We start from the raw sequence: 142613 nt of genomic DNA on the forward strand, positions 1-142613 counted from the left end.
CAGTCCAGGTGGGTGCAAAGCATTTGCATAAAGAAGCCAAGATGGGAATGCCCTCAACAAGCCCTTTTGGGAGCAGAGCAACGAGGCAAGGTCCCCAGACCCCAGTAGGTAAGGAGGTGTCTTTGCACAACAGAAATTCACAACATATTGGGTCAGCTCACCTCGAATTCAGAGAAGTTGGAAGTAATCACTGAGCAAACTAAGTCAGAATTTAGTAGGGGCTGAGATACTGTTCGAGCTCCTCCAACTTAGAAATGTGCTTTCATGAAACAGGACAGGACCATAAAGGCAATTCCCCTTTAAAGTGGCCCATGGGAAACCTCTGTAACTCTGGATAGCTGAGGTTGGAAATCAGGTATAATTCTTCTTACTTAATTACCTGCCACCTCTAGCTCCACCGTAAGTCTTAATGACACCAGAAGATTCCACGACCTATCATTCCTTCAAACCAACGGTTGTCCTGCTGCTGCGAGCTGGGACCACACTCCCTTTCTTCGGAAATGGAGGCTGAACCCCTTGAGTTCTGTACCTCTAGAGATTCTAAAATGTTCTTTCCCTAATAAGTGCACTTTTTCCAAGCTGCTCCTGGAAGCCAGGGACAGGCCCCAGGCAAGCATAGGGCACTGCTGGCATCAGAGCACTGGGTCTGGGACAAGGGAAGGGCAGGAGGCCGGCAGCCAAGGAGATAGGAGACCGGCAGCCAAGGAGATAGGAGACTTGCCCTGTAAACCAACTAGACGCTACCAAATGCACAGTAAAAATATCATCATCTACAAGAGTTCTTGAGCTACGTGCACGTCTAAACCCAGTGTCCTTTTCCACTCCCCGTGAGAGGCCTCAGCGGGTACCAGGTGAGGCCAAGGCTCCATCCCTGCTACCCCCGCAGGTAGGCGGCGCCCGCGGGCTCGCGGCCCAGCGCGTTGATGTGCGGGAGCGCGCCTGCCGCGGCCGCCAGCTTCTCGCTCAGCTTCTGGTTCAGCAGCTCCAGGTGGCGGCCATTCTTCCGCGCCTGCCGCAGGGACCTCTTGACCTTCTTCACCCGGTCCCGCAGCTGCTTGTTCCGCTTCTCTAGGGTGGCCACCTTCTGCTGCAGCTTCTTGACGTGGTCCTCCTCCTCAAACAGGGCCTTCTGCACCGAGGAACACATAAGCTGGGGAGGAAGCACCAGGAGACGCAGGTGAGTTTCAGAAAACCTCCCCAGGTAAGCTTCCTGGTGCTGCCAGCCCGGCAACACAGACCCCGATGTCACCAATGGCCCCAACCCGGGATAAGGACAGTCCTCATGCCCCCTTCTTGTTTTCACCCTGTGGACCCCAAATGCAGAGCCCCCCTCTTTTGCTTTCTGTGTTTGGGTACCCTAGATAATTTTGTTTTCAAAAGATACTCCATGGTTTTGTCTTCTTACGTGCCTACCGATTTGCATCCTGTTGAGTCCCTGTTGGGCAGGTCACTCTTCACTTTTTGCTCTCATTCAGCAGTTTCACCTGTTCAATTCTAATCTGACTCTAGAACATTTTACAGTAAAGCCCAAGCTTGAGGATCACCCACTTGGAAGCGAAACTGGATCCACAGAGGGCCTTCAGCGTATTTCCACGAAAGGGCTTTGCCTGTGCTGAGGTGCAAATACCCTCATTCTGGAAACATTTCTAGTCATCGTGGGATGGGCTGGAAGTGAGTGTCTCTTTTGAAAAACTGAGTTTTTGTTTCTTACCTAAGCCCCCTTGGTTTCTTACAGAAAAAAAAGATATTCTAAATATGTCACTCCAGCAAGAAGGACAGAGCTCTGGTGACCCAAGAAGTAAGAGAACAAAACCCGAAACAGAAAGACGCACAGAGAATATGAATAGTCTACGGGAAAGGTAACATACAACTATCTCTTAATCTCTTATATGAAAAACTTAATAAGATAAATGCAAACTAGATCCACAGTGGATTGCTTTTCTTTTAACAAAATGAAATTTTGATTTTACCCTTTGGTAGAATCAGAATCAGCATTTGGGGAAATAGGCATTCTCCTGTAGGCATTCTCATATGCTGCGGGTAGAGTGTAAACTTCTATAAAGAACAATCTGTGTCAAAATGAAAATTGCATATACCCTTTGATCTAGTCATTCTGATAGAAACACTCCCATATGTGCAAATGTATATTTATATATTATATATAATAATATATTATAATTGTATTTTATTTATACACACACACACATAAAACAACTATAAGAAGGTTGAGGAATGACATTAGCATCATGGCCGTATGAGACATCCCTCTTCCCACCCCCAACAAAAATGGCATCATGAACAAAAGTGACTTTAAGAGAACTGTGGGATCCACCAAGGGACCCAGGAGGAGTCTTGCCCACGCATGGCATCTGTGCATGCCTGTCCTTCTGATTGCTGCCTGTCTCTAGTATTCTATTGTGTCCACAGAACCTGTTTTTCCCTGTATATGCAAATTGTATGTTTATAAGTGAAAATGTTAATACATTAAATGATTGTTCATTTTAAAGCATAAGAAAAAAAGACGCACATCAGTCCTGGCTGTGGACCCTTCAGTGGTCCGCGAGCTTCCTCCAGCCCCTCTCAGGCAAAGAACCTCAACAGATATTTCTCAAAGGAGATATACAAATGGCCAACGAGTATATGAGAAGGTGCTAGACATCACCAATCATCAGGAAAATACAAATCAAAACCACAGTGAGGAGCAGGCAAGCAAAGGAACCTGTTGTTTGTTCTCACTGCCCCCCACCCCTGCTCTGGTGCAGCAGGGGTCCCAATAAAGCCCTGACTGAACTTGGCCTCTGATCAATTTCTATTGATTAAGGAGGCCAAGAACCCTAGTTGGTAACAGATTTTGTGGTGCCCAACGTGGGGCTTGTCCCTTCTGCAGGAGAGGATCTGGGCACCTCCGGGACCACCTAACGCAGCTTCCCCGCGGGTGACAAGTGGCCACCTGAACCTCTTGTTTCAGCATCGCCTCGTCTGGTAAGTCTGCCTTTCTGGCCCCCGAGGGGCCTCAGTACCCTCATTCAGGCAATGCTTCTCCCCTCCCCTTTGTCCCTCCCCATTTTCCCTCTCCTGAAATCTCTCTACTTCTCTCTCTGTCCTCTCCTCCTTCTGTCCTTCCAAGAGAGTGGATGTCGGGCAAGCTACAGCTCCCTCTGGCCGGCAATGGCTCACCGTGACGGGCGACAAGCAGAGGAGGGAGAGGCTCCCTTCACACCTTGCAGACCTTGGTCCAGCGGGCTCTCCCTGACTGGAGATTTATGAGTGATAGAGGTTCAAACCTCATATCGTGTAGTGGGCTGTAAGTCCGATCATCCCCATATTCTCACCTTTATTTTCCTGCCGCCAAGAGAAGTCCCGTTGGGAACGAGCTGAAGCGGCAGATTTCTATATACTGGTGCATGCGTGGGTGAGAGTCCCACCTGTGGGTCGGGGACCCACAGACGACATGCAACTGGCTGGTTTCCGGTCTTGATCACCCCGATGGGCAGTGGACAGGGTGCTCCCTCCTTCACTGGCCCTTTCTGGAAGCATGCAGATTGGTACCTGAATAGACAGCCGCAGGGGGCGGGCTGAAAAGGCAATCTCTCTGTCTCTTTCTCATTTTCAGTCTTTTCTGTCCCTCCTCCCTTTACTTCTCCCTTGGTCCTTACCCCTACCCTCCCATCCCCTTAATCCTGAAAACTTCTTGTTTGTGTCTTTAAGTTTTGCGACTGCTTTCTTTGTGATGTAGTTTTTGTCTGTCCAGCTGTCCCTGGAAGTCACTGCCGACATTGTGAGCACATACAAACACAGCCCGCATTGCCTGAGACTCCAGCCTTGGGTTACTTAGTGGGATTTCAAAGAACAAAAAGAAAAGACGGGGGCTTGCATCTCTCTCCTCTGCCTTTGCAATGTAACTCTTCTGCCTGGGCTCTCAGGAACTACCTGATTCATCTGTAGTCCCCCAGACTGAGGGGGGAAAAAAAGGCCATTTTAAATTCAAGCAGGAAAACTATGAGATCTCTGCTTCTACAGAAATTAACTTGTCTAGCTTAAGCTATGGGTTTAATTAATACAGACCCATCTTTGGAGTCATCAACATAAAGTACAATGCTTTCATTGTATCTAGGGTTACTGGAAGTCAATAAGTGCATATTGTTCCTGTTGTAAAAATCTGTCAACAGGGACAATAACCTGATATGATTAAATTTTTAAGTAAATGTAACTGGGATAAGAACTTTTTGCTAAGCTACATAGGAATAATTATGTTTTGGAAACGTCCATCTAAGAAGCTAAAGTAATTAAGATAGGAATTAATTGTATCTGCAGGCCATTTCAAATAAGATAAACTATTGGAACATTAATTGCTAAACAGGTCTAAATTTACCTACTTTTGTCTTCTTGTGAGAGAGAAATTAAGCTGTTTGGTGCCACCTTGAGATGTTCGCTACCCATTTATGGAATGCTAACGTGAAAGACAGTTCATGGTGGCTTAAGGAAAGTAGGATGCGTTAAGAAAAGAAGGTACGAGGAATGGGAATATATTTTGTTGAAAGGAAAAAGGATGACTTTGTCCTACAGCTGGCTGTTTCTGAAAGGGGAAAGAATAAGGGACAAGTATGGCTACAGAAAGTTGCAGGTTTGCGGAAGAGGAAAATTAGGAACTTTGGTCAGGATTTTCTAAGGTTGGATTAAATTTAATTAGGTAAATGGATTTTATTAAGAGTAGGTTGATGCAAGACTGGGCTTGGTTTCTCTCTCTCGTAAAAAAACAAAGTTTTCACGGGATCAGGTTCAAAGTCAGCCCCCACCTTTCCCCCCTTCGGGAAGTAGCGATGGCAACAGAGGGATTATTAGAGTGCACAGCCCCTTCTCAATGGGAGACTTAGGAAACCCATAAGGCAGGTTCTCAGAGAACCCTGACAAGTTTAGGGATGAATTTATCAGGCTGGGATTGACATTCTCTCTCACCTGGCAGGACATCATGGATTATCCTGGCCCACTGTTGTACCCCAGATGAAAAGGAGCGCATACCGAGAAAGCCCAGGGAACACGCAGATGGCCTACTGGCCACCAGTCCACATGGCCAAGTTTATCAGGTAGGTGGGACGCAATCCCAGAACATGACCCACGCTGGACTGTGAAGATTGTGTAGGCCAAGCTAGGATGAGACATTAGATTACTTGTGTGTCAGAAAGAATGAAAAGGTGTGTGGTGAAGCCAGTAAATTACGATAAGGTCTGAGAGGTTACACAGGAAAAAGATGAAAGCCCAGCAGGCTTCCTGAGCCGGGTGACAGAGGCATTCAGGAAGGACACCAATACAGACCCTGAGTCCGCAGAAGGGAGGACACTCTGGGCCATGCATTTTATCACCAAGGCTACTCCTGATATCTGGAGACAGTTCCAGAAGCTTGCGGCTGGGCCCCAAGCCCCGCTGTCAACCCTGAGGAGGCCTTCAAGGTCTGTAACAACCGAGATTAACAGAGGAGGCCAATGAGGATAAGAGGCTAAATAAAGAAAACGCAGCCTCTGGCCACTCTGACCCACCCACCACCTCGAGGGGACCCTGGAGGGCCGAGAAGGCTGGACAGACCACCATGAAGCCCCTTGGGCCCAAACCAGTGTGCCTTTTGTCGGAAAGGGGGGCACTGGGAGGCGGAATGTCCTGGGCGCCCTCCTGTGGGATGCCCGAGCGCCTCCCCGGCTCCAGATCCATCCTCGTGACTGCAGCAGAGCCTCGGGTCACCCTCGATGTGGCAGGTAGGAGAACTCTTGTAGACGCTGGAAACGCCTGCTCTGCTCTGACTTGGCCAGCTGGCCCCCTCTCCAGCCATGACTGTGCTGTGATGGGAGTCAATGGACAGCCAAAGGAAAGGCGATTTACCATCCCCTCTTGCCTGTGGAATCGGGTCCATTATTATTATTCACTCCTTTTTGTGCATGACAGAATGCCCTGTCCCTTTCCTCAGGAGAGATTTGCTAAATAAGTTAGGAGCTAGTATATTCTTAGGTCAGGATGAATCCAAGAAGGTAATCCGAACGGAGAATGCATCTATTAGTCCCAGATGACCCACCTGTTGGGCATCAAAATATGCCCCAAGACATCCCCCAAGAAATTACAGAACAGGTAGATCCTGCAGTTTGGGATACCTCGGTGCCAGGAAGGGCAAAACGTGTTCCCCCAATAAAAATAAGGTTAAGGCCTGGGGAAAAATACCCCTGGAAGACACAATATCCTTTAAAGCCTGAGGCCCTGAGGGGAATCCAACCGCTGCTCAGCAGATTCCTGAGACACGGACTCATTAGGCGCTGCCAATCCCCTTGCAGCGCCCCGAACCTCCCCGTACAGAAGCCTAACGGGGAGTGTCGGTTTGTGCAAGACTTACGAGCATTAATGAGAGCTTTGCAATTAGGGAAGGATAAGAAATTAAATATTTTCACTGACTCTAAATATGGGTTCACACGTGCTACATGCTCATGTTGCCAGATGGAAAGAAAGAGGAATGTTAACCACTAGAAGTTCCCCATAAAACATAAAGATCTGATTCTGGTCTGTTTGTTAGAAGCAGTGTAGCTTCCTACCCGGGTAGGAGTAGGAAGCAGTAGCAGTAATGCACTGCAGGGGCCATCAGAGGGATGGATCTTTTGTGATCTTTTGCGAGCCAAGGGAACGGCAAAGCTGATCAAATTGCAAAACAGGGAGCTCAACTGCAGGAACCTGAACAAGGTAAGGCTCTAGTGATTGGCCCCCCCTGAACTCCTAGCCTTCCCCAGTTCTCCCCCCAGGAATAAGAAAATGCTGAGAAATGGAGCTCTGAGAAGGGAAGTACAGGCTGGCATCAAAAGGAGGATGTTTCTAATCCCTGAAGCCCAACAATGGAGACTCACCAAGAGCTTACATGACGCCACCCACTACGGGAGGGATGCACTATGGGACTTGAGGCAAAAGGCTTTTTCAGGAAAGGGGCTTGAAAGAACAATAAAACAAGTAACGCTTGCCTCGCCTGTAATAACCTGCAGGCCCATCCAATCCCCCCTTCGTTACTCAGGCCAATTCAACGCCGAGGGACATACCCAGGGGAAGCCTGGCAGTTAGATTTCACCCAAATGCCCCCACAATCAGGATATAAATATCTTAAAATATCTCATGGTGTTTGTTGATACTTTTACAGGATGGGTTAAAGCCTTCCCCACCCGATCTGAAAACGCCCTGCAAGTCTGTAAGTCCCTTTTAAAAGAAATAGTTCCTCGGTTTGGACTTCCGAAGTCCCTGCAGAGCAATAACGGGCCCTCTTTTTATAGCCAAAATCACAGAGGGGCTCACAACAGCCCTAGGGCTAGACTACAAGCTACACACCTCTTGGCACCCCCAGTCTTCAGGGAAGGTAGAGAAAATGAACCATCCTTTAAAGAAAACCTTAGCAAAGCTCTGCCCAGAGACTCATGCACCCTGGACCAACCTGCCTCTTATTGCTCTCCTCAGGGTCCATGTAGCCCCCAGGAGTGGTCTGAAACTTAGTCCCCTTGAAATGACCTACGGGAGGCCTTTTCTTACTACTGACATTCTACTGGATGAGGAAGTGAACCAGACCCTGAGATATATTATTCTAGGACAAGTTCAGAAAGCAATCCAGGACTATGCCTACAAGGCACTGCCAGCTCCCACTAAAAATACAGAGGAAGGAGCAGTTCCTTCACAAATAAACCCCGGGGACCCAAGTTCTTCTCAACATCTGGAAAGAGAGCTCCCCCAAAGACCAACTATTGCCAACTATTACTGTAAAGTAATTTTAACCACCCCCCTGCTGTCACACTGCAAGGGGTATCTGTTGGGTTCATCTGTCCAGACTAAAGCTTTTACTTCCAGAAACCCCACGGGTCACAACAGAAGAACAATGCACCTGTGAGCTAGCGGAAGATCTGAGATGCCTATTCCAAAGACAGGTCCCATCAACAGGTAAGTACAATGATGTAGTGGGTTGGCTCCTCTTTCAAGCCTTAACGGGACTTGGGACCTCTCGTTTCCTTGGCTCATGTGGTTCTTGACAATGGTCTGGCCCTTGAGTACCTTCTGGCAGAGCAAGGCAGAGTTCGTGCGGTAACTAATACTTCCCGCTGCGCTTGGATCCGTGCAACAGGACAGGTAAAAGTTAATGTTAAGGAAATAAGCTCAGGCAGAGTGGCTTCATAATTGTGGCAGGGGTGATATCGCCTTCCTTGTCTGGTGGTCAACAGTCAAGGAAGCCCAAAGTTAACCTGGTTCCTTCCCTTTCTAGGTGCTTTAATGGCAATGGTTGTTCTTCTCCTTTTTAGCCTTTGTTTTGTTTAACCTTTTGGTTAAGTTTGTGTCTTTTAGGCTCCAACAGTTTGAAGTAAGGCTCATGATGGCTCAAGAAATTCAGCCCATTCCAGCGGAAAGTGGCCCAGGTCCCTACAGGTCCTTGGAACAGTCAGGTCCTTCTCCTCTAGGGGAGGCTAGGGTCTTTCAGAAGAAGAGACCTTCAGGCTCTTACCCCTTAATAAAGGTGTAGAGTCTTTCGGGGGAATGAGACAGGCTGGGACCTGGGACCCTGTGCTGCAGTGCTGCAATGCTTGCACCTGGACACACCTCTCCTCAAGCAACAAATTAAAAGAAACTGCATGGGACTAAAAATTACTGTGTGCATGCTCAGTTGGGGCAAATTCTAGAAAAGATACAAAGAGACCAAAAACACCCAGCTGCCATTTTGAGGAGTCTGGAGCAAAAGCAGGGCACTGCGCATGCCCCCGGCACACAGCACCACCTAAGGGGCGGGCAAAACACCTAAGCCACGCCTTCGGCCCAACCCCTGGACACACCCCTACCCTCACCCCATATAAGGAACAAGCTCGCCCCCTCGCAGGGCGTGGGCAAGCAAGGGAACCTGTTGTTTGTTCTCACTCCCCCCTGCTGCAGCAGGGGCCCCAATAAAGCCTTGCCTGAGAAAACAAACAAAACCCACAATGAGGTGTCACTCACACCTGTCATCAAAAAGACAAGAAATCCGGTTCCAGTTCAAGATGGTGTCATAAGAGAATTCTGAGCTCACCTCCCACCATGGACACACCGAATCTACAGCTACATACAGAACATCTTCCCCTGAAAGAAACCCCAAAACTACGAGTGACCCCTACCTACCAGGCAACCGAGAAAAAAAACGCACATTGAAGCAGGTAGGAGAGGCTGAGACAATCTCATCTTAAACCCGGTGCAGCAACCTGCAATCAACACGGAACTGACAACCGAGCTCATCCCCGAGGAGCAAAGGGGTTGAACCCCACATCTGGCACCCCAACTTTTAAGGCCTGCACCTGAGAGACGAGCCCCCGAAACGTCCAGGTTTCAAAGCCACCAGGGCTTGCCTCCCTGAGACCCACAGGCTATGAGTGAACTGAGAACAGTTTTTAAAGGGCTCACACAGACTCACCTGGCTACCCAGCACCAAGGCCCAGTGCAGAGGCAGCGACTGAAAAGCACCCGATTCGCTTATCTGAAAGCTTTGGCCTGAGGGGCAGGCTTCTCATTGAACACACAACTAAAGGCCAACTGAAATACTCGACGAAGACTATGGCCTCTTTTTGAAGTATGGTTTTCTCAGGGTATATGCCCAGTAGTGGGATTGCTGGAAGTCATGTACCAAAATGTTCATTGCAGCTCTATTTACAATAGCCCAGAGATGGAAACAACCTAAGTGCCCATCATCGGATGAATGGATAAAGATGATGTGGCACATATATACAATGGAATATTACTCAGCCATAAAAAGAAACGAAACTGAGCTATTTGTAATGAGGTGGATGGACCTAGAGTCTGTCATACAGAGTGAAGTAAGTCAGAAAGAAAGACAAATACCCTATGCTAACACACATATACGGAATTTAAGAAAAAAAATGTCATGAAGAACCTAGGGGTAAGACAGGAATAAAGACACAGACCTACTAGAGAACGGACTTGAGGATATGGGGAGGGGAAAGGGTGAGCTGTGACAGGGCGAGAGAGAGGCACGGACATATACACACTACCAAACATAAGGTAGATAGCTAGTGGGAAGCAGCCGCATAGCACAGGGATATCGGCTCGGTGCTCTGTGACCGCCTGGAGGGGTGGGATAGGGAGGGTGGGAGGGAGGGAGACGCAAGAGGGAAGAGATATGGGAACATATGTATATGTATAACTGATTCACTTTGTTATAAAGCAGAAACTAACACACCATTGTAAAGCAATTATACCACAATAAAGATGTTATAAAAAAGACTCTGGCCTTCGGGAGCCACTGTCATGCTTTCCCTCTGCTCCACCCTAGGCTGTGGCGCCTCCAAGAAAGGGGCTTGTGTACACGTCTGACGCCTTAGCTTTTGTGTCTGTCACCCAGAGAACACATCCCTTGATACCGTGGCTCTGGTGGCCAGCGGGGCTTGTGTTCATGGGTTCATCAGCATGGTAGCAAACAAAGAAATAGTTCTTAACTGGCTGTTACCACAGGGTTCAAGGCAGAGGGAGCAGACAGAAATGCCCATCTCCCCGTCTTTTCCTAAAAGAGATATTTGCAACCTGTAAAAGCTTCTACATGAGGGCTTGGCTTCCAATCAGCCTGAATCTAGGTGCTGACTGAAATCCTCCCCTGACAGGTCTTGGCACACCCTCCACTACTGCAAGCCACTAAGAATAAAGGAGGCTTCTTGGACAATCAATCACAAAGGTTTGAGAGATATCCAAGAGCTAGGGCAGAGTTGAACGATAAGGTTCATCTCCTACACAAAGCCACTCCTTCAAGACTGGGAGAGGTAGTTGTTTCATCTAACGCATATAAGCCATAGACTGTCAAGGAAAAATGAAGAAACAGAGGAATATTTCCAAAGGAAAGAATAAGATCAAACCTCAGAAAAAGACCCTTAATGAAATGGAGATGAGTAATTTACCTGATAAAGAGCTCAAAAGAATGGTGATAAAGATGCTCACAGAGCTCAGGAGGAAAATGCATGCATAAAATGAGAATTTCAACAGAGATCAAAAATATAAGAAAGTACCAAATAGAAGTGACAGAGCTGAAGAATAACTGAACTGAAAAATACAGTAGAGGTGTTCAACAGCAGACCGGATGAAACAGAAAAAAAGGATCACTGAACTCAAAGACAGGGCAGTGGAACTCATCCAATCAGAACAGCAAAAAGAAAAGAGAATGAAGAAGAGTGAAGACAGCCTAACGAGACAACATCAAGCAAAAGGGGTCCCTAAAGAGGACGAGAGAAAGGGGCAGAAAACTTAATTGAAGAAATAATGGCTGAAAACTTCTCTAACCTAGATCCAGATCCAGGAAACCCAGAGAGTATTAAATAAGATGAACCCAAAGAGACCCACACCAAGATACATTGTAGTTCAAGTATCAACAGTTAAAGGCAAGGAGAGAATCTTAAAAGCAACAAGTGAAAAATAACTTATGTACAAGGGGAACCTACAAGACTATCAGCAGGTTTTTCAGCAGAAACTTTGCAGGTCAGAGGGAGTGGCGTGATATACAGATATAAAGAGCTGAAAGAAAAAAAAAACTGCCAACTGAGAATACTCTACCCTGGAAAACTGTCCTTCAGAACTGAAGGAGAGAGAAAGAATTTTCTAGACAAGCAAAAGCAAAAGAATTTCATCACCACTAGACCAGCCTTACAAGAAATGTTAAAGGGAGTTATTCAAGCTGAATAGAGAAGGTGCTAATTCGTAACAAGAAAACATTACAAAGTAGGCATCTCACTGGTAAAGGTAAATATACAGTAAAATTCAGAATAATCTAATGTCATAAAGGCAGTGGGTTAATCACTTGTAAAGCCAGTATGAAGGTTAAAAGATAAAAGTAGAAAAATAACTATATAATTTGTTAGTGGATACACAAGATAAAAAGATGTATTTGTGACATCAAAAGCATTGGAAAATAAGTTATTAACTTAAAATGGACTGTTGCAAGTTGTTTTACATAAACCTCATGGTAACTACAAAGCAAAAACCTATAGTAGATAAACAAAATATAAAGATAAAGGACTCTACCACTACAGAAAATCATCAAACAACAAAGAGCAAGAGAAGAGAAAGGAACAGAGGAACTACATAACAACCAGAAAGAAATTAACAAAATGGTAATAAGTACATACCTATAAATAATTACATTAAATGTAAATGGACTATCTCCAATCAAAAGACAGAGTGGCAGGACTTCTCTGGTGGCACAGTGATTAAGAATCTGCCTGCCAATGCAGGGGACATGGGTTCGAGCCCTGGTCCAGGAAGATCCCACACGCCGCGGAGCAACTAAGACCATGTGCCACAACTACTGAAGCTTGCGTGCCACAACTACTGAAGCCCGCACGCCTAGAGCCCGTGCTCCACAACAAGAGAAGCCACCGCAATGAGAAGCCCATGCACCACAACGAAGAGTAGCCCCCGCTCGCTGCAGCTAGAAAAAGCCCGCGTGCAACAACGAAAACCCAACGCAGCCAAAAATAAATAAATAAGTAAATAAATAAAGACAGAGTGGCTGAATGGATATAAAATATGACCCATCTATATGCTGCCTAAAAGAGACTCACTTCAGCTCTAAGGACACACAGAGACTGAAAGTAAAGGAATGGAAAACGATATTCCATGCAGGTGGAAACCAAAAGCAAGCTGGGGTAGCTGTACTTATACTATAAGAAACAAAGGTCATTAATATAATGATAAAGGGATCAGTTCATCAAGAGGATATAACATTTGTAAATACTTATGCACTCAACATAGGAGCATCTAGATATATAAAGCAAATATTAACAGATCTAAAGGGAGAAATAGACAGCAATACAATAATAGTAGGGGACTTCAGTATCCCCCATCAATAATAAATAGATCATACAGACAGAAAAATAAGGAAACACTGGACTTCAACTACATGTTAGACCAGATAGACTTAACATTTACAGAACATTCAATCTAAAAGCAACAGAACACAGATTCTTCTCATACGTACAGGAAACATTCTCCAGGATAGATAATATGTTCGGTTCCAAAACAAGTCTTAATAAATTAGAACGCTGAGATCTTATCAAGCAGCTTTTCTGACCACAATGGTATAAAAGTAGAAATCAATTATAGAATAAAACTGGAAGATTCAAAAATATGTGGAGATTAAACATGCTCCTGAACAACAAATGGTCAAAAGAGAAAATCAAGAAATAAAACATACCATAACTTGCGGGATGCAATAACATCAGTTGTAAGAGGGAAGTTCATAGTGATAAATGCCTACATGATAAAACAAGAAAGATCTCAGATAAACAACCTAACTTTACACCTCAAGGACCTAGAAAAAGAAAAAATAAAGCCCAAATTTAGTAGAAGGACTAAAAGCTGGTTTTCTGAAAAAATATAATCTTCAGCTAGATTCAGTGAAGAAAAGAGCCGTAAATAAAATCAGAAATGAAAGGAGGTATTACACCTATTACAGCAGATCATAAGAGACTATGAACAATTATACACCACCAAACTGGACAATTTGAAGAAATGGATAAATTCCTAGAAACATACAACCTACCCACACTAAATCATAAAATAAATAGGAAATCTGAACAGACCAAGGACTAGTAAAGAGATTGAATCAGTAATCAAAAACTTCCCAAGTACTAGTAAAGAGATTGAATCAGTAATCAAAAACTTCCCAAGAAACAGAAGTCCAGGACCATATGGCTTCAGTGGTCTTTCTTTCTTCATTTAAAGAAAAATTAATAGCAATCCTTCTCAAACTCTTCCAAAAAATAGAAGAGAGAACACTTCCAAACTCATTTTACAAGGCCAGTATTACCTTTAATACCAAAACCAGACAAGGACACCACAGAAATCAGAAGCCAGTATCCCTGATGAATACAGATGCAAAGATCCTCAACAAAACATTAAGCAACTCTTTTCAACAATATATTAATAGAACCATATATCATAATCAAGTCGCATTTATTCCAGGGGTGCAAAGACGGTTCAACATCTGCAAATCTGTTAATGTGCTACACCACATTAATAAAATGAAGGATAAAAATACTATCGATAAATGCAGAAAAAGCATTTGACAAAATTCAACATCCATTTATGATAGAAACTTTGGTGGGGGATTAGGCCTCGAGGGCAGAGCTCTCATGAATGGGATTAACGTCCTTATAAAGGAGGCCTGAGAGCTCCCTTGCCCCCTCTGCCACGTGAAGATACAAGAAGTCTGTGACCTGCAAGAGGGCCCTCACCTGTCCACGCCGGCTCCCTGACCTTGGACTTCCAGCCTCTAGAACCTTGAGAAAAAAATTTCTGTTGTTTATAAGTCCCCCAGTAGGTGGAATTTTTATGGCAGCCCAAACAGACTAAGACCCCCTGGTACATAGTAAATGTCCACTAAATGTTGGTCATTATTATGGTATAAAGTTCAATCTCTTAAAACGCTTAAGACCTTTGTGACTGGACCCAGCCTGCATCTCCAGTCTTACTTATTATCCTTCTGTTCACACACTTTATGCCCAAAGCAACCTGGCTCTAGTTGTTCCCCAGTATGTCTTGTTCTTTCCCATCTCGGCCTCTGCGTGCTCTTCCTTCCTCCGGGAGGGCTGGTCGACCCCAGCTCTGTCTGGCAGTCCTAGAACCATTCTGCAGGTCCACCCCCACGACACTTTCCATAGGTGTCTCTCCAATTACACACAACGTTTCCTATTCCCCCATCTCCACAGCACGCAGAGCTATTCATACAGCACACACCAAGCACCACACAGCCCCGGCGGTACGTGCACTACCCCCGTCACATCGCGAACTGCCGAAGGCCTAGTTCACCATGGTCTTTGTAGCCTTGTTGCCCTGGCCATTTTAGGCATACACTGAAACATCTGAATCAAGTTATGTGTTCCAAAAATATCTGTCATTTAACAAAGACCTTTTGCCACTGTTAAGGGGGTTGGGGGGAGGGAACATGTGCCACACTGCACTCTTCTGGCCAAAATGAGCCCCTCGAAGAGAAGGTGCTACAGGAGACTCTAGAGAACTCATTATTTATAATAGTATATGACCAGATATCATCTATATAACTTTCTGACAGTTTAATATGGCCACGTACTAGGCTCAGCACTTTATATCCACTCTCACTAAGTCACGATCATTCTCTAAGTTATGACAGATCCTTGAACCAAGAACAAGATAAAAGAATCCAAGCAAAGTCTATTAAAAGAAGAGGACTGGGTTTTGCGGGGGGACTGACATGTACACACTGCTGTATTTCAAATAGATAACTGGTGCTTCCCTGGTGGCGCAGTGGTTGAGAGTCCGCCTGCCGATGCAGGGGACATGGGTTCGTGCCCTGGTCCGGGAAGATCCCACATGCCGCGGAGCAGCTGGGCCCGTGAACCATGGCCGCTGAGCCTGCGCATCCTGAGCCTGTGCTCCGCAATGGGAGAGGCCACAACAGTGAGAGGCCCGCGTACCGCAAAAAAAAAAAAAAAAAAAAAAAAAAGATAACCAACAAGGTATTGCACAGGGAGCTCTGTTTGATATTATGTGACAACCTAAATGGGAAAAGAATTTGAAAAAGAATAGATACATGTATATGTATAACTGAATCACTTTGCTGTACACCTGAAACTAACCCAACATTGTTAATCAACTATACTCCAATATAAAATGGAAAGTTAAAAAAGAGGACTGGGTTTTAATATGGCTGGCTGTTCATTTTGAAAGGACAGAATCCAATAGTGGGTTGGAACATAACATCAAAGAGAAGGCTGAGTTACATTTTATGACTTTCTTCACACGCTGCATTTTAAAATAATAAATGAGAGCAAACATGGTGAGATGCGACAAGCTCTGTGCTCTTGGTGGAACGTTAGTGCACATCTAAGACATCAACACTCTTCATCGGCATCCCTCAGACCCAGGGCCCAGCTGTTCCCTACTCTAGGGAGCTAGAGCAAGAGGAAGACCACCTTGACAATGGCCTGAAGAAACCAAGATGAAGCAAAGGGACAGCCGGAAAGTGTGTCTGTGGGGGTTGGGGGTGGGGGGGTAGTTATTAAAATGGGATGAATGGGATGACTGGAGTTCCTTGGTGAATATGTCACTCTCAATCCCTTAGCCTCTCTTTGACATGGGTAGGGTTTGAGCTGGAGCAGAAGGACATAGGACTCTTGTCCAATATCACCAATAGCAAAGCTGTGACCCAGGACCCCTTACCAAGTAGAAGGTCTTTATCTTTGTGGAAAGTGGGCTCTGCCTGCAAATAGGAAGGGCTTCGGCCCTAGGAATAAGAGGCTAACCCCATAAAATGATGAAGCCATTGTCACAAGTGTCTCAAGCAGGCCTCCTGAATCCTGGCCTTCCTCTTGAGAAAGCATGAATTTCTACACAAGAGCTGTGCTTTCAAATATATGTTTCTTTAAGAAACTACCCTTTCTCTGAAATGCTTTCCAAATGAAATCAATCTCTTTAGAAACTTTTAAAATATACATATAAAAGGTCAACACACTTGCTCATTTAATTTTGTGTGCTTTATAAGAGGCTGAGAAGAGGAGGGGGAAAGGCCAGACCAAGAGGAAACACATATTGCCACGTGCTCTTTGAAGAAGAACCAAAGAGAAGCAAATGATCATTTGGGGCAACCGCCAAGCAACTGATTGCTAATGGGCAGCCCCATCCTCAGGACCACATCACACCAGCTCTGACTGGCTACAGAGGAGAAAGCCCTTGCCTGTCAGATGTCTAAGCCCCCAGCATCCACCTGTGGCTGAGTCGCTTTTCTCTAGAAAGCTCCAGTGCTTCAGGGTGGATGGGAAGGCTGTCATAGGGGAGCCTGCCCTTTTATTCTCAGACAAAAGGTAGGCTGGGATACCCATTCTTTACCGTCTTTTTAAACTATAAAAAGCAACATGTTTTATTGTACAAAAACTTTTTCAAATTGAGACCAAAAAAAGATCATCTGTAATTCTGTTGCACTGAGATAGCCACTGCTGACATTTTAATACATCTCTTCCTAGGACTGTTGCTGTTGGTATACATAAATATTTAAACGAAGTTGGACTCATGCCATTATTAGACTTTCTGATGTGATTTTTTCCCTTTGCTATTTTATCATGATTATTTTCTGGACACTTGTACACTTCCATGGAGCATTTCAATGGAAGCTGGGGGAGGGGGAGTCAGGTGGTTCTGCCCAGCTGCCGTTGAACTGAAAAACTCATCCCTAGTTGTTAATCTTCCTTCATCCTTATAACCACACGCCAACAGGGAAGGATGCCAAGATGGGCGTTTTTGCATCTGTGGGGCTGACTGATCTTAGGGTGGCCTTTGGGGTGGTCACCAGCCTCCAATGACAGGACAAACCCATGAGAGTTTCTCACCTGTGCTCTACCTAAAACCTTCCCATGTGTTCTCTGCTGTCCCCAGGACTCTCAGGTGCTGTGGGAAAGTTTCGCAATCAAGATCTTGAAGGGTTAAGGAATTGAAGCCATGTTACCATATAGAATCCATATACAATACAGAATCACCTCTAAATGATTAAAGAAATCATTTCTAAATGGTTTCCACCTCCATATGTTCGTTCATTCCAGCAAGAAGCATTTATTATACCATGCCTGGCACTGTACGGTGTAGAAAGTTCTCCCTGAGTTATTCCGCAATATACCACTAAAGTGCATTAAAAATTACTATTTCATGGCAGCAGACATACCAAAGGCTCCCTGAGAGGATTCTTGCCTTCACAGCTGCTTTCAATTTAAATAACCCTATACAGACAAAACAAAATGTACTTTCTGAAATGTTAAAAATGAGGCAAGTCCCAAAGTGGTAACACTGACCAACAGCTTGCCTTTTTAACACTTTGCTCCTGTTCTTGAGACTCAAAACAGAGAAAGGAAAAAAAAAGGAGAGAATTAAAATCTAGAACAGAGGCCAGCAAACTGTGGCTTGTGGACCCGATCTGGCCCACCACCTGTTTTTGCTAATAAAGTTTTATTGGAACACTGACACGTTCCTTTGTTTACATATGGTCTGTGGCTCCTTTCCCACTACAATGGCAGAGTAGTTGCAACATAGACTGTGTGGTCCAAAAAGTCTAAAATGTTTAGTACCTGGCCCCTTGTAGGAGAAAATTCTGGAACACTCATCTTGAGAGAAGCTCAAGGCAAATGGAGATGCAAAGGCCACAGCTGACAACTGGATGAGTTTGGAGGGAAAACAGCCAATAAAGCATGGAAGAGGGCAAAGGATGAAAAAAGCATCGGGTCCCAGAGTTTGCCAAGACCCTCACTGCCCACCCTTCACCCTTTTCACACCACTTTCGAACACTGATGTGCAATCACTGCTTCGGGCTGCCAGGTCGCAGCTCAAGTTCTCAGTGATTCTTGTCAAGGAGCCTTTGACTCTCAACAGACTGCTGCCAATTTCAAACCTCCAGATGGAAGTTCACAAAAGAGCTCTTTCCAAAATGGTTATCCCACTGTTTCTAAAGTGCTTCCCCAGCGACACTGGAAATATACGCTTTCTGGAACCTACCCATGTGCACTGCCCAGGAGCAGCCAATCTCAGAGTGAGAGGAACTCTGAAGTGGGTCGCTGGTCACACAATTTGTCAGTTCTGAAAAGCTTACACTGCATGGTGCCTTCTGACCCAGTCAAGGCCAGAGGCTAAGACTCCTTCATTCTCCGTGTGATGCAGGAACTCCTGGAGGGTTGATGGTGAGCCCCGAGGCCTCAACCCAAGTTCTTGCCAGTTCTCTCTCACCCTGTCTGTTCGTTCCACCATTGTTTTAAACCTCTTAGAGACAGAGGAATGAGGAGGCGAGCAGCAGAGTCAAGTCAAAGCAGAATGGTTTCCTAAATGATTCGACAGCAACAGTTTGGATGACACCCAGCACTACCGAGAAAACTCCCAAGCCACAGAAGTGACAACAGCGTGCTTCTTCTGCGGACTCTCTGGAGAAACAACCTGAGGTTCCTATGACTGTATTTGACTTGGCATCTGGTCCTTCCTGTGCTCCACCCAAAGTCAAAAGAGTTGTCTCCCTGTGCCAGGAACCCAGCAGAAGCGAGAGCGGATGCCCCAGACAGGCTGTGGCTGAAGGCGAGGGGTGTGGAGGATGGGCAAGTGGAGGTGGGAGCAGGCAGGCAGGGGGTCAGGGGACAGAGCTGGGGCAGCAGCACCCTTCCCACTGGGCAGTACTGGCTCAAGGGCTCCCCCAACCCTCCCTTCCTGCTCCCTTCCCCCCACTCTCCCCAGACAAGCCAAGGCTGTCTGGCCTCCTGGGTAGGAGCCTGGGCTTCAGAAGCAGGCAAAACTGGGATTGCCTCCTGGCTGCTCCTTCACCGTATGGCAGGGCCTCCTCACCTGCATCAATGAAGCTGCCTTAGTTCACTCTCCTTTTTTTTTTTTTTTTTTTTTGCGGTACGCGGGCCTCTCACTGTTGTGGCCTCTCCCGTTGCGGAGCACAGGCTCCAGACGCACAGGCTCAGCAGCCATGGCCCACGGGCCCAGCCGCTCCGCGGCATGTGGGATCTTCCCGGACCGGGGCACGAACCCGCGTCCCCTGCATCGGCAGGTAGACTCTCAACCACTGCGCCACCAGGGAAGCCCTCACTCTCCTCATTTACACAACGGGGGTAATAATGCCTCCACCATCCACTTGCTTTGAAGATTAAAATCACACAACAGATGTAAAAGCATCTGACATAAAACCTGACATACAGTAAACATACAGTAAATGAATCTTCATGACTGTTCCTCACCTGAACTTGAGCTTTCCTGCTTGAACTACTCCTTCATAACCACACTGGGCTCCCTCAAATATCTATGCCTTTGCATGTGTAGTTCCTTCTGCTTAGAAAATCTCCACCAACTACCCCCCACATCCTTATCCAACTGACAAAATTCTACTTATTCTCCAAGCCTGGGTTCAAGGGTCACCTCCCCTGTGAAGCCTTCCCTGATTCCTCCAGAAAGAGCCATGTAATCTTTCCCCAATTCTATTGTCAAGTTTATCACACTGTGAGTCTGACTCTCTCCTGGACAGTCAAAGCCCCTCAAATGCAAGGGTTCCATCTTTTCATCTTTGTATCCAGTACCTGGCATGGAATAAAGCACTTAATGAAGGAAGGGATGCAGGTTGAAATAAAAACAAGTTCAGTGACTTAAAAATGAGCAACAGGGCTTCCCTGGTGGCGCAGCGGTTGAGAGTCCGCCTGCCGATGCAGGGGACGCGGGTTCGTGCCCCGGTCCGGGAGGATCCCACGTGCCGCGGAGCGGCTGGGCCCGTGAGCCATGGCCGCTGAGCCTGCGCGTCCGGAGCCTGTGCTCCGCAGCGGGAGAGGCCGCAACAGTGAGAGGCCCGCGTACCGCAAAAAACAAAAAAACAAACAACAAAAAAAAGAGCAACAAACGGAGAAGCAGGAGCCACCTTTGGAAAGTAGGCGCAGGGTTCATTGTGATCCTTGTGAAGTCCTATCCCAAGTCTGTTCTGACTCCGTTCTGGTAAGATCAGGAACTGGCTTTAATGATCCCTGAAATTAATGCATTTTCTTTTCTGATTCTCTCCCAGGCCCCGGTGACTAGGTTATTTTGTGTATCCTACACCAAATCCATAAGAGCTGCAGGACATAATGGAGGTGAAAAAAGACTGAATTTTCCCGGGGAGATGCTGGGTTACAGGAAGCCCAGGTAAACTCAGGACACAGATCACGTTTCAGAAAGACTCCAGAGATGGCAGAAGAAGAGGACAGGGTCTTCAAAGGCCAGGGCTTAACTCTTGAATCGACCATGATTAAAATCAGGAGAGACTGCGCCGCCTTGGGTCCATTCTGCGCCATCACAGAAAGGGAAGTTTACCGATCACGTTCGGTTACAGAGAGATAAAGGTAAATCTTCAGATCAATGCACCAGAAAGCACTGCCAAGGTGAGGTCTACATAATGCTTATCTCATGATGCTCGCATGGGGACAAAAGGGGGTTTTTTGGTCAAAGAAAGTTCAAAAATCCTGCATATTATGTCTCCCTCTTTGATACGATACACATTAACCTATCAACCATACACGTTGGTCCTGCATTAAACCAACCTCCGTAAATGTTTTACACCCATTCTCATGTGACTGTGGCAGATCCCCCCAACAGGCAACAAGAACGGATTTCACGTGTTGGGGGGATGTCCATCTTCTTAGGCCTGGAGGCAGCCAGTCCACTCAGCTATGAGCAGCCTGCTACACGGTCCTCAGGGCTTTTTTTTTATCAATGTCCATTACAAAAATCCTTTCCTGTTATGGTTGGAAAAGGCATCATGGGTCTAGGAGTTCAGTAACTTTTAAAATAAATTTTGAAGATAATTAATGATATTTTAATTACCACTCATACATAAATGAATAAATGTCCTCATTGCATCCCACTACACACACTCTCTCTATATATATATCTATATAGAGATATAGACATATATCTCTATAAAGAAAGAATATTAATCACTCAATTGTATGCACGTGGACCTTGCTGATGGGAACGGAACTTGTTCCATTCTGTGACACTTCGATCTAGGTTCTAAGCGTCTCGCGGGGGAAATCTGTATCTCCCCAGGGAGTTTTGCAAACATCATTTTCCACTGTCCATGATGGGAGGATGACTGGGAAGCACTAGGTCATGGAAGACTGATTCCAGCCCCCAAGGCTTTTCTAGACCTACCAAAGGAGGTAAAACTGAAACCACAGATCCTTGCGTGAGAAGGCTGCTAGCGGCTCTTATTCAGTTCCGAGCACTTTCCACGGTGCAAGGGAGAAAAGACTCCCCGGTAAGGTCGAAAGGAGGGTGTGATTTTTTTAGGTTCCCAGAAATTCATTCCACACAATGGGCATCACAGTAGAAGGATGGGCACCTCCATCTAGTCCCAATCCTGCCACTGATGAGTTGGTGACTTTGGCAAGTCATGGTCCTCCCTGAACCTCAGTTATAGCCTCAAAGACATCTTCCGATGCCTCTGAATGTTTGGTCCAAGCCTCCTTGGGCATTTTAGTCCCTAGTTGTCCAGTTCTGGCCAGGGCTGGGATTCTCCCCCATGAAAACAGTGGGAGGAAAACAGACCCACAGTAGACTTGCCAATGCAGGAGTTCCCTTGGGAGGCATGGTGCTATTCATGGTCACTGGGATCTCAGGATTTTATTTAAAGAACTGACCACTGGCCTTCTGATGTGCGTGCTCAGCCTTCATGGCATCTCGGGCTATGGGAGAGGAAGAATGAAAGGGCCTGATGGTGTTTGGAGGTGTGGGCACCTCCAAACCCAGCAGTCGACAGATGTGCGACTACTGGCGATGGGGGCCAAGTTCATTCCTGCCCCAGCCATGGGTGTGCAGACCACTGCTGAGTGGTCTGCACAGAGCCACCGACTGGCTCCTTAAGCTCCAGGCCTCGGGTCACTGCTGCTGCCCAGGGGAACAGCAGGCTAAGGTGAAGCTTCTCCCTCGCCCTGTGGACCTCTGAACTCAGTCCAAGGTGACCTAAAGGCAGCTCCTCTGATCTCAAGGCATCCGGGTAAGGCTGCTGAGAGTAGGAAGGCTGAACCCTGGATCACGGGGGTCCCACCAGGGAGGGGAAGCCTAGAGCAGAGACTGGCCCAGAGGCAAGCCAGCCTGCTCTGCCCCTGCTCTCTCTCCAAAGGCATCACTGGCCTGACCCATCTGGGTCCGAGGCTCATTTCCCCGGGGCCTTTCACACTCACAGGTTTCAAACATTCAGTATTGTCTCCAGCCCTTCTGAAAAGGGCAGCTAAGGACCAGGCTCTACTTTTCCTCCTGATGTGTGGTGTATTTTCCTGGCATCATCAGTACTGGCTGAAAAACCCAAAGGGTTCCTGCCACCAGCCCAGCCCAACTGGGAAATGCGACAAAGATTTATAAGCTGTGAGCATGCTCCTATTTACTTCCCAGAGACTGATGACTGGTCCACGGCCACATCCAGGGTCTGACTCAGTCCAAAGTCTGTTTGCTTGGGAGAGTTTTTCAAACCCAGATACAGGATTTTCTGCTACTGAATCAAGACAGATAGCCCCGGAGCCACCTCTCCTTAGAGGAGAAAGAGCTGGGGGTGGGATTCAGTGAGAGCTAGCTTCAGACTTAGCTCAGGCTACGCAGCTATTTTTTCCTCTTTCAGAAAGTGGAGATACAGATAATGGTGAGACTGTGCATGGCGGTATTTGGGAAGCTGTCCATCCACTAAATGTTGACCATTATAATCACATACAGGCTCGGTCCATAACCTCATGTCCCAGAATCAGTTCTCAGCTAATATTTTAATAGGTAAAAATATTATCGGAAAATCCTTAAGCCACAGATGACAAACAGATACTCAAGCACAGTGATGTGTTTCTGCCAACTTTCAAGGGCGTCCTTCCTGCCTTGGTATCTGGCACAAGTCCCTGCAAACTTGAAAGCTTCAATAACATGGTCAGGGCAAATTTTACATGTGAAAGGCATTAGGTTACAGAATCCTACCCACTGCATGGTTATGGCCAGATTCTATGACAAATGAAAAAGGAATATTAGCTCTGAGAAGAAAATTTAAATATGCCTTAATTATTGTCCCATTATACAAACAACCAGTTATTCCTAGCCACCTCTTTAACAATTTGCTGTTCCACCTTCCTGAAATGCTGTTCCATGACTCTGCACATCAGGCTCATTGTCGTCCTTCTGGTTCCTGTGTCACCACCTCAGATGTCTTTCCTTACCACCTTGTAAGTAGCCTCCCCTAATGACTACCTCAGCAACGTGCTCGTGCCCCTAATAGCATGATCAGTTGACTAAATAATGATTAATTATCTCTTTCTTCCATTACACTATAAAACAGGGACTCTGTCTCTCATTTTTACTGCTATTACCCTAGTGCAGTTATTACCCTAATACAGTGCCCGGCATACAGTAAGTGCTCAGAAGAGTTTTGACTGAAATAACGAATTATAAAGCTATTACATGCTAATTATTTTAAAAATTGGAAACTACTACTTCAAAACAGAAAAAACAAAGTCACCACTCAAAAATGACTTCTTTTACTGGCATCATTTTTTTTTTAACCTAGTTATAAACTACACTGTATTTTCAATTTTGAATTTGGCTTTCTCAAGCTTTCATTTCATAAAAACCTTACAATCTGAGAGTTTCACTATTCTGATGGCTGAATCTATTTCATTATAAGATTACTCTTTAATTTATTTAGATATATTCCTTTGGTTGGGCACACAGGCTGTTTCTAAACACTGTACTATTTTAAATATTATTCAAGAAAATAACACGCCACATTTTTCTTTATCAGGATTATTTCTTTAGGGCTGACACTTGAACGTGAAATTCTTAGGTTATTAGACTGGAAGTAATGAACATTTCTAAGAATTTTGCTCTGTGTTGCCAAATTGTTTTCTAAGAGTATTACAGTGATTTAAGGTTTAATTTTTCATATTTCTTTCTTTGATTTACCTAGAATCTATTTGGGTATATGGTATGATGTGAGTACATAAATACATTTTTTTCCAAAAAGCAAATCAATTATTCTCCCACATTTTATTAAATACTCCTCCCTTAAGCTGGGGGGGTGGGGGGTATGCGATGAACTGGGAGACTGGGATTGACATATATACACTAATATGTATAAAATAGGTAACTAATAAGAACCTGCTGTATAAAAAATAAAATAAAATCCAAAATAATAAATAAATACTCCTCCCTTTCCACAGATTATATTACCTCCTTCCTCAGGATTCTAACTTATACTAAGGTCTGACTGGACCTACTTCAACCTGTTTAGCTGTGGGTTAGTACAGCAGTGTCATGGGGCTTTTATGGTACATCATGTGATAGGATATTCCTCTTCTTTTTCAGAAAGTCCTTGGCCAAACTTTTAAAATCCAGATGGATTCTATAAGGATCTTAAAATACGGTATGAACCCATAGAGCTCTATACATATTTTGAGTGTGCCAAAAACTACAGACTAATATTTATTTCCTAACTTTAAAAACTGCTTCAAAGTATATGCTTTTCTGATCTGTCTCCCTGCCCATTATTTTTTCTTAAATACACCCTTGATTCATCTGTATGAATCATTCATTCATCTGATTCATCTGATGAATTCATTCATCTGATTCATCATTTATTCCTACTCAGGGAATAAAGCCATGAAAGTTTTATGTTTTGTTCTGGATTTAACCTATAAAAGTTATATGTTCCCCTCTTCTCATTACCCATCTAGAAAAATACGCACAGATGTTCCTAATGGGAATAAAGAAGAACGGTCACAGCAGAATTATTAATAAGATTGAAAAAGTAGCAACAACTTTCATGCCCGTCAGTAAGGGAAGGGCTAAATAAACTACAGCCTGTCCACCCAATGAAATACTATGCGAAATTAAAGGGATGAAAACGGAAAAAATCTCCGACATGTATTATCAAGCAGTAACCTTCCCCCAGTTGTAGACCCATTCATATAGTATTATACCACTTATGAAAAAAAAAAAAAGCCCACCAAACTATATTTTAGGGTCCACATGTATGCACGTAAAACCCTGGTCTGAGGTCTGGAAGGATCTTGACTGTTAACAAGGTTGCCTCCGGGGAGGGGCCTGGGACTCAGAGTTGTAAAGGAAGCTGTGCTTTTATCTGTAGCGCATACATTTTTATACAAATACATTTTTATACAAATACCATATGCATGCGTGTTTCACTTGCGCAATTGGAAATGAGTACGTGTTTTTCAAGTCATACTCTTGGAAGGGATGATCAGCTCTTAGGTGCATTTCTCTCGCACATGCCTTGGTGCCATGAGGTTCCTTCCGTAGGTGCTCAGCATGACTTAGCCCCAGGGAGCACCCAGGGCCTCAGCCCCCAGGGATCCTCACCCAACAGGAATCACAAAAGACTCTGCAGTTGCCATTTTAGGTAAAAAAAAAAAAAGCCACTCTCGGGCAAGGGTGGGGGGAGCTTGATGAGGATTAGACTAGCAGCCGAGTCACGGGTGACACTCCCCAACCACAGTCATAAAGGAGCAGGTGCTAAGCACGGAACCGGCTGGGGACATCACACACGACCCATCGGATCCGGTTCACGGCTGTGAAGGGGGCTGTTATTTCCTTGATGCACCAAGATCCCCACACTTGGGACCTTATCACCCCTAGATTCTGGCGTTGGAGAAAGAATAATAACTACCATTTATCAAGGCATCCACGTGCCAGGCACCGTACTACCCGTTCTGGACACATTCTCGTATTAAATTCTGACATTTGACCCACAAGGTAGGTTGAACTATTTGTCCCATTTTACAGATTAGAAACACGAAGCTCAGACAGCGGAAGCAACTTGCCTAAAGCCCCATGGTACGTGATGGAACTTGAACTTGGAATCAGACCATCTCTCTTCAAAGGCTGTGTGCCCTTTGCTCTTAAGCTCTGTGACAGAGGTCTTCAAATAAGGAGATTTCATCTGCAAACCAATAGCTCAAGTGGAGGTTTCTAGGGGCCTGGCTCTCCTCCCTGGCCCTTGGCAGTGCACACAAGGCCATTCCCCTCCCACCACCTTCCACCTACTCCCCACTCCTCCGCCCGCGCCCCCCCCCGCACCCCAAAAAACCAGGCGCAAACTAAACATGACAATATTTGCCTGTGACACAGTGGTTTCAGTTACCAAAAGAGAAAACTGGGAACAAGCGTTCCAGCCGCCCACCTCCTCACCTGCGTCCGTAACCCCACTTGCGAGCAGTCTGGATACTCAATCTAAAATTAATTAAGGAGGCAACTTTAGTGAAGAAGGACATGAGCTCAGCTTTTATTTATTTATTTGGCTGTGTTGGGTCTTCATTTCTGCGTGACAGCTTTCTCTAGTTGCAGCGAGCGGGGGCCATTCTTCATCGTGGTGCACGGGCCTCTCACTGTCGCGGCCTCTCTTGTTGTGGAGCACAGGCTCCAGACGCACAGGCTCAGTAGTTGTGGCTCACGGGCCTAGTTGCTCCGCGGCATGTGGGATCCTCCCAGACCAGGGCTCGAACCCGTGTCCCCTGCATTGGCAGGTGGATTCTCAACCACTGTCCACCAGGGAAGACCCAAGCTCAGCTTTTAAAAACTCACAGTTAATGAACATCAAATTCCACTCTAGTCCCTGAGAAGGTGACCTTTTGACTCATAAACTTTGTACATCCTGTGGCCAGAGCTGGAATCCTGTCCCAAAGGCTGGGCGTGTGCATCTGCTGTGAGGTCTGCCCAGAGGCCCAGGGTGGGCGGCCAGCTCCCCACTCACCCCCTCCCTGAGCTGGAAGCCAGGAAGCCCCGCCCACTGATTGACTTGACTGACCGGGGAAAAGCCAGGCCTTATGCTTTTTTTCTCTTTTTATTTACCTATCTATCTATTTTATTTTTGGCTGCGTTGGGTCTTCGTTGCTGCGCACGGGCTTTCCCTAGTTGCGGCGAGCTGGGGCTACTCTTCGTTGCGGTGCGCGGGCTTCTCACTGCGGTGGCTTCTCTTGTTGCGGAGCACGGGCTCCAGGCACGCGGGCTTCAACAGTTGTGGCACGTGGGCTCAGTAGTTGTGGTGTGCTGGCTTAGTTGCTCCGTGGCGTGTGGGATCTTCCCGAACCAGGGCTCGACCCCGTGCCTTCTGCATTGGCAGGCGGATTCTTAACCACTGCGCCACCAGGGAAGTCCCTCTTTTATTCAAATCATTTTTTTTTATTGTGGTAACATACACAGAACACCATTAATGCACCATTAATGCGTCCACGTTTACATGCACGGTTCCATGGCGTCAAGTGCATTCCCACGGCTGTGCAGTCCCCCCTGCCATCCGTCTCCAGGCCTCACCTCTGGGCTCCCTAAGCGTTTCCACCCCACCCTACCTTCCCCTGTCATCTGCTCCGCTTCGGCCCTTACACACTGTCCTCCACTTCTCCAGATGGTCCTTTGCTTTCTGCAGCAGGGCCCTTCTGGGGAATGAAGCCCGCACCGCAAGCAGCCCACACGGCACAGGCTCCCGAGCGGCCCCGCTCTGATGGCCTCTGGGGCCTCCTTCCAGACCCAGGCTGGACTTCACTGCCCAGAAGGCTCAGGATCTGCCCCCTGAGCGGACCCCCCTTGGACAGCCCTGCATCCACCCGCTCCTCCCTCCAGGCTTCTCTGTGTCAGGAGATGCTTTGGAACCCGGGTTACAACCTGGCACCTCCTTGGGCAGCTAGGTGACCCTGGGCAGGTGGCCGAACCTCAAGGAGACAGAACACCCCTCTACAAAATGGAGCCCCTGTATCTAACTGCTACAATGGATGTGAGGACTAAAAAAGAGTCTTGTCAAGGGCCCAGGATGTGGAAAGCTCTGTTAGATGCTGACAGGCTCCTTCTGTAAGATGATACTGACTCCTACTGATTCCTACTTCAGCTCCCTCTGTCTCTCCATCACTCTCCTCCTCAGTTCTCACTTCCCTCTTCCCACAACACCCCTGTCCGCCCACTCCTCACTCTCTGCCTTTGGTGGGAACCCAGAAGGTTGCTGTTATCCCAGCATGTGGTAGGCTCCCTGCTGTCTGAATCCCAAGGAGCTTCTGTTTCTAACCTCTTCCCTTGGCTGAGTCTGGCAGAAAAAATGCCCACTTAGATGTCACATCTCATAGGAGGGAATGTACAGAAAGAGACAATTCCCCAAATGCCAATTTACAGCCTGGAAAGGGAGCCCAGAGCCTTCTGGGCTCGGAAAACATACCCTTGCTCTGATGCTTGCCAAATGTTCGATATACAAACATAGGACATCCTTTCCTTCCCTTCCCCCTCTGTGAGCGAGATAAAGACAATCCCTTGATAGATTTGAAGAATAAATTACTTATTTCTACAAGTCACTGGGGGTAAGGAGACCATCTGGATGCTCTGAGAGCCTTAAACACAGGAAAGAAACCAAGTAGACAAAACCAGATTGGAATGGGCTTCTACAGACATCCCCCAGGCCTGTCTGTAACTTTAATCTCCTAGAAGAGAAAGTAATATGATTGTTCCCCTGCAACCCCCTGCTTGGGAAATACATGCCAGGGCACTTGTATTACATCACTTCTCTGCTCAGAAACCTTCAAAGGCAACCAGAGCCCATCAGGAAGGTGGTCCTCACTTGGCTTCCCTATTTGACATCATTACTCTTTTCACAAGCACTAAATTACAAGCACCCTGAACTAGTCTTGCTGTTTCCCAAACATACCCCAACCATTGTAGAGTCTTTATTACCGATGCGTTCTCCACCTGGTATGTCTCCCCACCCCCACCCACTTAAAAGGCACCCTCTCCAAGGCCAGCCTCTGATGCCACCTTCACAAAGCCTTTCCTGGGTCCCTCGACTGCATGTAATCCACCTCCTTTGGCCTCCCATGGTGCCTGGAACCCCCCTTTTTGCATTTATCTTGCGGAGGCAAGAATTAAAACCCATTATGTGATATCTTATCATAAGGTACATAGATAGGTTCACCCCAGGGACACATCACGGTCATGTACACACTTGTCTTCACCTCTGTGCTTGATGATGACTCTTTGGAGGCAACACCTGTGTCTGCCTCCTGGTCTCCATCACTCAGCACCCCTGCTCCATGCCTGGAACTTTCCGGGTACTCAGTAAACATTAGTCTATTAAGCTTTACAAGTTGATAACACTTCTCTAAGCATACAGCCTGTGGACACAACCTCCACTGCCATGTGGACCTTTGCAAATGTTTATAAGGAGCCTGAACTCAGCAGTGCACATATCCCCACGGAACAGCTGTACTTTGCAGTGAAACCAAGGGAAAGTGGAATTCCCTCCCTTTGATAGATTGATGACACACTAGGTCTGGTCTGAGATTCATCTATGAGCTCAATTCTGCACCTTGAAGGAGACTGGTTGCAGATGCTACAGAATTATCATCCCCTCAATTTCCATACCAGCATCTGGTATGATTAGCTTAGGCTATGCAAATTTCCAGGTGAAGCTCTGAGTTTTTAGAGCCCTTCCCAATCTCCCAGAAAGCTGTGAAGCAAAGAGCTTAACATTCCCTATTTCCCTATTCTTGAAACCACCTTCCCACACAGTGTGGCTTAAGACACAAAAATCATTGCATTAGGCTGCAGACTTGCGAGCACAAACGAGCTCGTTAGGTTCTCCTGACCTGTTTCAGGAAATCCTACACTTGTGGGTTGAAGTAGAAATCCTAGAATGCCTTCTGAACTGAAAATTCATTGCCAAAAGGGAACTTATAACTGTGTTGCCATGGCAGCCAACCTGTCACATTTCACTCAGCCTAAGAATACCTAAACCCTGATGGTTCTGAGAACAGGCTAAGTGGAACGGCCAGGGGCGATCTCCACAGGGACCTGGGGTAAGACCCATTTTCCTGGTCTTAACCCACTGTGCCTCTCTGTGGATCTCTAAATGCCCCGACTTCCTCTGAGTGTCACTGTGGGGATCCAGGCTATAGCTCCTGCTTCTCCATCACGTTCTGTATGTACACATGTGTGAATGTGAGACTCCCCAGAAAACACGGTCAATGTGGGTCTCCGGAGTGTGAGGCACCATGGAGAACAGTGCGAGAGAACAGACAAAGAGAAGCTAGAGATTTTCAAGGGAGACTGGCAGTTCCCCAAGGTGGGAACCGGATGTGATGTGGCGAGCAGCCCCCGGGGATCACTGAGCCCAGGTGGAGGGGATGCAGTAAGCCTGAAGTTCTAGAAGCTTCTGTGTGCTGAAGGAGAGGGCACTACCCATAACTGTTCGGGGGAAGGCAGATTTGGGAGGCAGAGAATGAAACACAGGGTCCCAGGAGAGCCCAACTGGGGAGCAACAGACCTCGGTCAGACCAGTGGGTCTCCATCAGGAAGCAGGTAGGTGGGAAGGGGATTCCAGAGAGGGGGATAGGCAGCAAGGCCTGAAGGGATGCCTCGAGGTGCTGAGAAATCCCGCCAGTGGGAGTGCTGTTGAGGTCACCAAACTAGGGTGTCCTCTTTGCCTCACTGGCTCACATTCAATAGGTTACTACTGATCCTAGTCAAAAAGTCATCCAGATCACCTTTCCCCTCCTTAAAATCCCTGGTGGCCCACTATTAATCAAGAATAATTTCAAAGTTCAGAGCCGCTGAATCACGTTTCGAGGTCCTGCAGGCAACCTCTCACCCAGTGAAGGCCAACACTTCTGACAAGTGGCCACTGGGGAAAGACACTCTGACCACACCTGGCATCCAGCTCACTTTTTTTTTTTCTAGCACAACTGCCTATCCCAAAGGGAAACATGCTTACATACCTGATAGCAAAATATAACATAAACGGTTTCAATCCTTGCTCTGGAGTCAGGCAGAATAAAACCATTTCCTCTTCTCCAAGGTAGCATGCCAAAGGTTTGCACTATACAGAATCACGCCTTCTTTAAGTCCTCTCCATCCCAGGGTAAATATCGCCAGCTCCCTGGACCATTTCTCACGTTACATTTTTCAAGACTCCCTCGTGGTCTAAACTCTACATCTCAAGAAACCCTCCAATCGATCCATCCATCCACCCATCCACCCATTCTACCTAATGTGGTGTCCAGAGCTGAGCACTGTGCTTAAGGGATGGTCTGATCAGGGCTGTTAAAGCCCAAACCTTATGTATGAGGCAAGAAGGAGCAGGGAGGGGTAGAGTTGGAACTCCCATACAGCCAGCTCACTAAGGTGGGATAGGCCTGCGGAGGCCTTACCGGGCTGTAGAGGGAGACTCTGCAGATGCAGTGGGGTATTTGAGGTGCTGTGCCCAGGAGTAGAGAAGGACAGCTGGGCACCCAGTGATACATCTGGAGTGCTGGACAGTGTTCCAACCCTGGGTGGGGTCTATGACACTGGGTAGGGTGGAAACGGGTGGACAGTCAGGAGTAGAAGCCAAAACAATCAATACCAATCCTTGCTATGGACTGGGGAACACAGGTGGAGTGTGAAGACAGCTGTAAATTAGTGATAATAGGCTGGTCTCTGCTCCATACACCGGGCTGTGTGCAACAGGTAGTGATCATCAAATTCTGAGCCTAAGAAATGGACATAACCCTAAGATCCACTGGATGGGGTACCAAAGCCATGTACTGAAAGCCATTAATGTATTTCTCATATATGCCAAGAACTGTGGCTAAATGGAAAAGGATGGCAGGCAACAGTAGCCTTAGCTACGAGGTCCAATGAAAGGACGGCAGGACAGACATGCTGCCCTGGCTCCAGGATGCCTCATTCATGAGGTATTGGAATTGTGATCCAGCAGCACTCTTTTCAAGACTGTGATGTGAATGATCACACAGAGAGGGCCTACCTTCTTTGCTCTGCATTCTGTTTTTCTATTAAGGTGGAAACAAAGATCGAATAACAGGTAAGACATAGAAAATGATAAATAGCAAGATGGTACACTTAAACTCAACCATTAAATATGGTTGGACTAAACACTAATTAAAAGGACAGAGATGATCTAACTGGATAGAAAAGCAAGACCCACTACATGCTATTTATAAGAAATGGACTTTAAATACACAGACACAGATATATCATGGAAACATGCAGCACAAGAAAGCTGGTGTGGCTACACTGATATCAGGAGAAGGAGACTTCAGCACATGGAGTCTATTACTCGAGATAACAGAGGACACTTCATCAAGGGTCAATTCATCATGAAAACATTATGATTATATATATATTTACCCCTATGAACAAAAAATGTAGGAAGTAAACTAGGGGAATATTTCTTTAATGCTGTGAGCATTAAAAAGATAAATAAGATATAGCCACTGCCCCCAAATAACTTCCATCTTGTAAATAAACAAGTATTTAAAGATTTTCAGAGTACAGCAGGAATTCTGTCCTCTGACCACCATTCCATCCCTGGAGCAGCAACTGGGAAGTCAGTCCCTTTTGTGTAGCAAGTTCTGATGTGGCAAAAGGCTCCTGTTCCACTGAAGACATGTCTAGTCCCCCAACGTCCAAAGTGAGGGGACAGAAAGGTCTCTATCACAGGACTGTTGGCAAGACCAGCTTTGCAGACACCTGGTTGACCGCAAGTGGAGATGAATGTGATGATTAATTTTATGTGTCAACTTGGCCAGGCTAAGGGATGCCCAGACAGCTGGTAAAACATTTCTGGGTGTGGCTTTGCGGGTGTTTCTGGAAGAGATTAGCATTTAGTTCGTAGACTGAGTAAAGATGATTCCCCCTCCCCAATGTGGGTGGGCATCATCCAATCCCTTGAGGGCCTGAATAGAACAGTAAGGTGGAGGAAGGGTGAATTCTCACTCTGCTTGAGCTGGGATATCTGTCTTCTCCTGCCCCCAGATATCAGCACTCCTGGTTCTTAGGCCTTCAGACTCAGGGCAAGACTTACACCATTGGACCCCTGGTTCTCTGGCCTTTGGGTTGGGACTGGAACCATAACACTGTCTTTCCTGGACCTCCAGCTTGCAGATGGCAGATGGTATGAGCCAATCCCTCATAAGAAGTCTTTCTGTTTTCCTACATTTATCCTCTTGGTTCTGTTTCTCTGACTGATAGAGTGAAGATCCAGGTCATCTGGGGCCATCAGACTAAAAGATGACATCTATTGGAGTATAATTGGTTTACAATTGGTGTGTTAGTTTCTGCTTTATAACAAAGTGAATCAGCTCTACGTATACATATATCCCCGTATCTTCTCCCTCTTGTGTCTCCCTCCCACCCTCCCCGTCCCACCCCTGTAGGTGATCACAAAGCACTGAGCTGATCTCCCTGTGCTATGTTTCATTATGTTTAAAATGAAAGTCCTGATGCCAGTCTGATAGAATTGGGGATTACATCATGCACGAAGACGTATACGGAAGGTCTTTGTAAACTATAAAATGCTATACAAAAGCAAGCTAAGAAGTCAAAGTGGGAGGGGGTACAGTCCTATCCTGCAGGGCACAATAACAGAAATCCTAGAATGAGAAAGAATTTTCTGGGCTTGCTTTAGCCACTGAAATTTCTTTTTGTAGTAAGTACATGAAAGGTGAAGGGTATTATAAGGTAGTCCGCAAACATAAAATGGGAAAGACGTGACAATTAACAGCTATGTACTGTTTTAAAGTAAAAGTACTGTTTACGCATCTATATGTTATAATGGGAGATGCTAACTTGGGAGCAAGTTATGATGATGATTTTTAAAAAATTAATGTATTTATTTTTGGCTGCGTTGGGTCTTCGTTGCTGCCCACGGGCTTGCTCTAGCTGCGGTGAGCGGGGGCTACTCCTCGTTGCAGTGCACAGGCTTCTCATTGAGGTGGCTTCTCTTGTTGCGGAGCACGGGCTCTAGGCGTGCAGGCTTCAGTAGTTGCAGCACGCGGGCTCAGTAGTTGTGGCATGTGGGCCCTAGAGCACATGGGCTTCAGTAGTTGCGTCACGCGGGCCCTAGGGCGCAGGCTCATGAGTTGTGGCGCATGGGCTTATTTGCTCCACGGGATATGGGATCTTCCCAGACCAGGGCTCAAACCCGTGTCCCCGGCATTGGCAGGCGGATTCTTAACCACTGCGCCCCCAGGGAAGCTCCAGTGATGATTTTTTTCGTTCATTTTTTTCCTTTCATAATTGCACAGTTGGAACAGAATTCCACATGTCATCAAGCTCATGCCCCGGGCAGAACCTCAGCCAAATCACTTTCATCAAATAGGTCTCTAATCCTTTTGAACAAGCTTCCCAGGAGAAGAGACTGTGAAGTTTCTCTGTGAATGGTTTAACGTTTTTCGCTTTCTTTTCTAATCAGTGATAATGGGTCACCGATTTGCAATGTGCCCTCAGAAAGCATATGTGTCACAAAAGCAATCTGTAGACATTTAGCAGAGCGGTGAGTATACTTAGATATTATTTTGAGGGAAAGTATTATCCAGTTTTTAGTGGCAAATATTGTGAGCAATGGAAAATGTTCTCTTCCCATGACTGGGATGAGAGTTCCCTGCAGTGTGTGAATGTTTCTCTGTATTATTGGTAAGAGGTCAATCTGACACTGAGGGGACGGGATGCCGTTTTGATATGTGAGGTAGGGTTGCCCTCCTGTGCAACGGACAACGGCCGCAGCAGACAGTGGCTGCTACTGTTGGGTTAACAGCTGAGACCACATTCTAGAGCAATTGTTCTCAAATGGGGTTGGGGGGATTTCACCTCCCAGGGGACATTTGACAGTGTTTGTAGACATTTTGCTTGTCGTGACTTAGGAGATAATACTACTGCCATCAGTGGACAGAGGGGGCGGGGATGCTGCCAAACATCTCACAACGCCCAGGACAGGCCCCCTCAACAGAGAAGTATCCGTCCCGAAATGTCAACAGTGCTATGGTTGAGAAAGCCCGTTCTAGAAGGAGACCTGGAGCACAGAGCAAAGGAGGGGTTTGTAAGGATGGGGCTTCAGTGGGAGCTCCAATGACATGTGTCTGTCCCAGGCTCTGGTCCAGACCTGACTCTACACAGTGAGGGGCACAAATCCATTTAAAGCTCTGACAAGTGTACTGTGTTCACAAACCTTTATGAGTGAGGTCCACTCATGAGTACAACAATTATCAACTTTTTTAGGCAGACATGGTGGAATGGGAAAAGCCAGAAGTCCTAAACTGTCTGCATTTTAAGAATTGGGTCCTATGTGTACGTTTCTTCTATGGGGGTTCTTATTCAGGGGTTCCCACCTGCCAAAGGTCTGTGAGTAGAATTCAGAGGCTCTGTGGATTTGGGTGGGAAAATATTACATGTTTATTTTCACTAATTTCTAACTGAAACATAGCATTTTGCTCTATTCTGAATTCAGTCAACAAGCCACAGCAGTATTAGCAACACCTGACGTTCTGTCACTGGTGGAAATCAGACACCTTCATCTCACCTTATATCTCAATAAATTACTGATGCTCATCTTTACTTTGAAATTATAAATGTTATGAGACTTGCAGCTAGTTCTTATTCTATAATGTGTCAACAATAGAGCATGTGTATTTCGATATCACAAATTTGTTTTTTTATATTCTGATAACTTACGTACATAAAACTGGCTGCCTTTGTAACTCTGGGCATCTTATTTTCTGCCTTTAAAAATATTACTCTGAAAAGGGGTCCATAAGCTTCACCAGACTGTCATAGAGCTCTACGGCACAGAAGAAGTTTAAGAATCCCTCTTGGTGATATAGTGAACAGACTTGTGGTTGCCAAGTGAGAGGAGGGGTAGGGAGGAAAGGAATGGGAGTTTGGGATTAGCAGAGGCAAACTACTACATATAGGATGGATAAACAATAAGGTCCTACTGTATAGCAGAGGGAACTATATTCAATATCCTGCGACAAACCATAATGGAAAAGAATATGAAAAAGAATATCTATCTATCTATATAACTGAGTCACTTTGCTGTATAGAAGAAATTAATACAACATTGTAAATCAACTATACTTCAATGAAATTAAAAAAAAAGAAGACTCCCCCTTGGATAGGGACAGACTATGACTCAGAATAAGCCCATTCACAAATTGTTGCCAGGGCTAAAGAAAAGCTGATGGTCTGTGGAAAGCATGTTCATTGGCCTGGCTCTGATGGAAGGCCAACCTGGGCCCTTTGGACAGTGGTCACAACCTGGGGCCTTGGCCGGCTGGAGGTCCATGCAACTCCACACCAGGGCTCCACTTGGACCCCTGAAGGCAAACAGTCCGCCCAGGTCTGTCATCACCCAAAATGTTGGCCCCTTCCATCTCCCATCGGCCCTGCTCTCACTCCAACTTTCTCTGTGTTGCTATGCTTTGATCCAGGCTGCCCACACCCTCCTCCCTCCCAAGTCGCTGGAACTCTGCAGTACAGAAAATAAATCCTCAAACATCTTCATCTCACAAGGAGAATCCTCCTTCCATCTGCCTGCCTGGTTGAAGCCTCGCTCTTCCCCAAGAACACAGCTTCCCAGTCCCTCAGGCTGCAGGGTTGGGAGGAGGGATTCGCTTTTTCCTCCAACAATGGCATTTCCAAACTATTCCTCCTCCACTCACATATAATAACCCTGGAGCTTTCGGACTCAGGCCATCTGATTGCATCACAATCTCCACCTCTTCATTTGTCATCCACTGGTCTTCTAATCACCAGCCTACACTCATGAATGCTTTTAGCCCAGACTTCTCTCCCACCAGGAATCACATGGATAATGTACCCTTGAGCTTGCCTCCAGTGACCTTCACCCACACCAGGCTTTAGCCACTTTCTCCTACGGATGTCTCCAGTAGTGAGTCATCACCTGGAACCACCCCACCCTTAACATTCTGCACCCATTATGCACCACAACTTCCTAGAGGCAGTGTAAGTACAATGTGGAAAGCTTAGGCTTTGATGCTAGACCATCTGGGTTCAAATTCCAGTTCTGTAATAGTGGGGAGACTTTGGACAAGTTACTTAATCTCTCCATGCTTGTAAAATGTGAAAAATAATAGTCCTTTCTCATACGGTTGCTGTGAGAGTTAAATGAGTTAATTTGCACCAAGAATCTAGAATGATGCCTGGACACACAGAGAGCTATTTATACACCGGCTTCCACTCTCATCCTTCCAGATTGCTCATGCCATCACTTCCTTTGTTGGTCCTTGACTTCCTGAGGTTTCTCATCTCCTGACCTCTCCATTTTCTCCAAAAGTATCCATTTACTCTTGTCTTCACCTCCTTCCCTATCCAGCCACCCTCTCTCCCATGGTTGCTTCATAAATATTTGCTTAATGGAAGCATTAATCAATGATCCATAACTTCAACTATGTTCTCGTCCATACCCTCAGCCCCGCTGCCTTCTTGTCCTTTTAATAAACACCCCAACAATACACCAGCCCCAGATCTAACCAAAGATCTAACTTCTCCCCTCCTACCCCCCGGATGTTGACTGCTTCCACTACAAATTTAGCATCTCCAGCTTCAGCTCTGCCCAGTTCTTCCTTTATGTGTCTCAAGTCAACTCTCTTTGCTATCGCTCACAACAGTGATGCCAGCCTTCAGTGCTCCCTCAAAGCCCTCTTCTCCTACCACCTCTTTCTTCACTCCTGGCAGATGACTGCTTCCTGCTTTATAGAGAAATAAAGACTTCCGTGCGTGCGTGTGTGTGTGCGTACACGCTCACGTGTGTATGAGAGAGAAAGGAAGAAATGAAGTGGGGCAGAAGAAAGGTTCCTCAACTTTCTTCCCCATTCCTTAAACATATCTGCATCTTCTAATCTGCCGTTCCAGGAGAAAAGCTGCCCTTCTTTGGAGTCAAAGCTAAATTCCTACTCCAGTGCTCAACTTCCATCCAACCCATCCAACTGTAGCTTTTAAGCTGCCTGAGAAGGAAGCTTTATATTTTATAATGAAGATCACTACTAGGTAATAAATGGTAGAAATGGATCAATCCTGTCCAGATATCAGCTGGCCTCTAAGAATAAATTAGACACTCTGGGAAGGTCAGCTTTCTCACATGGGGCCATACAGAAGCATACTGGAGATACCAACCAAATCATGAGAATTACCTAAAAGAACTATGAAATCAAAGCCTGAGCAATCCCATTAAGAGTGACCCAAATCAGTAACTTTTTACAGCCAATGACTTAATACAAATCTTAACTAATTGGTAAACCCAAAGAACTTCCTGAAAACAAAGACTGTTAGGTACCAGCAGAGTTCGGCAAAGTGAGATTGCAGGCCTTTAAAGATGGGATAGACCTGGCTCAGATGGATCAAATGCCCATTCAGGGCCTTCCCCGTCTCCAAGTTTACTTCTGTGTTAACATTATCAGACCTAAATATCTGAAAACAGGCTGTTTTTTTCCGACAAAGCAGAGAACCCTGCTGGCAGCTGTTTCACAGAGAAAAGAAAATAGCTTAAAATACATCAGACTATTTCAGTTAAAGAAGCAATGACACAAAAAGAAAAAATAAGGCATCTGGAAAAAGAGTAATTGAAAGAATTTTTTCCCCTTAAGCCAGGCCCCAGTACACTGTTTCTCCTGGGAATGAAATTTTACAGTTGGGAAACATGATGTGCGGATAACTGCTACATTTCAAATATATTACTGGTGCACAGAAGGCTGCAATGAAATGGTCAGCAAGGATTTCAAAATTGTATAACCCTTTGAGAGTTACGCTAATAAGATCCATGTTATGAACGAGCTAGATGTCTGCAGAAGTCACCTTTGGGTCTCATCCCTATTCAAAGGGATGAGAATCAGATGTGGCTTAAGGAAGGAAGGTAATATACATACATGATGGAGGAAAGGGCCACCTTCAGCCCACATCCCTTCCTTCTCTCTCTCTCTACTTGCAGGACTTTTCCTAGAATAGCAGGTCTCTCTCTTCAACCCTAATTTGAAGGTCATTGTTGGACAGGATTTGCCCTTCTTAGATCCTAGGTCCAATGCCTTAAATCACTGGGAGCACTAACTAAATATCTGGTGACCAACTGAAGACCAACAGGTCTGGTCAGAACTCAAGTCCTTGTCCTTAGGCCCGTTCACATATATCTTGTGACATTATGAGAATACCTGGGAAGCTGTGGGGCTGTGAGCAGACTGCGACATCACATTTGATTTTTAGGGCCCCTGGAAGACTCTTTTGGTTATTTAAATAGCAGAAGAGCCAAACACCACTGCCAACGGTCCCTCGATATGGGTTCTCTCTTTTCCTCAGTAACAGAATCCTACGAGAACTGTGTAACCGGGCACTGGGTTGCCCAGGTGAGAATCCAAGTTTCCCAGCCTGCCTTGAGCCCACTGCAGCCATGTGAACAAGTTCTGACCACGGAATATGAGTAGAAGTGGTAGGTAGAGTAGTATAATGTACAACTTCTAGGAAGTGCTTCATAAAGGTAAAAGCATGTCCTTCTCTTACCCTTTTTCCCTTCCTGCTGGCTGGACTGCAGATGTGATGGCTGGAGCTGGAATGGACATTTTGGGCCATGAGTTGAAGTTAGTCACAGAGGCCATGCACAGGGGAGTAACCAGATGGAAGAACCAGACCCCAGGGCACTCCATTCCAGTCTGGCCTGCCTACGTGACTTTCACACGAGTGAGAAACAAACCTCTACCTAAGCCTCTTGGGTTTTCTGATCCTTGACCTGAAACTAACCCTAGGAATACATACTGATTTATATAACACGGCAGGACTGGGCTAGTTGCCATGCTCACTGGGAAAGAAGGTATAAAACAGACTCGTGCTTCTAACTCCATGGAAGTAATAACCGGGCAGGACTCTGAGGAGGTCACTCAGATTCTTGGACAAAGACTCTACCTTTAATACCAATATATCTGGGTTTTCTGACCAGGGGAACCATGGACTTCCCTGCCTGTATATCACTATGAGTGCAGCCTGTCAAGCAGTCAGGTGCTGACATTAGGCTGAGGTTGTATACACGTGGTGACTGTGCAGGCCCATCGGAATGGCGGGACATCCAATGGAACGGACATCCATTGGAATGGCTGGGCATCGCACTGTACCTTTTTCTGAGCACGCTTTAGGGGCACACACCTGTGCTCTCTCCTGGCTACTGCTACCCCTCATGCACCATCACGTCCTGCGCTCCCCTGGCTGTCTCCTCTCCAGGGCAGCCCCCTTCCCACATCCACCATTCTCCTTACGACACAGATCCAGCCCCACCCCCTCCTGGAAGCTGGTCCTTTCTTCCTCCAGCTCTTACCTGCACACTGACTAACGCAAGGGCTCCCCCTGACAGGTCAGGGCTCAAAACATACGTATTGAATGAATAAATAAACTAAGTATGTTCAATAAGGCTCAGGCCTGAGAGTTCAACCTAACAGGAAACTCTCCAAAGCACTCCCCAGAAGCCAGAAAGCAGTGCATATTTAAAAGAAAGAGAATCAGCCTGAGTCACCACTAGGCTGCTCTGTCCACAGGATTGTTTCACTTGAAAAAAAGAGGGGACACTGCCTGCTGGAATGCTAAGCAAGACTCTATGGCGCCCGAGATCAGCTTCGGAGCAAACAGAATGAGGTGAATTGTTCTCTATTAAAATAAACAACATGGGGGGCTGCCCTGGTGGCACAATGGATACGAATTTGCCTGCCAATGCAGGAGACACAGGTTCGAGCCCTGGTCCAGGAAGATCCCACACGCCGCAGAGCAACTAAGCCCGTGCGCCACAACTACTGAGCCTGTGCTCTAGAGCCGGCGAGCCACAACTACTGAATCCCACACACCTAGAGCCCGTGCTCTGCAACAAGAGAAGCCACCGCAATGAGAAGCCCGCATGCCGCAACGAAGAGTAGCCCCCGCTAGCTGCAACTAGAGAAAGCCCGAGCGCAGCAATGAAGACCCAACGCAGCCAAAAATAAATAAATAATTTTAAAATAATAGTAAAATAAAATAAACAACATGAAATGCTTTAACACGCTGGGGTTGGTGAACCTCAGAGAAACATGCATTTGATTGTCATTTTCTCCCCTTATCCTGGATTTTCTGGCTAAATCTCCTGTACGCCATTAGAAAAGAGAAGATAAACATTTCTCAACTTCCCACCTCATCGCCCACATCTGAAACCCTTAGAAGAAACCACACGCCCAAGCAGAGCCAACTGCACAGACCCGCAGTCCTGCCCAGGGAAGATGTCGGCCATGATCGTTTTTTCACAGCTGACAGCGAGATCCTCTATAAGGAAGGGTCTGACTCCATTTAATGCCCAACTGGAGTAATTAGGACCAGGCAGCGTGGGTCACCTCAGGAGGGGCAAGACGTGCAGGGGGCATGTATGGCTGGGCTGCCTCGGTAACACAAAGACTGAGTGATCTACGGCTCAGTCTGTGCACAGTTGCTTGGATATCAAAGGCCAAGGAGGAGCTGAAACAATCCATCAACAAGTACTTAGTGAGAATTGGGAGAAATAAAGACAGTTGAAAACCCTGCGTCAGCCAGCAAGGAATGTTCACCTTGACACACTGATTCTTAGCCTGGAGGCCATGACCCAGTCACGGTGGGTTGTGAAATCAGTTTAGCGGGTCTCTACCTACATTTGTAAATAAATCAGGACAGAATAGAAAGTATCAGGGCAACACTTTCATAACTGTGTGAAACTTCTGTTTTGGTTCTAAAATGTTCTTCTTTGTGGGAGCTCCAGCCAAAAATGTGTGGGAGCCACTGCCTGAATAAACGATGAATAGTTCACGTTCTTGTGGGAACTCCTCTTTTATGTCTCGTGCACTCGCCTTCCGTGGAATTCGACCCCATCTGCACAACCCCCAATATCGTTCTTCCAGTGTGTTCAAAGATGGCCACAATTATACCCTTTAATCAGATAATGGATGCAGGTGCAAAACAGAAAATGACTTCCAGTGGCCACTCAGAGGACACGGTCACAATGGCTGCGGCCAAATCACGTAAGACCCAAAGGCAGGCTTGTGTGGTCCTCCCCAAACCTCCTAAGTAGCCAGCCAAACAATGAACAGCTGCAAGTAGCTAGTGGGCGCCAGCTAGAGCAATTCGCTGCTCCGTCCTCAGTCCCGGAAACAGTCCCTGGCACAAAGCTGGCCCTCAATAAATATTAGCTGAATGAATAACTCAATGAAGGAATGAATTAGGACAATCCCCAAAGCTCAAAAATCATGATGTAGTGACATGGACATTTACCTAACCCTGCAAAGAAATCGTGTTTCACTGAGGTGCAATAAAGATACTCAGCTAGACTTAGAGAACTGAGTTAGAACCAAGATTATTTAACTCCAGCTTGAAGTGCTCTGATGGCATCATTTGGACTGAACACTAACCTGGCCCGGGGCATCACTTCATACCCGAGCTCCCTCCTAGCTTTCTAGCTACAGATTCTTCTTCGCTCTCAGCCCATCTTGAAACTTCTTCTTTAGCAATTATGAAATAATTGAAATAATTAATAATAATTGAAATTCTCCGTCTCATGGGACTGTTTTATGATTTGGTGACATTGCATGTTCAGTGTCCTTTGCCTGAAATGCTAATCGTCTTTGAGAGCCCAGCCAAATCGTCCCATCCTCCTTTAAGTCCCAGGTCAGGTATGATCTCCTCAAAGCCTGCCCTGATCACGTGCCCTTAACCCCAGCCTCCGCAGAGTAAACCAAGCTCTCATCCACGCTACCTCTGTACTGCAGACAAATCCCGTACAATCGTTGTTTGGCTAATATCCTGTTGCAATTTACCTGGTTAGGTGTTTCACTCCCGGACTGGATTTTGAGCTCCCTGAGGTCTGCAGCGGCTCTTATTCAGTAAGTGTTTAATGGAGGTATAAATGAATACACGAATGAATGAGTAAACCAGTCAGTCCTCCTGGACCCCTCTTGCCCACCTTCAGCCCATCTCATCCTATCCTCATAAATTACGAGAAAATTAAAAAGATGAAAATATGTACATGCAAATAAAATACTGCTATGGCCCGAAGCAAAAGAAAAATAAAATAAAAAATTAAAAAAAAAAAACGGCTAATGGTGTTTTCACAGGTAGACCACGGAGAAGTCACTGGTCTGTGACTCTCGCACCACCTGCTTGAACGTGGGCAGGGAACATTCTCTCCCGAGCCCCGCTGCTCACTCGCTGAGGGACAAGCTGAGAGGGCGGCTCGCTCAGGTTTAACCCTGTGGAATTGTGACTTAGGAAGAGCCTGGGGGGCTCGTGGGCACTCAGCCCAAGGAACGCGGACCCCGAGAGAAAGGACCTCTCACGTGGGAAGAAGAAAACAAGGGAAGTCATGAAAGGGTCCAGGGCAGGGGACGACAATCATTTTTGATAAAAGGCCAGTGAATAGGTATTTGGGGCTTTGTGAGTCACACGGCCTGGGACAACACTCATCCAGGCCATTGTAGCCCAGAAGCAACCACACACAATCCCTGACACCGACCGAGGCTGTGAGCCACTAAAACTTTATTTATACACGCTGAAATGAGAATTTCGTGCAATTCTCATGTCGCAAAATATATATACATATATATATATATGTATATATATTTTATATTTAAAAATGTGAAAACCATACTTAGCTCAGGACCCATACAAAAACAGGCAGTGGGCCGGAGGTGACCAGCTAACCAGATGCGGCCTGAGGGCCGAAGTTTGCTGAGCTCTGGCCTAGTGTGAAGAAATCGTGCTAGGTAATAACGGCTGAAAATCTTCACTCAGAAAACAAACACTGCTGTGTATATGTATAACTGAATCACTTTGCCGTACACCTGAAACTAACACAATATTGTAAATCAACTATATTCTAATATAAAATAAAAATTAAATTAAAAAAAGAAAAAGAAAACAAATACTGTTGTAGTTTAACCCAGAATGCCCATGATCTGACCTATGCCAAATTATCAGTATTTCCAGAATTTCTATATTTTAAGTCCAAACAAACATGATGCTCATAGGAGACTTCATCCAACTCAAATGTTTTTGATTTTGAATGAGCTTATGCTTCATGACACAGATTACTGAATGGGGTACTTAATATATATTTGCCCCATTAGAATCCAGCACTCCAAAAAAATGAATATAATCCACGAAAGCAAATAAGGGACTCAGATAATCACAACACACGTGTCACCTGGGAGACTCCCAGGAGAGCCCTGCAGACGTCCATCGCCTTCTGCCTTCCCGTCTTCAGCGCGTGGACCAGCCCACCTAGACATCACCAGCTGTCACTCACAGCCCAGCACTTCACGCAGTCACCACACACCGCCCACAGCAGCAACCTGTGCTTCAGTTGTTTTCGATGACTCATCATCTATTTTTTAAACGTTTAGAATAAGTGTGTTTTTGTTCAGACACATCTGATATTGAGACTCCTCAGTTGGTATACCAAAGGGAGTTACATGTTCCCAAAATTGTGTACTTTCACTTCCCTAAAGAGTCACTGTAAGATTTCGTTAAATACTAAGCTCTCCTAATTCAAATAAAATATAACTTTTCAAGGACACCTCTATTAGGCAACCCGTAGAATTTCACTTAAGAAAATCTTACTACCCGCCCTCTGATTGGGATTCCACACCCCCCGCCCCCAATCCTACTCCATCCATCACTTCATTCCTGTCTGAAAACACCACCTTTCTGAGGCAAAGCCCAGTTATTTCTAAGCCTGTCCACGGTTATTACAGGGCAGGATGTCGGGAGTGAAGAGGGAGAAAAGTTTCAAGGGAGACCCTGTGGATCATCTGGTTTGTAACCAAGATGCAGATTCAGTAACTTCATCCTTGTTTCTGTGACTTGTGACCACTACATGTTGCTGTTCTGCCAGACCACCACAATCAGAAAGAAAACGTCCTCATCCATCATTCTATGCCTCTCAAGATATCCTGAGCTATTCGTAAAACTCAGTATTATACTCTTCAGGCCAAGTTTCCTCCATCAAGCCTGTCTATGGAGCAGGAATATGGTTAAGATGGACATTAACGGGCCCTCCACCCAGCACAGCTGGGGAGTCAGCACCCAGACCCAGCGGCAGACCCGAAAGCCACTCCTCACCCCCTTTTTCCTGCCCATGGAACCCTGATTTTATTCACCTTCCTCCTGGTTCCAGGCTCAGAGAAAAGGGCTTTCCCACCTCCAGGAGATGTACCTTGATGAGTCTAAGGTTAGACTCTGTACTAATAGGGGAAATTACACTTCTTTTGCCACAGTAGAAGCCTGGAGCTTCCGGTGGATTGATTATCACGGGCCAAGAACACAATTCTGGCCAAGGAAATGACAAAGACCTCTTCTTTTTTTTTTTTTTTAACATCTTTATTGGGGTACAATTGCCCCACAATGGTGTGTTAGTCTCCGCCCCACAACAAAGTGAATCAGTCACACATAAACATATGTTCCCATATGGACAAAGACCTCTTCTTGACGAAGCTTTAGTCAAGTTCCTCGGAGTCTTCTTCTCCACCAGGCCTCAACCTTGTGCTGAAAGGACTATGACCCTCGGCACAAACGATCTTACCCACTGCACCCCACTAAGGGGCTCAAACAAACTCACAAGGCTTCGAGCAGCCTGTGGTCATGTCCCTGGGTTGAACCAGTGCCCTGTGAGTTCCCACCAGAAAAAACCTCAAAGCTGCCAAATCAATTTACCGTTTGTTCCAGCCAACAGCCTGATGGGCCCCTGACTCCCTTTTCTTAAAGCATTTATTTAAAAAACAAAACAAAAAACCTTACAGTTGTAAATCCTTCTTCTGTCCCTTTGAGATGTATATGTGTCTTTCTCCAGGACCTGAGAGCCATTCCTTTCAAATGTAATCATCAGGAAAGATAGCACCGCCCCCCCCCAACACACACACACACCGTCCCAGGTCTTCCGGGCTCTATGGGAGGCAGGAGCCTAACTTCTATTAGCACCAGTCAGTAAACCCACATGGCCTCATCACACTGACTAACCAGCGTGCTTTTTGTGATTTTTCTGCCTCTCTGTCTGTGCTTGAGCCTCTGCTCATTCTCCTCTTAAAACTCACAGCCACCTCTACCCGGATCAGAGTTCAGCCCAGCTCTCCACGTCCTCAAGTCTCTTTCTCCTACTGCCACAGTACTGCGTGAAATCTGTCTTTACCGCCTTTACCTAGTGTCAGGCTCTGTCTTCCTTTACCAGAAGCATAAGGAAAGCCTGCTAAAGGGCTGCTACAACTCTTTCTTTCTGATCAAAAACAAAATGAAACCAAACCAAATGAAACAAAAACAAACAAACAAAAAACCCCCAACCATCCGAGACTCTGAAGGAATTTGGAGAAAAATTTCCATTTGGGATAAAGCAGCTGTGTGAGGAGGTGATTCCTAAGGCGACAACCTTGCACCACAAGGGGACAAATTCAAAGGCCAGGCTGAGAGCCACAGGTGCCAAGACCCTGACAGCCTGAGCTTCCGATGACACTAGATACCAACCCTGGACCTGCACGGCCCTGGGCTTCTCGTTATAGGAGACTGATAAACACCCTAGCATTTACACTGCTTTGGGGACAACCCTGAAGTCAAACACATCCTAACTGATTCAATCCACAGGGTGAAGAGCTGCCCGGAGGGTGCGGCAGAAACACAGCAGTGCCCAAAGAGCAATGGTGATCATGACAATTACAGGTAACACGAATGCAGCCCAAAGCTCCAGTAGGGAAAAAGGAGTCTTTGATCTATGAAACTGACAAGTCCAAGACTCACTCTAGGTCCTGGCAGAGCTGGACTCAGGTATGCTGACGATGCCATCGGGAGGCTTTCCTGTCTCCTCTGCTCTGCTCTCCCTGGCATCAACCTCATCCTCAGGAGGTTCGCCCCATGTCGTGGGGAAGATGCCAACAGCATCAGGTGTACATTCTTCCTATCGGTAACCCCAAAGGGAACGGGGAGCCTTTGTCCTTACAGTTCCCGCAAAAGTCTCATTAGCCTGGCTTAGGTGTCTGCCCATTTCTTAAACACGGACCATGGCCAGGGGAGATGAAATCTACTGCACCAGGCCTAGATCACAGGGATGCAATCAGTTCAATGAGAAAGGGTGGCCACGGGAAAGTCAGGATGCCACTGCCCAAAGTGAGAGTCAGGCCGAAGCAGCAGGTAGCCAAAGATGACAGGATTGAAAGTTAAACCTTAGGCTCTGACCTGCCCGGCTAGCTTAGTCTCTTAAATCTTAGACTCTGATAACTACCCTACAACTGCCCTAATTCACTGTAACCTGGGAAGGGCTACCACTGCCATCTCACCCACAGTAGTAGTAGAAGTATACAAGCTACAAAGAGTAGGACCATGCCTTATTATTCCCTAGCACAGTGCCTGGCTTGTAATAGACACTCAGATACTAGTTACCCAAGTGTTCTATCATTTGCATATACAGGGGTCAGGGTTAGCCCAGGACCAGCCCATAGGAAACCGTCTTTATGGACTTAGTATCTCCTCCACTCAAAAAATAGGATGCCAGGGCTTCCCTGGTGGCGCAGTGGTTGAGAGTCCGCCTGCCGATGCAGGGGCCGCGGAGCGGCTGGGCCCGTGAGCCATGGCCGCTGAGCCTGTGCGTCCGGAGCCTGTGCTCCGCAACGGGAGAGGCCACAACAGTGAGAGGCCCGCGTACCGCAAAAAACAAAAAAACAAAAAAAAGCCCCACAAAAAAATAGGATGTCAGAGCTGAAAGACACCTTCTAAATCATCTAGTCCAAACCCCTAGGATTACCGTCAAAACACCTGAGCCTCAGACAGGGTTAGTGGTGTGGCCTAGATCTCAAGGCTGGTCAGGGTCAAGGTCAGGGCTAAGGCCTCTTGCCAGCCTGGTGTTTACCACTGCACCACAGAGTACCCAAAACACTTACAGGTGAGTCTTCAGGAAAATTAAAATGTTCCCTCCTTTCTTAAGGGTTTTCTCAGCATAACGGTACTGTCCTTGAGAGGGCAAAGCAATGAAAATAACAGACCTAAGATTTTTGAATATCTGTTGTGTGTTTATCCTCCAGTTCCACAGACCTCTGGGATTACTGTATTGTTTTTTAGTGTTTCATTTGCGTGTGTGTGGAAAGAGTGGGGTGGGGGTGGGGGGGGGGGAAGAGCCAGAATAAAGAAAGATCACTGGGAGCGAGAAAGATGTGTCTGGGTCCTGGTGCCGCAGAGGATGGAAATTCCCTAACCTTAGGTTCAAGACTTGTCTGCTTACTGGCCCGGAGAAGGCAGCTGCCAGGCGCAGGAGATTTATGTGACATTCCAGCCCTGATCTCTGTGGAAGAAACAGGCCAAAGCCCACAATACTCAGTGTACGTCTGGTGCTTTTGTACTGAGCTCAACATCTTTTCCCCCACAATGGCAAACTATGCGGAGTGGAAACACAGGGTGGGCGGGGGGGGGCTGCGCAGCGGGGAGAGGCGAGAATTGTGGGAGATGACGCCGAGGCCCCTGAAGGGGGCAAGGCTGCACAACCCTCCCTACACCCAAGGGCGTGGAGAAGGCCACACCCTTCCAGAGTAACTGTGCTGCCCGAACTCCGCCCGCCACATCCCAAGCTTGGGATTTCTGCCCTGACGCCCAGAAGCAGCCCTGCTGACCAAACCAATCAGGATGGAAAATGGAAAGTTTTCTATGGGGTATAAAGCTCTGTGCAGAAACGCAGGAGAGATCTTAGTGGTCTTCAGGCTTGGTCTGCTTAGAATGTGACATCTCAGTGGGAGAAAAGTAGGCAGGAGGGGGAACAGAAGTGCCTAACAGCAGGGATGAGCCCACAAATACCACCACCACACCCTCGGCAATACGGATGCCCCCTAAGGTGCTGGCAGAGAGCACCACCATCCTGAAACAGCTCTGCGGTAAGCACGGGCTTGGGATCCCCTACACCCAGGCCCTGGCCCAGACTCTGCCCTCACCAGCTCAGTGGTTTCAACAAGTGGCTTCAGCCCACCCTGTCTCAGTGTCCACGTCTATGACGGGAGAGTCCTAAGAGTACACACGTCGCAGGGCTGTTGTGAAAACCTAGTGTCGCCAGAGCCTGCCGAGTGACTGTCACCCACTTTATCTACTGTTCCCAAAAATGAGTTAGGAAAGGAAACGGCAGGTGGATCGACTCCTTGCTGAAGACCAGTATTTCCTTCAAAGCAAAGAAGAACCATAAGGCCAAAGAGCATGAAACGTGCAGAGAGGGAAGACGCTTCCATCAGTCTTAAATTATCCGAGCTACAGTCTATGTAGCAAATCTATTCATAGAAATGGTCCTTGTGAATGTCAGGAAAGGCGGTGGCATACATAATTGGGGTGTTTTTTCTGTTGCTTCTTCCTCAAGGCTCTGGGACTACCGTACACCTGTAGCCTAGCGCCCCCTCCGTGTTTGCTCTAAAGCCTGGAGCAACTCAGGACAAAGGAGGGCTTTGCATTAGGAAGTTAATGGAAGCACCTAGGCTCAGAGCGCTGGGGACGCACAAAGGATCTGCCACTCCCAAGAAATCAGCTGAAATCAGTACAGTTTCCATTTCAACGTTGGCGATCCAGGTTTGCACTAAAGACCTCCTTAGGAGGCTTCCAAATAGTTACTTGCGGCCTCAACTTCAAAGAAAATACTCCCGCCATGTAGAGGAAGACCCTCTGACCCCTCTTTGAGGGCATGAGCGTAAGGAAACAGCTTCTGAGAAAGAAATGACTATTTGGATTTGTGGATGCTAAGTGTCAGACCAGATAGATGGACAAACATCAGACTTCAGGAGGTTGGTGATAAATAATGGAACGTAGCTTTCTGAGATTCAAAGTCAAATTTGATAAAAGGCCAAGAAGAAAGAAAACAGAAACTGCTGTTTTCACACCAGAGTAAGAGCTCCAAAATTTCTCCCTGCCTTCTTTGGCTTCCCTGAAGTGGAAAGATTTGATATGACAGGTTCTACTGTCAGATGGACACCTACCCTTTAAAGAGATTTGCTTTGGATCTAACAAAAATACCGAACCATCAGCAAACCCCCCAAATCTCTTCCAGCTGTAAGAATGAAATGATGCATTAACGTGAGTGAGCTTTCCCATTTAGAACTGGTTCTTCCTTTCTTCTTCTAAAGACCTGTAGCTTTGCAGTTGTCACCTGTTACATCTAAAATGCCATATCAAGTGGCCAGCACAAAAGCCTCAGTCCCAAATGACATAAAACATCATCAGATACAACAGGGAGTTTCTTAAGTCACATAGTGTGAAAATGAACTCCAGAATCATTTGGGATACACAGAAGAAATTTTTTCTTGAGTAATGTATCAAACATGGACTAGGAAGAATATTTTTAGTTCTAGTTAAAAGCTTCAAGAAGCCAAGATTTTTCTTTTCCTTTTTCTTGGCTAGAATTGCCATAGCTTTTATATGTTTCTTACAAGTGTATGTGTATGCTTTTCATAAATTTACACACAGATACACAACACACTATTTTCCAACTCCATTCTCCCATCAAGAGTAATGGAATCTAAGCTTTTTATTTGGTTAAGAGACCTCCAGCTATGTTAAGAATACTTCTGCAGTTAAATACCACTTTCAACTAGTGAAAGAAAATAGCTGTGGGAAAGAGGAGACTTCTGAGACTGGAATTCATTAACACATTGGACAATAGTATTTTTCCTTTATTTAGAAAGCTGCTCTAACTCCTCCCAAGATAAAGACGATGACCAAATATAGGCCAAGGGCTCACTCTGTCTCCTCTTTGGCTCTGAGCACCAACTAGATTTCCTTTCTTGTTTACCTTCGGCTCTCTCTCTTCGTTTACCTCTAACAAAACAATACCATTCATAATGCTACTTTTTACTGGTATGGCACTCAGACTCATCAAATTCATACATTCAGCACAATAAGCAAACACACACATAGTGGTGCCCACGTCCTAAGCACTGTTCGAAGAGTTTTGTATGTGCTTCACTCATCAAACCACGTTACGTCAACATTCCTCACGATAATCTCACAGGCTTCATGGTGATGGCTACCCAAATCCTTCCTCCCTTCCCGTTAAATCCCAACTTTGTTAAAGTTCCGCCCTTTTTCACATGGCCATTACTTCAGGAGGGTGTCCTAGGGGGTGGGTCCTTACTGGTCTAAGTTAAGTGGCCCACTGGGTACAGGTATGTGACACACTTCTGGCCAAAGACACACGAGAGAAAGTCTGCCGGGTTGTGGGGAGGGGGAAGTTCATGAGGATAATTTTTTTGTTCTTAATAAAAGCTACACAGGAAGAGAGAATGCCTCCCTCTTTTGGATCTTGCTGGGCCTGGAGTTGATGCCTTGAACTGCTGCAGCCTTCTTGCAACCGTGAGGAAAGCTAGCCTGAGGACAAAGGCACCACAGAGAGAATGCCAAGTCAAGAGGGTCACCCAGAGGGGTCTGAGAGCCCCGACTGTACTGTTTCTGCAGCTGCCATAGCTTTTGATTTCTTGCCTCATGTGATGAGACATTTCCTCATTGTTTTATTCTTCTAGAAAGTATTTAATCTAGTATTAATTTTTTATTATTATTTTAAAATTTATTTATTTTTGGCTGCGTTGGGTCTCCATTGCTGCACGCAGGCTTTCTCTAGGGCTACTCTTCGTCGCGGTATGTGGGCTTCTCATTGCAGTGGCTTCTCTTGTCGTAGAGCACAGGCTCTAGGCACATGGGCTTCAGTAGTTGTGGCACGCGGGCTCAGTAGTTGTGGCTCGTGGGCTCTAGAGCGCAGGCTCAGTAGTCGTGGCACACGGGCTTAGCTGTTCCGCGGCATGTGGGATCTTCCCGGACCAGGGATTGAACCCATGTCCCCTGCATTGGCAGGCGGATTCTTAAGCACTGTGCCACCAGGGAAGTCCCTTCCTCATTGTTTTAAATTAGCTGAGTCCAGAGTTCTCTCTTACTTGTAGCCAAAGGCATCCTTAATTGTAAATTAAGAGATGAAGAAAGAAATAAAGAGTAAGAGGGCAAGTGACTTACCTAAAATCACACTGCTAGTAAATGTCCTGAGAACATGCAGGCACTAAGGGACTACGGTTTATACACAAAACCTAAGAAAAAGGGTTAAGAGAAAGACTTCCAAATACCAATGTTTTATAAATCATATGTACATATACTTTCATAATCACACACACACAGTCTCTCTCTCTCCCACACACAAGCACATCACAACTAATCTTGAAATTATGGTTAGCAAGTCCATTAACTAGAGCTCAATATATATCTCTGACTCCTATCCCCAAAGATTATTAGATTTTGATGTTGTGTGAGAAAGAGATTATAGGTGTAAGTCACTGAAAGTGTCACAGGCACACAAAAAAGCAAATATATTCTCTTTTTATTAAACTCCAATGGTTTTGACTCTTAACAGTTTATCTTAGTAAAATCAAGGGATCAGCCACCATAGTCTAAGAATATAAACCAGGCAGTGATCTGTTGCTCATTGTTAATGCTTCTTTTCTCCCGTGATCCTGAGTCGCTGACTCCTGGATGCTAGCTGTGTGGGGATTTTGGCTAGAAGGAGGCATCATGCAAAAGAGAGCCCAACGCTGGCTCTCCCCAGGGAGAAAGCTTCATTACTACAGATGCCATAGAATGACACATGGAAAAGGCAGACTCCACACAAGCGGGACTCGGCATAGAATTCACTCTGGATGATAAACCACTGAATTCTATGAAGCAAATTAAGAGTTCATTCTTGGGCTTCCCTGGTGGCGCAGTGGTTGGGAGTCCGCCTGCCGATGCGGGGGACGCGGGTTCGTGCCCCGGTCCGGGAGGATCCCACATGCCGCGGAACGGCTGGGCCCGTGGGCCCGTGGGCCGTGGCCGCTGGGCCTGCGCTCCGCAACGGGAGAGGCCACAACAGTGAGAGGCCCGCGTACCGCAAAAAAAAAAAGAGTTCATTCTTAGTGACTGCCCATCAGTAAGAGTCCCCAGCACAGAAAGCGAACCCTCCACCCAGGCATCAGACTTCCAGGTCCTTTGTAAGCCTTTCCCCAGAGGCTCCTAAGGCGATGTCCTAATAAATCTGTCATGGTCTGTGAACAAGAAGCCTCTGGGAGTGAGGTAAAAAAGCGCTAATGAATTCAAAGCCCACAGCATTAGTTCTGGGCCGAGTTACTTCTAAATGCTAATATCTGTTGGGAGGAGTCTCCTTCCCTGCTGTCTAGTTTCTGTGTAGAGGGTCCTTCAGTGGAGGTACGTTCCTGGTCTATCCAGGGCTCCTCACTCACGCCCCCCCAGGGGCGGGGAGTGAATTCTGATTGGTTTATTTGAGAACGGAAACTGCGCCTGCCTCTCTTGGTCCCACCCTCTCCCCTTACCCCTTCGGGAACTAGTTGACCACAGGGGACTCCCTGTCCAGTCTTCTTATCAAAGTTGAAAACGGTAGGGCACCACAGCCCACAGACACAGGCTGTGGTTTTCCAGAGCCATCTGTGCCTGACTGGGTGGGCAAGTCCATCGAATCCTAAACTGGGGAGACAGCCCTCTCACCTGCAGGTAGGATCACATTTTCCTACACCATCTTGATCCGTTAAAGAAAAAGCAATCTTCAACTCAATCTAGAACATGGGTGACGAAGCTGGCGGCTCTTCATGGAGCACACTCCGACCCCGACATTTTCCAAAAGGCTTCACCACCCTTGACTGTGTGTGTATAGTGCCTCATGGCATTAGAAGCACTCTCCCATATCCTCTCTCTTTGGGCCTTTTCAACAAACCGGGGAGGAAGACAGCGTTTATCATCCCAGGTGGGCTCCAGTGTGGAAACTGGGACTCGCGAATTTTAAGTGATCTGTCCAGAGTCCACAGCTCTGCACAACGTCCCAGATCGCTAGCTCCAGGCTTCTGTGCTTTGCGGAATACCTTTCCCTCCCAGCTTCCTCCAAGGCTCTAAGAACCATGAGCTGCAGCATGGGGCAGCAGCAGACGGGGCAGGATGTAGACCAGGCCTCTCTCCACCTCCCCCGACATGGCAGTCCTGCCTTTTAAAGGCTGCTTCAGTACACCACCATTTATTGATTTGGGTTCTGTTTAACAGAGAGCTTAATTTACAGGAAGCCCCAACTTTAAATTTTTCCTCGCTTCAGAGGCTTCGACCGGGCACAGAAGATAATTAGGTGAATTCTTCTGTTATTTCAGGGACCTATTTTTCATTCTGACAAAGAGCGTGTCTCTCCCCAGATTAGAGGCTCTTAAAAAGTTCTTTAAAAGCCACTCCACAGGGCTTCCCTGGTGGCGCAGTGGTTGAGAGTCCACCTGCCGATGCAGGGGACGTGGGTTCGTGCCCCGGTCCGGGAAGATCCCACGTGCCGCGGAGTGGCTGGGCCCGTGAGCCATGGCCACTGAGCCTGCACGTCCGGAGCCTGTGCTCTGCAACGGGAGAGGCCACGACAGTGAGAGGCCCGCGTAACACACACAAAAAAAAGCCACTCCACAAACTAATAAACTAAGCAACTAGAAAGCACTTTGCAAAGGCAGGCGTGTCATCAAACTGTCTACTTCTCAGGGTCTACACCCTAAAGCGGGAGCCTGTCTACTTACAGGTGCAGTGTCAAGGCAGGTAATCACTCTAACACATACATCTGCAAAGCTGTAGTATTCTGAAGGGAAGAAAAGTCCTTGACTGTCATGATGTGGAATCAGATCCCGAGCCCATCAGCTGCCCTCGGAAGCCTCCCTCCCTCCCTCTCTGTCCCGGGGGACTCACAGACTACACTTACACGCTGCAGCAAAACTCTGCCTCACGGAAGCTGGCAGGAGAGGAGCCTTGGTTGTCAGCCGAACCAAGGCCTGAGCGGAAAACACCGTGGCTGTTACCCTTCCTCCCATGACCAAGGACGTTTTCTTGCCTTAACTGGTCCTGCACAGTGAACACAAGTGACTCTCTGAGGACCTCAGGTCTCCCACTCAGAGCACAACTTCCCAAGGTCGACCATGGTAGGCGGCAACGTGGATGAGCAGGAATGGACACGCTGCAGTCCTAAAGGAACCTCTTTCTTGCCAAATCCAGCATCTTTCCGCCCCTTGAACTTCAGCCCTTGGCACCGCTGCCCTCCTGGTTGTCTCCGCAAGAGGGTCCCGCCACACTGCAGTCTCCTGCTCTCCCACCCACATTCCTCATGGCTGGTGGTCTGTCTGCCGGGCTGAGTCTTGTCCCTCTGTCCTCCCTCAACTGCAGCCAAGCCCCAAGGCGTGGTTCTCAACCTCAGTTCTCTCCTGTCTCCTCCAAGGTGGCCTCATTCTGCCTTGTGGCTGCAACCATCACCTCCCAGGCCAGGCACATCAACTTCTCTCTGCCTCTCACCCCACTGCCTACAGGATAATAACCCTCACTGGCAAACCATGACCTCGCGCCATCCACAACCCAGACCACCCCCTACCCAAGCAAGGCCTCCAGTGCAACCTCTCTCCCCAACTCTGCTTGTGGTTTTGCTTGTGTTATTCTATTTTTGTCATGATACTCGCAGTCAAGCAGGCTTCACCTCCAAGAATGCACAGCATCCTTGGACCTCACTGGCACCTCACCCCCAATTTCTAAAGCTGGCCAGAGGCAAGCATCCCCTTACCTCAGCCACAGGTCCAGGCCATACAGTTAGTTGGTTTCTGCCATGTTTCCAGTCTGGCATCCTGGGTTTCCTGCTGGACCAGACCTCCTACCCGAAGCCACATCCCATTCTAAGCTGGAGTCCTGATACGTTCCTAGTTCCTGCCAAGTCGCCATCCACCAGGGCTGGGGGACAAGCATGCTCTCTAGATCACATTCCAGATGCCTCTAAACCTCCAGTATGGAGGTTCCTTAAAAAACTAAAAATAGAACTACCATCTGATCCAGCAATCCCACTCCTGGGCATATATCTGGAGAAAACCATAATCCGAAAGGATACACGCATCCCAAAGTTCACTGCAGCACTATTCACAATACCCAAGACACGGAAGCAACCTAAGGGTCCATCGACGGAGGAATGGATAAAGAAGATGTGGTACATATATACAATGGAATATTACTCGGTCATTAAAAAGAATGAAATAATGCCACTTGCAGCAACATGGATGGACCTAGAGATTATCATACTAAGTGAAGTAAGGTCAGACAGAGAAAGACAAATATCATATGATATCACTCTTATGTGGAATCTAATTTTTTAAAAAATTAAACAAATGAACTTATTTACAAAAGAGAAACAGATTTACAGATATCAAAAACAAACTTATGGTTACCAAAGGGGAAACGTGGAAGCGAGAGATAAATCAGGAGCTTGGGATGGACAAACACACACTACTATATATAAGACAGGTAACCAACAAGGACCTACTATACAGCACAGGCAACTCAACTCAATATTCTGTAATAACCTATATGGGAAAAGAATCTAAAAATGAATGAATATATGTATAACTGAATCACTTTGCTCTACACCTGAAACTAACACAACATCATAAATTAACTATACTGCAATAAAATTAAAATTTTTTACAAAATAAAAATGAGGAATTCCAGAAGACAGCTTGGTTTGGGGTAAACAGCACAGCAGAGGGAAGTAGGGTGGTATAGTAGAAAGAATCCCAACTTTGGGTGTGGACAGGCCTGGGTTTGAATCCCACCAACTCACCAACTGTGACTAGGCAGCCTTCTCCTCTAAGCCTGGTCCCTTCACTGTGAGGTGGGGACACCACCACCTGGTTTTTGGAATTGTCATGAGGAATAAAGAAGTTCAGAAGAACAATGACAGGAGCTACCATTTATGGAGTCTTCAGGGGAAGGAGACCAGATGAGACCAGCCCTTAGGGCTGCAAGAAACAGAACATTCACACTCCATCTTGCGAGAGCACCAGAATCACAACTAACTGCTAAACAGTCATGACAGGAAGACACTGGATCTCACCAAAAAAGATACCCCACGTCCAAAGACAAAGGAGAAGCCACAATGAGACAGCAGGAGGGGCACAATCACAATAAAATCAAACCCCATAACTGCTGGGTGGGTGACTCACAAACTGGAGAACACTTATACCACAGAAGTCCACCCACTGGAGTGAAGGTTCTGAGCCCCATGTCAGGCTTCCCAACCTGGGGGTCCAGCAACTGGAAGAGGAATTCCTAGAGAATCAGACTTTGAAGGCTAGCGGGATTTGATTGCAAGACTTCGACAGGACTGGGGGAAACAGAGACTCCACTCTTGGCGGGCACACACAAGGTAGTGTGCACATCAGGACCCAGGGGAAGGAGCAGTGACCCCATAGGAGACTGAACCAGACCTACTGCTAGTGTTAGAGGGTCTCCTGCAGAGGTGGGGAGTGGCTGTGGCTCACCATAGGGACAAGGACACAGGCAGCAGAAGTTTGGGAAGTACTCCTTGGCGTGAGCCCTCCCAGAATCTGCTATTAGCCCCACCAAAGAGTCCAGGTAGGCTCCAGTGTTGGGTCGCCTCAGGCCAAACAAGCAACAGGGAGGGAACCCAGCCCCACCCATCAACAGTCAAGCGGATTAAAGTTTTACTGAGCTCTACCCACCACCAGTCCCTCCCATGAGGAAACCTGCACAAGCCTCTCAGATAGCCTCATCCACCAGAGGGCAGACAGCAGAAGCAAGAAGAACTGCAAACCTGAAGCCTGTGGAACAAAAAAGACACAGGCTCACTGAATGGATACGAAAACAAGACCCATATATATGCTGTCTACAAGAGTCCCACTTCAGACCTAGGGACACATACAGACTGAAAGTGAGGGGATGGAAAAAGAGACTCCATGCAAATGGAAATCAAAAGAAAGCTGGAGTAGCAATACTCATATCAGATAAAATAGACTTTAAAATAAAGAATGTTACAAGAGACAAGGAAGGACACTACATAATGATCAAGGGATCAATCCAAGAAGAAGACAAACCAATTATAAATATATATGCACCCAACATAGGAGCACCTCAATACATAAGGAAACTGCTATCAGCTATAAAAGAGGAAATCAACAGTAACACAATAAGAGTAGGGGACTTTAACACCTCACTTACACCAATGAACAGCTCATCCAGGCAGAAAATTAATGAGGAAACACAAGCTTTAAATGAGACAAGAGAACAGATAGATTTAATTGATATTTATAGGACATTCCATCCAAAACCAGCAGATTACACTTTCTTCTCAAGTGCACATGGAACATTCTCCAGGACAGATCACATCTTGGATCACAAATCAAGCAAGCCTCAGTAAATTTAAGAAAATTGAAATCATATCAAGCGTCTTTTCTGACCACAATGCTATGAGATTAGAAATCAATTACAGGAAAAAAAACATTAAAAAACACACACATGGAGGCTAAACAATACATTACTAAGTAACCAAGAGATCACTGAAGAAATCAAAGAGAAAATCAAAAAATACCTAGACACAGATTACAATGAAAACACAACGATCCAAAACCTATGGGATGCAGCAAAAGCAGTTCTAAGAGAGAAGTTTATACCAATACAAGCCTACCTCAAGAAACAAGAAAAATCTCAAATAAACAATCTAACCTTACACCTAAAGGAACTAGAGAAAGAAGAACAAACAAAACCCAAAGTTAGCAGAAGGAAAGAAATCATAAAGATCAGAGCAGAAATAAATGAAACAGAAACAAAAAAAACAATAGCAAAGATCAATAAAACCAAAGCTGGTTCTTTGAGAAGATAAACAAAATTGACAAACCATTAGCCAGACTCATCAAAAAAAAGGAGAGGACTCAAGTCAATAAAATTAGAAATGAAAAAGAAGTTACAACAGACACCACAGAAATACAAACCATCCTAAGAGACTACTACCTGCAACTCTATGCCAATAAAATGGACAAACTGGAAGAAATGGACAAATTTTTAGAAAAGTATAACCTTCCAAAACTGAACCAGGAAGAAATAGAAAATATGAACAGACCAATCACAAGTAATTAAATTGAAACTGTGATTAAAAATCTTCCAACAAACAAAAGTCCAGGACCAGATGGCTTCACAGGTGAATTCTAACAAACATTTAGAGAAGAGCTAACACCCATCCTTCTCAAACTCTTCCAAAAATTTGCAGAGGAAGGAACACTCCCAAACTCATTCTATGAGGCCACCATCACCTTGATACCAAAACCAGACAAAGATACTACAAAAAAAGAAAATTACAGACCAATATCACTGATGAATATAGATGCAAAAATCGTCAACAAAATACTAGCAAACAGAATCCAACAACACATTAAAAGGATCATACACCACGATCAAGTGGGATTTATCCCAGGGATGCAAGGATTCTTCAATATACACAAGTCAATGTGCTATACTATATTAACAAATTGAAGAATAAAAACCATATGATAATCTCAATAGATGCAGAAAAAGCTTTTGACAAAATTCAACACCCATTTATGATAAAAACTCTCCAGAAAGTGGGCACAGAGGGAACCTACCTCAACATAATAAAGGCCATATATGACAAACCCACAGCAAACATCATTCTCAATGGTGAAAAACTGAAAGCATTTCCTCTAAGATCAGGAACAAGACAAGAATGTCCACTCTCACCATTATTCAACATAGTTTTGGAAGTCCTAGCTACGGCAATCAGAGAAGAAAAAGAAATAAAAGGAATACAAAATGGAAAAGAAGAAGTAAAACTGTCACTGTTTGCAGATGACATGATACTATACATAGAGAATCCTAAAGATGCCACCAGAAAACTACTAGAGCTAATCAACAATGAATTTGGTAACGTTGCAGGATACAAAATTAATGCACAGAAATCTCTTGCATTCCTATACACTAATGATGAAAAATCTGAAAGAGAAATTAAGGAAACACTCCCATTTACCACTGCAACAAAAAGCATAAAATACCTAGGAATAAACCTACCTAGGGAGACAAAAGATCTGTATGCAGAAAACTATAAGACACTGATGAAAGAAATTAAGGATGACAGAAACAGATGGAGAGATATACCATGTTCTTGTACTGGAAGAATCAATATTGTGAAAATGACTATACTACCCAAAGCAATCTACAGATTCAATGCAATCCCTATCAAATTACCAATGGCATTTTTTACAGAACTAGAACAAAAAATCTTAAAATTTGTATGGAGACACAAAAGACCCCATATAGCCAAAGCAGTCTTGAGGGAAAAAAACGGAGCTGGAGGAATCAGACTCCCTGACTTCAGGCTATACTACAAAGCTACAGTAATCAAGAGAATATGGTACTGACCCAAAACCAGAAATATAGATCAATGGAACAGGATAGAAAGCCCAGAGATAAACCCACGCACCTATGGTCAACTAATCTATGACGAAGGAGGCAAGGATATACAATGGAGAAAAGACAGTCTCTTCAATAAGTGGTGCTGGGAAAACTGGACAGTTACATGTAAAAGAATGAAATTAGAACACTCCCTAATACCATACACAAAAATAAACTCAAAATGGATTAGAGACCTAAATGTAAGACCGGACACTATAAATCTCTTAGAGGAAAACGTAGGAAGAACACTCTTTGACATAAATCACAGAAAGATCTTTTTTGATCCACCTCCTAGAGTAATGGAAATAAAAACAAAAATAAGCAAATGGGACCTAATGAAACTTAAAAGCTTTTGCAAAGCAAAGGAAACTACAAACAAAATGAAAAGACAACCCTCAGAATGGGAGAAAATATTTGCAAACAAATCAGTGGACAAAGGATTAATCTCCAAAATATGTAAACAGCTCATGCAGCTCAATATTAAAAAAACAAACAGCCCAATCCAAAAATGGGCAGAAGACCTAAACAGACATTTCTCCAAAGAAGACATACAGATGGCCAAGAAGCACATGAAAAGCTGCTCAAGATCACTAATTATTAGAGAAATGCAAATCAAATCTACAATGAGGTATCACTTCACACCAGTTAGAATGGGCATCATCAGGAAATCTACAAACAAATGCTGGAGAGGGTGTGGAGAAAAGGGAACCCTCTTGCACTGTTGGTGGGAATGTAAATTGATACAGCCACTATGGAGAACAGTATGGAGGTTCCTTAATACTAAAAACAGAACTACCATAGGACCCAGCAATCCCACTACTGGGCATATACCCAGAGAAAACCACAATTCAAAATGACACATGCACCCCAATATTCTTGCAGCACTATTTACAATAGCCAGGTCATGGAAGCAACCTAAATGCCCATAGACAGATGAATGGATAAAGAAGATATGGTACATATATACAATGGAATATTACTCAGCCATATTCAGGAATGAAATTTGGTCATCTATAGAGACATGGATGCATCTAGCGACTGATACAGAGTGAAGGAAGTCAGAAAGCGAAAGACAAATATCTCATATTAATGCATATATGTGGAACCTAGAAAAATGGTACAGATTAACCCGTTTGCAGGGCAGAAATTGAGACACAGATGTAGAGAACAAACGTATGGACACCAAGGGGGATAGCGGCGGGGGAGGGAGAGTGGTGGTGGTGTGATGAATTGGGAGATTGGGATTGACATATATATACTAATATTTATAAAATGGATAACTAATAAGAACCTGCTGTATAAAAAATAAAATAAAATAAAAAAGAAATAAACAGAACATCCTAGCACAGTGCAAGTCCCTCTGCCAGCTATGAGTCCTGATACAGGGCCACTACAGCTGCCCACCCTACGGGGTAAGTCTCCAGGATAAAGGGAAGAAGGAGGAGGCCCTGTAGAGAGTCCAACCAAGGCGGGAGGCCTGAGCCATGGAAGAAGGCAGGGAGGCAACCTGGCCTCACGCCTGAGTCCTTGGGGGATGCCGCCGGCTCTCACCTGTGTAGACCAGCACTGTCCACCTCTGGGAAGGGTTGGGGGAGACAACCATGCTCTTCCAATGTGACCTCCAAGAGGTCAGAGGCCGAGATTATTTGCTGGGTTCCCAGCGTCACCAGAGGCCATTGCTGCCTCCGAGTCGGTGAGGAGGGGTACGTTTCCCTCTCGCTCATGCACGTTGCCCAATTTCCACTGCACTTAGGGCTTCCTGGTAAACCCAACCCCAGTCCCACACCCCCAAGGCCTCTTGCATATAACCCCAGCTTTTCTCCCGGGAGCACGATGTAGTTTTAAACAAAAGTCACTACACCAGACATTTGGGGACCTGAATTATTTTCCTACCTGCTAACAACCTCTGTGACTTTGCGTTGGTCACTTACCCACCCCCCGCCACGTTCTCATCTGTAATGACATCTGTGGTTGTGAAAATGACATGAGAAATAAAAGCATCCCCAAACTAGGCAGCACTAGAGAAAGGTCCAAGATGATCTTTGGAAAGGTCAAAGACATAGACAGTAGCCCCTTTAATGGTAGGAGATTCAAGGGGCAATGGACAGCGTCCCAAATCTGAGATACCTAGGCCTCCATAATGAAACACATTGGATAGGAAATACCTGCTGGGTACAGTGAGAAAAGCCTCATCCCATGCAGAAACCATGGCCAGGTTTTCAAACTTCCTGTCTGGACTTTCCATTTATGAGACAGGCTGCTTTCAGAACCTGGCCAAGCCAGCGTGTTCCATACGTCATCAACAGAGCACAGGAACAGGGCAGTTCGGTGCAGGCCAGAGGTCTCCACTGCCACCAAAATGATGATCCTGCTGGCAGGGACTGGCCACATGCCTCTCCTCCTGTTTTCCTCTCAAAGTGTGTTTTTATAGCTGTTATCTTTATCAGCAGAGGGGACGGAACTGCCTGATGGTAGATTGATATATTGAAGTGATAGCAATTATATAGAATTTGGAAATCATGCATGTGGCTCTTTTATCCACCTCAACTCGGCCTCAGAATACCCTGCAGAAGGGAAGGGAGGGGTGGGATGGAAAGGGAATTATGGCCCAGACAGAACACGAGGTACTGGGAAGCAGAGGGCATGGGGCTGAAGGCTGAGTGAGCTCTGACTATGAGTCACAGTGGAGCTGGGAGCCGAGCTCAGTCAGGAGACCCAAGGTGCGCTGGACCCCCAGGCCAACAGGACACCCCCGTCTTTCTAGGAGAAAGGAGAGGTGGGTGAGTGGATCAAGAAGAGACCTCGTGTTTCCCAGTGACGTCATCTGCATCCTTAATCCCAGAAAAGGAATCAGGAGGGTGTTTTATGAGAGTCCTCTGTGCAGCCCAGGGAAGCCCCATGGTCTGCTCACTTCCTCTCTGTCCGGAGGCCCATCCTTCAAGGTCGGATGAGGACACTCTCTCGCCAGCTCCTGCAATGGTAGGAACCAACCTTACTCAGAGAAAGACCCGATTTCTGGCAGGCGCAAGGGAAGAAAACAGGGCTGACTCAACCCATCCGAATGGAAGTGGGTGGGAGGAGGCGGGTAGGATGAACCCAGCTTCTCAAGACAGTCCCGACAATCCCCTGCACTTCCTGGAAACTTCTTGGAACCCAAATCAAAGGCAGGAGACGGAGAGAGAGGCTGGAGGTGTAGGAGAAGATGGAATACAGAATAATCACAGTAAGAACGACAGAACCAATATTTATCGGGGCTTTACTCTAAGCGTATTACGTATATTAACATGAGGTAATACATTTAACTCCTAACAACCCTCTGAAGTCAAGTCTATTATTGTCCTATTTTTTTTCATGAGGAAACTGATCCCACAGCTGATACTGTTCACTTTCATGCCAGGTGTTTGAAAAATGTCCCCAAGGCCTTTAAGACACGAGTTAACCGTCACTCCGAGTAGCCAAGCAGAAAAGGGCAGCATGGCTGGGAAACGCCGTTCCACGTGGCGAAACAGGAGTGTGGCGTCCTGTTGTCGAGAGCTTTTGTGAGAGTGTAGGGAAGAGAAACAGAGGCAGCTCTCGGAGCCCTGGACGCTGACCCACCGGCAGAGGCACCCGCCTTTCTGAGCAGCTGGGTCCTTGCTGCCGGCTCCACGGGGGGCTTCCATCCCCCCCCAGGTCACTGCCTAACTGTGGGGGGGGCAGGGCTCTGTGAAGCTTCATCCTTTCAACATCTCGAATTCTTCAATGGGTCTTATTTGAATCGCATCCAGGGATGAAGGTGGATGACCAGATCTGGATCTCCTCAGAAGAGCTCTAATAATGTGTTCTCCCAGTTTAACAGTTACCATTTTTTGAACACCTACTGTGTGTCAGAGACGTGTAGTAGCTAGGGTTTTGTATGCATGATCTCCTGAAATCTTGACCTCTTCAAGGTAAGTAATGCCTACCCTGTACATTGTGCCATGACAAATGAAGAATCTGAGACCACCCTCCTGCCACCACCTCCACGATAAAGGGATTCCCAAAGGTCAAATGTCCGGTGAGGCCAGGAGTCAAGTCCATGCCTGACTGACTGAGCTCATGTCATCATGTGGGCTTCTCTGGCCTTCATTATTAGGTTTAAATTGTTTTAACACCATGGACTTCGACCCTGCCATCTACACCCTCTTCCCAAGCCCCTGACCCAGCAGGGAGCAGAGGCATCTCTCCCTCGTAAATGTCCTCCACCACACACACACACACACACACACACACACGCACGCACGCACGCACGCACGCACGCACGCACGCATGCACGCACGCACACACACTCACTCTCTCTCTCCCTCTCTCTGTCTCTCTCTCTTTCTGTCTCTCCCTCACCCCCTCTCTCTCTCCTGGCCTCCCACGCCTTCCTTTTGGGCCTAGCCCCCAGCCCAAGTTCTCAACAGACAGGAACCTTCCCATGTTGTACTCAATTCCAACCCCACCTACTGCACACAGGTCAGCCTTGTAAGAGAAGAACTTGAGTTTCAGCAGCCTTTCACGAGAAAGGCTGCAAGTAAAAAAATCCACCGAGCCAATTCACCCCTAGCTGTTTTTCCAACTAGAAGAGAGATGGGCAAATCAATACTCAACAACCCCTCCCACGGTCTACAGCACTCAAGTCTCTCTTTGTGCACAAGGCCAGGCCTGCAGCCAAGGGCTCTCAACAAGCAGCTGCCCACCTGCTGAGCACTGGGGGACAAGTCCTGCTAACAGTCCTTCTGTTGCCAGCGCCCCCAGTCACACAAGGGATGCCCCTGGCAAGTGACAAGAAATGGACACACTGTGCATGTAACCAGGAACTCTTACAGACAGCCTCGAAGCATTTCACTCTTATCAACCTTTAACCTTGTTGCCAAGGGTGGTAGAGTTATCCCAACCCCAGTTTGCAGGTGCTAACCTTCATTTCCCCGGGTTTCAATGAATTGAGTCAGGCTAGAAATTCAGGACACAGCACAGTCATGGGACCCTGGGCCCCAAGATGCACCCTTCCACATTGCATCCTACTGACTTAAAGACAGGAGGTGAGAATCCCTGCAGGGGTAAGATGGCTGTTATTCGCATCTCAGCCTCCAGGTCTCCCCAGATGGGGTCCAGACAGTGGAGCAAGGCCACCTCAACCAGCCACAAGCCCGGGCTTGGTGAGAAGCATGTCTCTGGAGACCAAGGTCTCTGCCCCATTTCCCTCAGATGGATGAGTAGAAAGATGAGCAGTAGCAGCAGTGTAAGTGAGGGACGGGTGGTCAGCAGAAGCTCCTGGACCAGCATAAATGAAAGGAAGTGGTGTTTCTGGAGCTGGTACTTGAGCATTCATTCTCCCATTCGCTGAGCAATTTCTGTGTGTTAAGCTACAAGGATGATGAAGACATGGTCCCTACCCTCAGAGTAGCGGGTATAATGGAGAAGCATAGGGATGGGGAACAGGGGTAGCCAAGAATTCTAAGTGAATTCCACCACAAAGAAATGTATGTTATAGAATTTATTTTTCTACATCTGATCCTAACCTGCTTCTAACTTACGGTCTTATGATGTAAGTAGATAAAAACAGACGCGTGCACCTCTACACATGCCCTGTCCCATATGCAAAATAATGTAATTCTCACTGAAAATCCAGTAAGACTAGCGGGGAGGGAGGGATGAATTGGCAGAGCACGAGGGAATCTCAGGGCGGCGAGACTACCCTATATGACTACCCTATATGACACTCTAATGGTGCACACGTCATTATGCATCTGTACAAACACATAGTACGTACAACACCAAGAGTGAACCCGAAAGTAAACCGTGGACTCTGGGCGATTATGATGTGTCAACGTAGGTTCGTCAATTGCAACAAATGTACCATCTGGAGGAGGATGTTGATAGTGGGGAAGGCCATGCATGTGTTGAGGCAGCGGGTGTATGGGAAATCTTTCTATCTTCCCCTCAATTTTGCTGTGAACCTGAGACTACTCTAAAAAATAAAGTATTTAAAAAAAAGTTCGGTAAGACCACCACCAGATCATAATATAGACGGGTATTTACTCCAGTCCGGCTGCTAAAACAAAGTACTATAGACTGGGTGATTTGCACATAACAGAAACTTACTTCTCACAGTTCTAGAGGCTAAGAAGTCCATCAAGACATTGGCAGATTCGGTGGCAGGTGAGTGCAGCTTCCTGGTCCATAAGCAGCCATCTTCTTCGCTATGCCCTCACATGGAGGGACGGGGAGCTCACTGAGGTCTCTTCTATAAGGGCACTGATCCCATCCATAAGGCTCCACCCTCATGACCTAATCACCTCCCAATCCCATCGCATTGGGGGTTAAGGTTTCAAGATATGAATGGGGGGAAGGGCACATAAACATTCAGTCTGAGGCAACAAGAGCCCTGGGCAGCCAGCCAGCCTACCCACCCTGAGCCCTCTCTCTGCTCACAGCCTTCTCCATGGCAGCAACCAAAATGAGACATTATGCAGTATGCCAGGCATTTTGAGCCTCCATGGCCACCCTTTAGGGTCCAAGATTTAAAGAGACGTCCATTTGGAAGCCCAGATTTCTCAGTCTGCAAGCTCTGCCGTCACACACCATCCTGAGATAGAAGTTCAGTGGCCAAAATGCAACCATTTGGGGATTTGCCAAATTACAGAGCTCCATTCAGCGGCGAGCCACTTCTTAATCTGTGCCAGAGACTCTGCACACATAGCCATTTAAATCTTACAATAGCCCTGGGCAAAGAGACCATTATCCCAGTTTTACAGATAAGGCAGCAGAGACTCAGAGAGGTTGAACGTCTTACCCACAGTCACAGAATGAGTTTGGAGCTGTACCAGGATTCAGCCCCCAGGTCTCCCCAGGCCAACACTCAAAATGGTATCCACCACTTTTTAGTGTCCAGAGGAGAGTAAGCAGTGCCTTTGACATACTTCCTTGGTGTCCCTAAATGCCTGTAGATACCAGCGTTGATGAAGCCTTTCAAGGGAAAAGAGCAAACCTGCCACCCCTGCAGAGTTAGTAAGCTGATTGCAATGCTGACAATGACAGCATCTCAAGCTAATTTCCTTGGATAGGTCTCTCCAGAAAGCATTCAATTCCAGCCATGAGAGCAACATGTTTGCAACATGAATTGACTAAAGGGAGAAGAAATGCCCTTCACTTAAGGGTTTCAATTAATTAGTGTTTCTCATAACAAAATCCAAGCCCTCAAAGGGCCTTTCCAATAAGGTCTTGTAAATGGTTTTCTAACCCTAGGAAAGACTTACTGCTGACTCCTTCAGGCTTATTAATATTTCATCATTAACAGATACATATTAAGTTCCTATTGTTCATGAAAAGAATTGGATTTAAAAGAGAGGATTCCTTCTCATTAGTAGCTTATGACCTTATTACAGACAGATAAAAACTTACAAAAGACACATCAGGGGACTTCCCTGGTGGCGCAGTGGTTAAGAATCTGCCTGCCAATGCAGGGGACATGGGTTTGAGCCCTGGTCTGGGAAGATCCCACATGCCGCTGAGCAACTAAGCCCGTGCGCCACAACTACTGAGCTTGCGCTCTAGAGCCCACAAGCCACAAATACTGGGCCCTCGTGCCACAACAACTGAAGCCCGCATGCCTAGAGCCCGTGCTCCGCAACAAGAGAAGCCACCGCAATGAGAAGCCTGCACACCGCAACGAAGAGTAGCCCCTGCTCGCCGCAATTAGAGAAAGCTTGTGAGCAGCAACGAAGACCCAATGCAGCCAAAAAATAAATTAAATAAATTAATAATAATAATAAAAAAGACACGTCTGGAATAAAGCAGGTTTAATCTTCCTTAGGAACAACTGGACAGAGGAACGAACTCAGGCCCGGGCTTGTTCATGGTTGGTGTCTGGATGGTATCAACTGTGTGGTTTGAGTGACCCAATGTATCGTCTAGAAAAGAAAAGCTATTTTCCCACTCTTGCTTGAGTGCCCTGTTCCACTCATTTTTTTTTTCAACTGAAGTATAGTTGAATTATAACATTATATTAGTTGCAGGTTTACAACATAGTGATTTAATATTTTTATACAGTATACTCCATTTAAAGTTATTGTAAAATATTGGCTATATTCCTGTGCTGAACATTACATCCTTGTATCTTTTTATTTTATACATCTCTATTGGAGTATAATTGCTTCACAATACTCTATTAGTTTCTGTTGTCCAACGAAGTGAATCAGCAATATGCACACATTTATCCCCATTTCCCCTCCTTCTTGTGTCTCCCTTCCACCCTCCCTATCCCACCCCTCTAGGTCTCCGCAAAGCACCGATCTGATCTCCCTGTGCTATGCTGCCGCTTCCCACTAGCTATGTATTTTACATTTGGTAGTGTATATATGTCAATGCTACTCTCACTTTGTCCCAGCTTCCCCTTTCCCCCCACCCCATGTCCTCAGTTTCATTCTCTATATCTGTGTCCTTATCCTGTCCTGCCACTAGGTTCATCAGTACCATTTTTTTAGATTCCATATATATGCATTAGCCTACAGTATTTGTTTTTCCCTTTCTGACTTACTTCACTCTGTATGACAGACTCTAGGTCCATCCACCTCACCACAAATAACTCAATTTCATTTCTTTTTATGGCTGAGTAATATTCCATTGTATATATGTACCACATCTTCTTTATTCATTCGTCTGTCGATGGACATTTAGGTTGCTTCCATGTCCTAGCTATTGTAAATAGAGCTGCAGTGAACATTGTGGTACATGTCTCTTTTTGAATTATGGTTTTCTCAGGGTATATGCCCAGTAGTGGGATTGCTGGGTCATATGGTAGTTCTGTTTTTAGTTTTTTAAATATCCTTGTATCTTATTTTATACCTAGTAGTTAATACCTCTTAATCCCCTTCCACTATCATGTCCCTCCCCACTCCCCTTGACTCATTTTTGTTTTTAAGAATTAAAGGATCTAAAGCTTTAAAATGTAAATGTTTACGGAAGCCAATAAATAATGCCACTAATCTCTCTTACCACTTTACCCTGAATTAGTCTATGAGATCAGCTTCAACTGTCTAGCAGAGGCTTGGGGTTACACAACACAGGCAGGCAAAGGACAGGTTGGGCAGAAGAAATCTCTGGGGTCTGGAGAATGGGACTCTAAGAAAGAGATAAGGTGGGAGCCATGGGCACCAGGCAGGCGGCCAACAGGGGTCTGCAGGGAGAACCCAGAGATGAAAACAAAAAGACAAACAGCACATAGAGGCTAACCCTGGTCTCCAGACGCAACTACGACCATTTCCCAGAAAACTGCGAAACCAACCCTTCTCTCTGGCCACAGAATAAGGAAATGAAGAAAAGGGCCCTGTTCTCAAAGCAAACAAATAGAAATGATTTAGAAAGCACCTGACACTGTGCAAAAAAGCTTGCCACCTGACACTGTGCAAAAATGTCCTTCCTTTACTTTTTATGTATGTATGTATGTATTTATGCACACAGGCATTGGTTTATTATATTCCTTTGACCTGTACTTATGACCATTTTGCTTTACTACAAAGCTACGACAGAGGCTACACACTTTTGGAACCCTACGCTAGCTTCTACTAATATTTTAATAGTTTTAGGGTTGAAATTACAGTTACCGTATCTAAAATCAAAACAGCATCACTCGGCCACATGATAAGGGTTGTAGCTGTGGGGTGGGTCTTGGTTTTCCTATAAAATTCTTCCGCGATGTTGCATTAAGGGGTTGACTAGATGACTCTTCAGCTCCCTTCTAGCACTGACATTCTTCTCCTTGTGTCTGTGCAGAGTAAATGGACTGGCCTTGAGTGCACCCCGGGGACAGAGCAGGCTGGCAGCATCTGGGTTTGCCTAGGCCCCCAGGGGAAGCATGGCTCTGCCAGGTGTCACAGCTGATTTAACTAAAAGAAAGATAAAAACCAGCCATGGGAACTGAAGCTTGACAGCATTCCCTGAGGGTCTGGTGAGTGAGAACCAGAGAAGTGTGGAGGAGACTAGAGGAATCTCCTCTGGCCCAAGACTCCCAGGCAATGTTTGCTCTAACCACTGAGATCCATTCCCAGAAATGTCCCCAGCTGTGTGCAAAACCACAGTGCCTGCTGAGGAAGGTGAGAGCTGAAGCTGCTAGTCAACTCCTGGGATAGGATGATGCAGAAGCAAAGGGCCTACTGGGAGAAGGGGGTGTGGGGAAGAAAAAAGGATAAAGGCAAAGATACGTTTTCCGGTCTGCATGAGCTAATATCTCCACAGGGAGAGCTCAGATGGTGGCAGATTTTTTGTTTCCAAGACAAGAAGGGGATAAATGATCATCCTGTCTTATTTAAGACCACAGCTTGATGGCCAGAGATCTCTCTTCCAAATTTCTCATGCTGCTTTGTAAAGGACAAGGACAGTCAACACATTCAGCCTCCGTGTCCACATGGGAACAATGAAACACCGAGAAAGAATTTAATGAAGAAAGCAACTGCAGTAGACTTTGGGAACAGACATCAGAACGTCCATTTCCTAGCCTGCAAGACTCTCAGAATGCTTTATTTCCTTTCCTCCTAGTACCAGAGCACATTTCTATAGCAACTCCCAGAGAACTGGGTGCCTCATGGGGCCAGGTGGAGGTTGGCTTAAAGATCCTCTTCTTCGGGGCACAGAAGACCCTTAACAAGAGCTAGATCCCTTGTTGGATCCTCCCCTTTCAATTTCAGGATATATGTGCTGAGGTACTCTGGAATGATTTGGGGATTAAAGGGTGAACATTATGCAAGAAAAGAAATTAAAAATTAATGAAGAAATGAGGTCACTCAGTGAAGCCTCTTCAACAAACCAGGATGAGAACCTTCTCCTGCTCACTTCTGACTTTTTGGCGAAGACGCGTAACTGCCATCTGTGAGGCGGTCCACAGGATGAGAGTATGGATTATTCACAAAGCTCTGAGTTTAGTTACCAAGTTCTATACCACTATGACCTACTGTTATCCCTTTTGCAGATGGAGAAACTGAGTCATGGTGAGATCACATGGTTATTAATGAGATAAAAATGAGCACTGGCCTCGCATGGATCCAAATCTACAACTTGGCAGTTCTATTCACAACAGTCAAGACGTGGAAACGACCTAAATGTCCATCAACAGATGAATGGATGAAGAAGATGTGGTGTATATATACAACGGAATATTACTCAGCCATAAAAAAGAATGAAGTAATGCCATATACCACAACATGGATGGACCAAGAGATTATCATACTAAGTGAAGTAAGTCAGAAAGAGAAAGACAAATACCATATGATATCACTTATATGTGGAATCTAAAACAGACACAAATGGGGGATTCTCTGGCAATCCAGTGGTTAGGACTCTGCACGCTCACTGCCAAGGGCCCAGGTTCAAACCCTGGCCGGGGAACTAAGGTCCCACGGGCCACGCAGCATGGCCAAAAAATAATAATAATTAAAAAAATGACACAAATGAACTTATCTATGAAACAGAAACAGACTCACAGACATAGAGAACAGACTTGTGGTTGCCAAGGGGTGGGGTGGAGAGATGGATTGGGAGTTTGGGGTTAGCACATGCCAACTATTATGCATAGAATGGATAAACAACAAGGTCCTACTGTACAGCACAGGGAATTATATTCAATATCCTGGGATCAACCATAATAGAAAAGAATAAGAAAAAGAATGTATATGCATAACTGAATCACTTTACTGTACAGAAGAAATTAACACAACACTGTAAATCAGCTATATTTCAATAAATTTTTTTAAAAATCTACAGCTATGGTCACATACTACAACATGGATGAACCTTGAGGACACTATGCTAAGTGAAACAAGGCAGTCACAGAATGACAAATAATGCATGATTCCACTCATTTAAGGTATCTAAAGCAGTCAATCTCACAGAAGCAAAAAGCATAACGGTAGTTGCCAGTGGCAGGGATATGTGGGGAATGGGGAGTTACTATTCAATGGGTCTAGAGTTTCAGTTTGTGCAAAATGACAAAGTCTTAGAAATCTGCTTACAATATGTGTATCGTTAATATTTGCACTATACACCTAATGGTTGAGGGTAAATTCCATGTTGTGTTTTTTAATCACAATTTAAAAGATCTACAGCTATGAGCAGCTTAACAGCTGCATCTCATGCATCTTAGTGCTGCTGCAAAGAAGAGTTTGAAGACATATATACTATAAAGGAAAATGTCTACAGCCATAGCTCTAGTAAGAGGAATGACAAACACGGGCAAAAGATATGAATAGACATTTCACCAAAGAGGCCATACAGATGGTAAACCTGCAGATGAAAAGATGACCAACACTGGCAGTCATAAGGGAAATAGAAATTTAAACTACAGTGACAAGACAGACCACAGAATGGGAGAAAATATTTGCAAATCATATACCTAATAAGGGCCTAGTATCTAAAATATGTAAGGAACTGTTACAACTCAACAATAAAAAGACAACCCAATTGAAAACTGGGCAAAAGCTTGAATAGACATTTCTCCAAAGAAGCTACGCAAATGGCCAATAAACACATGAGAAGGTGCTCAAATCATAACTCGTCAGGGAAATGAAAAATCAAAACCACAATGAAAGACCACTTCACTTCCAGCAGGATGGCTAGAATCAACAAGACAGATAATAACAAGTGTTGACAAAGATGTAGGGAAACTGGAACCCTCATACACTGCTGGTGAGAAGGTAAAATGGCGCAGCTGCTTTGGAAATCAGTTTGGCAGTTCCTCAAAAGGCTAAACATAGAATTACCATATGACCCAGCAATTCAACTCTCAGGAAAATACCCAAAAGAAAACACACATACATACATACAAAAACTTGTACAAAAACGTTGTTAGAAATATTATTCATAACAGGCAAAAGTGGAAACAACCCAAATGTCCATCAACTGATGGATAAACAAAATGTGGTAATCATACGATAGAATATTATTCAGCCATACAAAGGAATGAAGTGCTGGCTCATATTACAACATGGATGAACCCGCGAAACATTATGCTTAGTGAAAGAAGCCAGTCACAAAGGGCCATATATTATAAGATTTCATTTCTATGGGCAAATACATAGAGACAGAGGATAGTAGTTGCCGGGGGCTGGGAAGAAGGCTGAATTGGGAGTGACTGGTAATGGGTACCTGTCACTCTTTCTGGAGGGATGAAAATGCTTTGGAAATACAGATAATGATGATAGTTGCACCTACATGAGAATATACTAAAAACCATTGAATTATATACTTTAAAAGGGTGAGTTTTATGGTGTGTGAATTACATCTAAAAAAAATTTGAACACAATGAGAACACACCTATCAGAATGGATAAAATTAAAAATAGTGATAAGAGCAAAGAGTAATGATGCAAAAAACTGGGTCACTCATACATCGTTGGTGGGAATGTAAACGATTCAGCCACTTCGGAAAACAGTTTGCAAGTTTCCTTTAAAATGACAAATGAACTCATGAGATGACCCGGCATATGACACTCTTGGCCATTTACTGTAGAGAAATGAAAACTTTTTTTTTTTTTTAAGTGGCATACCCTTTTTTTTAAAATTTATTTTTTATTTTTGGCTGCACTGGGTCTTCGTTGCTGCACACGGGCTTTCTCTAGTTGAGGCAAGCAGGGGTTACTCTTCCTTGCGGTGCTCAGGCTTCTCATTGTGGTGGCTTCCTTTGTTGCGGAGCACGGGCTCTAGGCGCACGGGCTTCAGTAGTTGTGGCACGCGGGCTCAGTAGTTGTAGCTCGCGGGCTCTAGAGCACAAGCTCAGTAGTTGTGGGGCATGGGCCTAGTGGCTCCGTGGCATGTGGGATCTTCCTGGACCAGGGCTCAAACCCGTGTCCCCTGAATTGGCAGGCGGATTCTTAACCACTGTGTCACCAGGGAAGTCACCTTTTTTTTTTTTAATTTATTTTTGGTTGCACTGAGTCTTCGTTGCTGCACGCAGGCTTTTCACTGCGGTGGCTTCTCTTGTTGTGGAGCACGGGCTCTAGGCGTGCAGGCTTCAGTAGTTGTGGCGCATGGGCTTAGTTGCTCTGTGGCATGTGGGATCTGCCCAGACCGGGGCTCGAACACGTGCCCCCTGCACTGGCAGGCAGATTCTTAACTACTGCGCCACCAGGGAAGTCCAAGAAATGACAACTTCTGTCCACTCAAAAACCTATGCATGAATGTTCAGAGCAGTTTTCATTATAGCTGATAACTCAAAACCAACCAATGTCCTTCAGTGAGTGAATAGTTAACCAAATGATGGTCCACCATAACATGGAGTATTACTCAGCAATAAAAAGAAAAACAACTTTGGATGAACCTCAGGGAAGTTATGCTGAGAGAAAGAAAATAATCTCAGCAAGTTCCTTAAACTGTATGGTTCTACTGATATAACACTTGAAATAACAAAATTCTGGAGACAGAGAACAGATGAGTGGCCACCAGGGTTTGGGAATGGACAATGGAGAAGTTGTAGCTATAAGGAGTACCACGAGGGAGCCCGAGGTGATGGGACGGTTCTGTATCTTGACTGTGCTGATAGCAACAGGAAGCTACACACACACAAACAAGTGCATTATGTGTAACTGGTGACTCAGCTCTGTGCATTTTACCAGTGTCATTACCCGGTTTTGCTATTGCACTAGTTATACAACATGTTCAACTGGGAAGAATGGGTGAGGGGTACCAAAGACTTCTCTCCATTTCTTTGCAACAGCCAGTGAATCTATATTTATTCCAAAATAAGAAGTGTGTGGGGTTTTTAAAGTAACTACATGGGGTATTAGTCAATGCTTAAAAGTAATGACTGTGTTTCAATAAAGGTCAGAATTGAAGGCAGGAGTCAAGAAGAAATGACAGCCTGCACAGTACAGCCACAAACCATCACCTCTACAACATGTCAGAGGAATCCTCCTTTTAGTGTGAACTGCATACACCTGATAACAAGTCAGGAACTTCCAGTGCAGACCCACTAACTTGTGTGTCCTCACTTGTCCTCTAATCCCCTGCGTGCAGCTCTGCTATCCTAACCTACCCTCATCCTCATCTCCGGGCTTCCATTCATGCTCTTTCCTATCTGAATTCATCTTCTCTCCACTTATCCAAATCCTTCCCACTGGGTCATAAGGCCCCGCAGCAGTATCCATCTTTCCACATGGGTTAATTGTATCTCTCTAACTAGATGCTTGAGTTCAGACACCAGGTCATCTTCCTCTACCATATCCTCCATAATACACCATACAATGCTGAGAACGTAAGGAGTATCAAAGATCTCTGTTGATGGAATAAAGGCCTGCCTGCCTCTAGATCTTTTATTATCACTCTTGCAAGCTAGGTGATGGAGAACGGGTACACACAGGGGCATGAAAGCCAAGACAACGTTTCACACGTAATTGCAACTGTGTACTTTTAAAATCATCATCTCAGTTGCTTTTTTTTTTTTTTGCGGTACGCGGGCCTCTCACTGTTGTGGCCTCTCCTGTTGCAGAGCACAGGCTCCGGGACGCACGGGCTCAGCGGCCATGGCTCACGGACCCAGCCGGTCTGCGGCATGTGGGATCTTCCCAGACCGGGGCACGAACCTGCATCCCCTGCATCGGCAGGCGGACTCTCAACCACTGCGCCACCGGGGAAGCCCCTCAGTTGCTTTTTATTACAGGGCTATGAATGATGCATAGGAGGCATAATCTGATCCATTTTACGGATAAGGAAACTTAGTTCAGAGTGGCTAAGTGATATACAAAATCACAATTGGTACTGAGTCAGAGTTAGAAACCAAGACTCATCCTAAAACCTTAACGAGACGCAAATTGCCACTTTAAACTTTTTTTTAAAAAATTACTGCTCTCTTCCCTTTTGCGGCCATTGCTGAAGCACCAGCGGCCAAAATGAAGTGCAATCCCTTTGTGACTCTGACCCAAGCGAGAACAGGAAAAGGCATTTCAATGCGCCTTCCCACATTCGCAGGAAGATTATGTCTTCCCGTTTCTAAAGAGCTGAGACAGAGGTACAATGTCCGATCCATGCCCGTCCGAAAGGACGATGAAGTTCACGTTGTACGAGGGCACTACAGAGGGCAGCAAATTGGCAAAGTAGTCCAGGTTTACAGGAAGAAATATGTCATCTACGTGGAACGAGTGCAGTGGGAGAACGCTAACAGCACGACTGCGCATGTGGGCATTCACCCCAGCCAGGTGGTTATCACCAGACTAAAACTGGAGGAAGACCGCAAAAAGATCCTCGAACGTAAAGCCAAATCTCACCAAGTAGGAAAGGAAAAGGGCAAATATAAGGAAGAAACAATTGAGAAGATGCAGGAATAAAGTAATCTTGAATACAACTTTCATTAAAAACTGTTAAAAATGAAAAAAAGGGCAAATTATTAGTAAATTAAGATGCAAATATTCCCAAAGTGAAGTGTAACTTTTGCAACCCAAAATATGGTACTTAGCCAACACCTTGGGGTGGCTGAGGCCCTATATGAAGAGGAAAAAGGAAAAGCCTTAAAAAGTGGGGATAGAAGAGCAGACTGTGATCAGGGAACAATTGGAGGAACACAGGAAAAGCCCCACTTCCAAACATATCCTGAATCCAGCCATACCTCTCCAGCACCACCGCTGTCCCCTAGACCCTGCCTCCATCACTCAGAGCACATCACTCCACTCAACAGCTCCACGAAGCATAAAGATCTAAACTTGCTTGACCTTGCTTAGAAAGCTCTAAATGGTCCGGGTCCTGCTCACCTCTCTAAACTCATCTCATTCCATTCGTTCCCACCAACAATGCTCCCTTCACACCTTTCCATCCCTCAAGCATGCCCAGCAGGGTCTTGCACAGCGGCACTGGCTTCTTCTCCTGCCTGGAATGCTTTGCCACCTGACCTTTGTACAGCTTGCCCTGTCATTCAGACTTCAGTGTAGGTGTCACCCCCTCAGCCTAAAGTAGTTGCTAATTCCTCTTTGTCACTTACCACCCTCTTTTAATTCTTTGCCAAACATCATTAACTGACATGTTTCTTATTGACTGATGTATTGATTGATGTATTGATTGTCTCTCCCTCATCCCACTACAGTGTAAGCTCTAGGAAGGCAGGGAACTCTTTTCTCTTTTTTTTCTTTTTTTTCTTTTGTATTCCCAGTGCCTGACATATAGCAGGTATTCAATAAATATGTGTACAGTGAAGGTCTGAATGAATGAATGAATGAAAAAGACCACCACCCTACCTCCTTCACAGTTCTGGTTCTACCTGGCCAATGAATGACCTATTAATGGCAATCTAAAAGTTACTAACATTCAACTAGAGGATAAGTAAATAGCATGACCCTTGATATCACAAAAAGTACTTTGAAAACAGTAAACCGCTGACCCTTGAACAACACGGGGGTTAATCCACGTATAACATAGTTGGCCCTGTGCATCCTCAGACTCAACTAACCATGGACCGTGTAGTACTGTATTTACTACTGAAGAATATCTGCATATAAATGGACCCGTGCAGTTCAAACCTGTGTCATTCAAGGGTCAACTGTATTACAGATCATCTTACAAGGTCCAGATCAAGCCCCCTCTCTTCTCTGAAATCTTCCTGGGATACTCAAGCCCCATTGATCTCCCCTTTCTCTGACTTCCTAAAGCTTTTACTGCCTACACCACTCATGTGATACTTTACAACCGTCTTCTTTTTTTTTTTTTTGCGGTACGCGGGCCTCTCACTGCTGTGGCCTCACCCATTGCGGAGCACAGGCTCCGGACGCGCAGGCTCAGCGGCCATGGCTCACGGGCCCAGCCGCTCCGCGGCATGTGGGATCTTCCCGGACCGGGGCACGAACCCGTGTCCCCTGCATCGTCAGGCGGACTCTCAACCACTGCGCCACCAGGGAAGCCCTACAACCCTCTTCTGTATTTTGGTACCCATGCCTACCATGTGACGGAACCATGCTAGGTCCTGGGAATACAACAACCAGTAAAAAGGAGTTTAAATCCCGGTTGGGGGACATGAATAGTGAACCAGTATTTTCATAAACCATTGTATTTGTGATAAGTGTCACACACACACACAAAAAAGTGTGCACTAGCGGCATAATCAAAGGACAAAACCAGACCAGCTGCATAAAGGAAGGATAGCAAGTAGGAAGTGCGTCAGGGAAGTAACAGTCTATGAGAAGAAAATCTCTCAGCTTTGGGAGGCAGGAGACCAGGGAGCAGGCAGGATGGAGAACATAAATAGCGTGAACTTGAAGCCCGGAGACCCTGATCCCACTTCCGGCTCCATCACTGTCCACCCACATTCCTCAGTTTGTCTGAGTTTCAACTGACTCCACTGTGATAAGAACAGAATCACGTTCAGTGTTTACAGAACCCTCAGAGAAATAAAATATAACCCCTTCGTTTTCCAGAGATGAAATTATTTAATTTCAATGAACAAGATACCTACTGAGCACATATTAATTACGTGTTAAGCATAAAGAGCCATCAAAGTAAATGGAGTTGCCCAAGATTAACATTAGTCAGTGGGCACAGACCATATTAGAATCCACATCTGCTGAATCCCAGGCCCTGAATCCTTCTCATAGGTATCCATCACCCTCCACAATCTGGTCTATGCAACTCCCACTACTCTCACTGCCAGAAGCCCATTCCAAGCTGAAATGCTGAAACCATTCCAAGCTCCATGTTGACTCCAGGCCTTCTGAAATTCTGGGCCCCTTTGCGAGGTCACACATCCCCCTTTCCCAGCTCAGAATGTGACGTGTCCCCCATCCGCACTCAGCTCAGGTAACACCTCCTAGTTTGCCATTCACCTAGCTGGTCTAGAGCAGTGGTTCTCCAAGTCTGCAGATTCCTGGGGGATCCAGAGATCCTTTCAGGGGAGCCCATGAAATCAAAACTATTTTCAGAACAATACTAAGATGTCTTGTTCACTGTGCTGACATTTGCACTGTTGGTGCAAAAGCAAAGGTGAGTAAAACCGCTGGCACCTAGTGCAAATCAAGGCAGCAGACCAAATGACACTAAGAGGCATTATATTTTTCAGTGCCTCGTGTGGGCAGAAAAGAAAAAGGCAGTTTAAGAATGTCCTTGATGATGGGACTTCCCTGGCGGTCCAGTGGTTAAGACTTCGCCTTTCAATGCAGGGGAAGATTTGACCCCTGGTCGCAGAGCCAAGATCCCACAAGCCTCAGGGCCAAAAAACCAAAACATAAAACAGGGCTTCCCTCGTGGCGCGGTGGTTGAGAGTCCGCCTGCCGATGCAGGGGACGCGGGTTCGTGCCCCGGTCTGGGAGGATCCCACATGCCGCGGAGCGGCTGGGCCCGTGAGCCGTGGCCGCTGGGCCTGTGTGTCCGGAGCCTGTGCTCCGCAGTGGGAGAGGCCACGGCAGTGAGAAGCCCGTGTACCACAAAAAAAAAAAAAAAAACAAACCATAAAACAGAAGCAATATTGTAACAAATTCAATAAAGACTTTAAAAATGGTCCACATCAGAAAGTCTTAAAAAAAAAAAAAAAAAAAAGAACATCCTTGATGAAGCAGTAAAAACCATTAATTAAATCCTGGCCCTTGAGCACACACGTTTTTAATATTCTGAAGAAATTCAGAAGCACAGAAAGCACTTCTGCTGCTTATCAAAGTACAGTGGTTGTCTCAAGGAAGAGTACTTAGGTGACTGAGTTCTGAGTTGAACTAGTGGCTTTCTTTGTGAAAGACTATTTTTACTTTAAAGTATGAATGACAGAAAAACTATGGATTTGAGTATCTGATAGACATTTTCTTGAAAATGAATAAATAAGCCTCTCACTTCAAGGAAAACTAGAGTATTTGCTGCCACTGATAAAATTTGAGCTTTCAAGCAAAAATTAGAATTTCAGAAAACTTGCCACTGCATGCTTGACATTTTTCCATTGCTTCAAGACTTTCCTGATGAGATCAATGGTGATACTGATGAAAAGAGTTTTTTAATATTGTATAATTAAAAGTCTCAATGTTTTCAACATCTGTATAACTCTGAACGAGTATTTTTCACATGGTCAATTCATCATGTTACAAAAATCATGCATGGATTAAAAAAATCCATTCAAAGCGCAAGAAAGACTATTGGATTTTCATGTAGGAATACAAAAAGTTCATTGATAAGGTTTCTGATTCTGCACTGTAACTAACTTTTAAGAAACTATCACTTTTTGAGTTTTGATGAGGTATCAAAGAAGACTAAATACAGAAAAAGTACTTAACTTACACTTAACAAGTCACAAATACTTGTTAAACTGACGTTATACTCCTCCATCCCTAAGGGATATCTTTGTTCTTGAACAAATAGTGTGGTAAACTAGACTGCCTAAGCAAAGTTCCAGGGACATTTTAAATCAAATACTTCTAGGGCTTTATGGAAGATATGGATGAACTGAATTATGATTTTCTTGACCCATTTGGGCTCAAATTTCACTTTAAAAACTACAGATCCAGAGAGTGGCATGGACATATATACACTACCAAACGTAAAATAGATAGCTAGTGGGAAGCAGCCGCATAGCACAGGGAGTTCAGCTCGGTGCTTTGTGACCACCTAGAGGGGTGGGATAGGGAGGGTGGGAGGGAGGGAGATGCAAGAGGGAAGAGATATGGGAACATATGTATATGTATAACTGATTCACTTTGTTATAAAGCAGAAACTAATACACCATTGTAAAGCAATTATACTCCAATAAAGATGTTTAAAAAAAAAAAGGACAATCCTCTTTCCCATTCCTATTTGCTTTTGATCATCAAGAAATAAATACTGTTCTTTCCCCCCCTGCAGTATGTCCTATGCAAGATTGACCAGATGTTCTTGATGGGCCCAAATAGGAACATCAGCTTCCAGTAGCAGTCAAGATGAAGGAAACTGCATGTAGCCTATGAGTCCTACTGATGTCAAAATCTCTGCACATAATACGCAAAGCAAGTACCTGAAGACTTTGAAAACTAAACAACTAGAGGATATGGGACCTGAATCAAAGGGGGCAGAATCATTGAACTATGCAGCAAAAACTCTAGGAGAAATCTCCTATTTCTATCTAGAACATCAAGTAAAGGAGCCCCAGTGTACTACACAGTAAGGGGGAAGTCCCTGGTTTTCTTCTCTTTTTCTTTTCTTTCCTCACCCGGCCTTGCACTACACCAACCCCAGTCTCAGATCTGCATTGCCGCGGTGGCACAAGAAAAACAGACACCCTGAAGAGTCCTATCTATTAAAGAAATTGAATGAGTAGTTTAAAACCATCCAACAGAAGAAGACTCCAGGCACAGATTATTTACTGATAAACTTTACGAAACTGTTATGGACTGAATTGTGTCCCTCCAAAATTCATATATTGAAGCCCTAACGCCAGTACCTCAGAATGTGACTGTATTTGGAGACAGGGCCTTTAAAGCAGTCATTAAGTTAAAATGAGCCTGTTAGTGTGGGCCCTAATCCAACCTGACTGGTGTCCTTATAAGAAGGGGAGATTAGGACAAATGGAGAGCCACTAAGGATGCTGACACACAGAGCGGGGACCCTGTGAATAGGCAGCAAGAGGGAGGCCATGTGCAAGCCACAGACACCTCAGAGGAACCCAACCCTGCCAGCACACGGATCTTGGAATGCTGGCCTCCAGAACTGAGAGAGAATAAATTTCCGTTGTTTAAGCTACCCATTATGTGGTATATTGTTTTCCACAGAAAGCTAATATACAAACATTTAATGGAAAAAAATACCAATTCTACACAATCTCATCCAAAAAACAAAAGAGGAAAGAATACTTCCCAACTCATTTTGTGAGGCCAATATTATCCTGATGCCCCCTTTTTTATTATAAGAAAACTACAGGCCAATATTCCTCATGAACATACATGTATCAAATCCTCAACAAAATATTAGCAGATTAAATAAATCCATCAATATATAAAAAATGGGATTTATCATGAGAATATAAGGGTGGCTCAAAAGTTAAAGACAAAGAGAGTTTTGAAAGCAGCAAGAGAAAAGCAACTAGTTACATAGAAGGGAACCCCATACCCACTCCAATGAGACTATCAGAGGATTTTTCATCATAAATCTTGCCAGGCAAAGGGAGTAGAATGATATATATATTTAAAATATTGAAAGAAAAAGAATTGCCAACCAAGAACACTATTCTGTCAAAATTGTCCTTCAAAAACAAAGGGGAAAAAAAGGGGTGGGGGGGAAACAAAGGGAATGTAATTGATATAACCACTGTGGAGAACAGTATGGAGGTTCCCTAAAAAAAGAACTACCATACGACCCAGCAATCCCACTATTGGGCATATACCCTGAGAAAACCATAATTCAAAAGGTCACATGTACCCCAATGTTCATTGCAGCACTATTTACAATAGCCAGGACATAGAAACAACCTAAATGTCCATCGACAGATGAATGGATAAAGAAGATGTGGTACATATACACAATGGAATATTACTCAGCCATAAAAAGGAATGAAATTGGGTCATTTGTAGAGATGTGCATGGACTTAGAGACTGTCATACAGAGTGAAGTAAGCCAGAAAGAGAAAAACAAATATTGTACATTAACACATATATGTGGAATCTAGAAAAGTGGTAGAGATGAACCTATTTGCAGGGCAAGAACAGAGACACAGACGTACAGAACGGACATGTGGAGACAGTGGGAGAAGGGGAGGGTGAGACGAACTGAAAGATTAGGATTGACATATATACACTATCATGCATAAAACAGATAGCTAGTGGGAACAAGCTATAAAGCACAGGAAGCTCAGCTCGGCACTCTATGACAAGCTAACTGGGTGGGATGGGGGGAGTGGGAGGGAGGTCCGAGAGGGAGGGGATATAGGTATACTTATAGCTGATTCACTTCCTTGTACAGCAGAAAATAACACAACATTGTAAAGCAATTATACTCCAATAAAAAAACAAAGGAGAGATAAAGACTTCCTCAGACAAAGGCTAAGAAACTTTACCACCTGCTTTATAAGACATGCTAAAGGTAGTTCAAGTTGAAATGAAAGACACTAATTAGAAATATGAGAGCATAAGAAAGTGTGAAACTAGTTGATAAAGGTAAATATAGAGACAAAAACAATATTTTATTACTATATACTATAAAAGACAAAAGTATTAGAAACAACTAAAACTGAATGTTAACAAATATATAAAGGTCAAAGTAAACTGTGACATCAAGAATATATAATGTGGTGGGGAGGAGAGGGAAAAGACAAGATTTCTTGTATGCAAGTGAAGTAAAGTAGTTGTCAGCTTAAAACAGAATGTCATAACTATTCGATACACGATATATTACTTAAGCCCTTAGTAACCACAAAGAAAATATGTATAGAAGTTATACAAAAGAAAAAAGAAAGACATTTCCACTAAGATCAGGAAAAAGACAAGGTTGCCCACTCTCACTAGTATTATTCAACATAGTTTTGGAAGTTTTAGCCACAGCAATCAGAGAAGAAAAAGAAATAAAAGGAATCCAAATCAGAAAAGAAGAAGTAAAACTGTCACTGTTTGCAGATGACATGATACTATACATAGAGAATCCTAAAGATGCTACCAGAAAACTACTGAAGCTAATCAATGAATCTCGTAAAGTAGCAGGATACAAAATTAATGCACAGAAATCCTTTGCATTCCTATACACTAATGACGAAAGATCTGAAAGAAAAATTAAGGAAAGACTCCCATTTATCACTGCAACAAAAGGAATAAAATACCCAGGAATAAACCTACCTAAGGAGACAAAAGACCTGTATGCAGAAAACTATAAGACACTGAGGAAAGAAATTAAAGATGATACAAACAGATGGAGAGATATACCATGTTCTTGAACTGGAAGAATCAACAGTGTGAAAATGACTATACTACCAAAAGCAATCTACAGATTCAATGCAATCTCTATCAAACTACCAATGGCATTTTTTACAGAACTAGAACAAAGAGACTGCACAATGTGTATGGAAACACAAAAGACCCCGAATAGCCAAAGCAATCTTCAGAAAGAAAAACAGAGCTGGAGGAATCAGGCTCCCTGACTTCAGACTATACTACAAAGCTACAGTAATCAAGACAGTATGGTACTGGCACAAAAACAGAAATATAGATCAATGGAACAGGATAGAAAGCTCAGAGATAAACCCACACACATATGGTCACCTTATCTTTGATAGAAGAGTCAAGAATATAATGGAGAAAAGACAGCCTCTTCAATAAGTGGTGCTGGGAAAACTGGACAGCTACATGTAAAAGAATGAAATTAGAACACTCCCTAACACCATACACAAAAGTAAACTCAAAATGGATTAAAGACCTAAATGTAAGGCCAGACACTCTAAAACTCTTAGAGGAAAACATAGGCAGAACACTCTATGACATAAATCACAGGAAGACCCTTTTTTTTTTTTTTTTGCATTATGCGGGCCTCTCACTATTGTGGCCTCTCCCGTTGCGGAGCACAGGCTCCAGACGCGCAGGCTCAGTGGCCATGGCTCATGGGCCCAGCCGCTCTGCAGCATGTGGGATCTTCCCGGACTGGGGCACGAACCCGTGTCCCCTGCAATGGCAGGCGGACTCTCAACCACTGCGCCACCAGGGAAGCCCGCAAGACCCTTTTTGACTCACCTCTTAGAGAAATGGAAATAAAAAGAAAAATAAACAAATGGGACCTAATGAAACTTAAAAGCTTTTGCACAGCAAAGTAAACCATAAGTAAGACGAAAAGACAACCCTCAGAATGGGAGAAAATATTTGGAAATGAAGCAACTGACAAAGGATTAATCTCCAAAATTTACAAGCAGCTCATGCAGCTCAATATCAAAAAAACAAACAAACAAACAATCCAAAAATGGGCAGAAGGCCTAAACAGACATTTCTCCAAAGAAGATATACAGATTGCCAACAAACACATGAAAGGATGCTCAACATCACTAATCATTAGAGAAATGCAAACCAAAACTACAATGAGGTATCACCTCACACGGGTCAGAATGGCCATCATCAAAAAATCTACAAACAGTAAATGCTGGAGAGAGTGTGGAGAAAAGGGAACCTTCTTGCACTGTTGGTGGGAATGTAGACTGATACAGCCACTATGGAGAACAGTATGGAGGTTCCTCAAAAAACTAAAAATGGAACTACCATACAACCCAGCAATCCCACTACTGGGCATATACCCTGAGAAAACTGTAATTCAAAAAGAGTCATGTACTACAACGTTCACTGCAGCTCTATTACAGTAGCCAAGACATGGAAGCAACCTAAGTGTCCATCAACAGATGAATGGATAAAGAAGATGTGGCACATATATACAATGAAGTATTACTCAGCCATGAAAGGAAATGAAATTGAGTTATTTGTAGTGAGGTGGATGGACCTAGAGACTGTCATACAGAGTGAAGCAAGTCAGAAAGAGAAAAACAAATAACCTATGCTAACACATATATATGGAATCTAAAAAAAAAAAAAAAGGGTTCTGAAGAACCTAGGGGCAAGACAGGAATAAAGACACAGACATAGAGAATGGACCTGAGGATACAGGGCAAGGAAGGGTAAACTGGGATGCAGTGAGAGCGTGGCATTCACATATATACACTACCAAATGTAAAACATATAGCTAGTGGGAAGCAGCCGCATAGCACCGGGAGATCAGCTCGGTGCTTTGTGTCCACCTAGAGGGGTGGGATAGGGAGGGTAGGAGGGAGACGCAAGAGGGAGGAGATATGGGAATGTATGTATATGTGTAGCTGATTCACTTTGTTATACAGCAGAAACTAACACACCATTGTAAAGCAATTATACTCCAATAAAGATGTTAAAAAAAAGACAAAGGAATCAAAACCTATCCATACAAAATAAAACACAGCACAAAACACTGAAGACAGCAAGAGAGAAAAACATGGGAAAAGGAACTATAAGACAAACAAAAAACAGTGAACAAAATGCCAATAGTAAATCCTTATCAATAATCACTTTAAATGTAAATGGACTAAACTCCCCAATAAGAAGACATGGGATAGCCAAATACATACAAAAATTAAGATATAATTGTATTGGGACTTCCTTGGTGGCGCAGTGGTTGAGAATCCGCCTGCCAATGCAGGGGATACGGGTTCAAGCCCTGTTCCAGGAAGATCCCAATGCTGCAGACAACTAAGCCCGTGTGCCACAACTACTGAGCCTGTGCTCTAGCTCTCGCAAGTCACAACTACAGAGCCCTCACACCACAACTACTGAAGCCCGTGCACCTAAATCCCATGCTCCGCAACAAGAGAAGCCATCGCAATGAGAAGCCCACGCACCTCAACGAAGAGTAACCCCCGCTCGCCGCAACGAGAGAAAGCCTGCATGCAGCAATGAAGACCCAACACAGCCAAAAATAAAAAAATAAATTTATTTTTAAGAAAAGAAACAATTGTATTGTATCTAGAAGAAATTCACTTTAGATTCAAAGGCACATTGACTGAAGGTGAAGGAATGGAAAAGGATATTCCATGTTAAAGATAACCAAAAGAAAGTAGGAGTGACTATCCTAATATCAGACAAAGTAGGTTTTAAAAACTGTCTCTAGAGATAAAGGTCAGTACATAATCATAAAGTGGTCAGTTCAATAGGAAGATAATAATTGTAAATATATATGCACTCAATGTGAGAACACCTAAGTATATAAAATATTGACAAATCCAAAGGAGAAAGTGATAGAATACAATAATAGTAGAAGACTTCAGTATCCCACTTTCATAATGGAGGTAACATTTAGATGCAGAATCAATTAAGAGTGGACTTGAACAACAGTATAGACCAAAAGGACCTAACAGACATATAGAAAACTTTTCACCCAACAGCAGGAGAGTACACATTCTTTTCAAGCGCACACAGATATGCTCCAGGATATATCACATGTTACACCACATGTTAAGTAACAAACAAGTGTTAACAAATTTAAAAAGATTAAAAGTATACCAAGAGTCTTTTCTGAACACAATGGAATAATCAATAATAGAAGGAAAAGAGGGAAATTCACAAATACACCGAAATTAAACAACACACACTTGAATAACCAATGGATCAAAAGGGAATTTTTTTAAATCTTGAAACAAATGAAAATGAAAACACAACATACCAAAACTTATGGGATGCAGTAAAAGCAGTACTAAAAGTTTATAGTGATAAATGCCTATATTATAAAAGAAGATCTCTAATAAAGAACCTAAATTTACACCTCAAGGAACTACAGAAGAACTAAACCCAAAGTTATCAGAGGAAGAAAATAATAAAGAACAGAGAAGAAATAAATCAAATAGAGACTAGAAAATAACAGAAAAGAACTAAAAGTTGATTTTTTGAAAGAAATAAATAAAATCAATAAACCCTTACCTAAACTAAGAAGGAAAGAGAGGAGACTGAAATAAATACAGAAATGAAAGCAACATTACAGTAGATACCTCAGAAGTAAGAATGATCATTAGGGACTATTTATGAACAATTATGTGAACAAATTGGAAAACCTAAAAGAAATAGATAAATTCTGAGAAACATACAACCTGTCAATACTGAAACAAGAAGAAACAGAAAAATTAAACACACCAGTAACAAATAAGGAGATTCAAACAGTAATAAAAAGACTCCCAAAAGCAAAGAGCCTAGGACCAAATGGATTCAAAGCTGAATTCTACCAACATTCAAAGAAGAATTAACACCAATCCTTCTTAAACTCATCCAAAAAATAGGAGAGGGAATACTTCCAAACTCATTTTATGACAGCAGCCTCACCTTATATCATAGCTAGACAAAGACACTGCAAGAATAGAAAACTACTGACCAATATCTCTGATGCACGTAGATGCAAAAATCTTCAATAAAATACTAGCACACTGAAATCAACAATGTATCAAAAAGTTTATACACCACAACCAAATGATATTTATCCCTGGGATGGAAGGTTGGTTTAACATATGCAAATCAAGGTAATACAGCACATTAACAAAATGAACAATTTGAAACACATGATCATCTCAGTAAGCAGAAAAAGCACTTGACAAAGTTCAACACCCATTCATGACAAAAACTCTCAATAAAATAAGTATAAAAGAAATTTATACAACGCAATACAGGCCATTTATGAAAAGCCCATGGCTAACATCATAATCAATGGGGAAAATGTAAAGCTTTTCCTACTCTTGCCAATTCTATTAAACATAATGCTGGAAGTACTAGCAAGAAAAGACATAAAAGGCATCTAAATTGAAACAAAGGAAGTAAAATTATCTCTGTTTGCAGATGTCATGATTCTATATGTAGAAAACCCTGAAGACTCCACACACACAAGAATTAGAATATATGAATCCAGTAAAGTTGCAGGATACAAAATCAACATATGCCAAAAAAAAGCAGTTGTATTTCTTTACACCAACAACAATCTGAAAAGGAAATGAGGAAAACAATCCTATATATGATAGCACCAAAAAGAACAAAATACCTAGGAATAAATTTAACCAAGGAAGTGAAAGATCTATGCACTGAAAACTTTATAAGATTGATGACAGAAAGACAAAAAAAATCAATAGAGAGGTATCCCATATTCATGGATTGGAAGAATTAATATTGCTAAAATGCCCATATTACCCAAAGTGATGTAGAGATTCAAAGCCATCATTATCAAAATTTCAATGGCATTTTTCACAGAAATGGAAAAAACAATTCTAAAATTTGTGTAGAACTACAAAAGATCTTGAATAGTCAAAGCCATCTTGAAAAAAGAACAAGCTGGAGGCATCATGGTTGCTGATTTCAAATCATATTACAAAGCTACAGTAATTAAAACAGTATGATACAGGCATAAAAACAGACCAGTGGAATAGAATTGAGAGCCCAGAAAGAAATCCACACATGTACAGTCAACTAGTCTTCAGGAAAGATGCCAAGGACACACAAGGGGGAAGAATAGTTTCTTTAATACATTGTGGGGCTTCCCTGGTGGCGCAGTGGTTAAGAATCTGCCTGCCAATGCAGGAGACATGGGTTCAAGCCCTGGTTCAGGAAGATTGCATGTGCTGCGGAGCAACTAAGCCCGTGCACCATAACTACTGAGCCTGCGCTCTAGAGCCTGCGAACCACAACTACTGAGCCCATGCACCACAACTACTAAAGCCCACGTGCCTAGAGCCTGTGCTCCGCAACAAGAGAAGCCACCATAATGAAAAGCCCGCGCACCACAACAAAGAGTAGCACCGCTCGCCTCAACTAGAGAGGGCCCGCGTGCCACAACGAAGACCCAGTGTAGCCAAAAATAAACAAATAAGTTTATTTTAAAAAGATACAGTGTGTTGGGAAAACTGGATTCACATGCAGATGAATGAAATTGGACCCTTATCTCACACCATATACAAAAATTAACTCAAAATAAAGACTTAAAGGTAAGACCTGAAACTAGAAAAAAAATCTTGACATTGGTGTGGGCCATAATTTTCTAGATAGGACCCCAAAAGCACAGGCAACAAAAGCAAAAATTGATAAATTGGATTGTATCAAAATAAAAAGCTTCTGTACAACAAAGGAATCAATAAAATGAAAGGGCAACCTATGGATTGGGAGAAAATAATTTGCAAACCATCTACCTGGTGCAAAATATACAAGGAACTCATACAAGTAAATAGCAAACAACCTGATTTAAAAATGGATGAAGGAATTGAACAGACATACAAATGGCCAACTAATCATCAGGGAAATGCAAACCAAAGGCATAACGGGATATCACCTCATGCCTGTCACGATGGCTAGTGTCCAAAAAATGAAAGATAACATGTGTGAGCAAGGATATAGAGAAAAGGGAACACTTGTACACTGTTGGTGGGAAGGTAAATTGATGCAGTCATTATGGGCAACAGTCCAAATGGAGGGTCCTCAAAAAATGAAAAATAGAACTACCATCCAGCAAACTCTCTTCTGAGTATATACACAAAGAAAATGAAATCAGTACCCTTAAGAAATCAGTACCATGTTCATTGAATCATTAATCACAATAGCCAAGACATGGAAACAACCTGTGTCCATCAGCAAGTGCATGAAGATACATGTGGTATATACACATAAAATGGAATATTATTCAGCCATGAGAAAGAAGGAAATCCTGCCACTTGTGACAATACAGATGGACCTTGAGAGCATCATGTTTAGTGAGATAAGTCAGAAAAAGATAAATACTGTTTGGTCTCACTTATATGTAGAATTTTTTTTAAACCCACAATGAGATAGCACCACATACCTATTAGAATATCCTTTTTTTTTTTTTTAACTGACAATACCTAGTACTGATGAGAATGCAGAACAACTGGAAATCTCATACAGGGCTAATGCAAATGCAAAATGGTACACTCACCCCGGAAAACAGTTTCACATTTTCTGATAAATTTAAACATACACTTACCTTATGGTCCAGCAAACCCATCCAAGGTATTTATCCAAGAGAAACAAAAATTTATTTTCACACAGAAACCATACATCTCTATTTAGAACAGCTCCAGTAGCCTAAAACTGGAAACAACCTAAGTATCTCTAACTGCTGAATGGATGAATAAAACCGTGGTACAGCCCTATAGCAGAATATTCCTAAGCAATAAAAAAGGAGTGAACTACAGATACATAAAACATAGACAAATCTCAAGTGCTAAATAAAAGAAGCCAAGCTTAAAAAAAAAAAAAAAGCAACATACATGATTCTATTCACATGACTTTCTGGAAAATGCAAAACTAGTTGGAGAAGCAACCAGAGGTTCCCAGGAGTTGAGGTTGGGGAAGGGTCTGACTATATGGCAGCAGCTCAGGGGAGGGTTTTGGCAATGATGGAACTTTTCTATATTGTGGTTGCAGTTGTGATTATACAACCATGTGTATCTGTCAAAACATAACGGTACATGAAAAAGAGTAACTTCTGCTACATGTGGATTTTAAATAGTAATTTAGAAAATAGAAATAGAGAGGGAGAAAGAGGAGGCCTCTGCTTACTAAGGCCTCAGAGCTCCCTGAATGAGAGATAATACATTCAACGAATGTGTAAGACACCATAAAAACATACCAAATATACAATAGTGAATAAAACAGATATCCCTGCCCTCGAGTAGTTTAGTCTACTTGGGAAGACAGCATCTGATGACTAGGCAAACAGGGACCAAGAGGCTTTGAACAGGATGGCTGCCATCTTTATTTATTTATTTTGGATGGCTGCCATCCTTAAATACAACGGCCGCCCCCCACCCCCACCCAGCTGTTCTGCCGCCTTCGCCTGCAGCCTCATCTGTATTCAACCCTCCACAGCCAAACGTCCTGAAGGCGTTGCCCACTCCCACTATCTCCATATCCTCTTGTCCCACTCTCTCCTCACACCCCACAACCTAGATTCTTCTCCCTCACTCTATGGAACTGTCCTCACCTCTGCCACCAAAGTCGAGTGGTTACTTGACTTCATCTTACTTGACTTCTCAACAGCTTTTGGTTCTGTCGATCACTTATCCTTCCGGAGACATTCTGTGCTGTTGACTCTCCTAGTTTTCCTCGTACCGGTCTGACCGCTCCTTCTCCACCAGTGTTAGCATTCAACACCACTCAGTCCTGCCCTAGGGCTTCTGCTCTTACTCTAAGCCCTCTCCCATGGAAGTCTCATCCATGTCCAGTTTCAGCTGACACCTAGTTATTGATCAGACACAAAGGTGTATCTTCTACTCAGAGCTCTTCTCAAAGCTCCAAAGTTACAGACACAACCACCCATTCAAGATCTCACATGGATGGCTCAAGGGCACCTCAACTCAACATGTCCAACCCTAGACTCATGAATTCCCTACCACACCTGTCCTATCCCCATTTATCAGTGTTAGTCCTGGCATGTAGGCAGCCAGGAACACAGGAGTTATCTTTGACCCTCCCACCTCTTGTACCACCCAAATCCAAACCGTCATGAACATCTACTGATTTTATTTCCTAAATCTCTCTCAAGTTTGCCTACATCGCTCCACCCCCATTGCCTCCACCCTGGTCCAACACCTATCTGGTAGCTTTCTAACAACCACTACCTGTTCTTACTATATCACCTGGATCCCCTCCTATCCAGTTCCCTACTCCTGCCACTTTGGGTGGTTTTTTTTGGTGTGTGTGTGTGTGTGTGTGTGAATTTGTTCCCATCACCCCTTGCTTTCAAAACATCAAGGGTTTCCCATTACTGTAGAACAAAGCCCAATCCTCACCAGGATCTATCAATCCCTGCATGGTCTGACCCCACCTACTGCTCTGGCCTCATTCTTCTCACTCACTCCCTTTCCTCCAGCCACAGGAGCTTTCTTTGGTTTCCTCAAAGGCACCATGGACCCTGCTACCACAGAGCCTTTGCACAGATTCTTCTCCCTCTCTGGATTGCTCTCACTTCCCAGTTACCCCAACATTAACTAAGATGCCTCCTCATCCATCAGATTTTAGTCTCATTATCAATTCAGCGGAAAAGGTTTTCTTTACCCCTAAGTCTAGATCAGACACCCTGATAATTTCCTTTCTTTTCCTTGGAGCATTGATTTCCATTTTAAATTATAAAGTCATTAACGTGGTCTTTTGATTGTGTCCACCATCAACACTAAGACTATAAACTTCATGAGATCAGGAGCTTTCTATTTTGCTCAATACTGAAACTCTAGTATCTAACACAGCAGCTGCCTCACGGTAGGCACTCAATAAATATTTGCTAAAGTTTGGACTTGGGACTTCCCTGGTGATCCAATGGTAAAGAATCTGCCTTACAATGGAGGGGATGCAGGTTCAATCCCTGGTCAGGGAACTAAGATCCCACATGCCACGGAGCAACTAAGCCCGAATGCCATAACTACTGAGCTCGTGCGCCTCAACTAGAGCCCACGTGCTGCAAACTAGAGAGCCCACGCACTCTGGAACCTTTGCGCCACAACTACAGAGCCCACACGCCCTGGAGCCTGCACACCACAATGAAGAGCCCGCGCGCCACAACAAAAGATCCCGCATGCCTCAATGAAGATCCCACATGCCGCAACTAAGACCTGATGCAGCCAAAAATATATAAAATAAAATAAATAAGTAAATAATAGATCTTAAAAAAAAAGATTGGACTCAACAGTCCCACAAAATGAGGTATGTATAATGTTACACATGTCCGCGCTCTATGTAATATCAATGAATTGGAAACAGCGTAACTACCTATCGACAGGGGACTTGATTAAATATATACAGTGAGGCATTCATACAATGGAACACTATGCCGCAATTTAAAGCAACTTACATGCATTGATGTGGAAAGATTTTACAGATCTACTTATGAATAAAGCAGGGCACAGCAAAGTGTGCATAGTGCAGTGCCACTGGTGTCAAAGACAACAATAAATCATGTTTGAATTGTTTGTTGGATGAGAATACTCATCGAACGTTTACAAGAAACTGTTAACAGTGGTTACTTGTTTGGAGGGTAGGGGGGAACTGGGTGGACGGGTGTCAGAGGTGGGAGAATAAAACTCTACCGACTACCATTTTGTACTTTTAGATTTGGGAATCCACATGAACATGGATTATAATTCAGTAAACAGTTTTTTTTAAGTGCTCCCTGGCTGGAACCCAATAAGTTCTATTGAATGAATTACAGCACACATGACAGCTTCCCCATCACTGTTCCCATCTCCAACACATATCCCTGTCACCACTGCTGCCACCACTCTGCCACTGCCCTGGGAAGAAGCAGGAAGCTTTTTTAAAGCTACATATCCTTTAAATTTTAAAGCCCTACTTTCGAATTACCAATTTACAGTCATCACTCTTTATACTTGACAAAGTGCTTTCAAACATGTGCTCTAATTAGGTCCTTATAACAACCTGAGACAGTGTATATAGTTTTTAGCCCCATTTTATAGATGAGAAAACTGAGGTTGTGAGAAATTAAGGGTCCTGCCTAAGGTCACGCCTCTGGAAATGGCTGAGCCAATCTCAATCTCCTGATGAAAAGTCGACGTTCCTTCTGATGCAGCTTGGAGGATGACAACTCCCCCACCATCCTTCCTGACTCCAAAATGGGAAAAAAGAAAGATGGCAGCAGGTCTTTCACAGATTTTACTTCATTCCCATGACATTCTAGAACAGTGTGGGGCCGTCTGGGTGTTGGTCCTAGGGGACAGGACTTGCTGAGAGGGGAAAACAGACAACTTCTGTTTTGATTGTTACACTCCCCCAGCAGGGAAGAGAAGAAGAAAAATCTTCTTGGCTGGTGTGGAGAGAACCCTGTCAGAAAATGGGATGGATGCTCTCACTTGCCAAAGACATCCCCCGCGGTCCCATTAACACCATGATACTGCACCAGAGAGACACTAAACAGGAGCAAGATTGTGTTTCTACCGTCTGAGGCATGGGTGGAACGTCTGAGGATGGAACTAGAGAATGGGAGGATTTGGCTGCTGAGGATGAGTTGCGGGTTACCCTGGGTGCGCATCACAAAAAGTTTCCCTACATAAGATTTTCCTCTGGTTCCATTTCTTAACCTCCAGATGGACCCTAGAGTCCCAGATTCATGTGAAGCTCCGAGTGAGTGAGAACTAGGAGAGAAAAGAATGAGATGTGCCCTTCACAACCAGAGCCTAGATCCACCGTTCAAGCTGACTGGGGGCGTAGAGAAGAGCAGCAGCAACAGTGGAAAGGACAAGAACTCAGTGTTCCTCGGGGATTTATCATCATCTAAGATACGGCACGTAATTCAAGAAAGCCACGTTGACGTGTGACGTCCAAGGCCATTCATAAAGGTCTCAGAACAAATGAAGGATTCATGTGTTCCGATTAGCAAGAGTCTAACTGGAGTAAAAAGGTGACCTGCACAGCTCCTCTGATCCCTCCTAAGACCGAGAACCCACCACCTTAGGAAAAACATAGCTTCTAATGTAATAGGCTGTGTTTATCCTGCATAGGAGAGAAAATAGCACGCTCACCTTCAGACAGAAAAGGCAGAGAATTTTTAGCCTTTTTTGGAAGAAAGGAGCAAGTAATTGTCAATAACTCTTCATCTAACTCTCAGATCTTCAATTCACAGCTACTTTAGTCACTCCAGAGGCCATAAAAATTTCTCAAGGAGTGTCGTAAAATGTAAATGCTAACATTTACCAGAAAGCCAACTTAGTTTTAGTTTAAACCTAAATTCTCAAATGAACTAGCTAATTTAATTTAGCTCTAATGTGGTACATTTCAAAATGGACCACGGATAAAAATGGAGGGAGCCAAGGTGTTGAAAAGTACAAGGTCCATAAACGCCTTCAGCTACACAGCAGCTCAGCAATCTGGAACAATTAATTTTCCTCCCCAGAAGCTTCTGACTCTTAGAGCAAATGCACACGCCCACCCTTTGTTGTCTAAGAGACCAGGGTGATGAAAGGGAAAAGGAATTCTCCCCAAGATCAACATCTGACCACCAGAAATAGGACTGCCTTCACACTGAAACAATTCTCCGTGGTCCTATTGTTCTACTTTTTTCTAATGATGGAAAAATCTAATTCCAGGGAAATGCTAATAGCTTCATTATGTGACCACAGAGCTAATCAGTTATATAGCTAAAGAGTTTGGGGGCTAAGCTATAAGGTATTTTTGGAACAACATCTGATCTCTTGAAATAAATCTATTGTTACCAAGGATTTAGTAGTTTAAGCAAAACTCTCACAGGATGGAGACCCAAAGGACCAAGACTCAAAGGATTTCATTTGGAACATGCTAAGGACTGACCCAGGCTGGGGATTCTCAGGCTGATACTTGGTAGGTCCAGTTCAATGCAGGGTGGGTGCCGGCACGGATGAAGAGCAGAAAAACAAACTAACAAACAGGTGCTTGGAACCATGCTGGGAGCAAAATATAAGACAAGCACTCAGAAAATTCTGGCAAACCATGGAGGAAGGGTCAGAGGAGTCTAGATCTCTGTCAGTAGAGTAGGCCTAAGGAAGGAACCCTTGGTCATGTTAAGGAAGGAAGAATCAACATTTTTCCTTAGTTGGATACACCTGCCCTTCATGAGAACAGTTTCTGGGCAAAGAACATGAAGAAAGCCTCCAGGTGCCAGGGAGCCCTGGGCAGAAGGTAAGGAGGTTTGGGCAAACAAGGCCGCTCCCCTGGGCCAATCCACCAGACAAGAGAAAGTCACATCCCCCAAGGCCACCCCAGATAGGACAAAAGAAGGAAGCCACCTAACATGTGCAAATTTACCCATGAAAAAAGTCCTTGTTTCAGGGGACACCCACATCCCCACATCAGAACTCTCTCCAGTGGTCTGTCACATGGTCCTGTCACATGTCACATCACATCTCAGATGGGAGACTGGGAGCCATGGGCCACCACCTCCCCTGACCTGGTCCCACAATCACCACAGGTCTATTGTGGCAATGCCATTGCTCTGGGAAAGTGACAATCCTCAAAATGTCCCCACAACGCTGGCAACTGCCTCAGATTGAAAGATCCCTTTTATACTTTCATGCCCAAAACTACCCGACCCTTACATTCCACAATTACCTTGATCACACTGTACCTCTACGTCTTAGCAACTATAGATAGGAATCATAGAAGTGTTAGCTATGATAATTATTTAATTCCATTTCCTTAAGGGCTTTTTCTTTCCTCTTAGAAAATTCCTTAGAGCCCTATGCTGTCAATAATAATGATAATAATAGCGGTAGTAGTCATAATAGCTCACGTGTATTGAGCACTTACCGTGCTAAGTACTATGCTAAGGGCTTTACACATTTCCATTTCCTGCCTAGTTAAATCATGTCCCATCAGCCCTCCAGGGTAGCTGCTACTATTGTTTCCATTTTACAGAAGCGGAAACTGAGGCACAGTGTGCCAACCTTCATCCCATCTTGTTCCCTCACTTTGTGAGTAACCCCACGCCAAACAGTAAAGCCTCAGAAATCCGAAGTTTATAAGCAGTGTTTGTTAACTGCTGGCAGGGAAGGGAGGAAAATACTCTTTGGTTTGGGTTTTTGGAAGAGGACTCTTGACTCCCTTGGTCACAAAATGCACACAAGATGTAGCTCTTCTATTATTTTGCTGTAGCTCAGGGTACAGCCAATTCTTACCCTAGTGTCTTCTTGGACCTCCCAGTCACTGGAGAAAGTTGCCAGCTGCTGCCCTTGGGAACAGTTTGAAAACTGGAAAAGGCTGGAAAACATCCTTCTGTTCTCTTGAGTGTCTGGAAAGATGGCATCTTGGAAATTGACTCCATGAGGCAAGAGGTTATAATTTTCATCCATCCTAATGGAAAAAAGGAAAAAAGCAGAGCTGTAGACTGGGTCCATATGGGGTGTACCATCCTGAATCAAGAGTCAACAGAAGACTGTGACAGTGCTGCCAATTTTATGACAATGTCTTTTTCTTAATTAAAGTATTGTTGATTTACAATGTTGTGCTAATTTCTGCTGTATAACAAAGTGACTCAGTTATACACGTATATGTACTTTTAAAAATATTCTTTTCCATTATGGTTTATCCCAGGAGACTGGATATAGTTCCCTGTGCTATACAGTAGGACCATGTTGTTTATCCATTCTAAGTGTAATAGTTTGCATCTACTAATCCCAAACACTCAGTCCATCCCTCTCCCTTCCCCCCGTCCTCCTGGGCAACAAGAAGTCTATTCTCTTTATCTGTGACTCTGTTTCTGGTTTGTGGACAGATTCACTTGTCCCATATTTTAGATTCCACATGTAAGTGATATCATATGGTATTTGCCTTTCTCTTTCTGACTTACTTCAATTAGTATGATAATCTCTAGTTACACTCATGTTGCTGCAAATAGCATTATTTCGTTCTTTTTTATGGCTGAGTAGTATTCCATTGTATATACACCACATCTTCTTTACTCATTCATCTGTCGATGGACATTTAGGTTGTTTCTACATCTTGGCTATTGTGAATAGCGCTGCTATGAACATAGGGGTGCATGTATCTTTTTGAATTATAGTCTTGTCCATGTATATGCCCAGGAGTGGGATTGCTGGATCATACAGTAGTTCTAATTTTAGTTTTCTGAGGAACCTTCATACTGTTTTTCATAGTGGCTGTACCAACTTACATTCCCACCAACAGTGTAGGAGGGTTCCCTTCTCTCCACACATTCTCCAGCATTTGTTATTTGTAGACATTTTAATGATGGCCATTCTGACTGGCATGAGGCGGTACCTCATTGTAGTTTTGATTTGCTTTTCTCTAATAATTAGTGACGCTCAGCATCTTTTCATGTGCCTACTGGCCATCTGCATGTCTTTGGAGAAATGTCTGTTAAGGTCTTCTGCCCATTTTTTTGATTGGGTTGGTCTTTGTTGAGTCGTATGAGCTGTTCTTAGATTTTGGAGATTAAGCCCTTGTCTGTCACATCATTTACAAATATTTTTTCCCATTCCATAGGTTGTCTTTTCTTTTTTTTTTTTAATGGTTTCTTTTGCTGTGCAAAAGCTTGATTTTGATTAGGTCCCGTTTGTTTATATTTGTTTTTATTTCTATTGCCTTGGGAAACTGACCTAAGAAAACATTGGCACGGTTTATGTCAGAGAATGTTTTGCCTATGCTCTCTTCTAATATTATGGTGTCATGTCTTATGTTTATGAGAGAAAGTCTCATAAAGGCACAAAGTCTCTAAGCCATTTTGAGTTTATTTTTGTGCATGGTGTGAGTGTGCATTCTAACTTCACTGATTTAGATACAGTTGCCAATTATACGACAATGTCTTCCATGGCTCTCATTAGAGAAGTGACTTTGTTTCTCTGCCTCACATCACACGAGTCTATTCTTAAGGTTTTCAAAAAACGTAAGTTGGGGGAGTGGGGGAATGTGCGCGTGTGTCTGTTTGTCTATTTGTGTCTCCCCAGTGGCCTTCCTTCTCAGAGTGTTTCTTGGCGAAAGGAAAGCCAGTTGTAATGAGCCGGGATTCAAGTCCTACCATTGCTACTTATCTCCTGTCTGACACAAAGTGAATTTCTTAAATTCTCTAAGCTTCAATTTACAATCTATAAAAAGAGGGTGGCAACAGCGCCTTATTATCTAATGGTGGTGTGAGGATTGCATTTTAAACAGTAAGTAAAGCATCTGGCACGGAGTGAGGACGGTATGAAAGTTAACGTTTTTACAGAGCCTCACGTAAAGTACCTGTTGGCAAGATAAAGTCAAGAAAAGGAAAAGGAGAGACGGGAGTTACCCTCCAGCCCAAAGGGGGCATTTAGAGGTCACCAGGGAGTCTCCACTGCCACTTTCTCCTGTGACACTGACCAGAATCTCTTCTCTTCTCAGTGGGTCCCAGAATAACAGAAGAGGAATGATTTGTATGCGGTTGTTAACACACATCAGGGCAACACAGCCCTGAGAAATAGAAATCTGTCAGACTACCATTTGACTCTGTATTTCCACCCTAACGTTTTATAAACATGTCAGAGCAAAAGATGAAAGACTTGGCTGACCACCGCAGAGCCAGCAGACAAAACCGTATTTCATTATAAAATCGGAAAAGAAAATAATGTCTTCTCAAGTACTCCAGCTCTTTTTTGTTTCTTTTTTTTTTGCGGTACGCGGGCCTCTCACTGTTGTGGCCTCTCCCGCTGCGGAGCACAGGCTCCGGACGCGCAGGCTCAGCGGCCATGGCTCACGGGCCCAGCCGCTCTGCGGCATGTGGGATCTTCCCGGACGGGGGCACGAACCCGTGTCCCCTGCATCGGCAGGCGGACTCTCAACCACTGTGCCACCAGGGAAGCCCCAGCTCTTTTTTCTTGGGAAAATAAAGTTTTATTGTTGAATAGTTTTATAGCTGGGTTCCCAGTGTTTTCCCTAAATAAAGGCATGAAAAAATCTATGTGAAGTTTCTCTGTATCAAGAAGATACTGTCTCACTCCTTGCTGACTTCATTTAGAAACTGTACTTCTCAAGCAATTAAAAAAAAACTCAGCTTAATCTAGCTAAACCACTCAAGCCAACACAAAGCACGCCATGTATTCTAAACTTAGCTATTCTGGCTTCAATATGGAAAACATGTGTTGACATGAGCTTACTGACAGCCCTCTGTGGAACTTACTGTTTTCTTTCTCGGTGACATGAAATCTCGAGAGCTAAAAGTGAGTCTGCCGGCCAAGGTCATGGTCATTCCATATACCCTTACTGCTACTCCAGGGGCTGGGAAGACTGGATCTCCTGGATCCCCTGAAGATCAAGATAGCGAGTGAATCCACGGCCCAACACAGCCGTGGATTCACTCGCCATCTTGATAGATACAGAACCTCAAAATGGAATCTAACGTATCAGTCTTCTCCTTCAACTGGAGACAACCAATGCATTTAGGGTTCCACCTGCTGTTTTTTATTTCAAACTTCAGTTGAACCCATCGTCTGAATTCTTATCCACACGCATTTCATCGTGACCACAAGACCAACTTTCATGGAACTGCACGGGGTTCCAGGAATCTCCTATCAGACAGGGCGTCCTACCTAATTCACCTCTGTAACTTCAAAGCCCTGTGACACCCCGCCCCGAGCCCTTACCGCCCCCCAAGTCCCTCCTCCATAAACCTTTGCTATTTCGAAGACCCTGGCATTGAGGTCTGCTGGCAGCTGATACGAGCTAACACGAGGGAAACAAGAGGACAACAGCTGGGTTGCATTCCACGCCATTCCCATCTTGGCATTTAAGCAGGTGCGCACAATAACTATTCGTTCCCCATCTAACCTGAACCAGGTGTTTTGCATGAGTTACTGTGTTTTAGTCTCAACCAGCCTTGTTTCTCACATTATGAAGGTGAGGCTATTGAGGTTCTGGACAAGGTCAGTAACTTGCTCAAAATCATAGGGAGAGCAGAGCCAGAATTCCAGCAACAGTCTGATTTCAAAGGGGTTTTGTTTTGACCACCGCCCAGCCCAAACTACTCCCACCGAATCCAGTTTAAAATATAGGGTCTCACCTATATTAGAGTTCCACCTAAATTAGGGTTCCACCTGTTCTTTATTTCAAACTTGAGTCGAAGCCATCACCTGAATTCTTATCCACAAGCATTTCATCTGGACCACAAACCAACTTTCATGGAACTCAATCAGAGAGGGCTCCTGCCTGATTTACCTTTATATCCTCAAAGCACTGTGACCAGGGTCTCCGCGCCCACACCCCGGAGCCCCCCCACCCCCAGCCGCATAAACCTTTGCTCCTGGAATAGGCTGACTACTTGTTGCTGGAAACCACTTAGAGCTTTTGCCTGAAACACTCTTCTGTCCTTTAAGCGCAGGAATCATCCCTCTTTTGCCAAGTCTTAGCCAGAGGTACCCAGGATGTTGTAGACACGGCGGGAGGAGCAGGAAAGAGTCGAGTACGGGAAGGAGCCCAAGGCATCATCTAACATCGCACGCACGGCCAGGATCCCGTGGGAGGTACTGATCCGGCTCCGAATAAAGGTGACCTCGGTTGGTCACACGCAAATGGCCGAGGGGGTGGTGTGGGCGGGAGGTGGCGGGCTCACCTGAGGAAGAAGAAATAGGAGTAATCCTGGACCACGGTGTGGGAGTGACAGGAGAAGTAGCCCAGGCCGGTGAGGTTGAGCCTGGAGCCCGCAGGCACCTCGAGCATGCTGCCCCACGCCTGGTCGCACAGCATCTCGATCTCGGCCGAGTAGAAGAGCCCCGCCTCGCCGGCCTCGTACTGCCAGGGCAGGTAGTTGTACAGGCCGTGCACCTCTTGGTGCAGCGCCAGCACCTTGGCATACACGATGATCTCGGCCAGCTCGGCGCGGCAGCCCTCACTCAGGGGTCTCCACTCCGAGGGCAGCTGGCAGCTGCGGGAGGTCCCCAGCCGGCCGGCCAGGCAGAGCGCGGCGAGCAGCAGCGGGCGCAGCATGCCGGCAGCGGGGCGAGCGGCGGGACCGGCCTGGTGGGCGCTGCGCCCGAGGTGCACTAGCCGGTGCGCATGGCGGGGAGGCCTGGGGCGGAGCTGGGGCGCCGGTGGCGTCGGGGAGCCCGGAGCGGCCGGCCCACGGCGTCGCCCCGCCGGCCGGGAAGCGCAGCCTTGGGCGCTCGGCGCGCCGCTCCCTCCGCCGCCAGAATCAGCCGGCTGGCCCTAGCCCGTGACGCTTTAGAAAGGGCGCGGGGAGGGCCGACCGCCGCCTCCTCCTGCCCCCAGCGGCTGGGGCGTGGACGGCAGCGGGAGGGGCGGAGGCGGGACGCGGGCCAAGGGCGCGCGAAGCTCGGGAGACGCGGGGCGCTGGACCCGTAGCCCCTGGCCAGGCGCGGTGTTTGGGGAGCGCCGGGCTCCGCGGAAAAGCCAGTGCTGGGAGGCGCGGCCCATCCCTCTTGCAGCGCCCCGGGGACCGACTGGTCGAAGCTTTCCAGGCGCAAAGCCTGTACCAGACGTGGCGTCCTTAGAATGATCGCTGTCAATTGCCATGATTAGGCGGTATACGTTTTTGCACTTTCTGTAGTCCATTTAGAGTCAAATACACAGAAATCTAACTTTACCATCGCAGAGGTCAACTAGGAAATTCAATGTGATATAACAAACTTTTCTGGATTCATTCGTTCTCTCTCTCCCCACCCCCCTTATTATTTTATTATTATTATTATTTTTTTTTTTGCGGTACGCGGGCCTCTCACTGTTGTGGCCTCTCCCGTTGCGGAGCACAGGCTCCGGACGCGCAGGCTCAGCGGCCATGGCTCACGGGCCCAGCCGCTCCGCGGCATGTGGGATCTTCCCGGACGGGGGCACGAACCCACGTCCCCTGCATCGGCAGGCGGACTCTCAACCACTGCGCCACCAGGGAAGCCCCCCCTTATTTTTTAATAATGCTCTTAGGAAAGCCTTAAAGATTTGAAAAGCCAAAGCCAGACTGCTCTGATTTTCCTACAGTTACATGATTTCATGTTTTACATAATTCCTACATTAGATTCTGAATACCCTTCACCTGAGAAATAAATTCAGCAGTAAACTGCAAACAGCTTTTCACAAGTCAATGAGTGGCTGTGAGGAGACCCAAACTCCACAGTTAAATCTTTATTCCTAAACTCAGCAGTTCCTTTTATCTCCAAATTGCCTTAATTGTTCCTAATGTAGTAAGAAAAAAGAGGATATTATTTATAAATATGTAATATTTTATATAGGCAATACATATATCATGCATATAATTTACATATATGCATACATCATACATATTATATATATTTATAATAAATTTATAAGCAAAACTGCCTTAAAATGGAAGGCTCTTTGTTCTGCGAGCATATTAACCAGGGTATCTGCACGTGTAAATCTTAGAATCCAGCTGAATTCTTCTCTGTACTGAAGGGAAGAGTTCTTAGGGAATTCTGGAAGGAAAGGTAAAGAGAAAAGAGTGTAGAGAAGCAGGAGAGAAAATTCCAAGGCTGGGCCTCACCTCCCATGATCCCCAAATCTTCTTACTGTGATCCCTGAATCTTCGGTTAAGACAACTAAATTCGTCAGTGCTTCTTGTGACGGAAGTTTTTGAATGGCAACTCTGGGGCACAGATCCAGCCAGCGTGGGACAAGGAAAGGGGAGGAAGAGTGTGTGAAAAGGGCAGCCTCAGGGAACCAGAAGACATCTTCGGGAGGGCTTTGGCATCCCAAGAAGTGAAATGACCAGGACTCCAGCCAGCGCTGCCCAGCTCCTGAGAGAATGGAAGGCTCCAGCCAACACTGGGTCACACTAATCCAGAATCTGATCAGTGACTCAATGGACCAAATTCTTATTCCTACAAAATCATCTGTGATGGGCCTAAAAGAAGAAAGAAATCAGAGTAAGAGCTCCTCACAGATAATAACTAACCCCTGCGTAGCTAGTAGTCAGCCTGAGGCCTCAATTAATTTTGTAGAAAAAGTAGTTATATTGAGGGAAGCAAGTGCACAGTAGTCCCGATGGTATATGACTCCTCACTGCGACCCCCCCTCCATGGTAGGTACCAGACTATCCCAATGGTATGGAGGATGGCATCACATGTTGTACTTCAGGACTGCTCATTTGTCTCTCACTGAAAATGTGAGTTAAAACATTTCATAGTCACTGTCTTAGTCTGATCAGGCTGCCATAGCAAAATACCATAGCCTGAGAGGCTTAAATGACAGACATTTACTTCTCACAGTTCTGGAGGCTGGAAGTCCAAGATCAAGGTGTCAGCAGGATTGGTTTCTGGTGTGGTTGCTCTTCCAGGCTAGTATACGGCCGCCTCCCCTCTGCGTCCTCACACGGCCTTCCTTCTGTGTACCTGCAGAGGGAGAGAGATCTCTGGTGCCTAGTCCGTCCTCCTCTTGTAAGGACACCAGTCCTATCAGATTAGATCACCACCCTTGTGAACTCATTTAACCTTAATTACTTCCCTAAAGGTCCTATCTCCAAATACAGTCTCATTGGTGGTTAAGGCTTTAAGATATGAATATAGGGCAGGGAGGAGGGGGCAGGAACAGGGAACACAATTCAATCCATAAGTTATTTAGCAGGTGTTCTGCAGGTTTGCTAGAGAAAAAGAGAGAGGATATAAAAGGGTTTATATTCCTGGCAAGCCGACCTAGAGCAAGCATTGCCAAATTATAATATGAACAACTGCTAACATTTATTCATCGCTTACTATGGGCCAAGCACCATTGTAAGGACTTTGCATATTGTAATGCTCCAGACAACACTTTGAAGTAGGTACTGCTTATATAGAATAACTAATAAGAACCTACTGAATAGCACAGGGAACTCTATTCACTACTCTGTAATGACCTATATGGGAATAGAAACTAAAGAAGAGTGGATATATGTGTACGTATAACTGACTCACTTTGCTGTACAGCAGAAACAAACACAACATTGTAAGTCAACTATACTCCAATTTTAAAAAATTAATTTAAGAAAAAGCAGGTACTGCTATCATCCTCATTTTAGAGATAAGGGACTAAAGAACAGAGAGGTTAATTGACTTACTAAGATCACAGAGCTAGAAAGTGACTGAGCCAGGATTCAAACCCCAGCATCAAATTCCAGAGTCAATGCACTTAACTACAGCATTAAAATATGGACAAAACAAGCAATGTTTTAAAGGCATGAGTGGGCCCTTTATCAAGAAGTAAGTAGAGTATATGAACAATAACCTTCGCAGAATCACCAGTGATGGTTAAATGAGGGTGTAATTGGACTAACGTTAATTTTGTTTTAACCAGCAGCCCTGCTCTATAAGTTATTAAGTTTATTTTAAGTTAGTGCTATAACTTATGCAGACAAGACAATAAGGAAGTTTTTCTTTTTAATTGTATCTTCAAGTGCTTCAGAGGCCTGGAAAACATTTGTCCATTTCTACAGACCTTAAAACCCTGACTTTTCTTTCCATTCAGATGAACAAATAAATAAAAATCAGTATGCACGGCTGATGTCTCTCTTGTTGTATAAACTTGACAGAATCAAAACTCTTCCAATACTGCCCAGAATGTATTTACCAGACACGAGGGCCTTTGAGAGGTTGTCCTTCTCCTGGATTCTTCACAGACACATCAGTCACGCTTTTCTTCTCTGTAAAGTTTGGCCAAGGGCCTCGCTGATTGGGGTTCTTCACCTGGAGCCCTGGGTGTGAGCGTCCCCTGGTGAGCAGCTCCTCTTTGGGGACTAAGAACTCCAAACAAGCAGAGCTCAAGGTAGTTGGGATGGGAAGCAAAAACTCTATGACTGAATCTATGGGTTCAGTGGCAAACAAGCCACTTCCACCCCTGGATTCCAAGACCCGTATATTCCGGCTATGGGGGAGATAGCACCATATATGTTTGTTTCAAACGTGTACAATATCCTTCACAGCATTTACAATATCCTTTAAGATAGCATCCCATCCTTTCAGGATGTTGGCTCCCATCTGACACAGGAACTGAGTCTTCATAAGCCATTACATTGTACCAGTAAGCTTTCAAAATTTGCTCAGTTGCTTCTAGGTGATGTAGTACACGGTTAGACCAGTTAATTCCATGGCCAAGAGCCCACTGCTGCATTCGCTTTGCTGTGAGAGAAGAGATGCTATGGAAGTCACTGATCAGAAGCAATGCTACGGAAAGTACCATGACGGTGAATAAGGTGTTCTTTGGTCCATAGATAGTGCTCCTGGCAGAAGTATCGTGGGGCAGGGAAGGCGCATCCACACCTAGAACGTATCTACTCCAGTGAGGACAAGTCTCTGCTCCCTCCAAGATGGAAGAGGTCCAGTGTAGTCAACCTGCCACCAGGGCATCAGTATTGATCTCTGGTGCTGACATAGTAAGCCCTCAGCATTGGTGTTAGCAGGGTCAGCCTTAGTAAGGTAAGTTCAGAAACACGAAGTGAGCAAATACTGTTGGAAAAATCGCACAGATAGACTTGCTCAACACAGGGTTGCCATAAACCTTCAATTTGCAAAAAGACATAATATCTGTAAAGCACAGTAAAGTGAAGCATAATGAAACGATATATGCCTGTATCCTAAATATATATAAATGTAGATATTTCCTAACATATATATTATATATTCTAATATATATATACATATATCTCGTATTGGTGATACATATAATATATATATTCATCTGTTTTTCTGGTGATGCCTAACATGTATCCAATCAAACCACTATCAACTGCCCAAGAGTTAGTATCCATCTGTACTGCTGGCCATCTCTCAGTCTGGACATTGTGTACAACTAAGTATGTTGCTCAGAGTTCTACCCATGGGAATGTTTTCCCTCACCCACGTTCTTCAACATCAACCCTGAGTGGCAGGCACTGAGTGATACCAGCATACAAGACAAAACAATCTGTAAACCAGGCTTATAGTTGATTCTATAGGTGGGTCCAAGTAGCACATTCAAATGTGATATATACAGTTGACTCCTGAACAACAGCGGTTTGAACTACATTGAGCTTGAGTTTGAGTCCTCTTATAAGGGGATTTTTTTCAATGAATATGTATTATGTTTTGTGGGACCTACCTCCCACCTTCTAATTTACAGACACATTACTAAGGCCTCTGAAGTATCTGCTACTTTATGAACATCAAATCTAATCATCAAGATGTCATCAGTGAGCTTGGAGTATGATGTATTGTGGAATGTCAAGATACTCAAGATCTGTCCAGAATAATATGACAGAAAGTAGAATTGGTATAGCCCGGAGGCAAGACTGTGAAAGTGCACTGTTAGCCCTGACGAGTAAAAGCAAACTGTTTCTGGTGGCCTTTACAACTTGGTATAGAGAAAAGGGCATACACCAGGTCAGTAGCTGCAAAGCAAGTGCTCAAGAACATGTCAATTTGCTCCCGGAAAGACACTACATCTGGGGCAGCAGGTGGGGTTTTAGTCACCACTTCATTAAGTTTATAGTAGGCATCACTCATTCTTCAAGATCAGTGTGACTTTTGCACAGGTCAAACTGGTGAGTTCAATGGAGATGTGATAAGTGTCATGTGTTGTGCAGCTTTCAGCCTATAGATAACTAATATTGTGGCTGGACCGGCCCTTGTGGTTCTTATAATTGTAAGATACCCTCAGCAATAACTAATAGGAAACTGAAAAAAAAAAAGAAAATTTTATTACTTTCAAGTCCTAGAAATTACATGGTACACATATGGTCATACAGCAAAGTCACAGGTAGAGAGAGAGAGCACAGGCCTGATGTTCTGTTATCTAACTATCTATCTATTTATATTTATCTATTTATTTAGCTAGCCGCGCCAGGTCTTGGTTGTGGCACACGGGGTCTTCGCTGCGGCATGCGGGATTTTTTTTTTTTTTAAGTTTTGGCATGTGAATCTTTAGTTGCAGCATGTACGATCTAGTTCCCTGACCAGGGATGGAACCTGGGCCCCCTGCATTGGGAGCGTGGAGTCTTACCCACTGGACCACCAGGAAGTCCCTGGAGTTCTGCTTTTATTGGGGTTGAGGGTGGGCTGCCTAGGATTTCGCAGGATCACTATTTATTGGTGAGTTTAAAATGTAAGAGCAGGACTAATAAGAACCTGCTGTATAAAAAAATAAGTACAATAAAATTCAAAAATTCAAAATAAATAAATAAAATGTAAGAGCAGGAACCTAAAGCACAAGAAGAGGAAAACCAGGAGCCTAGATGGGCAGTTATCGAAATCAACCAAGATCTCTGCAAAGGAGCTGCTGGGTTGGAGTAGGGACAGCCTGGCTTTTTATCTAATCTTGCGGCTGGCACTGTGTTTATTCAAGATAGCTGACTTTGAAGAGGATGCCTTGGCAATCAAAGCTTAAATCAGGCACTTGCACTACGAAAACTAAACAAACAAACAAACAAAAAACTGTCAGGGCCTACACTACATATCACCACTCAGATTTCTTTCAAGTCTTTGATGGTAACATTAATTTTTGCACTCCTCCCAGGCATGCAGTACTGTTTCTGATTTACTCTCTTGATGTGAATGGAAACCCTAGGGCCATCTACTTAGCCCTTCCTACCATAGTTGCCATCACCATGGGTCAGAGACCAAATGTGGGGATTCTGCCCCTTGTCAACTATGTCCATTCCAATGACACCTTGAGCAACTGGGGAAATAACCACTAGCTGAGTCCCTGGACTCCCTAAAGTTAACAAATGGACAAAGACTCCAGCAGCTACAATTCAGAGCCATCCTACCTGAATTGGGTTCAGAACGTTCTTTCACTTTTGCCTGTTATTTTAATATTGTACATATGGAATAGGCCCAGAAAGGCTGACCAGAGACCAACAAGTTAAAAATAAAGGACGTTCTTCCCATTATATCATCTTTCCCAGTTGTACGGTGTCTTTCTTGGAGGCTGTCAATGTGCTATGTAAATATTAACTCATTCTTCCTTCTGGTTCCCTTGGAAGGCAGGAAGCCAATGTTATTTCATAGATAAAGAAGCTGGGGTCCCAAGGGGTTAAAAGCCTTGCCTGGGATCACATAACTACAGGAGCTGGGGGTGCTGGGAATGGGGCTTGGGGTCAGGAATCCCTGCCGGGTGTCCCCTGACTCCCAAATAGGGCCTTCTTCTTAAGAGACAACTTTGTGTGTTAAAACTCTGTGGGAATCTTGTTCTATAAAAGGAATGTTATGGGATGCTGAGATGCGACATACATTATTCTTCCCCACGTTCATGCAGAGTACATTTTCAGGAGGCAGGTTTAGGACATGTAAGTATTGTCTATAATATTGATAGTTCCAATTCATCCAATTTGGGGACTAATATTTAGCCTAAAAGACCCTTTCAGTGCTGAATCCATGACAATTCTATCAAGAGAAGATAAAAATAAGGAGGCTTAACTCTTGACAGACATCTTTATGCCATTTTATGCGTCTGCATTCAGAAAAAGAATGAGCTAAGTTTGGGGTTGACAAGCACCCCGTAGGAATGCATGGCTCTCTGTTAGGGTTTAAGAACCATGCTTACTTCCTCACTCCACTGTCACAATGAAGACTTGGCCAGACCCCTTTTCACAGTTGGCAAAACAGAAACAGAGAGACTAGTTGATTTTTCAAGTAATTGAGCTGAGGCTGTAAGAATTCCTGTTGTAATTTTAAGTACCTCAAACCAAATTCCCAACATCCTTTTGTGTAAGTTTTTAGATGCTAAACGGAAATACGAGGCATGGATTGAGCATCTTGACACTCTAATATCATCAATCGACACGTGCGTTTCAACAAATAACTTTCAACATTTACGTTTCAACTACCATGTGTCAGGCACTACTCTAGGCCCTGGGGATACAGCAGTGAATAAAACAGAGACCCCGTCCCTCTTGGGGGGTGCATCCACCAAAAGTCAAGTTGGTGCCATTGATAAGCTGGGGAGAGAAAGGCTTGCCTTTGAAGACATAGCCTTTACCTGGGAAAGAATGGCTTGAACACCTCATTCAACATCCCCTGAAATAACTTCATTTAAATGTCCAAGTAACTGACCAGGTTAAAATTCAGCACTCTGGGTCTCAGATAAGCCTCTGAGAAGCCAAGTTCTCCTTTCTATTTCAGAGCATAACCAACCCTCAGACTGAGAGCAAGGTGGGTTTCATTGACATTAGTGTCACATCATTTTCTTTCACATCAGTGTCCTTGGAAGGAAATGAAAACAATAAGCCACAGTTGAGGAAGAGGAGTGGAGAGAGGGTATCTGTGTGATTATCCTAAAGCCGCTCTGACTTTCCCTGAGATGCGGTTCTTTCCCATAGGAAGTGAAGTCTCGTGGGGAGGTGGTAGAAACCATGGTGGGTGGAGTGGAACAAAGTTCTTTAAAGGGAAGAGCCCTCCTGCTGAAGAGAAGACACACAGCTGGGCCCACTCAACAGACTGTAAATTCACAAACTATGCGTCCTGGACCAATTTTCACCTCTCGGCACTTGCCTGTTAGTTAGCTCAGCTTATCAGTTCCTGCTCCAGGAATGTATACAACTGATAGAATAGCATGCGTGGGAAATTTTATTTAGACCCAAACATATAAACCACTGGGTGTTTTCAATTTGCTGGTTCTATGTTTTTGCCAGCTGCATAGAAGAGTTCAAATCCTGTTGAAAAGCTTGCTGGAGAAACAGGCTTTTATTCCAAAGGAAGGATCTCATAGGATTTTGGCTTGGTGGGACATTGTGATGACCACTGAGAAATGCATAGAAAGTTTGGATTTCAGGTATTCTTATGTTTACTGTGAAAGCACTGCATTAAAAGGGTGAATACATATGGCTCTGAAACATACATAAAACTAGATTGCAGCCCTTTTTTTGGCATCAGGAAGAAGTCCAACAGATTCATTTATAGCAAAACCCCAAAGGCATCACAATTAGAGTCTTTTTTTTCCCTAAGTGATTTTTTTCACTTGCATTCTGCATTTATTAACCTTTCTATCTGTGCTCTCATTGCAAAGGCATAATGTGATCAGTATTTCAGCAACTTCTACCCCTAAGGTAAAGTACTTTGCAGAAGAATATCTGCTTTTTCCAAATTTTCCATTACTGATTTTGTTCCATTTAAAAATATTAGGACTTACTGCCAGTAACCCCACTTTATACGTTATAGCCTTTAAAAATAAGTTTTCCAAACCTGTGTTAATAATGTGAGCACTACGTGTAGTGACTAGCAGTGAGCCGGCACTACTGAGTTACATGAATGAATGAGTATATATGTTCTGTGTCTATAAATGTACAACTTCAGCTGAAAGATAATCCAACACTAAAACTATTTATTCGATTTAAATGTTCCCTTATCATGTATTTAATTTTTGTGTTCGAACTAAAAACTGTGGGCTTTGGGGGTGGATTATAGCTATAATATAATATGGCTCTAAATGTTCTACTCATTATTTACAAAAATGAGTTCTTTGTGGGAATAGCTAAGCTTAACACTTAGCAACAGAAGCAGATAACTCTTCTGAAATCGTTTTTTTAAAGAAACCAATTCCAAGTACAATAGGTTCCCTTCTATCTTTCTCTTCTTCTCAATCTCAGCTTAATCTTGCACGAATCTCCAGATCTTCGCTCAAGAGCTTCTCACTCCACTTCAATCCTGCCTTGGAGTCAACTCCCTTCTACTTCTAGTAACACACTTTGGGGGAAATTGGCTTTAAAAAAATCTTACAGCTTTTTTCAGCAATAGGTTCTGAACTTCAACTTGCATGAGAGCTCATTCCTGTGACCAGCTTCTATCAGTCTGTGGCTAAAGCAATTCTGCCCAGAAGTGTGGCTTCCTTTACTCAGCTCTCTTATCTCCTTTCCACGGGGGAAAATTAAGAGAGTGATCTGCTCTCAGAGTATAACACCTACCTCCCTTCTCTGCTTTGTGACTTTCCAACCTCCCATCACCTAATGGGTAGATTCTCTCCAGTAAGATGGACACTGTAGAGGGATGGGAATCTCCGGGCCTCTTTTCCTGCTTTTCTATTTCCCTACCCCCTCCTTCCTCCAACCTCTCACAAGAGATGAGGATTTCCTAACTTTATTGGTGAGAGCCCAGGACATTCATCAGGTCACATCTGCCAGTGAGCAGGTTCATGGTGCCTTTAAGGACAACACAGGTGGGCAGACCTCTCTCATCAGCCTCCTCCTGTAGACTATGCAGAAGCTGTCTTCTCAGCGCATTCATTTCTTTTCTCCACCTCTTCTACCTCTAATGGCATGCTAAAATGGGCCAGGGGATCCAGACTTCTTTCTAGTTTTCTCCCTCCCCGAAGTTATATCTGAGTGGCTTGTGCCAAGATTTAGATTCAGGATAAAACGCAGACGATCCTCTTAGACTGTGAGCCGAAATCACATGCTTCAACTCAGTTTCACCACAGAGTCAAGCACTGTCTGGTACTAGGGCCTGTTCAGCTATAAATAGAGTGGTACAGGGGGCCTCTCATTATATGAGAATCCATTGTCTGGGTTATTTAAGAGAAGCAAAGTCTTCTTAAAGCAAACCTATTCATTAATAAACTGACAACTTATAAAATTAATGTCCAACCAAAGACCCTTTCTTTCAAGACATTAGTATCCATCCTACCAGCATTATAGCAGATAATAAATTCAAATATAGAAGAAGTGAAAAGAACTTGTAAATATTACAAAAGATGCAGGATTTCATGAAGTTGATGAAAGCAATATTGCAAAACTGCTTGAAATATATGTCAAGCCAATAATAAACGGAGAGGCTTCCCTGGTGGCAGAGTGGTTGAGAATCCGCCTGCCAATGCAGGGGACACGGGTTCAATCTCTGGTCCGGGAAGGTCCCACATGCTGCAGAGCAACTAAGCCTGTGCGCCACAACTACTGAGCCTGCGCTCTAGAGCCCGTGAGCCACAACTACTGAAGCCTGCACGCCTAGAGCCCGTGCTCCGCAACAAGAGAACCCCCACAATGAGAAGCCCGTGCACCACAACGAAGAGTAGCCCCCGCTCACCACAACCAGAGAAAGCCAGCGCTCAGCAATGAAGACCCACCTCAGCCAAAAACAAAAATAAATTAAATAAATAAATTTATTTTTAAAAATAATAATAATAAATGGGGATAATTTGACCAGTTAACAATTGAAGAAGAGAAAATAAACAAAGATGATGACATAAAAGATACAAAGCACGTGGAAAAATTAAATAAAATTTTTGAATATTTTTGCAAAAATAGCCCTTTTTCTGATTACATCAGAAGTCAAATGTGAAGTCAAAGATATTTTATCCTACCATTATACAAGTGCCTCTAAAAATCATTAGCTCCCTGTTTGGCTTATCTATTGTTGCCTAACAAACCACCCATACATTTAAAGATTTAAAACAATAACAATGTAACATTTCTCACAGTGCTATTGGATGATCTGGTAGCTCTTCTGCTTCACATGGTACTTTTAAGATTCTTAGAAGTCTTCTTGTCTAGCTGAGAGGATCATTGTGGTAGTCCTTAAATCTTTCTGACGCCTTAACAGAGACATTGACCCGGAGGTCATATTTTACTAATAGTACCCTGTATTTCATCCTCAAACCAAGGCCATTTTTTACTTGGAGAGACTAAGGATGGAAGCAATTTTATTATCAAACCCACAAGTTCTAGTGCCTTTTTAGTTCTTCTAAATTCTGCTTGAAATCTAAACAGTTCCTTCTTTGCTTCAACTGGCTCTTCCTGGACTTTACCATAGGCATCTAAAAAGAGCCAGATTTCACTTTCAACACACTGTCCAGAACTCCCCTCAGCCAGATCCCAAGTTCATAAGCTACTCTTTCTATTTATTTCACATATTTCCACAGGCAAATAGTTTTTCTAATTGTTCTACCAATACATAACTCGGGTTCTCTTTCCTTCAGCTTCTAGTAGGGTGCTCCTCACTTCCCTTCAGTCTCCACTAACAGTCTCTTCGTCATTTCTGCAAATTTCTCCATTCTTCCACCAGACTCAAAATCAATGCCACATGCGGTGGCAGGACCCCACTTTGAGGCAATAGTTTCTGTTTTAGCTATCTATTGCTACATAACACACCACCCCAAATTTAATGGCTTCTCACAATTTATTATGACTTCTTACAACTCTGTGGGTTGACCAGGAGGTTATTAGGCTTCACATGTTGTAGGCTTGGAGTTAGATGCCTATAAGATCTAAAATGGACTCACATACATGGCTGGAAATTGGTACTTGCTACAGGCTGGGAGCCCAGTTGGACTTGGCTAGAGGCCTTGATTCTCCTCCAGGGAGGCTTCTCTACATGGTTGCTTATGCTTTCTCACAGCATGGTGGAAGGTTTACAAAATGAAGCATTCTAAGAAGACAAGGTCCACTGTGCAAGGACTAACCAGTCTTTCACTTGCATCACTTTTGCTAATGTTCTATTGGTCAAAGTTAGTCACACGGCCAAGCCCAGAATCAATGTGTGAGGGGACTCACAGGGATACAAATAAAAAGAAGCTTGGTTCATTGAGGGCCACTAAAGTAACAGTCTATCACATCCTTCAAATCAACACTCCATTTATTTTTGGTTGAGCAAATAATTTAGTGCACAATTGTCATTATAAGATCATTTTGTTGATCATGAAACAAAATAAACTAATTTTTCTAAATTTGCCTTTTATTTATCAAAAATCATACCTGTCAAACCCGTTTTACATTGTCTACTATGAAATTTTGGTCCTCACTTTAAGTGAATTCCGTTTGAGTGGCCTTTTTCTAGTATTAGTTATCTTCGGATATAAAGAGTCCTGTATTTTGTTTCGCATTTAGTTTTTGTGCCTTCAGTCTCACTGTCAGGTCAAGAACCCTTTGCAGAAAAGGAGTGAGTCACAAAACAGAATTTGGGCCATCACTAGTCCCTGGAAATATCATAATAGCACCAAAACATCACCCCTCATCCTGACATATCTTTTTTTCCTTTACTCATAAAGAAGAATTAAACGGTCACTTTCCCACCAGTTTTCTAACTAGGCACTGATAACTAGGTGTGGCTTGAAATTATTTACAATAGTACTTTCCTTGTCAAGCCTTAAAAACCTACAGCTCTTACAAACTGATTCAGTCGGAGAATTCTACAGATATTAGTTCTAAAAGGCCGAGAGTCTTTATAAGGAACATTTTGAACAAAGGTATACTTTTTAAACAGAGGTTTAATTTTGTGCTCTGATACATGTTTAAGCTTTGAAGGAGACTTTAACGAATAAGAGTACTTTATGTTTCATAACGCTATGGAGTCTACACTTAGCATTGAATACCTGGGATATGTCTTCTTTATACAGAGACAGAAAAAAATCTAAAATGTTTGAATTCACTGAAACTTAGGAAACACTCTACCTTCTTATTTAATCCTTGAGGAAACGACAGGTAATTTTTTTTTAAGGGATTTAAAATCTAGCCAGGAAGCATGTATGCTGACCATTTTGATTTCCTCCCCAGAGATTCTCAGTTTAATCATATAGTAGTCAATGTAACACAAGATTTTTTTTTACCCCAGCATGAATCTGAGAGGTAATGTAACTGAAACTCTCTAATCAAATGCTTCCACAGAGCCACGATTTCAACAGTACTGTGTGGGGCCTCCCCAAGAGTGTTGTTCCCTATTCTTTCATCTCCTCCTCTTAGATAGATCCGTCATTTTTCCAGGCCTGAACTTTCTGTTCCTTTCACATACCTTCATAAGCACTTAACAAAGGATACCCCCCAACCTTGGAGTTTTGTCATTTTGCCTTCAGTTTCCATGACAATCTGGGTTGTTTTTAAAGGAACTATAATTGCTGCTTCAATACTAGCTCTGTTTCCATCAAACTTGAAAACAAAACTGCCAAAGGCCAGTGAGCTGGTCTATCACCAACCTGGAAGGTAGGGCCATTATTAGGGATGAGCTTATGAGAAAGGGTCAGGGTCTGGGTCCATGGGTGAATTTCAATAGCAATTCCTCTGCTAACAGACATTTCCCAGAACCCAGAGTGCACCTCAGGAAGTAATCCACCCTATAGTGAACTCTTTCAAGAGATGGAGTGTCCTATTTTAAAGAGTCTAGTGAGAAAGAGATTCAATGGCTTCCTTCAGAAATGTGTCCCATTCATCATGCCTTATCAGGAATTCCTTCACATCCCATAATAATATGAAGTCTCCCCTTTGTCCCCTTTCTCTCTGACTCCTCACTGCGCTAAAACACTAACCGTTAACTCATTCACAGCTACCATTCGTGGGGCAGCCACCACCTGCCCACAGTACATGTCGACACTCTACCAGGGACTTTATCATTTAACTACTACAACACTACAAGGTAAATATTATTAGCCCCATTTTACTGATAATGAACTAAAGCAATAGTTCAGAGAGGTTATATTAACTTGCCCAAATTCTCATGGTCATACAGCTAGTAAATGCTAGAGCCAGCATTTAAACCTCATATTCTTTTTTCTCAGTTAGTGATGGAAACTAAGGAGATATCATGATTCCTCTTAGGGAGTTATCATGATTCTGCCGTAGAATGTTTACCGCATGTTTGACAAGGACCCTTGGTTTACAATGGCCAGGTTGACATAAGACACAGTGTCTCAATGTCGGTAAGTCAGTGAAATAGCTCAGAACAGAATTTGGAACACATGTAACCCAGACCACCCAGACACTTGAACAACCTCATTGGGATTTTAATTTTTTTTTCTACTTTTTTCTAATTTGCGGTTCATAGAGCACTCACAGATGCCAGAGCAGAATCAAAACTCTAGGGATTCAGTGGATTATACTACTTCACCCACCAAAAAAATGGGTATTGGAGTCAATTCGTAGACTACTGCTGGATTCTTGGCCCCATGCACTAAATAACTGGTCTAAGTTGGAGTCCTAGGAGGACAAATTGATGCAAAACCACAGATACAGAAAATACAAGGGCAGTAAAATCCAAAGGGCACTGTCTCCCTTTCTGATAGTCAAATTCACCAAAACCAAGTTTCTGCCTCTTTACAAATGAGGTATTTCTCCAGACACTGCTGGACCATAAATGACATGAGGATAGGAAACCTGGTGTCTCAGTCCCTACCATATCACTGCACTCTGCAAAGTGGTGGCCATATTGTCAGCTCTCAACAGATACTGAATGAATCACTGTATAATCTAATAGTGTGTGGATTTTCCCTCCGATTTAGAGTCACTTGTTCTACAACTAAACAAGGTGTGTGGTATGTGATCAAGGATGAAAGTGGAGGCTGATGGGATGCCAGCCTCTCCCCTGTACTCCTGCAGTGGGCTCTGATACCACTGCCCCCACTGCGGATTCCAATTCTAAGTCTCAAACTTCTGGAAATGTCTGTGACATGAGGAAAGCTGTTTTGATACTGCCTCAGGAAACAGTTTCATCTTGTCCATTTGAGTTAAAAACAGAAGAGACGGAAGGAAATCACTGTAACACCCAGTTCTGGGATTATTTCAGGATGCCCAAGTAGAGAACACCACTGCTCTATCTCTGGGTTGCAGTCTTACATATGGGGGCTTTACTAAGTGGAAGCGGCCTCTGCAAGCGTCAGTGCTTTTTGCTCCTGTTTTCCTCCAGCGTGTCTTACCTTACTTTTCTGCTAACTTCCTGAAAGCCAGGCAAAAGAAACTCACCTTTTGGCATGACTGCTATGATGGGTTTTGTAGCTCAGCAGCTAAACAATAGGTATTAGCAACCAAAAACAAAAGGAATGAACACCACCTAGTAAAGAAGGCCAGAGAAGACAAGTCTCAACTTGGTTCTGGAATGAATGGCAATATCCTTCAAAAACACTTTGCCAAAACAGATATCCTATCCTACGTGAGCCTTTCAAAAATTTCAATTTTCCTGTGGTTCCACATTGTCTTTTTGGTTAGACCTGTGATATTGTTAGGGGCAGGAAACATATCGTGTTTACATACATTCCAGTGAACCAAGTATATTCTGATTGTTTGATTCACGTTAAGGAATCCAAAGGCATTTTTAAAAAATATCAAGGAGCTCTTAAGTTTATAAAACAAATATTAACAGACCTAAAGGGAGAAATAGACAGCAATACAATAATAGTAGAAGACTTCAATACCCCATTCTCATCAATGGATACATCACCCAGACAGAAAATCTATAAGGAAACATTGGACTTAAATGACACCCTAGACCAGATGGACTTAAGAGACATTTACAGAACATTCCATCAAACAGCATCAGAATACACATTCTTCTCAACTGCTCATAGAACATTCTCCAGGATAGAGCACATGTCAAGCCATGAGAAAGTCTTAATAAACTTTGAAATCATATCAAGCATCTTTTCTTACCACTGTGGTGTGAAACTACAAGTCAATTACAAGAAGAAAACTGGAAAACTCACAAATATGTGGAGATTAAACAACATGCAAATGAACAACCAATTGGTCAAATAAGAAATCCAAAGAGAAATCAGAAACATCTTGAGAAATAAAAATGGAAACACAACATACCAAAACTTACGGGATGCAGCAAAAGAAGTTCTCAGAGGGAAGTTTATAACTATAAATGCATCAAGAAAAAAGAATGATATCAAATAAACAACCTAATAAGGAACTAGAAAAATAAGAACATACCAAGCCCGAAGTTATTATAAGGTAGGCAATAAAGATCAGAATGGAAACAAATGAAATAGAAACTAAAAATAAGTAAATAAATAAAGTAAAAAGCTGTTTTTTGAAAATGTAAGCAAAATAAACAAATCTTTAGCTAGACTAATCAAGAAAAAGAGAGGAGTGAAATAAAATTATAAAGGAAGGAGGGACGTTACAAGGATGAGATACAAAAACAAAGGAGCATGAGAGACCACTATGAACAATGACATGCCAAAAAATCTGATAACCTAGCAGACATGGACAAATTCCTATAAACATACAACCTATCAAGAATGAATCTTAAAGAAATAGAAAATCTGAACAGATCAATTCCTAGTTAAGAGATTGATTGGTCATGAAAAATCTCCAACAAGGAAAAGTCCAGGACCACTTGGCTTCATGAGTGAATTCTACCAAATATTTAAAGAAGAATTAATACCAGCCCTTCTCAAACTCTTCCGAAAAACAGAAGATAAGGGAATTCTTCCAAACTCATTTCATGAGACCATAATTACGTTGATACCAGAACCAGACAAGAACACTACAAGAAAAGAAAATTATAAGCCAATATTCCTGATAAACATAGATGCAAAATTCTTCAATAAAACATTAGCAAACTGAATTCAACAATACATTAAGAGGATCATATGCATGATAAAGTGGCATTTATTCCAGGAATGCAAGGATGGTTCAACTTCTGAAAATCAATAAATATAATAAACCACATTAACAAAATGAAGGATAAAAATCATATGAACATCTCAATAGATGCAGAAAATGCATTTGACAAAATTTAAGGTTCATTCATGATTAAAAACTCTCAACAAAGTGAGTATAGAGGGAATGTACCTCAACATAATAAAGGCCATATATGACAAGCCCACAACTAACATCATACTCAATGGTGAAAAACAGAAAGCTCTTCCTGTAAGATCAGGAACAAGACAAGGATGCCCATTATCACCATTTTTATTCAACATAGTACTGGAATTCCTAGCCAGATATATTAGGCAAGAAAAAATAAATAAAACTTATCCAGATTAGAAAGGAAGAAGTAGAACTGTCTTTATTTGCAGATGACATGATATTGTATATAGGAAACACTAAAAATCCCTCAAAAAAAACTGTTAGAACTAATTAAAAAATCAGTACAGTTGCAGGATACAAAATCAATATACAACAATCCCTTGAATTACTTGAACAAAAATCAGAAAGAGAAATTAAGAAAATAATCCCATTTATAATTGCATCAAAAAGAATTAAATACCTAGGAATAAATTTAGCCAAGGAGGTGAAAGACCTGTATGCTGAAAACTATAAAACATTGATGAAAGACACTAAAGGAGACACAAATAGCTATTCTGTGCTCTTGGATTAGAAGAATTAATATTACTGCAATGTCCAACTACCCAAAGCAATCTATAGACTCAATGTGATTCCTACAACATATAAATAATTCATAAAACTCAATAGAAAGAAAAACAATCCTATTAAAAATGGGCAGAGGATCAGAATAGACATTTTTCCAAAAAAGACATACAAATGGCCAAAAGGTACATGGAAAGGTGCTCAACATCACTAATTATCAGGGAAATGCAAATCAAAAGCACAATGAAGTATCACCTCATAACTGTTAAAATGGCTATTAACAAAAAGACAAGATATAACAAGTGTCCATGAGGATGCAGAGAAAAGTGAACACTTGTACATTTTTGGCAGGAATATAAATTGGTGCAGCCACTATGGAATATAGCATGAAGGGTCCTTAAAAAATTAAAAATAGAACTACCATATGATCCAGCAATCCCCTTCTGGGTATTTATTCAAAAGAAACAAAATCACTATCTGTAAAACACATCTTCACCCTCACGTTCATTGTAGCATTATTGACAATAGCAAAAACATAAAAACAACCTGAGGGTCCACTGATGGATGAATGGACAAAGAAAAATATGATAAATATAAAATGGAATTTTATACGGCCATAAAAAAGGCCTGCCATTGGGACAACACGGATGGACCTTGAGGGCATTATGCTAAGTGAAATAAGTGTGAAAACTGATAAACAGAAACCTCATTTAAAATGGGGTTTCTGTGAAAACTGATAAACAGAAACCTCATTTAAAATGGGGTCAGGGGGGCTTCCCTGGTGGCGCAGTGGTTGAGAGTCCACCTGCCGATGCAGGGGACGCGGGTTCTGCCCTGGTCTGGAAAGATCCCACATGCCGCGGAGCGGCTGGGCCCGTGAGCCATGGCCGCTGAGCCTGCGCGTCCGGAGTCTGTGCTCCGCAACGGGAGAGGCCACAACAGTGTAAGGCCCACGTACCGCAAAAAAAAAAAAAAAAAAAAAAAAGGAGTCGGGGCGGGGGGACTTCCCTGGTGGTGCAGTGGTTAAAAATCCGCCTGCCAATGCAGGGCGTACGGGTTTGATCCCTGGTCCAGGAGGATCCCATATGCCACGGAGGAACTAAGTCGTGCGCCACAACTACTGAGCCAGCGCTCTAGGGCCCACAGGCCGCAACTGCTGAGCTTGCGCACCAGAGCTACTGAAGCCCACGCGCCTAGGGCCCGTGCTCCGCAACAAGAAAAGCCACTGCAATGAGAAGCCCACACCGCAATGAAGAGTAACCCCCGCTCACTGCAACTAGACAAAGCCGGCATGCAGCAACGAAGACCCAAGGCAGCAGAAAAAATAAAAAGTAAAATAAAATAAAATAGAGCTGGGGGCCAGAAGGGGGAGCTCTCACACTCGACCACTCAATGTCAATTGCAGATCCAACAGGAAGAGAGGTACATTTTCATCTCCCACAGGAGGAAGGTTACTACTTTACTACACAGCAGAAGGGAGGAAGAATTTCTCCTTGCCTGGTAGCAGGCCAGCCAATAATAGACTGTCACAATTCAGCCAGTAAAAAGCCACTACACTTAAAACTTTCAGTTTCCTCCAATGGACTCCTTGTTGATAACAGCCCCTTCCAACTCCCCCTTCTCCTCTATAAAAGAAGGTTCCTCTCCTTTGTTCTCTGAACTTGCCTGTGGTTCACTATAGATTGCATGTCCCAAATTGCAATTCTTTGCTCTTCCTGAGTAAACCATTTTGCTAGTAAAATAACTGGCTGTTTTACTGTTTTATTGTTTCTCAACAAGTCACAGAAAGACAAATGCTGTATGATCTCACTTGTATCTGGAATCTAAAAATCAAAAACTGAACTCACAGATACAGAAATAGTTTGGTGGTTGGTTGCCAATGGCCATAGGTAGAGGAGTGGGCAAAACGGGTGAAGGTGGTCAAAAGGTATAATCTTCAGTTATAAATAAATAAGTCCTGGGGATGTAATGTACAGCATGGTGACTGTAGTTAACAATACTGTATTGTATATTTGACAGTTATTGAGAGAATAAATCTTAAAAGTTTTCATCCCAAGAAAAAAATATCTGTAACTATGTGTAGTGTTAGGGGTTAACTAAACTTATTGTGGTGATCATTTTGCAATTAATACATGTATCAAAGAATTATGCTGTATACCTAAAACTAACACAATGTTATATGTCGATTATATCAATAAAATGTATATTATTTAAAAAAGAAAAAATATCAAAGTCTTGTGGTAACCATTCACACATAATTTATGGTTCCATGACTTAAGGAGCCCTGGAATTGGAACCACTTGGGAAGACCCTTCAGAAAATGAACTTGAATAGAAACACACCAACAAACAAAACTTTCCCCTAGGAAGGAAAGCAAAAAGGGGCTTAAGTGTCTAATACCACTAGGAAGTAGGCGTCCACCAGTATGTAGTAATAAAAAAAAGTACTACCATATGACGCAGCAATTCCTACGCCTGGGTATATATCCAAAAACACAAAACTGCTAATTTGAAAAGATACGGGCACCCCAACGTTCACAGCAGCATTATTTACAACTGCCAAGATACGGAAGCAACCTAAGTGTCCATAAACAGATGAATGGATAAACAAGATGTGGTATACATACACACACACACACACACACACACACACACACACACACACACACACACACCACACACACTGGAATACTACTCAGCCATTAAAAAGAATGAAAATTTGCCATTTGCAACAACATGGATGGCCTTGAAGGGAATTTTGCTAAGTGAAATAAGTCAGACAGAGAAAGACAAATAGTGTATGATATCACTTATATATAGAATTTAAAAAAATGAAAGAAACTAGTAAATACAACAAAAAAGAAACAGACTCACAAATATAGAGAACTAGTGGTTACCAGTGGGGAGAGGGCAGGAGGGAGGGGCAAGATAAGGGTAAGGGATTAAGAGGTACAAACTACTATATATAGAATAAATAAGCTACAAGGATATATTGTACAACACAGGGACTATAGCCAATATTTTAAAATGGAGTATAACCTTTAAAGGTTGTGAATCACTATGTTGTAGACTTGAAACTTATATAATGTTGTATATCAACTATATCAATTTAAAATTAATTTTAAAATAAAATAAAATAATTATTTTAAAAACTGAAAAAAAAGAGGTGGAAAATATTGAATCCTGTTTGATCTCTTTTAAATTCAGTTGACATCACTGAATTTAGCAGTATTTCCAAAATGTAAAACAATCCATAAACTCCAGGTAAACCATATGCAACTTGCAAATAGAAACGTTTTCTTCGAAGAGCTTAAGTCAGAGAAGTTCTAGAAAACCAGGCTCTCTCTAAACTAGACAAAAAGTAAAAGCAGCCTTAAATATGTTAAGTAACTTTATCCCATAACTAATTCTCATATTTTTATATAAACCATTTAATTGTTCCCTGTTAAATTGTTTTGATAAAAAATTCCAAATATACCCCAAAATAGAGTATAACAAATACCCAGGTACTGGTTATCCAGCTTCGATACCCATCAACATTTTGTCATGCTTGTTTCATGAATAGTCGTTTTTCCTTAACTAGGGTTTATTAAAGCAAATCCAAGTTTTCGAGTCATTTTGCCACTGAATACTTCATTAGACATCTAAAAGGAAGAAAATATTCTATCACATAACTGTAATGCCATTAACACACCCAACAAAATTATGATACCCAACTTCGTAAAAGTTCCTCAAATACCTAGAACAATCTTTTTTTTACCATAGGTTTATTTGAAACACTGTATAAGGTTATTATGTGACTTAGGTCTCTTTTAAGTTTCTTTCACACTAGAGCATTCCTCTCTCTCTTCCCTTTTTTCTTCCCATGCTATTGGGTCGTTGAAAAAAACTGGGTCCAGAGTCCTGAAGAACTTGCCACACCCTGAATTTGGTTGCAAAGCCATTTCTTAAGCTGTAAACCACCTGGCTAGCTATGATTTCCAGAGGAGCATCCTTTGATATTGTGGACACTCTGTATTGCCTCATTTGGTGAAACTGGTGGGCGTATAACCTGTGTCCACGCTACCCTACTCTTCCCCTGGATCCAGGTGGAGGAATGTAACTAACCACTTGGAACCCCAAGAAACAGCTTTTCTCCAGTGGAGATCCCTAATGGGTTTCCTAGGAGAGCTGGAAAGGAGAGAGGTGTTCCCACAATCCAGTTAAAGAAAGAGTAGCCCAGGGCTGTGTAGGCGCTCTGCCAGGAAAGAACAAAAGTTGATTGTTAAGGAAAAAAAACAACCAACAGTGTTTGTGTTCCAGAAGAGGAAGCTCCTATCACAGACAAAGTTGTAGGACTTGCAGAGGCTCAGCAGTAGAGGCTCCACGTCTCTTGTTGGAAGACAAGTAGCAAGAAGTAGCCGGCGGTGCTCGCATGTATTTGCTTGTCTACCCAGCCCTGCTCCTTTCTTTGTATTTACAGACACGGAGGCTGGATCTGCAGATTAGAAACAAGAATACAGATGAAGTTCCCAGCAGCTCAGAGCACTTGGCAGCCAGCACCTTGCTCAGGATGCTGGAGCTCCTGGGAGCGAGGGATTTATGGGCTGGCCAGGGGGCCTCTTCTATACACCTGCCCAGCAGCACTGGTGGCTCATTTTGACCACATCTTGCATACCTGCTTCAAGGTGATTCCTTCTGAGTTCCCGCTCAATCTGGGTTGCTTTGAGGGTCCGGTTTCGTCACCATAATCCAGAGGAGCCTGGTCAGGAAGCCCTGGAGTAATTAGAAATGAAACTCCAAGGTACACCTTTTGACTAACTATCTAAGAGAGCAGCTCAAATGCAAACATGCATGTGCTTTAGTTTGAATGAACACATGATGGCTGACTGTCAGCTCAGTGCCAGGCTTGGTGCTCAGGACTGGGACATATAGAGAATATTCCAGACTATTCCAGACCTGCCCTCCCAGAGCTGTCACTCTGGACACAGTTGTGCTCTATCCATCCCTGATCTGTCTCTCTTTTTTAAGTACTTCCAGAATGCAGTCCAATATAAATTTTTATTCTGTAATTTATACTCCTGTTGCTACTGCCCTATACTATAAATAGATAATAAATCATCTGGGGCAGTTATGTAGTATCTTTTGCACAGGACTTTAAAGCACTTCACAAACACTGACCATGAAGAGTAAATTAATCTGTAAATGAATTCCTACTTTACAGATGGATAGTAGCACGAGGACGTTTAAAGTCAAGAGGTATCAGAGGAAACTTCTGACTTCACTGTAATTTGCATTATGGTCCTCCTCCCTGGAGCCCTGAGTCCTCCCTGTACGCAGCATTGGCAGCTGAAAATAATATGACCCTCTCCTCCTCTCCCCACCTCCCCCGTATTTGAAAATCTGGGAGAGGTGATTTTTAGTTGTCATAATAATGGTGGCAGATGCATTAGTGATACGTAAATGCCAGAAGCCTGGATGTTGTTTCTCCTGCACAGCAAAGTTTTCACAGAGATTTTCCTGCCCCAAATGCCAGTAGTCCTCTGGGTGGTCATTCACCCTGGTAAAGTGATCTCTTACACCCTTCCCAGTTGACAGTCTATGCATATTGGTCACTGACAGTCCAGTCACAGACAGACGAAGTTCTACACTCAGCTGGTCCAGCCCAGGCTTGATGAGAGGAACCGGAAGGGAGCAGACAACTGGCATCAGGGGCTCTCATTTGCAAGTTTTTCAGGTTACTCAGCTTCCGCTTGGGAAGGGCCCCAATGTTTCACCCAGATTTGCTTCTAAATTCCACACAAGAATCTAATGTTGGCAACCCTGTCAACTTGTGTTAAGAGTATCATCAGCCCAAGGTCAACTCTTCTAGAAGCCAGTGGGTCCCAGCTGCCAGTGGAGCCTGACTAACCAGCAAGCTGCGCTGTCCTCAGAAGTAAACAGCTGGAGCCAAGCAACAAGGACAAGCAGAATAAGTTCCAGGTTTCTAAACTCCTGGCCATCTGTACACCTGAACTTCCAGGTGGTCTTGGAGGGTGACCTTGTGCTGTTTATGATGCTGCAGTCCTTTAGTAAATTATGTCCTGCATGCGCTAAGTGGACTAAAATGATTTACTGTGTATCTTACCTACAGACTGGCTCCTTTAAGTCCTAGGGAATCAATCACTCTTAGAGATCCCAGTTAACTTTACCATGTTCTCAAGAGCTCAGCCTCAAATGAAATACCTCACACTGAAGGATAAAAAAATCAAGCTCCAAAGACGGAGTAATTATTTTTCCAAACTGTATGTCTGAATGCACACACACAAAAAAGATATCCTCAAAAGTTTTCCAAAAAATAACACAAAAGTATAGGTAGAGTCAACTTAACCAGAAATAACTATTAATTTGGGTGCTTTGAGGTAAGTTGAAACAGATTTAGTATTTCTCTTGGTTTCTAAAAGTTGGTGTCTTTAATTAAAAAGAAAAACTAGGGACTTCCCTGGTGGCACAGTGGTTAAGAATCCTTCTGCCAATGCAGGGGACACAGGTTTGATCCCTGGTCCGGGAAGATCCCACATGCCGCAGAGCCACTAAACCTGTGCACCACAACTACTGAGCCTGCGCTCTAGAGCCCACGAGCCACAACTACTGAGCCCACATGCTGCAACCACTGAAGCCTGCGTGCGCCTAGAGCCCATGCCCCGCAACAAGAGAAGCTACCACAATGAGAAGCCCACACACCGCAACAAAGAGTAGCCCCTGCTTGCCGCAACTAGAGAAAGCCCGTGTCCAGCAGCAAAGACCCAATGCAGCCAAAAATAAATAAATAAATATAAATTAAAAAAACAAAACTAAAGCTAGATAACTGGTATTTTACTAATCAAGTCTTATTTCTGGTACAGCTATACAAACTAAAACACCACTCACGGCAAATCTTGCACATTTTTATGTGAATGTTTGTTTATACTCAGCTCGTCTGGGCTCCACACCATAATATCCTGTTCCGAGTTAAGTAATCTTGTTCCTCAATAAGTACGCATATGTGTTGATTTCCCCTCGCAGTAAGTCCTTTCCAAATGTCTGGCAGAGAATCTTGATGAAGTGGGATGGCCCCAGACAGTGGCCATCAGACCAGGACCACATGCTAACACCCACCACCATCTCCAGAGGTGTGATCATTAAGGGTGCTAAGTGGGCCACCCCAGACTCAAAAGATTCCAATTGGTTTTCTTTGACCTTGGACTTGGAGCAGTGAGATGTTGTGCATAAAGCAAAGAATCTGAAGACGGGTGACCTGGATCCAAATATCAACTCCACCATTTCTTGCTGTGTCATCACAGGAGAATCACTTAAATCCTCTGAGCCCCAGTTTCTCCTATCTATCTATCTATCTATCTATCTATCTATACATCCATCTTCTTTCTATCTTCATCTATCACAGCAGGTTGTGGTAAAGGGTAAAAGAAGATAAATAGGGAGGCACTTTGAAAACTGCAAACCTACAAATTAATGCTAGTTGTTGAGATGGTGATGCATGGACTAGGGCTTGGGGACCAGGACCAACCCTGGGCTTTCTACCTTCTGAAGGTTTCTGGGATTTGGGGGAAGAACGAGGCAAGGAGCCTGGGGCAGGGGACCATGAATCCCAGGATGGTTCCATGAGGTGGTCCCAGGGCCAGGTCAACGTGGTTGGTTATTTAGTATGAAACAAATGAGTGCAACCTCTGGGAGGAGGAGATTAGTGGTAACGTGGGACATTAAGTTGGGACTTGAGGGCACCAAGAGCTGGCTAGACCTGGACGCTACACTAGAGGGACAGCAGAGGGAGGGAGTGTGAAGTGAGCCTGATTCAGACCTAATGTGGCCATTTCTGGACCCCTGTTTTTTCATTCTCCTTATGTGCTGTTGGATGCAGAGACCTTCAACTTCCTGCTTGTTTACCCCTTAAAATAATTTTTTAAACTATATGTCTTTTCAAATTATTCACTTGTGCATATTTCAAAATGCATATTAATACTGTCACTTGACTAAAAAAAAACTATATGTCTTTTCACAGCTATTTAAGTTAACATGTAAAACATTTCTTCATCAGTTTAAAGAGCTGCAAAGGATATAATTTCTGGTGAAGTGGAAATACTAAACATTTAAAAATAAAATCCTAATGACTTTTTTCAATGTTTCCAGTACAATCTAATATCACAGCCATGTGATAGCCACCATAATTCATTTTAATATACACCAACAAGCTTGTTCTTTTATAGGCAAACATTATTTCATTTACTCCTTAAAGTTGTATTTCCACTCCACTTTCTTCACATCATTTTATGTTAATGTGATCTATTTTATGCCTAAAATTCTTTTATTGATCACCCATAATAATTATCCGCAGCAAAAATATGTATATAACTTGAAATTGATCTTGCACATTTTAATTAATTTGAAATTAATTTTTAAACCCTGTAGCCAAATAGCTCTAGGTAGCAAAGAAATAATTCTGGACTGAATTAATAGTAATTCAGTTCAGAATTATTTATATGTGATTTATCAAATTAATGTGATTTATAGATCCTATTAATATGTGATTTATCAAAATAGAATTCTTATAAATAATTATGAAACATAAAAAGTACAATTTTATTGGAAAAACTACTTTTCATCAGACTTCTTACTAAATTAGAAGGGGTTCCTCATCAACATTATTCCCATTTTACAATTATTGTTGTTACAGTTATTGTAAGCACTGTGAAAACTTTTTCATGAAAATAAATATATGAGAATGAAAGGAATTTTATCATAGAAATGTCAATTACTGAGCTCCTTCTGATAGGGTAATCTATCATCAAAATTATTTTTAATCTAATCTCTGACAGCTCAATTAGGTCTTCCCTCAATTTTCATGAAAGCAAAGAATTAAAAATCATCTGAGTTGCAAAAAAGTCAATAGACTCATTCGCTTTCTCAAAAAACAGCATTTTGTCTGGCACCCCAGAGATTTGTGGGCCCTGGGGCATGCATGATAGTAAGAAGAGGAGGAGAGAGAAGCATGTCTCACCTTTATGAAGTGGCCTTTGTAGGAGGGGAGACCCTCCACCCCACTGGAATGGCTTACTGCCATTCAGCTCTCGGCAGAGTGATTTTAGGAAAGCATGCACATGCAGGTTGTGGATCTAGAAATTTTTTTTTAATCCATGTACCCTTAGCGAGCCTTCACACACCCCTATGGATGTGGGTGCCCAAATGTGAAGGCCACCCCCCTTGGAATGACCCCACTGACCTGGGAGCTGAGTCTCAGTGGAGCTGGCGACCCTGGACAGCTGGAGCTTCCCTGACTTCTCCAAATAGCCTTCTCCAAACTGGGTTTGGTGGGACATTAGTGGCCTTTGAAATGTTAGGGATTCCCAGTGAAGAGAGACCTGTTTTTGACCTGTTTTTCCCAGGTCAAAAACATTTGGGAAAAGCTCCCTCTCATTTCCCCCTCTTAGAGATTTGAGATAAAACCTGAATATTAAAGGCTAAAGAAGGCTGTTTAACTTTGTTTAGTGCAGAATTTCCCAAACCAACCTTGATCCCCCGCCTCAATCTTTTCCCCCAAAGAACACATAGTTACAGAGAGAGAGACTTGAAGTCATCTGCTCTGGTCCACAGAGCTCCAAGCTGAGTCTCCTGTGTGTTGCCTATGTGGCCTGACCTGTTCAGGACAAATACTTTTTCAACTCTCCAGGGGGACCTGAGATCAGTTTGTTTTCATGGACTGTTACCTGCTACCTGCTACGGAAATGTTACCTTCTGCCCCAGCTTTCCTACTGATGTTATCCATTTTTAGATGGAGGTTCTGGTACAACAGGAAGCCTTCTGTGCTCTTGATGCTGGGCAGCCCCCACTGCAGCCATGAACTTGAAGTATTATGATCAATTCTCAAATAACCACCAGTGGACAGTCAGCTTCGTGCTTCCTCAGCTGTCTTTCTGGGCTCCACAGTCATTGACAGCGTGGGCCAAGCCAAGAGAGGGTTATAATTAGATGCAGAGTAAAATTAAAATCCAAACATATATGAGTGGTGTGTATGTATGAGACAGAGAGATTGTGCCCCATTATATGACTGTTTTTCATTCCTTCCAGAGCCACGTGGATTTTAATCAGCTGGTTTGAATTGTCCATCTTCTCATTGCGAAACACAAAGTGTAGGCTATACTATCATGATGAGGTTGAGAATACACAGTTCAAGTATCACCGTTGGGGAGAGAAGCCCCTGAAGTTGTTTACTGCATGGGAAAGAGGGTTGGGCTACCTGACTTGGGTCACATTCTGGGACATCTTAGGCATTTGATCTAAGACACCACCACTGAAGATACACAAGAACAAGCCCCCGCTACCCTTTCCCTTTATTCACCAGGAAGACTACAGGACTTCAAGTTAGAAATGAGTCAATATTCTATGCACAAGTCCTGAACATTTTGGTTAGCACTGAGATCCTAATTAGACTCTCCACTCTTGACTGCAGCTCAAAATTCAAACAAATCAGTCATACCTGCTGGAAAAGAAGGTTGGAGAGCGAGCCTGTGCAGCACCTCTGTTCTTGGAACACAGGAACCATAAAGCCCGTCTGCCTGTGCCTTCACTCTGCGCACCTAATCAGAACGAGAGAGCTGGTTAGAACCAAAGACCAACCATATGGATTACTGGTTCAGCCTCAGCGCAGATTGGCTTTGCTCTTTGGAAACCTCTGCTCTCACTTGTGAATCTGTAAAACAACGAATGCAGTTTTATAAGCCTCTGCAAATCAAGGAGAACAGAACTCAGAATAGCTGGAAGAAACGAGATAAGGAATCAAAACTACCTTTTGATCTTAAAACCACTTGAGATTTCTTGGAAAATTATCCCCCCAAAACTCCCTTTTACAGGAAGACAAAGGGAGCAGAAATTAAATGGTTTGCCTACAGTCGAAGGGAGAGGGCACAGCTGAAACATGATGGAAATAAGAGCTCTCAGCCCGTCAGGTCACAGGTTCTAGGGGTTAAAATTCAGAGAAAACTGCCCACGAAGTACCGGGGAATAAACAACACGCAGCGAGGCCATCAGCTGGATGCTCATTGGAGGGAAAAAAAGAGTTCGAAACCCTCAATCACCAACCCGTCCCCACAGACTGGGGTGGGACAGTGGGGGGAGTTAACGTGCATGCAGTCGGGGGCTGTTGTCACTGCCTCGGCACGGAAGGGACTCTCACCCTGTTTTTGAGGGGCTGACGCATTGTCTCCTGATTCAATGTCTCCCTGGTGTGGAAAACAGCTGTAGCGGATGTCCAACATCCCTCTACCTAGTTCCCAAGAACAAGAAACGAGCTTTGGTTTTGTTTTCTCTCTCCATTGGCTCTTCCAGGTAGTAGCTAAGGCTGGGAAGAAGCAGAGAATAAACGTCTGCTCAAGGGCACTTTCTGATCCAAACCCACAGCGTGGCGTGAATCAGTCATTTTGGGTTCCGCAGGACAGGCAATGGCCAACCCGAAAGGCGGTGAAATTGGCCAGGTGTTAACCTGGGAGCGCGCGGGGTGAAGAGAGACGTTTCTTTATCACGGCCACGCATGCGCCTGTGGTGGGGGTGAGGGTCTGTTTTCAGCCTGTGAAGGAGGCTGAGTGACAGGATAATTATTTCTCCACGACAAAGGGAAGTGCAGCCTGCAGGTCTGTGCAGCCCCTGGGCTGCTGCATCCACGTCGTCTCCCTGGTTAGTTTCTGAAGCTGTCAGAGTGCGAGAAATCTGACTGCCAGGAGGTGGGATGTTGGCGTTTAAATGCTTAAATAAACCACATCTGTAGGAGGGCAGAACCCATGGGTCGTTTCTGGGCCCTGGGCTTTGAGAAAAGTGGTAACAGTGATATGTGAATAAGACAAAGCTCTAGACACTGGAATTCCTTTGAATTATTATTCTAACTCTGTCCCCAAATGAATCTCAAGTATTTCCAATGAATTTATTTTCTCTATCTTTCTATCCATTCCTTTATCTATCTGTCTACTTTGATCACAGCCTGCAAATTAGATTGTTTGCTTGGGGATGAAGAGGGATACTTCTCACCCGGCAAGGCCATGCCAGCACTGATTCGGCATTAATATAAACTAATCCCCACAGTGATAAAGAAAAACCATGGGGTGCGACAGAAAGATGCAGGCTTTGGTGACAGGCGGGCCATTTGTGTGCAAATTCCAGCTCAAATATTTAAGTTTAAACCCTCAGCCTCAACTGTCTCATCCCTAAGTGGGAATGATAGCATCACCTCGGGTACTGTAGGTTATCCTGTAAAGTATAAAGCTGAGGGCACCTCGTAAGCCTACACATGGCTGCTGTCATGTTATAATAACAATACTGTTATAACAATAATAACAATACTGTTATTATTGTACTGATATTATATTACTGTTTCTGCAAAATCAGGGAAGCGCTGTCACTAGCTGGAACACTAGTCTACTAAGGACGGACTTCAGATATTATCAAGGCAAGGCTGGGGAGAAAGGAGGAGTCCAGCTGCTACGGAGAGCGGGCAGGAGGGTAGGAGGTAGCGGGCCTGGGACAGGTGGGTATCAGGCCCCAGACCCAAGGGGTGGTGAGGAGAGAGGAAGGGTAATGATGAAAGTTCTCGACTGGGGAGCAGCAGACTTCAGGCCTAAACAGTTCTGCCTGGACAAGACAAAGCAGAAATGGACCAGAGCCAAGGAATGTGCTGCCGGGGAGGGGACAGGAGGGAGCCCATTTCCTGGGTTCCTCTTGCAGAAGGTGTGCAGCTGTTTCCCTCAGGGGATGGATGGGAGGGTCCCTCTTAGGGGCTTCAGGAGGAGGCTGGAAGGCACAGATGACAAGGGAAGTATATTCTCCAAACCTTGTTGACTGCTTACCTGACTTGTTCTGGTAACTTCCATATACATATTTGTATGGATACGTTCTTCATCTGTATTGATGATGTATTTGTATGGCTTAGGTTAAATTTCTTAAAAACACAAAGATCTGCCGTAAAACATTGTGCCTGTAGTTAACACTACTGTGTTATGCACTTAAAAAATTTGTCAAGGGCTTCCCTGGTGGCGCAGTGGTTGAGAGTCCGCCTGCCGATGCAGGGGACACGGGTTCGTGCCCCGGTCTGGGAAGATCCCACATGCCGCGGAGCGGCTGGGCCCGTGAGCCATGGCCGCTGAGCCTGCGCGTCCGGAGCCTGTGCTCCACAACGGGAGAGGCCACAACAGTGAGAGGCCTGCGTACCGGGAAAAAAAAAAAAAAAAATTTGTCAAGAGGGTAGATCTCATGTTAAGTATTCTTACCTTAATTTTTTGTTTAAATTCAATGTTTTTTTAAATAAGAAGATCCAGTGGATCTTCTTTCACATCTAATTTCAGATACTCCTGGCCCCCAAAACAGGTGGTAGGGCCAGGGGTAAAGCCTTTCCCCTCCACCCTTAGAAAGAGAACTCATTTCTCTTTCTCTAATACCACAGGTCTGAAAGTAGTGTTACGTACTTATTTTTGTAGGTAGGAGGGTTAAAATTAGTGAGATAAAAACATTTGGCGACTACTGGTTTATATAATAAAAGCAGAGAGAGGCCAAACTGATGCTCTTTGTGAAAAACCATAGGTGAACAGAAGGGTTACCACTCGCACAAGTGGGGGATGTTGAGTTTTTATTCTCTTGTCACTTACAAACCTGAACCTGATACTTCATTTGGACACTGCTCAGACCAAAATAAGAGCTCCTCTTTCGGCCCTGGTGAGCTGCGTGGGCAGGCATGGCGGTGACACAACTCCCGGTGTCTCCCGGCAGAGGGCGGCACCGAGCCCAGCCAGGCAGCTGTGCTAAGAACAAGGGCCCTCTGCAACGGTGGGCCTCACCTGGCTGGCCTGCTCTCGGCCCGGCTTCTGCAGGCTGCCTGTGCTCCCTCTTTTTACCATCACGATCCACCCCTTCCTGACTCTGTGTGTGATCTCCCCATGCCTGGAATGCTTCTTCTCCTCCACTGCAATCCCTTTCAGCTACTCATCAAGCCCTATTCATCTTATAAACTCAACTTAAGCTCTTAAAAATGGATTGCTCCCACTTTTTTGTCCCCCACTCAAAAGCCATTCCAGTAACTAGCTGTTTGTTTGCATTTCTGTCATTCTGCTTTGCCATGAGCTCCATGAGGGCAAGGATTGCATCTCAATGGTCTTTGGGTCCTCCTGGCCCAGCAGACTCAATCATAGGGGATTTAGTAATTTATCACTGAAGGACTTTCTTCTCTGCCTCAGCGTGTCTTGTCCTCTGCCGTGTCCTGAAGCATCTTCTCAGGAGCTTTTATGACTTTTCCTGCACTTCGGTTATCTATTGCCACAGGACAAACCACCCCGAAATGTAATGACTAAGAGCACGATGTATTAATTCTTACGATTCTGTGGGTCGCTTGACCTTACATCAACAATTCTTCTGCCCCATGTGGTGTAGACTGTGGTCACTTATGCGGCTGCTTTCAGCTGGGAGCTCAGTTGGGCCAGAACAGCCAAGAAGACTTCACTCAGATGGCAGGCGGTTGGTCCTGGCCATTGGCTGGAGCCTCTGAGTTCTCCCCACCTGGGCTTCTCTTCATCTCAGTCTAGTTGGGCTTCCTCACACTGGCAGCTGGGTTCCTAGAGAGTGGAAGCTGCCTGTGCCCAGAACTTTCACTGCATTTGGTTGGCCAAAGCAAGTCACAAGGCCAGCCCAGATTCAAGGGAGAAGAGAGAGAACACCGCTCTTGATGTAGGAGAAACTTATGTATTCAGGGAGGGGAGAAATTGTTTGTGGCCAGCTTTAAGGACAATCTCCCCACCATGGACAGTCCTTATTACAGTACCTTTATTCCTACTGAAGGATTTACTTCACTCCAATATGCTCGGCAACTTGCTGGCTATCTGCTTTGCTCATAAATAAACTTGACCACGTGCCATCTTCTCTGTCTTTATCCTGAGTTCGTTTGCATTCTCCCTGCTATCTGCCTGCCTTCCAGGCTGCAGATGAAGTCCTTTGTTTGCTGAAACAATTGGGGTGAGGAAGCCTTTGAAACCTCCTTTGACAGGGAACAGTCACTTCCTGTTTGATGTCTGATGTGGGAAAATGACATGAAATTGTGCAGAAATTTGGATACTTCTTTAAACATCTTCCCCAGGAACATCACATGGAACAGTAGGTTTCACCAACTAATTTTGTTCAGTGAGGGTAGACTAACCACTGCAGCAATAAGCTCCACAATCTCAGAGGCTTAACACGTGAGACTTTAATTCTACTCATGTAACAGCCCAATTTGGGCCCAAGTCAGTGGGGTACCTCGCTCCATGCAGTCATTCAGGGACCCGGGATGGAGGCAACTCTGCCACCTTCAACCCATGATTTCCAAAGTCATCCTGGGCATACATCCAGCAAGTGGAGGGGAAAAAGCACAGGAGATTTTTATAGGCGAGCCCTAGAAATGGCACAGATCACTTCCTCTCTCTTTCCGTTGGCTACATTTCAGTCACATGGCCAAAGTGAACTATGATGGAAACCAGGACATGTGGTCCTGCTGAGTAACCAGGAAGAAGAGGAAGCCAGTTCAATGATGAACCAGCAGTCCCTGCCACAATGTCCTGGACCATACAAATTACACACAGAGTATCACTCGTGCCTATTAGTTCACAGCTCACACTCGTTGTGAGCACGCAAACCTGGGAAGAGGAGGGTAAGCATGCCTATAAAATTAAGGAGTGTTTAGCAAGAAACTTGAGCACATCTTCCCTCAACTTTCCCTGTGTATGGAAAAAAAACGTTTCCAGGCTTGTGCACAGCGCCACCTGCTGCTCAGAAGAAAAAGCAGGAAGGGATCCCAGTAACCAGGCAGAAGCGTCAGAAATTAGTACACACTCTGGATTCGTAATTGGTTTGGTAACATAGGAGATTAGAGAAAATTCGTGCAGCAGTCATTTTCGTTTAATAGGCACCAACTAAAAATTGTGAGGACGAACTAAAAATTGTGAGGACGAATAAACGAATTAGTTTATTTTTCTGTGAAATTAAACTAGGAGGTCAACACAGGAATGAGAATCAAGAGGAGTATGTGAACGTGCTCGTGTAGGAAGGGAGCTGAGTCCAGTGAAGTGCCTGATGGGAGTTCAGAGACCTAGCTTTGAGTGCCAGCTTTGCCATTACCCGGGCTGTAGTTTCCTCAGTTTTAAAATGAGGAAATAAGAAGATTTTTGTAGATTTCTTCCAGCGGGGAGTTCTAATCCAGTCATAGAGGTCGTATATATTAAAGATGGCGGTTGAAGCCATATGAATACATTGGATCCCCCAAGGAGAGTGGCTTTGTTTTTTAATCCAAATCCATACGTTTGTTTTCTGTTGTTGTTTTTTTTTCTTGGCCACGTCTCATGGCTTGTGGGATCTTAATTCCCCGGCCAGGGATTGAACCCACACCCTCAGCAGTGAAAGCACCGAATCGTAACCACTGGACTGCCAGGGAAGTCCCCAAATCCATATGTTTTAATTTCCATGTAAGAAGCATTATTCCTTGCATTTAAGGAAACATAAATATGCATGTATTTCTTAAGTAACTAAGTAGGACTCACTGACTTGGAGAAGTTGGTTATGGGGAAGAGAGTTTGTAGCCTGGTGCAACCGGGTGGCTGATGAATTCCTGCAACTGACTAATAACAATAGTAGTTAACCGACTTTGGAGCATCAACTATGAGTCAGGCACATTCTAATTGTCTTACATAGATTATCTCACTTATTACAACAACCCCTGTGAGGAGTACAACTGTTGGCCCATTTTACAGAAGAGGAAACTGAGACACAGCAAATACTGGTGGAAGAAAAAATTAGAAATGGAGAGGAAGGGAGAGTGTGACAGACTCTCCACCGAAGTTGGGTGCTATGCTCCCCTCCCATGCATGCAGGTGGCCCAACGGAGTGGGACAGCAGTAATGTGACACTAAGACTCAGATGGGCCTTTGCCATCCTCTTTTCTGCTCCCTCCTTCTCACACCAAGGCAACCTTGGAAGCCACATATTGAAGGTACTGCAACTCCTTGAGTCTGGATCCCTGAATGACCTTGTGGAGTGGATCTCCTGTGCCCCATTTCACCCTCCGTCTCCTGACCTGGAACTTTTGCCTTGGACTGTTACACAGAAGAGAAATGCATTTTTACTGGTTAAGCTACTAAGAATTGGGAGTATCTTTGTCACAGCAATAATATAGAGTGCACATCTTGTTATAACTAATTAAAACGGGGTGGGAAGTGAAGACAATAGATGAAATATTGGGCAAGTTGAGATTGAAATCTTGTGGGACACCGAATGAAAACGTCTAATAGGCAAGCAGTGCGATTTTGTAGAGACACAGGGAGTCATTTTTACACATGCAAATTCACCTGTGCGGGAGAGTGGGGAAGAATTATTTAAATTGTTTTCTTTATGCAATTTTACCCTATGGCTCCAGGCTCTGAACTGATGGAGAAATGGGAGGTGTGAATCTGCTCTTCCTCCAAATGGGTTCATTTCGCTTGTAGGTCTTCACAATATGAAAATCTCACCATTTTGGGTATAATTCCAGTCTTTAAAGAAACATTTTCCTGCATAATGGCTCCAAATTTGAGCCAGCTGTTTCATCTCTAATTCAACTGAGGAAACAATGAACAAGTCTCATGTTGACAAATGCTATTCTCACCTCTGACCCTGATCTTAGAACTCAACCCCCTACAAGACGCAACTACCGTGTAAGTTTGGGAATTAGTGTTTTCAAGATGGCAGCTGAATTCATGGGAGAGGATTGGCTTTCTTGGGGGAAATGCATAGAGTACAAAGGACAAAAGATGGAACCGTGGGGAACTCCAACCTATAGGAGGTGGGTGGAGAGGAGCAGGTCCTAAAGGCTAATGACAGAAGGAACAGGGGAGGGGGAGGGGGACCAGGAGTATTTAGTGCCCCCAAAGCCAAAGGAGAACAGAATGCCAAAGAGTGAATAATCGATTATTTCAAAACTAAAAAAAAAAAAAAAAAAAAAAAAAGCTGAGAAAAGGGTAAATGGATTTGACAATGAAAATATCATTCGCAACTTTTGCCCGAGCAATTTAAATGGAGTTGCAGACATAAAAATCAGATGTTAATGGATTAAAAAAATAAATGAGAGGTGAGGAAGAGGGAGCAGTGTGCTGAGAAGTCTGGTGATTGAAGGCACAGCCAGAGACTGGGGAGGGCTTGGGAGTCAGCAGGTCAAATCCTCCCCCACAGTTTTCTAGCTGTCCAACTACCCTCAGATTCAGTCTCTTATCTGTGAAATGGGCTTAATAATGCCTGTCTCAGAGAGGTTCCTGAGGATGAAATGAGAGGACAGGTACAATTGTGCTTTAAGAAGCCAAACAACTCGGAATGGGTGTAAGTCATGGGTGTTCCAGATGTTCTAAAATCTTCCTCTCCATAGAGCAGAATCAACACAGAGCTGAGCACTGCGCACAAATGTCATCTCCTCATAGAACTTCTACTGACATGTGCTTGGAGGGGGTGGTGATTTGAGGAATGTCATGGGAGTACCCTGTGAAACTCTGGTTCATTTGATGAAAAGACGTTAAAGATGTTTTTTATTATATTACACAGCTTCATCCTAAAGACGACTTCTGGGAGTATCCTCTCTGGTCTTAATCGCATAATTAATTCTGTAAGTAAATGTATCTCTCCTGAACAATTGGCCTGTTTTTATCTTGTGAGTAACCGATCAGGTTTCCCTTTTTGCAATGGTTACTAGAAAGCTCAGAGACAAAGGCCACGAACGAATTTTGTACTAGTTCTTCTCCAGTTCTCTTTTATGTCCCTACCCTTGATCTTCTCATATTTAAGACCTGTGTCATATGGCTTTTCATTGTGCATTCTTATAAATAGTCTTAAATGTTTCCTCTTACAAGGAATAATATAAATAATGTATCAGGGCGGATAAAAAGAAACAAAATTGAGTTATTTGTAGTGAGGTGGATGGACCTAGAGACTGTCATACAGAGTGAAGTAAGTCAGAAAGAGAAAAACAAATACCGTATGCTAACACATATATATGGAATCTAAAAAAAAAAAAATGGTTCTGAAGAACCTAGGGGCAGGACAGGAATAAAGACACAGACGTAGAGAATGGACTTGAGGACACGGGGAGGGGGAAGGGTAAGCTGGGACGAAGTGAGAGAGCGGCATGGACATATATACACTACCAAACGTAAAATAGATAGCTAGTGGGAAGCAGCCGCATAGCACAGGGAGATCAGCTCGGTGCCTTGTGACCACCTAGAGGGGTGGGATAGGGAGGGTGGGAGGGAGACGCAAGAGGGAAGAGAAATGGGGACATATGTATATGTATAGCTGATTCACTTTGTTATAAAGCAGAAACTAACACACCATTGTAAAGCAGTTATATGCCAATAAAATGCTAAAAAAAAAAAGTTTCAGGGCGGTGTTGAATAATTTTTACCCCATAGTAGAGTTGATTTTCAAGTACATATTAGCATCTCTCCAATCTATCTACGTATCCCAAGAAACTTGCTCCTGTGTACCTTCCTCAACACCAGAGCTCATGACAATAGCTAACACTGACTGAGCTTCTACTATGTGGGCTGTTCTAAGCGCTGTGTATGTATGGATTCATTTAACCATCACAAGACCCTATTTGTGTCTACTTTACAGATTAGCAAACTGAGGCACAGCAAAGCCACACAGAGAGTAAGTGACGGATCTAAGATTAAAAACCCAACTGTCTGGCTCCAGAGTCCGTCCCCTTTCCCACCAAGTGTGGTGGTGGTGGTAATATAGTAATACCCCTTCTCTACATGGTCAGTGAAAACTCCTGGACAAAATTGGCTTAAATATTTTGTTTTTGATGCTTTGTGGTTGTTGGGAAGAAGAGCTGGAGAAGAAAAACAAAGTAGCTAGACATTTACAGTAGTAGCTACAAAGTAGCTAGACATAAACAAAGTAGAAAGACATTAAAATGTCTTTCACGTAATGAGATAGGCAAAATATAGCTAAATATAATCGTATGTCTAAGCATAAATCTTTAGGAATACAGCTCTCCTTATTACATAAGTAATTTTTAATTAAACTCATCTTCCTCCCTTGGTTTCTAACAGTTCTGATCCTCTTCTGATGATGCTAATTGTCTATGCCCTTCTTATGTCTTATGACCATAATTTTAACTTTTTTAAAGCAGCTGGATGAAATAGATATGGACCTAAGAGAAAAACAGGATATATACAGCAAACATGTCATGTCAAGCGTTCCTACTATTTATCAACTTATTAAAGTAGAAAAAATGGTCCAATAGGCACCAGAATACTGAAAAACAACAAGGAGATGATGTTGCTGAGTCAGGAACTTTCGGCTTCTCATCCTTTATGGCTCCTCTGAAGGCAGGTAGTAAGATTATCCTTTTAATCCCTGGCCATGCCTTGCCACTCTGCTATCTTTAGTGCAGGCTTATGGGTATTAATAACGACCTTGCTTAACAAGCATGATAGGAAGCTAATACTGTTCCTTCCTCTCAAATATCCTGCCTCCTTCTCATCATTCAGGGCCCAGGCCACATCCCACGCCCTCCGTGGAGCTGTCTTCCTCTCGCAGGCACACCAGCTCATGTCCACGCAACTTTCTTCCAAATTCCTGCAACACTCTTTGGTATCACAGCTGTAAATTCAACACTTACCACTTGACATTGTCATTCATATATATATTATATATAATACAAATAGATTATATATTTAACATAATATAATATATATGTATAATATATGTGTGTGTGTATATATATATATCAGCCTATCAGTCATTAGGTATAAAATACCTTCCAGGCAGGAACTGAGTCTCTTTGTATTTACTACGTCCAACATCTCCTAGTACAATGCAAGGGCACCAGAAATGTTTCTTGAATTAATGAGTTCAGGAGAAAGGGAGGGAATGACTGAAAGGATGCATGGATGGATGGATGGATAGATGGGAAGTGAGTTTGAAGGCCTCCCTGAATGACCAATCCTGCCTTTGCTTAGGGCAATATTTCTCTAAGACAGGTCTTTGGATCTTCTGCATCTGAATCACTTGAAATGATTGTTTAAAATGCAAATTGCTAGGCTCCCACCCAACCTCTTTGATCAGAGTCTGGAGCTAGGCCTGAATTTGCATCTTAAAAAGCACCCCAGGTGATTCATTAACACACAAGTTTGAGAGCCACTGGCTAATCAGAGCTTGTTTAGAAAGCATTTTTGGGGAATTCCCTGGCGGTCCAGTGGTTAGGACTCTGCCCTTCCACTGCAGGGGGCACGGGCTCGATCCCTAGTCAGGGAACTAAGATCCTGCATAGATGTGGCATGGCCAACAGAAAAAAAGGAAGGTATCTTTTGAAGAATTGGAATAACCTGGGTTAAACACCTCTCCCCCTCCATAGATTTTATAATTAAACTCAAACCTGTAAGAACCTGGGTGTCATACTCTTTTTGCAACAAATTAACTCTCCTGGAAGAAAGGGACTTCTAGTTTTTAGGCAAGTTTAGTTTTTGGTAAGGTCATTGGAATTGAGGTAAATTGCAAAGCCCATAATATTTTATACTACGATGCTTTAAAGACACTTCTGCCGGTAGCATCATTTCATTCCTAAGATTCCTAAGAGGAGCCGCAGTCTCCTGGGCAAACCATGGTAGTAGAGTCTTGGTCCTGCCTTCAGTGGTCGTTTGTGGTTGCTCACTGGAATATCTCATGACTGCTTTTCTTTTTCTTCCTTTTTGAAATTGTCTCCCAACAGGTGACGCAGGACACAGGGAACTGTTTTCCGAATTAGGATGTGGGTGGCCCTGTTCTGGAAGCAGCTTCTGAACTGATAGATCCCTCGATGCAGCAGGAACAACCTCCCTCTTCACAGCCCCCCTTGTCTGAGGCAGACTTTCTCTTTTAATGGGGGAGATCTTAAAAGCTTAACAAAGAAGTGAACTCAGTAGGTCTACTATTCGAACTCAACGCTGCGTTTTTCTTTTCTCCTTTTCCACAGTAGGGAGTTTCCTCTTTCAGTACCTGCAGCTTCGACTTCACCTTCTATAACAGGTGCTGTGAGGGGTATGGAACATTCCCAGTCTTTGTAAGATGAAGTTAGAGTCCCTTGAAATGAAGAATTCCATTGAATTGGTTC

General features: G+C 44.0%; 1 protein-coding gene and 1 pseudogene across 1 annotated transcript; one reads left to right on the forward strand and one right to left on the reverse strand.

Moving 5' to 3' along the window:
- Positions 1-692: 692 nt before the first annotated feature.
- Positions 693-102683, reverse strand: LOC132526404 (coiled-coil domain-containing protein 3). Its single transcript, XM_060160656.1, has 3 exons — positions 102111-102683; positions 97702-97876; positions 693-1150 (listed from the first exon to the last, which is right to left on the reverse strand). The coding sequence occupies exons 1-3, from the start codon at positions 102482-102484 to the stop codon at positions 875-877; spliced, it is 825 nt and encodes a 274-aa protein (XP_060016639.1). The 5' UTR covers positions 102485-102683; the 3' UTR covers positions 693-874.
- Positions 76478-76955, forward strand: LOC132504089 (large ribosomal subunit protein uL24-like; annotated as a pseudogene).
- Positions 102684-142613: the final 39930 nt, after the last annotated feature.

This window comes from Lagenorhynchus albirostris, chromosome 1 (genome assembly GCF_949774975.1).
Source record: "Lagenorhynchus albirostris chromosome 1, mLagAlb1.1, whole genome shotgun sequence".
NCBI classification, from domain to species: domain Eukaryota; kingdom Metazoa; phylum Chordata; class Mammalia; order Artiodactyla; family Delphinidae; genus Lagenorhynchus; species Lagenorhynchus albirostris.

Excerpts from the sequence above, each read along its gene's own strand:
- LOC132526404 (XM_060160656.1), bottom strand. The coding sequence starts at position 102,484 with ATGCTGCGCCCGCTGCTGCTCGCCGCGCTCTGCCTGGCCGGCCGGCTG. Across the intron at positions 97,877-102,110 it reads TCCTATTTCTTCTTCCTCAG|GATGGATGAAAATTATAACC; the intron begins GTGAGCCCGCCA and ends TTTTTCCATTAG. Across the intron at positions 1,151-97,701 it reads AGGTCCAAGAAGACACTAGG|CTTATGTGTTCCTCGGTGCA; the intron begins GTAAGAATTGGC and ends CTTCCTCCCCAG.